Here is a 144,179-nt window from a genome sequence, read left to right as displayed (position 1 = left end):
GAAAGGAATTTACTACTGCTAACCCAACAACATGGATGCATCTCAAATAATTATGCTTAGTGAAAGAAGGCACGCAAAAAAAGAGTACATACTTATGATTCCATTTATATAAAGTTCTAGTAAATGCAAATTAATCTGTAATGACAAAAAGCAAATCAGTCATTGCTTGCAGAGGAGGGTGCAGGAAGATGCAAAAGGAGCAGAAGGAAACTTTTGGGAGTTATGGATGATATATGTTCACTATGTCGATTGTGGTGATGATTTCACAGATGTGTGGAGATGTCAGAAGGTATCAAATTGTACACTTTAAATATATGCAGCTTATTGTATGTCAATTATACCTCATTAAAGTTGTTAAAAAAAAAATCCTGCGTCTAACAAACCTCTAAACTCTCATGCATACCCTGTAATAAGTTCTTAGAGGCAGTCTCTTTGGCCTGATCCCATTTCATCTATTAAAACAATACTTAACAGGAGAAGGAAGCACGTGGATTGTGCCTAGTGGAGACCACTGTGGCGGGATACAGCAGAAGAGGCCAGGTGTCCCATTGACAAGGAAGAAAAAAAGGCAATTAACTGGACAAATTGAGTCCCTGGGATGTAGGACTAAATGGTGGAGAAAGCACCAGATTTTGTCTTGTGAATATGATCAGGTCTTTGTTTCTCATTATAGTAAAAAAACATTTCAGAAAATCCCTTGTATTTCTTAATGTCGGATTCCAAATGTGGTTATCTAGGCATTAATCAACTCAGCATTTGATTCAGGTCAATTTGATTTTTTTTTTTCATTGAAGAAATTTTCATATGCTTGTTGCTTAAACTATTGCTACACAGTAAAAAAAAAAAGAAAAACAAATTGTTCAGCATCTTCTCTTCCACTTCCAACAGACCTGATAACTAACTCCAGTATGAGGACAGACTGGTTTTTTTTCCCCAAGCAGTTAGCAACTGCAGGTGCCATTGTGGCACACAGATGCAGACACACTGCTGCCCCCAAGCTCTCACACCTTGATGTTTTCTAAGCACCAATTCCAATTCAAGCAAGGCTAGTGCCAGCAGCCTTGGAGAAGTGTCTAGCCTTTCTAACGTAATTGTGGAGTGCAGGGTTTGTGGTGAGGCCAGTCACTCAGTACAGTGGGCTATGAAAGCATTTTTCCACTTGTAGAGGAGTTTTGCTTCCAGTCCTAGCATCTGATCTCCCTGAAATGCCTGTAAGTTCAACTTAAGGTCATATTCATTATCATTTCCATTCTACTTTACCTCAGAAGTGGGTCATTAAAATTATATTCCTAAGCATATTAAATATCAGAATAATCAAGGAAAGATACAGTTATGTGTGAGGCAAGTGATTTTTATGGAGAACAGTCATTGAGAGAAATGTTTTGTTATTCTGGAGCTTTGTTTAATAAGTTTTTAAAAGAGTTTTTAGAACTGTCATGGACTGGGTCAGTGGAAATAGCCCTGAACTCTTCTTCCCCTGGACACAGTGAGCCAAGGGTCTGGCCTGTGATTACTGAGGTTTATTCCAAGGGCTGTGGGGGCAGAGTTGTTCTTGGAGCTCACCCTGCCCAAGCACATTGCAGATTCTCCTCCCTGGATTCTCAGATTGGTAGAGAACCAAGTTCTATCCTCTTGGACCTGTCTCCTTCTTCTGTCCCACCACCCACAATCCAGGTCACCCCCCTCCATCATGTGCGCACCAGCCCCTTGAGGTGGTGCTACTGATTCTGAACCAGGAACCCAGGCTAAAGAGTTTAAGTTCTAAAACCTGGAATATGGCGCACAACCTCGCTATTCAGAGCCACGTCCCAGTTGTCTCATGGAGAGCGTTCCTGTCCTGGGGAGACCAGAACCAGCTGGAAGGGCAGTGGCTCAGGTCAAGAAAGCAGGTCCACAGTATACACGCCCATTGCTTAAGAGTCAAACTCTGTTTTTTGTTTTTGTTTTTAATTTTTATTTATTTACTTATGGCTGTGTTGGGTCTTCCTTTCTGTGTGAGGGCTTTCTCTAGTTGCGGCAAGGGGGGGCCACTCTTCATCGCGGTGCGCGGGCCTCTCACTATCGCGGCCTCTCTTGTTGCGGAGCACAGGCTCCAGACGCGCAGGCTCAGTAATTGTGGCTCACGGGCCCAGCCGCTCCGCGGCATGTGGGATCTTCCCACCCCAGGGCTTGAACCCGTGTCCCCTGCATTGGCAGGCGGATTCTCAACCACTGCGCCACCAGGAGAGCCCCCAAACTCTGTTTTAATACATCTTCTTAACATCCATTTTATGTTGTATTACTTATGATCTAAAATTTTAGTTCAATGTAAAAGCCAGAAAAAATGTTATAAGAAAAAAAACCTTTAATCATCACAGAAAACTAGGTTTCTAATCAGATGATAAACATTGATAAAATCACTGATATCCAGATCATGACTTTAAATTCCCACTGATCTGTTGGGTAATCAACATACTGCACACATGTCTGCTCTGTTTGGCTGACCAAGTGTTGGTCTACATTGCCAAATTAAAACATGGAGAGGAAAGCTGGCTTTTAGACAGCCTGCCTGCAGTATTCATTTGAAACAGCTTTTAAGTAAATACAATTATGATTGGAACTTATCTCAACCAAGCAAAATTCTCTAATTGGTCATGAGAGAGTGAGCAATCCAAAGGTGAGATTGCTGGGTGGACTGGGGAGCGTCACAAGGTCATCAGCCTATCTTCTGCCAACATGAGATGGCTCCATGGAGTCTGCGTACAGGTTGCCTAAAGCACGCTATAGCTCAGTGACCGTTCCGGACTCTGCCTTGCTCCCACCCTCCCATGTCAGCCCTCATCCTTCTTCCTCTCCCAGTGACCTCACTAAGTTACTGATGGAAAATTAAGGTTAAAAGGCATAAGCTCCTCCCCCTTCCCTTGGCACTTGAACATACCTTTCTTTTTATCTACTCTTCTGTCCCTCCTAATTTTTAAGGCTGTTCCCTGTTTCTGGACCCTTAGCCTCATTCATTCTTGCTTTCCCAGGGTCTTACTCTCTTAGTTATCAGCTCTTTCTCCACAGTTTATTCTCTCTCTATTGGCGCCTTCTACATTGCCCTCAGACAGTCACACATTTCTTTAGTCAGGAAAACGTCTCTTGCTCTCCCCATAAACCACCACCTTCTCTTCTCATTCCTGTCACTGCCAAACTTCTGTAAGTATAATTTTTCTTATTGTATTACACACTATTACACCACAAATGCCTAGAAACAAGAACCACAACTGATGATAATTTGTATATCAAGTATCTAGCACAGTATAAAGTAGTGAATGAGGCACAGACCGAGGAGCCTAACAAGCCAGGGTTCAAATTTGGGCTCACTAGTTGCTGTGAATGACCTTGGGTAAATTATTTCATCTTGCTCATCTTCAGCTTCCTCATTTGTAAAGCGGGGGAGGGGAGGGTAATAATTGTCATCTTCAGAGGATCTGAGTAGACATTTTTCCAAAGACATACAAATGGCCAAAGGTACATGAAAAAGTGTTCATCACTCACTAATCATCAGGAAAATACAAATCGAAACCACAATGAGACATCACTTCACACCTGTTAGAATAGCTGTTATCAAAAAGACAAGAGGTAACAAGTGTTGGTGAGGATGTGGAGAAAAGGGAACCCTTGCTGGGAATGTAAATTGGTGTAGCCACTATGGAAAACAATATGGAGGTCCCTCAAAAAGTTAAAAATAGAACTACCGTATGACCCAGCAGTCCCACTTCTGGATATATCAGAGGGAATGAAATCATTATTTCAAAGAGATATCTGTACTTCCACATTCATTGCAGCATTATTCACGATAGCCAAGAAGTGGAAATAATGTAAGTGTCCATCTACAGATGAATGGATAAAGAAAATGTTATATATATATAAACAGGAGAAATTCATTCAGTCATGAGAAAAAAGGAAATCTTGCCATTTGCAACAATGCGGATGGAATCTGAGGGCATTATGCTAAGTGAAATAAGTCAGAGAAAGATAAATACTGTATGATCTCACTTATAGGTAGAATCTAAAAAAGCCTTACTCATAGAAACAGAGTAGAATGGTGGTTACCAGGGGCTGGAGGCAGGGGGATGGAGAGATGTTCGTCTTCCAGGTATAAGAGGAATAAGTTCTGGAGATCCAGTGTACACCATGGCGACTATAGTTAACAATACTGCATTCTATACTTGAAAGTTGCTAAGAGAGTAGATCTTAAATGTTCTCACCACCACCAAAAAAAAAAAAAGTAATTGTATGAGGTTATGGAGGTGTTAACTAACCCTCTTGTGATAATCATTTCACAATAGATATGTGTATTAAATCATCACATTGTACACCTTAAACTTACACAATGTTATATGTCAGTTATATCTCAATAAAGCCGGAAAAAAAATAATGCCTATCTTGCAGTGTTGTTATGGAGATTATATGAGATTATGTTTATAAAAAAACCCCTAGCATGGTGTCTGGCAAAAGGCTGGTTCCTTTCCAGCTTCCACTCATGGTAGGGATTCAGTTGACTGAGTGACCAAATGGTCTCCTGCATATTTCAGGTCAGCACTCAGTGGCATGGCATCCACTTTTTGTTCCATTTGATTCTTATTCTTTTCTTTGCCTTGTGTGTTTCAGGTTCACAACCAGTATCCAACTGAGTTTGAATTCAATCCCTATTACTTAAAGTTCTTGGCTTTCCACTATGTGTCTAATCGCTTTAAAACATTTCTCCTGGATTCAGACTATGAAAGATTAGAGCACGGTACGTGTTTGCATGCCCTTGTTCCATCTTTCTTGTTAGTTTTATGTTTTTAATTAAAGACACTAATAAAATAACCACCCCCAAGTGTGGCAAGGCCACTTTAAGGTTTTACTCTACAAACTACGAAAGTAGAATGGACATGAATGAGTGAGATTATGTGCTGTGTTAGCTCTTAGGGGCTGCAAGTGGTCATCATGTAGCACCTTTGAAAAGTTAAATCTGCTTATTACTATTTTATTATCTCCAAGCAGTATCACTGTTTGTGGAGAAACACTTGACTCATAGTTTTTCCAACCCTGGTACACTCTGGTAGGTAAGCTGCCTGCCCCTGGAAGCAGTTTGTATAGCAGTTACGGCCATGGGCTCTGGAGCAAACAGAATAGTTAAATTTCAACACTGCCAGTTACCAGCCAAGTACTTTGGACAGGTTAGGTACCTCTCTGAGTTTCCTCATCTTTAAAATGAGGATAATAATATCACCTACCCCTTTGGGCCAGGATGATCACATTAGGAAATATTTGTAAATTTCTTAGCACAGTTGCTAGCACAAAGTAAGAACTCAGTAAATTTTAGACATCACCACTGTTATTAACATTTTTAATAGCAGTAATAGTTGTAAAGAGTAGATTCTCAAAAGCCAGTCAGCCCCTGTGAAAACGTTTCCCCAAGGGGACTTTTACATTCTTACTTTTGCTGTTTTTATAGGGCGGGGGAAAGGGGGATACACATGAGTATTTTTGTTAAGAAGACAAGTAAATAAAGAAAATCAGTATATTATATATACTATTTATTTTCAGTATATTATATATACCTGAATATTCATAAAGAAGACTCTCTTAATGGCTGAAAATATTTACTAATGTTCTCAGTTTAAAATATGAAAGCAAAGAAATACTGCTTTTCAGTGCATGCTATTAAAATTATCTAGTATGATATTTCATACTTTTGGTAAAGGAGACAGCACTGGTGAGACCATTTCCTTTCCTGTTTGTACTTCCAGACCTTTGTTGACTCATAAAATTGTCATTCCACACATCATAATCAGAAACCTTAATTTTTTAAGCACCCGTGTGTTGGGAAGACATTAAGTAGAGCTGGTTACAGTGGACATTAGAGTCACTTGGAGAACTTTTTTAAATGACTGATGTCTGGGGCCCATCCTCAGAGATTCTGATTTAATGGGTCTGAGGTGAGACCTAGGCACTGGGATTTTTTTAAGCCCTTTTTTTTTTTTAATGAGTGGCCAGGGTTGAGAGCTACTCTTCTGCACTCTACAGTTGAAAGGTAGAGAAGAAATATTAATTAGTCTTGGGGGCCCCTCATATTATAGGATTTTGTGCAGCCTTGGGCATGAGACCTTCTTTTATGATAAATAAAATGCTTGTTGACTTTTGACTGAATCTTTTCATTCAAAGCAAGACAGCACTACTACGAGAGGCACCCTTCCTGGCCTTTTAAAGAAATACCTCCTGCCTCACCCTAACACATCTTCCTCTCTATTAAAAATAAAGTGGGCTCATGTGAGTAACAGATTGACTGTTGGAAAGGTACAAATATAGTACCTGAAGTGTCCCCCCTAAATTCAGCTTTTGTTTTTAACTCATCCAAGGATACGGACCACATCCTTCTGACATCCAAAGTCTCCATGACCATGATTTGTGGTATATATAAACTACCAAAGAAAACACTTTAGATAGCTTCATAATAAACAGCCAACAACTTAAAAAAGAAACATAAAATTATGTTTTTAACTGAGTTTCATCAAATCATTTTCCTTCCATTTTCTCTTGAAAAATGTGTAGAATGTCTCCTGGCATGGACCTCTGTGAATCTAGATATAGATGTGCGATGTCGATTGGAAGGGAGTCATGCTGTCCTGCTAAATGCTTGGGAAAACTTTATCCCAGGTTTTCCTTCCATTTGGATTTGTTTCCATATAGCTATGAAGTCCATTCCTATCTTTAGCTTTGCAGTCATTTTCTAAGGCTTCTGCACGTGTGCTGCTGTTTCTAGAGCCGTGTAAAATATTCCATTTTTCATCTGCTACATGCATCATATTTTTAGGCAAACTGTTGATTTATTTGACTTTTGTTTTGCTGATTTTTCTTTTTTGGGGGGGGATTTACAGGAACTTTATTTGATGATAAAGGAGACAAGCATGCCAAAAGAGGAATTTGTATTTGGGAGTGTATCGATAGAATGCACAAGAGGAGTCCCATTTTCTTTAATTATTTATATTCACCAGTGGAAATAGAGGTACAGAAAGAAAGCATTTATGTTTCATTTTTGGAATATTTTGTGTTAAAGTTTTCCTTACTTTTTGAGCATATATAAGCTGTTTAAGCGTTTTATAAACATTTGACTAGGTTTCATACCAGAAGCTATTTAAAAGTTGATACACTATGGGTTTAGGTTATGATGGAATGGAGACTGATACCAAATTCTTGACCACAAAAATTAGGAGCTGGCCCCCCAAGCATAGAAAGGATAACGTCAAGAAAGTCAGAGCAAGTCAACTTTCCCTGGGAAGAAAGAACAAACAAAACTTGAAACCTTAGCAGGTCATGTAAGCAGAAAAGATTTCCCTAGCAGATAAGATTTCCCTAAGTCCATTTGTACCAAAGCCATGGAAGAACCCCTATGAGAAGCAGGGATGTTTGGAGCCCAGCCCAAGAAGGATGACCTCTCAGGGACAGCCGTCCTCTGCCATGCATGTCTGCATGAAATAGGCTCTGCGGTGGAGTAGACCACCTTACTCAGGGGCAAGAAGGCCTGGCCCTGGGCCCCATGTAATAGGACCTCGCCCTGGCCTTTCTCCAGATGCACCCTTCTCATGAAGTGAGGTGTATGAGAAACCAAGGGTACACGCTTGGACGCCTCTCCTTCATCTAGACCGTGCTCTGGCCCTTCAAGATTCCTTGCCCAAATTCAAGTTACTCACCAGACCACTTACCCAAGCCTGTTCCCCAAGCCAGTGAATGTATCCCTAAGCCAAAAGGGCAGCTAAGGAGTAGCTCTTTGGACAGGGAGCAGACAAGAGTTTAGCTGCATGGGCTGAGGTATATACACATGTTCATAAGAGACCCTCAGAATATAGGACAGAGCTGGGTCAAGAGAAGCAGGGCTTTAGGCCAAGAACTGGGAGCTGGGACCAGCTTCCCCAGTGCCACGACTTCCTGGTGTAGAATTCCCAGAAGTCCAAGAATTCTCAATTGGAGCCTGGCCTTCTAGGTCATTAGGAAGTTATATTTGACAAGGTAGGAGCATAGAACATATTTTATCTAATAGTTATATTGATGTATAATGTTTAAATATATAGATATATGGTATTTGAACCTCTATTCATACTTTTTCCCTGGACCCTGCAATGTTAGGGGCTGGCCTGCCAGTAAGCTTGGGGCACTTTGGGGTCAAGATGAAACTATATTTCAGAATTTTCTTTATACAGGCCCTGAAGCCCAGTGTAAACGTTTCCAGCCTCAAGAAGTGGGATTACTATGTAGAGGAGACCCTTTCCACAGGGCCTTCATATGACTGGACAATGCTGACCCCTAAGCAGTTCCCCTCCGAAGACTCTGAACTGGCCAGAGGAGCTGGGCCCCAGAGCCAGAGGAGAGCAGTGTGGCCGTGCTATGATGATGTCAGCTGTGCTCAGCCCGACGCTCTCACCAGCCTTGTCAGTGTAAGTCAGCCGCGTGTAGACACACTCCTAGGGCACCAGGGGACCTGGAGGCACATGAGGCCTCAGGAACTGAGCTTAGTTAAGACTGGTTCACCAGCTCCTGGACATAGCTCTCCTTACTTTGGGTTAGCCTTATAGCCTGCACTGCAGGAGTATGAGGACACCAGATTTGCTCCCATGGATCAGTGCGGAACCAGGCTCAGGTACTGGCAAAGAGTCTCAGTAAAAGTGAGCTTTTCGGCGTTAGAAGGAAGCATTCGAGCAAATGGAGCAATTTGCAGCTTCGCAGCTGTTTTAGCTGGCCAAGCAGCCTGAGTCAGGCCTGGGTTATGGCTTTTGTGGGTGCCTTACTTCCTCTGGTCAGAAGTGTGGGTAGCTGATGGCCTGATGGGAGCACTGCCAACCATCTTCTACAAGGAATATTCTGGAGTGAAGCCATCCTGGCAGTAGCTACCCTGATGAGAACAGCAGCCCTGAGGAAAGGGTTTGAGCCCAGATGTGGGCCAAGCAGTTCCTGAAGAGCCTTCTCCGTCCAGTTTCCTGACCAGGAGGGAGCATGCTTCAGCGAAAGCACTGTCACAGAGGCTGCCGCTCTGCTCTCCAGCTTCCCTGTCTGAAGGAAGCTCCAGTCCTTGGGCATTTCTTGGTTCGTTCTTTCTACATCTGGTTTGAATCATCAGAGTTGAGGGGTTCCTCTGTCAAGGACAGACTTCTCATATACCTCAGCTATGACAGTTTGGACACCGGCCCAGTGCTTGACCTTTTGCTGTGGCCATCAGATGTCCTATGGGCTGGCCAAGGGTGAAGGTGTTCGGGATATTTATTTCATCTCTCTATTTAAGCCATCTGTACAAAAAGGCCCAGTTACAGATCCTAATAAATCATCTTTGCCACAATGCATCACACCAGCTAGAGCTCCCACCTCTATTCCTGGCTTGGGAGACTTCTGAGGCCCCATGCTTACCATGGTTTTTCACTGCCCTCTGGCCATGCTGTTCATCTAGTACAGAGGGGGTGTGGCTCTGGGGAACATCCTGATTTCTATGAAATACTTATCTGTCAGAAAACTTTTAATTACTTTGCAGGAAATTGAAAGACTGGAGCATAAATTGAACCAAACACCTGAGAAGTGGCAGCAGCTATGGGAACGGGTAACTGTGGACCTTAAAGAAGAGCCCAGAGCAGACCGTGTGAGTTGGCAAAGCCCTTTGAAGAGCTACTTCTGAGCTTCTAGAGGGCGCTAGGTCAGGTGGGGCCTCTGCCACAGGTAATTCAGGAGGTTTATGGCCAAAGGGAGGGTCATGCCCTGAGGGTCCAGGGCAGAAAGCTCCAGATGACTGGGTACTTCCTGAGTGTCTCGCTTTACCACAGTGACATAATACTTATGTTCCAGGGCCCCGTATCCAGGGGAAATCACTGGGTTCTTTTCTATCTCAGCGCCTCTGTGGTTTCAGCTGATCTACCACATGAGGGAGGAGGGGAATGCCAAGACCTTGTTTGTGCCAGAGAAATAATCAGAGAAAATGAAATGTTTTAAATGAGCAAACTATACTGCTTTCTGTTGTTCACACCCCCTTTTTGTTTCTGAATTAAGAAACATTTATCGTAAAGATATTTTAAAACCAAACACTGTTTTCTGCTCCTCACAGCCCCTTCACCTGTGGTATGTGGAAGGGCTGTGCTGAGCGCCATCTACACCTTGCACCTGTTATAACCCACAGTGAGGGGGCGGCGTCTCAGCTCAGGCACGCTGGGACAGGCTCAGGGCACACAGCCGATACGTGGGGCGGCCACCAGTCAAAGCCACACCAGACTGACTCCAAGTGCAACAGAAGGGAAGTTAGGACAGATGAGTGTTCTGAAGAGCACTTCAGGAAAGGAGAGGTTGGCAGGGTCAGATGTCACAGAGGAGTCAAGGAGAAGGGAGTGTAGAAGAAAGCCTCCAATGTGGTAAGAAGGGGTCCTTGGGGTGCCTTCTCTTGCCTTCAGATGGCAACTCAGGAGTTGTTATCAGACAGGCCACAGGTAGGTGATGTCTTACTGCTTTTTTTCTCAGAAGAATAAAATAGTTTCTTAATTTTTTTTCTGATTATGAAAGTGAGATATGTGTATTCCTTTAAATGAGACAATACACAGAAAGTTATGAAATAGACAGAAATCACCCAAAATTTATAACCTAGAAATAAACCACTATGCCATCAAACTTGTTTTATAATTCTAAACACACATATAAAAGGGATTTACGGGCTTCCCTGGTGGCGCAGTGGTTGAGAATCTGCCTGCCAATGCAGGGGACGCGGGTTCGAGCCCTGGTCTGGGAAGATCCCACATGCCGCGGAGCAACTCGGCCCGTGAGCCACAATTACTGAGCCTGCGCGTCTGGAGCCTGTGCTCGGCAACGAGAGGCCGCGATAGTGAGAGGCCCGCGCACCGCGATGAAGAGTGGCCCCCGCACCGCGATGAAGAGTGGCCCCCGCTTGCCACAACTAGAGAAAGCCCTCGCACAGAAACGAAGACCCAACACAGCCATACATACATACATACATACATACATAAAAAGAATGTAAGCAGACAAGAATAGCATTAAAAAAAAAAAAGAGAATCCATTGAGTTATTTAAAAAAAAAAAAGGGATTTACTATACATGCAGTTTTAAAAACCTGCATTTTTTTTTTTACTTAATATGTGGCATACATGGCCTTCAGTTTGTCACTGTATGTAAATCGGCATCATTTTTAATGGCTGTCTAGAAGTCCATTGTATGGAAATACCTTTTTTTTTTTAAGCAGTCGCATAATGATAGACATTTAAGTGGTTTCTAGTTTTCTGCTAGTTTCCTAAAAAACTCCAGGATAAACATCTTTTTATATATATTTTACACATACATATATATGGTCCAGTTTTTTCCTTGAGGTAAATTTTTGGAAGTGAAATTATCGGATCAGTTGCTTAAAGTCTTTGGAAAGCTTTCCTAGCTCCTGTTCTGTCTTTTTCAGCCCCAGAGACACCCTTTGGGCTCCCCAGGAATTGTGTCTACCAACCTCCCTTCCTATCAGAAGAGGTCTCTGCTGCATCTCCCGGACAGCAGCATGGGGGAGGAACAGAGCGCCAGCATCTCCCCATCCAACGGAGTGGATCGGAGAGCAGCCACGCTGTACAGCCAGTACACGTCCAAGAATGACGAAAACAGGTTGACGTTGCTGAGCCCTGCCGGGTGTACTGAAAAGGCTCTCCCCACCCTGCCCTCGGCCACACCGCGGGCCCTTTAATAAGCTAGGCCTGTGCCGTGCCGCCTTCTGTAAACTCAAAATGGATCCGCTTTAATCCTTTGTTTCTGTTTTAAATGCATTAGATGGTTCTTGGAAGAGGAAAAGTCAAAATTACAACTAAAATAATGCCAAGAGGTTGTAGTTATTTGTGGCGGGTCCTGATTGCTGTTGTCTCATGTCTGCCAGATCTCTTGAGGGAATATATGTGTCAGTGAGCACTTTCTCAGGGGCAAACTTCAGAAATCCAGCGCACGCTAGCTCAAGCAGAAAGGAATTTACTCACATAAATTGGGAAGGCCAAGGATGTGCCAGTTTCTCACACAGCATCTTCAGGCTTCTGTTGTTTGCCAGCTCTGCTTTCTCCTGTGGGCTGCATCTACCCCAACATGGTATAAAAAATGGCTACTGAGAGCTCCAAACCTCACAAGTTTGGTAATTCCAGCAGAAAGAGGCAGCCTTTCCCCAAAGGTCTAATAGAAAAATTCTAGGGGGAGCTCTGATTGATCTTTTTTGGATCATCTGGGGGAAATAGGGGCTTGACCAACAAAAACAACAGATATCCCCTTTACAGCACTTTTTAAATGAAAAATCAAATTAACTGCTATGTCATCATTACTTCTAGGTCCTTTGAGGGAACGCTCTACAAAAGAGGGGCTTTGCTGAAAGGTTGGAAGCCCCGCTGGTTCGTTTTGGATGTAACGAAACATCAGGTAATAAATACCATCACAGCCTATAGGAATCACTTCTCCCTAGGCTAGGCTCAGTCCCCGGCTGTTGTGTGACTCTCAGCAGAAAGGCACAGCCTTCATGTACTGAATGCTTTCCTAAGGCCTCTCATATGCTGCCTGAGGCTCCTCCATGGACCCAGTGAGGAGCAGTAGCCCTGAGACTGAGCGCAGCAGCCTGCTGAGAGAGTGCAGGTGTGTGCAGGCAGAGGCAGTGACTGCTGAGCCCAGAGCATTAGGAGCAATAGAACTCTGCCTTTTAATGCTCATGTTCTCTCCTGCTGCCTGCTCTCAAAGCCCAGGCCAAGAGAGGACCTGAGGTTTTCAGCTTGTTGCATACCACATGCACATACAGAACCCATGCCTGTGAACACTCCCCAGAATACAGATTACCTTCATCTTTGCAGCATAACGCATCCATTCAAAATCGAGGGTGTTCATTTATTCAACAAACATTTACTGAACACTTTCTCTGTGCCCATCACTGTACTTGGTCCTAAAGGAGGCATCATTATCCCTCAAAGGTGACAGCAACAGAGGATGGAGGGAGCCCTGAAACAGGCAGAAGGGGATGTGCCCACCCAAGCCTGAAATCCACAGTGGGCAAGTACTAGACTGGACCTCCCAGACCACGCTGGAAAGCCTTTTCCCCACTGCTAGGTTCTTTGCTGTGGCTGTAGCATCCAGCACAATCCTGAGTGTCAGAATCTTTGCTCCAGTGACCTTGGTTGCGGTGGAACCCAGCCCTTCTGTACCCTTCACTAGTGAGAGTCGCATGGCCTCCCACGTTCTGACCACAGACCTCACTCTACCTTGGACCTGACCAGTCAGCCTTGAGCAGCTTCTCAATGCATTCATGTCCAACATGGAGTCTGTTCAGAAAGACACGGACTGTTAGGCCAGTACAGTGCTCTCGCTGGACCTGCATCTAGATGGCTCCTGACAGATGGACACTTTGCACGGGGACCCCCTTTCCCTCTGCTCAAGGAGTTCCATAAAGGTTACACAGACTCTTTGTGGAAGAATATAGAGAAGTTTTTACAGATATGCAATGGAAGCCCTTTTTAGGGGGCTGGACTTTAAACAACATCGTCTCTGAAACCATAGAGCCTACACTGTGTAGAAAAGTTCCATTAAATCACTAAATATAACAGGAGAATGTCATAATTTTTCTATAATTTACCATTACATCAAATTATATCTGCATTCTTGCCAGTCTTTTAGATTTCTTTAACACGAAAGGTATATGGTTTTTCTGTTTAGTCCTACTCATACTATGCCTGAAGGGAGAGGCAGAGAAAAGTCTGAGGACAGAACCACAGAGACGGAGGCGCCAAACACATTGCTGCCATGTAGATTATAGAGTGAAGTCCAGACTAATTTAGTTAGAGCGATGTCCAGTCCTTACACACAGTAACCACTCAATCAAATGTTGAGGTATTTATTGTTTTTCAAAAGTCATTTTATATCTACATGCTATTTGGAAACTTGCTTTTTAAATAAAAGATAGCTTGAACATATTTTCCTACCAGTTCATAATAGATCTTATCGTTTTTGAAATGTTGTATAGAATTCCATATTATTGATGTACCATCATTTAATTAACCAATACCCTATTGACAGATATCTTTTCAATTGTTAGCTAATAAAGGCAGTGCTGAAGGAAACCTCTTTATAGGTGTGTCTTTGCATGCTTGTGGGAGTGTTTCTGTAGGATAAATTTCTAGAGGTGGGAAAGGTGTATCAATAGGTATAAACATTTTAAATTTTAGTTCATATTGCCAAATTGTCCTCTAAAAGGCTTCTGACTAATTATATCCCCACTAACAGTGTTTGAGAATACCTAGTGCCTTCCCTTCAACCTGAATATTGTCAGCCATTTTAATATTTCTTAATCTAAGTGAAAAGTGAAATCGCATTGATTTCATTTACTTTTCTTTGATCAGTTAGGTTGTTCATCTTCTCAGATGTTTATAGGTCACTCACATTTCTTCTGCGACTTGCCTGTTGAAATCCTTTGACCATTTTTCTATTAGGTTGTTTATCTTTTTCTTCTCAATTCTAGGAATTCGGTATATATTCTAAACAGTAACCCTTTTTTATATGTTACTTTTTTTTTTTTTACAGTTGTTAGTTGACTTTTTCTATGTGTAATACATTTATTTGTTCAAATTTCAAAAAATATGTCTTTTTCCGCCTTTCTCCCAGCTGTCTAATTCCTCTCCCTAGAAGCAACCAGCGTTTTTAATTTCTTGTCTATTCTTCCAGGCATAGTTTAGCAAGATGTGGGAAAGTATTCAAATACGTTTTGAAAAGCCATGCTGTTTTCCCTTTCTGTGTCTCTTATACCCCATGTATCTTTTTGGTTCCAGCTGCGATACTATGACTCGGGTGAGGACACGAGCTGTAAAGGCCACATTGATCTGGCTGAGGTAGAAATGGTCATCCCCGCTGGCCCCAGCATGGGAGCCCCAAAGCACACGAGTGACAAGGCTTTCTTTGATGTAAGTCGATCTTGTCTTTTCCTGGCTCTGTTTGCACATGATCCCTTACAATCCATCCACCTCCAAGAATCATGGGGCCTCAGAGCAATTGGTGCTCACTGCACGTGGGTCACAGACCCACCCCGGCTGTGGGAATGGCTACGGAACTTGAACCCAGCACTCTTCATCCCCAAACCTGACCTCTCCCTGCTGTCCACATGTCTCAGAAAGGCTGCACAGCGCTTTGCACAAAAGACTCCTTTAAAAGGTATCCAACTACACGTGGAAGCAGATGAACTCCTTGTTAAATACTGTTAGTTATTCACTCACCACCTACTGTCGAGAACAGATATTACTTCCCTTTGTATCCATTGATCTTCATGCTTGATCATCCACAAAAAAACATCCTTAGTCACACATGATGTCTGTCTGCCCTAACATCTTCAGCAGTCCTTAGGTGGGCCTTGGGGCATTTTATGGGCCACATGATAGGGGACTTATCTAATCCCCAGAGCCAAGCAGGACTTCATATGGAACACAGGTCATACTCTAGGGCCCTGCTCAGTCTATGAAGCCATTTCCCTGACTCTGGGCTGCCAGTGTGGCCCCAACTGAAGACTTAGAGAAGGGGATGGAAAGGGGACATGAAAGCCAACCCCATCATGGTGTGGATGAAGCTCAGCCTTCCTGGCGCCTGTGCTGCACTGGTGCAGTGCGTGGGTGGGGCCAGAGACTCCAGCCATTCCTGACCCTCTTCCTCAGTCAAGGAAGGCCCCGGAAAGATGCAAAGTCAGGCTTTCCTAGTGTGTCTCTCTTCTCTGCCAGGCCCTTCTGTTGACATCCCCCTTGACTTTGGGGGCCAGGAAAGTATAATGAGTCTAAAGGCAATGACAGTATGATAGTGGGGGGCAGAGAAAATAACAGAGGTTCTGGGGCAGAACGGAAAGGGAAGGTCACAGGGATTTATTTGCACACTTGCCCAAAGCCATAGACTAGCCCTGCCCTTCATCTCTGGTTCTCTTCATTTGATTTTATAGCTCAAGACCAGCAAACGTGTATATAACTTCTGTGCCCAGGATGGACAGAGTGCCCAGCAGTGGATGGACAGGATCCAGAGCTGTATCTCTGACGCCTGATGCCCATGGTCAACCCAAACAGAAGAGGGAGGAGGGGCTTGTGCTGCCAGATAGGAAAAAAGTGTGTGAGTCCTTGAGGAGCTGACAGCTTCCTGCTGGTTCTGATGAGTCATCCTAGGGCCTAAGGTTCTCCTACCCAGACTTACCCATTCCCCTCTTTTAGCAGTTTCTAAGTCTGCTTAGCCTGAATGGATGTGTTACACAGGTCTGGTCAAGAGCCCTAGGCCCTCCCTGTATCTTGCACTAGGTTGTTCTAACAGGGTCTTCATGGTTAGGGATCAGAAGAATGCTTCCTGAGCCGACTGTCACCCATCCCCTAGGCAAAGTGGCTACCACCTACCTGGGTCCTTCTTCATGAAAGATAGATCCTTTTTGTTCTGCAAGGTCCTAATATCCTTGGAGAGCTTTCTGACAAGCAAAAATCAAAATCCTATCTTAATCCTAAAAGACTATCTTCCATTCTGCATAGAACAGGTTTTCCATCAAAGGCTCCTATTCTTACTGCCTGACCTTAGAGAGGCTCAGTTCTCTGGTGCTGTCAAAGGTGCTTCCGTGATACCTGCTCGACCATTGGGGTTCACAGCAAGACCATCAGTGCTCAGTGGCAGGCAAAGGGGGGCACACAAGATTATCCTGATGGAAAAAGATTGTCCAGAGAATGATGCAGTAATCACCAGGCCAATGCAGGAAAATACTGTTTCCAAAACACTGAATTTTCTAGGCCAGAGGTGCCCTGAGGACGCAGGACTTAGTGTTCCCACGTATTCTTCTGCTCCCCAACAGCTTCTTACACAGAATAACATGCAGAACGCTGAATGCACTAACTCACAAAACAGACACTTGCACTGAACTAATAAAGTGAAGATGTTTGAGAGACAGAAGCCAGCTGTTTATGACCACACGACCCCTATGACAATGGCTGTGTAAACCGAGGTCGCACTGTGGCGTGACTGGATACCCAAACGGCACCTCTGCACATGAACAGTAGGGACTTGTTTGGTCTTTAGGTTTTCTTTACTTTTGATAGCCTGTGTTTGTTCAGCTTAAGACACCAGGATTGCTGTTTCTCACGGCGCACAGAAACAGCTTTTCTGCAACGGCCGCTGCGGTTGGCTGGAGTCATAGGTAGCTAGATCATTACATTTGTTTTGAAATGTTAATATGTTAAATACCAAACTAATATTTCAAAAATATGTATATATGAGTTCTTATATCCTTGTTTTTCAGATAGTCTGCTTATAATTTAATAAAAAATTAACTGATTCATTCATAAAATTTCAGTAGTGAAATGGTTCCCTTTTTAAAAAGCCGCTTTGTAGATTAAAAATAAATCAGATTTTCAAATTTAAAATTATCTACACACTAGAAAATAGAATTGTGTTAATATATAAGAAATTGGGGGATGATAAGAATGAAGGGTTTTTCTATCATTTTCATTTTATAAATTGCCACCTGTGAAAATGGTTTTTGCACATTATTTGTATTTTTCTTTGTACATGAAATAATTTTTTGTACTCTGTAAAGTATGGAGCCCATTGTACCCTCAGCTATTTGAGACTTTACACAGTGCTTCTTTTGTAACTGGATTCTTGTAACTTTCATGAAGGCGCTACATGCCTTGCATTCACTAACCACCTTGAATTAAATTTATTTCTTAAGGAAAAGCATCCCTCATTTACTGAAATAAAGTTCACTGTGCATTGCTTAGTACTCAGAAGGCAACATTTATGAGTCATACGTGGGACTAAAAGTTCAAGGGTAAAATGCAGCGTAACCCATTTCTTGCCTTGGTTCTCTTAATGTCATCACTGCCCTTTGCTCAGGAAGTAACCAGAGACACTGGACATGCTGGCCTGAGCTCCTGGGTTCTGGACGCACTGCTGCAGAGTTTAGGTAAGAGACCTGAGGCTGCCACTCCCACCCTGAGCCTCCAGTCAGCTGTGTGAAATTGGTTAAGTCCTTTACCTCTTCCCGGTCGCAGTTTCACCACCCGTGGCATATGGCAATTTGTGAGAACTTTAGGCAGGAGAAATTTAACTCTAGTTTGGAAGGAGGTTTTTCTGCTTCAGGAAGTAGTTAAACAGCACAGATGAAGGATCAGTGCTGTCAGTTCTGGACAACACTTGCTCTAGATAAGCCCTTGGAGTTTCCCTTGGGGACTCTGACTACTTCTCGAATGGAGCCAGCAGAATGCAGGTTCTCCTCGGGGATGAACCTCTAAGTCTTGACATCCAGGAGCCCTCCGTGAGGGGGACCCCCAGGGTGAGGCAGTGGCATCCCCCTCTTGAGCCTTCAGATTTCCTCAGTCTAGAGGGCTCGTGTGACCCAGGCCAGGGCCCTCAGGCCTCCATTAGCCCCAGGCCTCTCTTCTTAATGGCTGGCCCTGGGACCTGCCATTCTGTCCTGCTGTGTCCCCGACATTCAGTAAGGGGGGAAACAGCTGGGACTGGGAGTTGAGCACAAGTGTCAGGACGCCCTTCATTCCTCCCGTCTTAGCTGTGACGGGGAGAAGGGCACTAGGTTCCAAGGAAGAAAGACTGGGGCCTGGTGCCCCTGCCCCCGCGGCTCCTGCGACAGAGCCTTTCTACTCCGGGCTCTGGAAAGATGCAGACCCGAGGCAGCACGGGAGCGCAAGTCCCACTCCCGAAAACCTTCAGCCCAGCTTCTTTATTCTTACCTCCCAAACCCTCCGCCCGGTGGCCTCACTCCAGAGCCAGAGCGTTAACTGTTAATGGTATGGCTGGTTTGCTTCTCAGTGAAAATTGACATTTATAGATATTTCACTAGGAGTTCTTTTAAGAGTTGTTAAGTAACCCCATTATCTCATAAAGAATTTCTGAATAATCTCAAGATTTTAGGCTGATTACCAGGAAATGCCCTCAGCTACGGCAACCAGCAACCAGAGCTATGAAATAAGCCAAAAATAAAGCAGTGCTGATGAAGAGATAGGGCTTGGAGCAGGACTGCCAAATAGATACATAATGCAAGCCACTTGTGTATCTTTTTTAAAAAGTAAAAAGAAACAGAGAGACTTCCCTGGTGGCGCAGTGAATAAGACTCCGTGCTCGCAGTGAAGGGGGCCCAGGTTCCATCCCTGGTCAGGGAACTAGATCCCACACGCCACGACTAAGAGTTCCCATGCCGCAACTAAGAGTTCCCATGCCACAACTAAGGAGCCCACGTGCCGCAACTAAGGAGCCTGCCTGCCACAACTAAGACCCGGTGCAACCAAATAAACAAATAAATAAGTAAAACTGTTTAAAAAAAAAAAGAAATAGATGAAGTTAATTTTATAACATTTTATCTTATTTTCAATATTTACCATAATCTATCAAAAACACTGTTTCAACATGTAATCGATACAAAAAATCATTAATGAAATATTTTATAGTCTTCATTCATATCGAGTCCTCAAAATCCAGTGTGTATTTTGCACTTACAGCACATCTCAGTTTGGACCACTGTGTTACCTTTTTTCCGACACCACTTCTCTTACGAAATGCGTGTCATTTTCCCACTCCGTTCTCCAGTTCTCCCACACCAGCTGCGTGTCCAGCAGCGCATCCAGTTCTGACACATCCTCCCCAGACTCAGCACAGACCCCACAGTTAAGGGCTCGGTCCCATAAGACTGCCTCCCTTCAGAGGCCAGTTGCAAGTCCCAGGGACCATGAAGAACACACAGAACTCAGGAAAATACTTTGCTTATGTTACTGGTTTGGCATAAAGGAAACAACAACAGCCGCGTGGAAGAGATGTGTGGGGCAAGGCTTGGGAGCAGTGATGGCGTGGTGCCTCCGTGCCCTCTCTGGGTGTGGGCGTGCCGCCCTCCCAGCACTTCCGTGTGGTCGCCAACTGGGAAGCTCTCTGGATCTTGTTCAGGATGTTTTCATAACCCACTCTCCAGCCCCCCTAGAGGCTGTAGCTTCCCACACTATTCACACGTTGTTCCTTCTGGTAACCAGTCCTCATCCTGAAGCTATCTAGGGGCCCCAGCCTGAGTCACTGCATTCACATAAACACAGGTGTGGTCAAAGGGACTCATTATGAATAACAAAGGCACTCCTTTCACTCAGGAAATTCTAAATGTTTTAGCAACTCTGTACCGCAAACCCAGGACAAAGACCCCCCCCAAAAAAAATTTGTTTTTTTATTATACCACAACTAGCCACATTCAAGTGCTACCGTGCTAGGCAATGCAGATTTAGAGCAAGTGGCCTGCTCACAGCAGAGCCGAAGTGGGAAGAGCTGGGAGGTGAGAGACCCGGGTGCTGGCTCTGTTCTAATTCACGATATGACATTGAACCTTCGCCTTAGCTCTGCAGGCTTTGACCTATAAAATGAGGGACCCAGATCTGTGATTTTGTGATTCCAACGGTTCACCTTTGCAATGACTGAGATTCCAAACTGAGATTTAAAGGATTTGCTGAACAAGACCAAATCATCTATAAATCAACGCTTCTTAAATTATAGTGCGTGTATGAATCACCTTGTTAAAATAAAGATTCTGATTCAGTAGGTTTGAGAGGGGGCTTGACATTCCGTATGTCTAATAAGCTCCCAGGCTACGCTGAGGCTGCTGGTCCAGAACCCCGCTTGGGGTGACAGGTGTGTTAGCCCCAGTCCTCTGAGAAGCAGGCCCGGAACGGGAAGGAAACCGGGGGAGGCTGTGAGGCCCAGGAGACCTGGGTGCAGGTGTGACCTTGTGAAAGACAAAGGGAAGGGAGGGAGGAGGAAAAGTTGGGTGGGAGACAGACTGTGGAGCAGTTCTAAGGAAGCCTGGCGAGACAGGTGAGAAGTCCTCAGGAGTCGTCAGAGGAACCCCACACCTCCCAAGGGCGGGCCTGCCTGGGAACCCTGCCCCGCTTAGTCACCAGCAGGCAGCAGTCAGGGAAGCAAACACAGTAGTAGATTCCAGAAAGCACAGCTGGGGCAGACAGTCAGGCACAGTCCCTGCAGTCAGAGACCCGGGGGACGTCCTCTCACGGTGGTTGCAGTCCTCCCCTTGTGGCCAGGCTCAGAGAGCAGCTCCTCCCTGTTTCCCTTGGGCCTCTCTTCCTAAGGGAGACTCAGAGGAGAGAAAGAGGGGAGTCGGAAGGCTAACTACCCTGTCATGGAGTTAATCTCACGCTCTCCCTCCCCCACTCTCCATTTTGAATTCCCCTCATTCTCAACAGCCTCAGTTTGCCTGTTGATGTGACCAAAACCTTTGATGGGGGAGGAGGGACCTGAATACTTGGTAATTAGACCTGTCTCAGGTCAGGGCTGCTGCACGGGTCCTTTCTCAGTTACAGTGGGGATTACTTGGAGGCAGCTAGAGGACCACCCAGCACACACCATCCTTCCTGCCCCCATCGTGTAGAAGCAGCCCTGCCTTCTGCTGATCAGGGTCAAGGATCCCTGCTGGTTCCTGGACATAGGAGTTCTAAGCGCCCTGGTGGCAGCCATGAACTAGAGTGCAAGAGGACCTTTGCTGTGTCCCTGGCCAAATGCTAAGCTGAGTGGAATTCCACACCTTTGGATCCAGCCTTCTGTAAGTCCCTGGGCAGTGGTGCTAACTGAGGTTCTGTGGTCAGGAAAGGGAAACCCAGAAGAGTTCTCTATCCCTGTGAAGATGAATCACTGGCCCTTCCAGGATGGAAAGGGCCTGATGTAGCTGACTTGCCCCAGGTGGGAACAGTGCCACATGAGGGCTCAGCATAGGTCTCTGTTGCTGGTGAGCTGGACATTGAGGGGCGGCAGGACCTAGAGCGGCCTTGGTATGTGGGAGTCTGTGCTTTGGGGCCCATGTTAGCTTTTGCCTCTGCCATTGTGGCCACTCCACTCATGCTCATTGTGCTGGTTCTATGTAGCCAATGATAAGGACCAGCTAGCATCAACCGTCCAGGTCATTTTGTTTACTTGCTTAAACTCACTGCCTTAATGTGTTGGGTGCTTTCTAATGGGCATTAGCACGTGGCACTAAAATCTTCATGTTTTCTGCCATATGTCCATCCACTTGTCTCTACCTCACATCTCCTTGTCCCCAGTTTTCCCATCCTTTTCCTTCCAGGCCCCTGACCAAACAGGCCATTTGGCCATTGCTCAAGAGTGTGTGTGTCTTCTCACTGCCTTGGGCCACTTATTGTACACGAAGTACATGACCAAGTCCTCTGCTCACAGCTCTTCCCAGTGGGAATATTTTCCATTTCCCTTTACACCTCTGTCATGCAGCCGCTGTCCATCTTCAGCTTGTACCCATGTACCACATCAACCCATCCATAAACCAAGCTCAGGCGTTTTCCTCCTCTTTCAGTGGGTTGTACAGGACCCTCCATGTGGCCATAGGTACCAGCCAGGGGACAGGCATTGGCTATGTCCTCATGCGGTTTACTGGTGCTCTCCGGCCCCGCTCAGGCTCAACCCCAGAGGGAGCATTTCCATCTTATGAATAGTCTACTGCCAGGCCCATGTGACTCTGAATTGATGCATCCAACAGACCCCAACTCAGAATGGGCAGTTTCAGACACCCCATATGGTATGCCCCGGTCAAATGTTCCAGAGCTTAGGAACCAGAGCCTAGTAACGTGCCAGAAACTGTTTCTCAAAAGGTGTGTGATCCTCTGTTGCCGATCGCATAGCCTTGCTGTAGAATCCCAGGGGCCTGCCCTGTGATTCTCCCACTGGGACTTCCCACAAGCTTCATACTACATCTTTTCCCTTTCCCACCGCTGACACTTCCAACACCAGAGAGTCTGCCAAATTATATGACCCAAATGGCAGGACCGCTTGCACTGCAACCTGGACCTTCTGCCGTGCCTGTTCCTTTTATGGGATCCACCTACAGCCAGCAGCCTTCCATGTCACCAAGAGTAATATGCTGTCTCAAACCCCAAACAGGGGTACCAGGCACCGTGCTGTCTTCACCATTGTGAAAGAGACAAGATGTAGCAATTTCTTTTACTTGGGAGGGGATATCCTGGCATACCCCTGGCCACTGAACCCCTTACAAACTTCACTGAAGTGGCAGGTCCTTGAGTCTTCGTAGGTTTATATGCCACACTCTGAACTGCATGTGGTCTCGCCATGGCCTCCAGCACAGAGGCACCTCTTGCTCATCCTGTCTCATCACCACGGTGTCACTGATGTAATGGATCACTGCGGTACTCACGTGGCCCTGATCTCTGGGGATTATATTATGACAAAGGGCATATTATCACAAGGGGATTATATTATGACAAGCGTAGCCCTGAGGCAAAACTGTAAATGAATATTGTTGTTCATCCCATGTGAATGTGAGCTGTTTCTGATCCTCTTTTCAAACTGGAGTGGAAAAGAACACATTTGCCAAATGACCGCAAACCACATACCTAAGGCCTTATTAATCTGCTCTAGCAATGATTCCACATCTGACACAGCAGCTGCAAACAGGGCTATCACTTGGTTAAGCCTGAGACAGTCTGCAGTCTTCCTCCTGGATCTGTAGATTTCTGCAGAGGTCGGACTGGTGAATTAAATGAGAAATGGTAGGACCACCACCCATTCGTCCTTTAAGTGGTTAATGGGGGCATTCGTTTCTGCCATAACCCCTGGGATGAGATGTTATTTTTTATTTACTACCTTGAGCAGGGTGAGGGAGTGAGAAGGCAGTTTCAGAAGTTTCCACTTGGCCTTCTCTACTATGAGAGCTCCTACCCACTGGGTCAGGCACCCAAGGCGGGGTTACCCCTACTATCAGAGCACCTGAATTCTAGTTAAATGCTGGAGTACAAGGGACTGCCGGGTGGGTTGTGGACCCAGTGAGCCCACTGCAAGCCAAACCGTAACCGGGATTCCACTTGCTACCTGACCTCCATAGGCCCCGCTCTGAAAAAGGGTCTGTGATGATGCTTCGAGTCTCCAGGTGTTAATGTCAACTCAAACTCTGTCTACTGCTCCCCTTTCTCTAGTGAACAGTCACCCAAACAAATGGCCATAGACCTTTGGGGAAAAACTGAAGGACTCCTCACGATACATACTGGTTGCAGTTTTGCAACCTCCTAGAGAGGTGGCCACCTCTTCAGTCGATGGGCTCCATATCTGAAAACTGGCTCAGGTCTGGGAACTCAGCAAGGGACCACGACTTGCTATTGCCCCTGCCTCCTGCTCCTCCATTCCTGTCTGCTTTCCTGGCTGTTGATATTAAGCAGAGCCTACTGGCTGCCCGTCCGTCTTGCCCCTAGGGACACCATGCTCTGTTCACCATCTCTACAGCTTTCTGTAGGGCAAGCCCCCTTGTCTGCCCTCTGTCTTGCCCGTCACTACTGGCCTTACATAATACATCATTCCAGGTGCCCATTTCCCTCAGCTGTCGTAAATTTCTTCTCTACCATCTGCCAGGGGAACTTGGGTATTTTCATTTCGTTGAGTGCCGGCCTCTGCTTTTTCCAGACCTCTAAGAGAGTCTGCTCCATCCCCTGGCATCCTAGCTAGGGTATTAAATCTTGTGTCTCAACAAAGTGTCCTCACGTCAATGGAATCTTGCTTATCCGGTCTTATGCTCCAGCTGCCTTAATCAAGCACTCTCAAAATCCAATCCCAGGAGCATCCCCTCCTCCTGCCAGTATCCACGATAGTTCCTATTCTTTCACGAGATAGTCTCTTTCCCCCTTATCAGGTCCAGCACGTCCCCAGCCAGATCATTCTGGAATTCAACCCTAATCATTGTCCTTGGCAGACAGGAGAGGAAGCAGGGGCAACTCCTGGGAGGGTACTCGCGGGGGCGAGGCCTCTGTGGCATCTTTCAGTGCAGCAGAGATGGCAGCTCTCATGAGGAAGGGTGGGTCACCCCTGCCAGCCCAGAGGGTCAGGGAAGATGTAGCACCAGTGACCTCAGGGGTGCCATGCAGATGCCTTCAGCTCAGGTCTCAGGGCTCCAGATTTCCCCAGCTGGGCCCGGTCCTCACACAACTACCTTGGCTGAGGGCTCAGACTCATCTGGAGCTCTGCAACTCTATTTGTCTTCACCTGCCACTCAGCTGTACCTGTCCCCCACTCCAGGGGTAAGGGCCCCTTTTCAGGCACACCCCCCGCCCCCGGGCTCCCTGCTGTCACACTCACCCGGCGGCTGCTTGTTAGCGGCCCACTGTCCTTCTTCCTCCCTCTGTGGGGCATCAGGACGAGCGAGCAGTAACCAGCCGATCTTTAGAAGGCACTCTTCCCCCCTTATTTTTCAAATGCCTGAATTATCACCCCTGCCACAGAACTCTTCTCCTCTAGGAAATTTTCCCAAGTCCTCACCAGTGAAATATTTAGCATTTGAGCTACTACCTGCTCTAGGGACCATCTGGGGCGCCCACCAACCGGGACGGCATCCTCCTCCCCTGCCCTCAGAGTGAGACAGTCTCAGGTCCTCTTCTTACACTGCTTCCTCAGACCATTTATGTCAGTTCTGGTCCTTAAAGGAGTAGACAGGAAGACGGGATTCTATGTGCAAGAGATTTCCAGGGCTAACACCTGTGAGGGAAGGTGGGCAGGGAGCAGGGAGTGGGGGGCAGCTAAGAGGGACATCAGACTCATGTAGGTTTGACCCCTACAGAGGAGAGACGGGAGGACAGAAGGTGAGCAGAAGAGTTTTAGGCTGCGGTTCAGATCTAAGAAAGCAACAAGGCCAGTGGGGGAGACCTCGTGCCAAGACTGCCTGTCAGGGCAGCCCGGGAACCTGAGAGCAAATGGTGACGGGGGTCAGAACACTGCAGCGGGGGCCAGTCTGAAACCTGAGAGGTGCCTTTTCATGGCCACCACCGAAGGTCTAGGGGCTTGTCTCTCTTGGAGCTCCAGACTCAAAGGAACAAAGGTGTCAGCCTTGTCTACCTGAGGTCAACGTCCACTGAGCTTCTGCTCTGTCACTTATTCTTTGGCCTTGGGTGGTTCCTAACTTCTCTGAGCCTCAATTTCCTCACCTATAAAGTGGGAACAAAAACTGTGATGATATATGTAAACTTACCCAACACAAAATGGATTCTCCACAAATTGTTGGCTGAATCAGATTTATCCAACAAATATATAATAAACACCTAGTGCGGGCTGGGCACTGTTCTGCTCTTGAGGCATCTGCAGATGTGTAAGACACAGCACAGGCCCAAAGAGCTCACAAGTGAAAGAAGGGACAGACCATCTCTGATGTGCAGAATAATGTCGTCCCTGCACCGCCCCCAAAGATGTCTGCGTCCGCATCCCCAGAGCTTGTGAGGATGCTACCTGATGTTGCAAAGAATTAAGGTTGCAGATGGAATTAAGACTCTTAATCAGCTGACCTCGAGAGACTACCCCGGATGGGCCCAATGTCATCACAAGGGTCCTTATAAGCAGAAGAGGGAGGCAGACGCGACCGTCAGAGTGATGTGATAAGAGAGAGACTCAGTCAGCCATTGCTGACTTTGAAGACGGAAAGGGCCATGAGCAAAGGAACGTGGGCAGCCTCTGGAAGCTGGGAAAGCCTCCACGAAGGAACACAGCCCTGCTGACACCTTCATTTTAGCCCAGTGAGACCCATTTTGGACTTCTGACCTCCAGAACTGTAAGATAATAAATCTGCTGTTTTAAGCCACTAAGTCTGTAGTAATTTGTTATAGCAGCAACAGAAAACTAATACAGCATCATACAGATGAACTGCCGTGATACACGAAATTACAGATGTGTGTGTAGGGCACCGGAGCCCTGGGCAGGGATGCTGCATGGGGGATGGCCCAGGGAGAGGCAGGAGGGAGGCAGAGGGCGGAGGTGTTATGGAGCGTATGGCCTCGGGGGGCTGGGCTGAGTTGGGAAGGAGTTGCTGCAAGGCCCTGAGGGGGGCACTCACACACACGCAAACACAGTCCTGACACACAGGCAACACACAAGGGCTGCGTGTTCACACACGTACACTTGCACGTGTACACACCCCAGTGACATAGGCACTTATACATGCAGACGCTTTCCGACACGGGCCCACCCATTGCCTCTGTCAACATCCAAATTTCCTGGGGACAGCTGAGTTTAGCAGGTGGGGCTGGGGGTCCCTGCCATGACCCCATCACTTGAGCCTCACCAAAGGGAGGTGACCAGAAGTTATGTCTCTGCCCAGGGCCTTGGTATGTGAGGTGCCATGGTCAGCCCTAATAAGGGGCACGTTCCCCCAAACCTCCGACTGTAGGACGGAACCTACTATGAATGGGCCCATCACCCCAAACTATGGTGTGTCCATCTTTTCAGGCATTTGTCCATCATTCTTGCTTGCTGTGTGCTGATGCCTGTTCTGGCTACGCTGGACCCCAAGTAAAATAAGCCTTTATCCAGACATGCAAGGTTTGATATCTAGTGTAATCAAAGCTGTGACAGGGTTGGGACAGCGAGGGGCCTGTGGAAAGATGGGAGGAGATCCTAGTCCAGTCCTGAGGACCAGAGAAGACTTCCCTGAGTGACTGACATTTAGGCTGAGTTCACGGATGCAAAGGTGCACGGAGGAGGGCAGGGAAGGCAGTTAAGCCAGGTTGTGATGCGGTTTAAAAAGATCTCCCGAGTGAAGAACACACGGGGGAGAGTGAGAAGGGAGGGCAGCTCGCGGCCACTGTGGTTGTTCAAATTTGAGAAGGCAGTGCGGCTGGCTAGATGTGGAAGCCTTGGAGACAGGCCTGAGGTGGCATCTGTAGGACCTGGGGCCCGACTGGTGGGCGGAGGGGAGGGAGGGGGAGGGGCGCTCAGGACAGGCAGGTGGATGCCTGGGACACCTGAAAACGTCCCCAGCCTCAGAGGCAACTGCCGGGAGACAGGGAAGGATGGCCAGGTGGAGCGCGGGTGCCCTGGCCCCACCTCCCCAGGAGGCCACTTGCTGCTTGGGAGGAGCAGGGGGCACCCGCAGAGCGAGGGCATGGGCAGCCCTTCCGGGCTCTGGGAGGGGTTCTGTCCCACGGTGTCAGGCAGGAGACCTTCTGCCCAAGTCACAGAGCCACCGTACCACTAGATGGAAAGAGAGAAATGGAGTAGCCCCTCCCTGCTTTGCAGCTGAGGGGCCAATAGTTTAGAAAGGTTAACTGACTGGCCCAAGGCCCCACGGCAGCATCTGACGGAGCCAGGTCTGCACCCAGGCCTGTGTGACTGCATCCCCGACTCGTCCTCCCCGGCATCGTACTTCAACCGGGCCAGGGACCCATGACCTCTGCCTCCCCCTGGGCCTGGCCAGGCCACTTAGAGGCCACTCAAGGCCAGGACTCCATGGCCTCACCCTCCTAGGGCTGGACCAGGACGTAGAGTTCCATCTGTGCGTGGAATGAGCTGGGGTCCTCCAGCGGGAGGACACGTGGGCCCTCAGCTGACTCACAGCTCGCACGCACGCCCTCCCCACGCGGACTGCCCACCCCACAGCTAGACCACCTGGGAAGCACGCATCCCGGGCTGGAAGTGAGGGTTCCTGCCTCCCTCCAAGAGTGGCACAGACCTAGCCCGCTTGTCCCCCACTGTCACACAGCTCAGCAAAGCTGGGCCTTCCAGGAAAAGCAGCCCTGGCCAGAAGAAACAGAGTTCAGGGCTTAGAACCAGGATGCTTGTGTGATCCTGTGAGACCTGGTCCTGTCTGAGCCTCTGTTTCCTCATCTGAAATGTGAGGTTGGGCTCCTTTATCCTAAAGCTCCAGCAGCTGTGATGGATTTTTGCTCTGCTCTACAGCCCCTGGCCCCCCTCCAGCCAAAGGGTTGGATGGAGAGGCCTGGTCCCTGCAGAGGGCCCCCGACTCTGGCCTCAGCACATCCACCTCCTCACTCCCCACAAGTCCCCTGAGGTCCGGCGTGGCCCCAGCCAGAGGAATGTGAGCCATTCCCGGCATCTCCTCCCCTGTGGCCAGCCCGGAGAGGGGCTGGGGCCTCTGGGCCACTCTGACAGGAAATTAGCTGGGCCTGGCCTTCCCCACTACCAGCTGCTCCGCTGACCCTGACCCTGTGTTTTCCGAAACCTGATACTGCAAATTTCACAGCCTCTTCTAGGTTCCTGAGGAGGCCTGGCAGAGCTCCGTGTCTAACGGGCCTCCAGCCTACACGCGGTCTGCCTTCCTGCCCTGGAGACTCCAGCCCCTGCTGTGACCCTAAGCCGGCCCTGCCCTCTCCAGGCGAGTCGTCTCCCATCTACGTGTGTGAGAGCCTCTCTGACTGTCCTCCTGAGTAGCAGGCCCTCTGCCCCCGTGAACCACAACGGTGACACAGGGGGGGAACGTGGGGAGGGGGAGGGCTCTGTGGAAAGAGGAATGGTCCTCACCCTCTTGCCAGGGACTTGCTTTTTAACTTTGCTCTTTTGTAGAAGGATTCTGAAAGAAAACCAATAAAATGCACCTAAGCCATCAAAAAAAAAAAAAAAAAAGCAGAATCCGTGCGCGAAGCAGCTGCAACATGGAAAATGGGCCAGAGGCACGTAAGAGAGGATGTGGGGAGACCACTTAGGAGGCCGTTGTGGTCCAGGGAAGAAGGACGGTGGTTTGGATTCGGATGGGGCAGTGACGATGCAAAGCGCTGCACACAGTCCAAAGCGACTGAGGCAATAAGATGGGGCGAGATGTGGTCATCTGGCCACGGAGGCCCGGGGGAGAGGTGTCAAAGGCCTCCAAGTTTCCGAGGGGCGCAGCTGGCTGGTGCCTCTCAGCGGGCGCTGGCCAGGGCTGCCGCCGGACGGGACAGGACGGTAAGTTTGGCCCCGGGCCCGTGGAGGCTGCCGTGCCTTTGGGATGGCCTCGCAGCAAGGAAGGGGCTGGAGGCGCACATCTGGGGGACAGAAAAGTAGGGACGGCCATCCAAGCCGAGGGCGAGAGCTCAGAGGAAGAGGGAAGAGAGGCAGCCTGTGGCTGCAGGGCACTGGGTGGAGGGCGGACCTGGCAGGAGGGGCGCCAGGGGTGCGGAGAGAAGCAGGGGAAGGCGGTGCCACGCACGGAACGGAGAAGAGCGGTGGGAGAAGCCAGGAGTGCTCGGAGGGCTGGGGCGCTGCGTGGCCGGGGAGGGGCTGAGAAGTGGGCTCAGCGCTTGGCGTCCTGGAAGAAGCCAGCGACTTGACGGGCGCGTCTGAGTGGAGGGCGGAGGGCAGAAGCCAGACTCTGGTGGGCATGCAGGTACATGAGAGGGGAGGAAACTGAGACAGGCGAGCAAGCAGCTCTCTGGAGGACGTTTACTGGGAATGGGAGGCAGCAGCTGGAGGGGATATGGGGTCAAAGGGGCTGTCTGTTCGCTTTTTAAGGCAAGGGAGACTTGAGCATGTTTCCATGTTGCTCAGGAGGATCCTGTTGAGACGCGAGGTTGGCAAACCTGAGAAAGCAGGGGTGACAAACAGAAGGATGGTTTGGGCCAGCAGGGGGCCTGCCTGGGCCGCTCTGCTTGTCTGCAGCTGGGCTAGAGGGGGCGCGACCCACAGCCTCCAGCCCGGGGCGTCCTCACTGCCCGCCCAGCCACACTGCGCCCCAGAGCCGCCGGGAGCAGCCCCAAGAGCCATCCTGGCCCGTTCTGGCCTGACAAGAACACCTTCTCTGGGATGCTGAGGTTAAGGAACACTGGAGTGGCTTCCAGCACTTCCGAGGGCAGTTCCTGAGGTACAGGGGGCACGCAGGGGTTCAGGGAAGGGACGTCTCTGCCCCGCGCACTGGGCTGGCCAGGGCACTGCCCCTGATTGCTCCATGTGTCCGCCCCCCCAGCCTTCGCTGGCCAAATGCACGCACCTTATGGACCCCATTTAACCCTAGCTGTGGAGGGCAGGGATTGGAGGCAGACAGACAGACAGTGCTGGGCGGTGGCAAGGGTGCTACATCTCCAGGGGAAGAGCCATGGGCCCCTAGGCGTACCGGGGACAAAGGCCTGTTGCCAGTGACAGGACGCCTGGACACCTGCTGGATGCCATCCCCATCCCTCCACCTGGCCTGGCAATGCCACCTTGGCTGTTGTTTTGTAGGACAATCCCAGGCACCCCAGAGGGCAGTGGTTCTCAGAGCACGGTCCCTGGATCAGGAGCACCAGCACCCCCCGGAAACTAGTTAGAAATGCAAACTCTCAGGCCCTACCACGGATCTACTGAATCAAAACCTCTGGGGGCTGGATCCAGCAGCCTGTGTTTCACAAGCCTGCCAGATGATTCTGAAGCGCCACTGCCACAAGGGATCGAGCCATCCCTCCCTCCATTCACTGTCCATCCATTAACCTAAAACTCACACACCCATCAATCTAGAGTCATCATCTACCTGTCATTTCTCTATCCAATTTAATCATCCGACCAGCTACCAATCATCCCTTTTAACATTCTGTCCAGCCGCCTCTGCCCATCTGTCTGGTCCAGTCTGACCTGATGGCTCATTGGCCTAAATAAAGATTCCTTTATTCATATGACATACACACCTAGTTATCAAGTCACTATTCTCACAGCCCATTCATACTAGAAAAGAGTATTTACAGCTCTAGTACTTCCCCTTGCTGAGGAAAATGGACACAAACATTTCTTTCTGCATAAATCTTGAGGGTTATATCATATGTATTAAGTGAAATCAGTTCTACTTCCTTAACCCTGATTAGACCACAGCCTGGTCCTTGGGATTCCTCAACTAAGGCAACGGTGTTTCTGTGTGCACAAATACACAACGTGAGTAGCCTGGCAAAAAAACTCTGCCCAAAGAGGTTGTCTGTGTTCGAGGTGACAGACTTAGCCAATCACATGGTGCCTTCCCTGGAGAGGACGAATGTTAGGTATTACTGAGAAGTCAGGTCCCTTCACGCTCCAGACTCCATCCTGAGCGACAATAAGCTTTCGTTCTATTAAGTTTCCCATTAACTGAAGTTTTCCATCAAGCCTGCTGCTCGCCTCTGCTTTGGAAGAGTGGGACCCAGAGCGACAGTACAGCTCAGGAGCTGCGGGGACCCCAGGCACCCGCCACGTCCCCGTGTCATTACCCGAGACAAGGGCGGCGGGGGCCACAGTGCAGTTCCTCCTCATCCAGGCTGATCTGCACCACCACCTCCCAGGAAGCAGAGCCTGCAAACACCGGGCGGGACTGAGAACCAGGAACTGCTGTGTCCACCAAACCTTCACTCCAGCCTCGTCCTTCCTGAGCCGTCAGCAGCTCTAGGTGACGTTCACTCCCTCCAGCTTCAAACATTTTCTTTGCCCCCTCATCTCCTGCTCTCCCTCCAGCCCCACTGGCCGCTCCATCCAGGTCTCTGTGGAGGTTGGTCCTCCCCTAAACCTCAAACACTGGCATGGCCCAGAGGTCATGCCTCGAACCCTTTGCCTGTCTGCACTCTCCTTAGATGAGCTCATCGTCCCCTGGCTTTAAATGCCATCTACATGGCACAAGCCCCCCATCGGGACCCCAATTTAGAGCTCCTTCCTAAACCCCAGACTCTTACATCCAACTGCATCTTAATATCCCCCCTTGAGCATCAGTCTACAACGCAATCTGAACTGTGATATAACACCTTTCCCTGCACCGCCTCCTGCCAAAAAAGACAACTTACTTCTTCAGAAACAGGAGCTCCATCTTCATAGTCGCCCTGGCCAAAAATTTTAGGGTCACCCTTGACAGAATTTTCCTCTGTCTCACAGCCACAGCCCATCCATCAGCAAATCCTGGTAACTGTGCCTTCAAAACACATCCTGAACTGGACCACCTGTCACCACCTTTGCCACTGCCGCCCTGGTCCACCTCCTGGATTTCTGCAGGAGCCTCCTAACTGCCTCCGTGCCTCCACCTCTAGCACCTTCAGTCTGTTCTCAACACAGCAGCCAGGCGGCCCTTTGAAAATATAAGAGCCTGTCGCTTCTGCGTTGAACATCCTCCAACGCCTTCCCCTCTTTCTTAGGGTAAAAGTTCAAGCCCTAACGATGGCTTGTAAAACCCTTGGTGATCAGTCCCTCTGCTAATCTGACCTCACCTCCTACCTCTGTTCCCCTTGTTCACTCTGCGTCAGCGACACGGGCCTCACTGATGCTCCTCAAACATGCAGAGAGGTCCCACCTCCGGGCCACCGCACTTGCCATTCCTCCTTCCTAGAACACTCTTCCCCCAGATATCGTCAGGGCTCACCCCTCACTTTGTTCAGATCTCCGCTCAAACACTCCCTGATCGGAGACATTTCCTGATCATCCTCTGCCCCTCTCCACTCGCCTCCCACCTCCTCGCCCTGCGCTGCTGGCTCCACAGCATGTAACCACCTCGCATGTAACTGCTTAGCGTCTGTCTCTCCCTTTAGAAAGCACACTCAGCAAGGGCAGTAACTTATTGTTCACAGTCTATTTTTCGGCACACAGAAGCAATGCTGAGGTGCAAACAGGCACATAACCAGTCACTTGATAAAAACTTGAGGAAGGAAGGAGCAAGAGTAGCTGAGAGGGCGACTGCTGGGCCACGAGGAGGAAAACCAAGCCAGGCGGGAGAGGAGTGAGTGAAGGCACCAAAGAGCAGAAGCGACCAGACCAACCGCTGCTCAAGACACGGGGAGAAGCCGCAGTCCCAACCTTCGTGAGGCCCGGACGTCAGTGAGGTCTGCAAGGCACCCAGGTCACAATCATCCCCTGCCCCTTTCCTGATGACATGCGGCAGGGGGGCGGGTTGTTCCTTGGAACCAAAATAGCCTTGACTTCCAACCACCCACCCATCCACCCCCTACTCCTAGCCTCCCAATCATCCAGACATCTCATAATTTGTCTACAAATCAAACAGTCCATGGGCCCCTCCATCCCTATAAGCATCCATCAGCCTAACGTCCACGAATCCACCCGTCAGCACATAACCAACGATCTCTTCATACATCAGCCTTTCAAAACACACATGGTAGAGCAGGGCCAGGTTATGAAAGGGTCTTGGGCGCGAGGCTAAGGCAATCCAACTTTACTGCTAAATAGGGGGGAGCTATGGAAGCGGAAAGCTATGGAGCTTTTGAGCGGAAAAGTTATATAATCAGGTCTGTATTTTAGAAAAATAATGCTGCCAGCAGTGAACAAGATGGACGAGAGGGGGTAGTCTTAAGGCAGGAAGATCAGTTGGGGTAATACTAATATTCTGGATGATGAAATAGGGCAGAGGCATAGCCGCTAGAGAAAGGAAGAGTCAAGCTGCAGACGGGGAACGGCCCTGCAAGCAGGCCTGCCCAGATGGGGGACCATCTAAGAGGCCTTGGTTGGGCACCCACCAGAGGGACCCAGGCACCGTGCTTGCCCCGCCCTCAAGAGGGGCTGTGCCTCCTGCACATTTGGCCCAAGACATCCAGGAGAGGTAGTTCCCAGGGGCCCAACCCAGAAGTGGTCCTTTCTGGGCCCATCTGCAGAACCATGTGCCCTACAGCTCAAGCCGCTGACATTTGAGTACACAGTCACCCACCAGCTCTAGTCTCACACTTCAGCCCTGGCTGTGGAAAGCTGGGGCCTCTTCTCTGTTAATTTTCTCCAACTCCTCAGAGGCTGGGCCTCAGGCCCAGTGAAGTCACGGTCTGGGAGGCAGCCCTGGCTCCCTGCCCGCCCACGGAGGCTATATTTGGAGCAAGACAACTCCCTGCAGACACAGACTCGGGACCCACCCTGCAGCACTGCCCCAACCGATTTTACCGAGTTTACAGGAGTTTCCAAGCAGTGTGGGTGTCACTCACATCTTCACGTGTTTGTTCATTTACTCATTTGTTCACTCATTTATCCATTCCACAAATATTTATTGATCCCCTGGCACGATGTAGCAGGATGCATGGCGGCACGTACGCGTACATGCATACATATGGGTACCTGCGTCTAAACAGGGAAGGCAGAACATACTCTCGGTGCCCTCCCTCAGGGTTCAACTGCTCTGGTGACTCAGAATCAGGTGCATGCGGCGTCTGCGGGCACCTGTGTGCATGTGCGTGCAGGCACGTGCTATCGGAGGAGGAGCTACGACTCAGCCACACGGCGTCTGCGCATACCTGTGTGGATGTGTCTGTGTGTGCGGGCGGAGCGGAGCGGAGGCTCCGGCCCCCAGGGGGTGAGGGAAGTGGTGGGGACTGACTCAGCTGCATACGGTGACTGAGCGCCCGCAGGCCAGCTATGACTTTATGGCCTTGTTCACTTGCCAAGCCAAACAGCCAGTGCTGGGTGCAAATATCCTATACAGAGGAAGAGAAGGTCCTGAGCAGGAGAGACTGAGCAGCCTGGATGCAACCCCATTTGCCCCGGGGCGCCCCACCTGCCCCTCCGCCGCAGGTACAGGGCCCCCCATCTGGAGGCTCGGCGGTCATGCCCCCCACTGACTCTCCAGCACCCTCACCCACCAGTCCCAGGTTGGCGCACGTCGCGTACCAGTGGCCCAGAGGGGCGGGGCTGCCAGCCCAATCCATTTTCCCACCGCACAAAAACCCTTCTGTTTCCACCATGATTGCATCTTTCTCCAACACCCGAGCCCAGTCGTGGCTTAGCAAGCGCAATCGGGAAGCTCTTCTGACCGCTGGGGCTCCAGACCCACTGCCTGGGCTGCTGCCCTGCCCCTGCCTGCACCCCCATCTCCTCATCTGTGTCCCTCGCCCTATCTGTGCCCGCTGTCTCTCCTTATCTGTCCCAGGGTCTATCTTTGTCTCTTCTCCAGGCAGGCTGTCTGCAGCGGAGGCTTCACAAAAGCAGAGGTGCTGACAGGGAGGGGGTGTGGGGAGGACACTCCGTGTCCTTTCTTGAGCCTTATTGGGAAAAGCGAAGTTGCTGCTCAGGGCGCAGGCTGGAATTTCGCCCTGGATGACCTTGCTCAGTTTGCTGGGGCCTCCCCGGGGACAGCCGGGGTCAGGCCAGGCAGGAAACAGGCCCCTGCTTGTTGGCTGCTCCGCCTCCCTCCTCACCCACTCTCACCCCTGCCGGCAGCCTCCAGCCAAGCGCGTCCACACAGGGCAGAGGGCTGCCCCCTTTCCGAGGCGCCTACAGAAACGGGGCCCCGGGCTGTGTGCCCCGGGGGGCGGGGGAGGGGCGAGGCGTGATCCACATGCCTCCGGGCGCCAGCAGGGCCCTCCTTAGGCCCCCAAGAGGAAATCCCCAGGGGCTGAGCAGGAACGGGGGCTCCCACCCTTGCCCCACGTGGCCCCCAGGCCGGCCTGAACCTGCCCGCACACGCACGTGCTGGGAATGGCTGGGAGCGGCCCTGGAGTCGGGACACCTGGGTTTTGCCCCAGATCCCTCGTGACCTGTGTCCCCTTGGGCAACTGCCTAACTCTCTGAGTCTCACCTTCCTCATCGGTAAAATAGGAAAGCAGCGCCAAGCTTCCGGGTTGTTGAGGATAAAATGAGCTGAAGGCAGGGCTCGCTCCCGGTGGGCCTGCGCCTGGGGGCTTCCTCCACCCTGGGCCCCCGCCCCGCCCCCGCCGGACGCCTGGCCCGAGCCCCCGGGAGCCTCCGCGGAGCGGAGCGCCTGGTCCAGGCGGGACCCGGTCCGCGGCACACGCCTGCCCCCTGGCGGCCCCGCGTGTCCCCGCGCCCCGCACGTGGGCTTTTCCCTCACAAAGTGGGGACCTTTCCCTGCCTCCGGGCCGGGGCCGCTCGAGGACCTGGGCCGCTCGAGGACCTGGTCCGGTGGCTCTGGGTGTGGGATTGTCTTTGCGGGCCGGGTTAGAGCGCAGGATTTCGTTCTCTGCATCCCTGTCCATTTTCCACATTGTGTGGGTATTACCTTGTGATAAGAAAAAATCTTACAAACATTACTGCTTTTTTTAAATCACATGGAGCCTGTCCAGCCAAGGGAATTCTGGAAGTTCTGGGTTTTCTAGCGTCTCCATTGGCATGAAGTCTCCCAGGGTTGGCTGGAAGAAAGGAAACTAGGACTTGCATCATTGGAGTTGATGGTCCACTCTCCATGTATGCTGGGATTAACTTTCTTTAAGAAGAAAGGGAAACTGTCCCCAACCTCAGGATAGGGTGGGGTAAAAGCCACCAATGAGAGGAGAGTTGTAGGGCGGGTCAATCAAGCTCTGATGGTGCCCAGGGGGACTGTATTGGGAACATATTTGAGACCAAGGATTTATTTCAGAAAGGGGCTATTAACAAGCCAACATTTACGAGGAGGCTGCCTGCCCTTCCCAAGCACTGGGCTTGCCTTTGGGAGAGTTCATCAGAGCTGAAGCGCTGATGGGAGCCGTACCCCACTGGTGTTGAGGGGGAATCAGCAAGAACGCTGGGTGAGGCCCCAGAAGGTACGGTGGAGAACAGCTCTGGCCACCACAGAGAAAAGCTGAAGTGGCCACAAGGAAGACACAAGATCTCTGAGGGGAAAGCAGAGCCTGGGGTCCTTGGGGGTCTCCGGGGAGGCGGCCATCCCAGGCCCTTGAGATCCACTTTGCAGCCTGCTGGGGCCCTCCAAGCGGCTGGTGTGAATGGGCAAGTGGGAGCCTGGCTGGGAGGAGCCTCCACTCTAGGCCCTCGCTTATTCACTCAGAAGTGACACTTGCCCATGGAAGTGTAGCCCCCATGACTGACCTACCTCAGTCACCTGTGGGATTTCCTCAGAGCTTGCCAGTCTGCCGACAAAATCCCCATTAGGGGACCTGCCCTGGCCAAGATGGAAACCCCTCACCACAAGACTCTAACAAAATGCACTGAGACAACACATCAGCAGGGAGTGTGTCTCTGCGAAGTGGAGAAACCTGAGTCGGTTATGCACTCCCTCACCGATGAGGGACAGATGTGCCTCCATGTGTGACACCCTTAGAAGGACACATTCCCTCTGAGAATGCAGACTCTGAACCCAGCTCACCCAAGGTGACATCGCAAGGTAGAACCATGAGTAGGACCCAGGTCTGCGTCACTCTGAAATCCAGGTTCTTTCCAACTCAGTACTTTTGAAAGCCAAGCATTGACCAGTTAGAATCTCAGGTTGTGAGGGCAGCCACTGTAGAAAGAAGCCATTCACGCTGTCCCTTTATCTTACAGCTAATTGTGCTGTGAGGAGAACAGGGCCTTGGGACTTGGGGATGAAATCTTCTACCTTTTTTGGATTCCCTGCATGTCCCTTGTGAACAAATATTTCAGGCACAAATGCCCTCCACATGGGAACAGAGCCCAGTTCAGCAGCATTGGGCAGTGCGTGGGGGGGTAGGGCCTGGGCTCCGGAGGCGGCTGCGGGACAGGTGAGCATGGAGGTGACCGCAGTCTTGGCACCCCTGAAACCAGCCTGTGGGCTTACAGTGCATCTTCCCAGGGGAACCAGCCCAGGATGGTCCTGGCTGACCCATAGGAGGGGTAGAGACTTTGAGAGCAGAGGAGAGAAGACATGGAAAATAGGACCCCAAGCGAGGCTGCTCTCAGAGACCCATCATGTGAGAGAGTGGCCAAGACGTTGCAGGAGAAAAACCCAGAGCTCGCCTCCTCTCACGAGCACACCAAAATTACAACTATCTGCAGGACAACCATCGGTGAAAAAGACCGGAACCTACCATAAAAGATCTTCTACAACTAAAGACATAAAGAAGTGTTGCCAGGGGCTTCCCTGGTGGTGCAGTGGTTAAGAATCCGCCTGCCGATGCAGGGGACACAGGTTCGAGCCCTGGTCCAGGAAAATCCCACATGCTGCGGAGCAACTAAGCCCGTGAGCCACAACTACTGAGCCTGCACTCTAGAGCCCATGCGCCACAGCTACTGAGCCCACGCGCCACAACTATTGAAGCCCGCACGCCTAGAGCCCGTGCTCCGCAACGAGGGGCCACCGCAACGAGAGGCCACCGCAATGAGAAGCCCGCGCACCACAACGAAGAGCAGCCCCCACTCGCTGCAACTAGAGAAAGCCCGCGGTCAGCAACGAAGACCCAACGCTGCCAAAAATAGATAAATAAATAAATCTATTTTAAATAAATAAATAAATAAAAAGAAATGTTGCCAGAGCTGCTCCAAGTCTTTGCTCAAAACCCATCAACACCCACCTTTAGCAGGGGTGTCTCTGCTCACAGCCTACCAACGCCCCCCCATACCCTTTAGCAGGAGTGAACATAAATCTTTAAGTTAAAGGGTCCAGAGATGAGAAATGAAATTACTCACACACAAAAAAGAAAAACCAGCAAAAGTGGATATTTAAGTCTATAATCTAAAAGCTCTCCTCATTTAATCCTACTCTTCCAGAATCTGGTAAAAAAAAAAAAAAAAAACACGGTGTTAACTTATACCATCCGTTCAATTTGCTCTATCTTCTGGGCTTCAGCAAAGAAACACTGATGGCAAATTTAAAACGTGACTAGCTCCTAATTTACCGCCTCTGTAGAGCGTCTATGTTTTCAACCAATGTTCTGATTCTAGGCTTTTATTCTGTTAAGAATATATTTTAATGATATACCTAGTTGTGTTGTATCTGTCAAGGATTTTATTTTGGTGACATTTCAAAAGATTAGTTTTTAATCAGCCTCTGGTAAAACTCTACATTACTGAATAAGAAAAGCAGATTTTTAATGGTTTAAAAAGAAAAAAGAAAAACCCAGATAGAACCGGCTGGGGCCAAGATGGCGATGAATCTGACCCCCAACAGACCCCAAGTCTCATTATACATTGATTTTACTACATTAGCATATTAAATAACACACCTACCAGCAGCCAAGACCAGATATTAAGGACCAAAAAAGGATAAAAAGGGGATGGGACCCCACTCCCTCAGAAAAAGCCCTCCCCTTCCCCCGCAGACTAATGCATATGCTTCCACATAGTAAGCCTCGCTCCTCCTCCCTTTGTCTTTACTCTTTAAAATTAAGTCCCTCCCGCCAGGTGGGAGAAGTTGATCTTAGTTCCTGCTTCTCCATTCTCTGGCCACTGGGTAAGCTTATGCTATATGTCAATTTCAGCTTTGGTTTCATTATCGGCCGCTTGAACCCGAAATGAAAAAGAACTCTACCCCACCAAGGCAGAGAGCCTCAGCTGGGCTAAAGGGCCCAAGTAGGGTCCATACGACTTAATTCGGTAACAGAAGGAACCAAAACAAGACAGGTAGGAGGGACAGACTCGCAATATAATCAAACCCTATTATCCCGGGGTGACCGACCCTCAGACTGGAGAATAATTATACTGCAGAGGTCCTCCCACAGGAGTGAGTTCTGAGCCCCACGTCAGGCCCCCAGCCCAGGCGGGGGTCCAGTACCAGGAAGACGACCTCCGGAGCATTTGGCTTTGAAGGCCAGTGGGGCTTAACTGCAGGAGCCCCTCAAGACGGGGGTAAATAGAGACTCCACTCTTAGAGGGCGCACACAAAATCCCACGCACACCTGGGCAAAAGCAGGAATTTGATAGAAGTCTGGGCCAGACCTACCTGCTGGTCTTGGAGAGTCTCCCGGAGAGGCAGGGGGCATGGCTGTGTCTCACTCTGGGGACAAAGTCACTGGCAGCAGCTTTTCTTAGGAGCTGCTTCTGCTGCGTGGACGCCGGAGCTGACGGGCGCCATTTTTAAAATCTTCCTCCAGCTCATTAGCCCAACAGCCTGCAGGTGCCGGCGCTGGGACGCCTCAGGCCAAGCAACTAACTGGGCGAGGACACAGCCCCAGCCTTCTGCAGACAGGCTGCCTAAAGACTAAAGGGCCCACAGCTGCCTTTAGACGCAGCCCTAGACAAGGCCCTGCCCACCAGAGGGCCAAAGCCCAGCTATACCCACCAGGGGGCAGAAAACTACAATTCCCCAACTGGGGCCTGGCTGGCCCTGTCCACTTGTCCACTCGTCTGTTCGTCCTGTTGCAGATGAACGCAACCTTCGGGACACCCTGAACCTCATACCCAGGTGTGTCAGGAACCACCCCCTGCCCAGCAAATGATCTAAAGCAAGCTCCAGGATCCCTGGGCCCTGCAGCCAGACTCCAGGAAACAGCTCTGCCTGCCCATAGTCCGGCACTAACCCCAGGCCCTGGCTTCACCTGCCAGTGGGTGGGCAACAGACCCAGAGTCTTCAGGACCCTGACTCTGCCCACCAGTGAGCCAGCACTAGCCCTGGGGCCTCCCAGGGATGAAGGAACAAGACAAAACCCCAGAAGAACTAAGTGGAGGTACGCAATTTACCTGAAAAAAAGAGTTCAGAGTAATGATCGTAAAGATGATCAAAGAACTCGGGAGGAGAATGGATGCACAGAGCGAGAAATAGAAGGTTTTAATAAAGAGTTAGAAAATATAAAGAACAACCAGAGATGAAGAATACAATAACTGAAATGAAAAATACACTAGAAGGAATCAATAGTAGACTCAATGATACAGAGGAACAGATCAGTGAGCTGGAAGACAAGAGTAGTGGAAATCACTGCTACAGAACAAAAAAAGAATGAAATGAGGACAGTCTAGGAGATCTCTGGGACAACATCAAATGCACTAATATTCACATTATAGAGGTCGCAGAAGGAGAAGAGGAAAGGGCCTGAGAAAATATTTGAAGAGATAATAGCTGAAAACTTCCCTAACCTGGGAAAGGAAACATTCACCCAAGTCCAGGAGGCGCAGAGAGTCCCATACAGGATGAACCCAAAGAGGAACACACCAAGACACATTGTAATTAAGAGACCCGTTGTGGGCTGCTGGTCAAAGCAGAGAGTGTTGGTTAAGGGGAAGAGGCTGGGTGATACGGGACAGGAAATGAGAGATTCAGATGGGGAAGAAGGGCAGGCTGCGGGGCTCAGGGCTGAACAGAATGGGGGTTGCTAGACAAAGCTTCCCTCTCCCACTCATCACGTCCCGCTGGCCCTCAGCCGGGCCCTGAGGACTGCTGTTGAGGAGGTGGGCATAAACAGTGAGGAAGGCCTTCATTCCTGTGGGTGCACAGCCCTGAGAGGCAGTGTGCTGCATCTACGTGGTAGAGGTGGAAAAGGAATCTGAGGGTAGCCCTGGATGGAATTTAGTGTCCACCACAGATTCACCCACTACCCAAGGCCAAAGACTCAGCAACCTCAGAAAGGTCAATGGAAGCTGAGCACAGGACTAGGAGGGGTCAGGGCCACTCCTCCACAGAGGGGTGAAGCAGGGACACGCAACCAGCTGCGTGATGGGAGATAGAAAAAACTGAGATTAAAAACGTGTGACATCAACTGTATGTAAAGGACCCAGCAGGGGGCAGGTGCTGTCATGAACCACATCCTGGAAGAGGGGCAGCTGTTCCTGGGTAGCTTTGGCCCATCCCCTTCCAGGTCCTTCTCTGCAAAGTTGAGGGCTTTGGACCAGCTGACCCCTAGGGACTAGCCAGTCCAGCATTCTAGAGGCACTAGTTACAAAGAGCAAACTACAAATCTTGAGTGTAAAGTTGATATAGTTTACTTATGTAACCGCTACCCATTTCCAGCATCCCAGAAGGTTCACTTGTTTCCAGTCAATAACCACCCTTCCCACCCCCAGCTAACCACAATTCTGACTTCAAAATCCACAGATTAGCTCTGCCGGTTCTGGAAATTAATATAAATGGAATCAAACGGTATTTTCTCTGTTTGGCTTCTTTGCTCAACATAACGTCTGTGAGATTCATCCATGTTGCTGCATCTCTCAGCGACACTATTTTTAAATAAAGCATCGTATCCTTGGTCTGAATATACCACGTTCATTGCTCTGTTCTCTGCTGATGAGCACTGTGGTTGTTGCTGGTTTGGGTCATCCTGAATGAAGCTGCTGTGAACCTCCTTGCAGGGTCTTCTTGTGGAAACGTGCCTCATTTCCCTTGGGGGAACCGCTGGCCCATAGCGTAGGTGTTGTCTTTAGCTTGAGTAGATATCACCATATGGCTTCCTAAAGTTGAGGGGTGACTTTTACAGGTCTCAAAATGAATATAAAAATAAGGAAGGAAGTAGAGGGAGAGCAAGAGGAAAGAAACAGATAGACCTTAAAGTATTCCCAAGACTGATTCTTTCAGTAAATGTTGAGCCCCTACCATGAACTGGTAACAGCTGGGCCGCGCCTCTTCCCCACTTCCCGTGGCCTGGCGTCACCTGATCCCTGCTCCACTAGGGCAGCTATGCCTTGCTGGCACAACCCTGAAGGCACGACAGAGGCTTTGCCAAGTGGAACAGGCACCAGTGCTCTGTGAGGTACATCACCAGCCAGGCCATAAATCTGAACACTCATCCCTCACCAGCTGCTGAATGGTTCCGACAGCCCCTCCCCGTGCTTAGCCACTCACATGAAGAAATCAAGGTCATGGCAGCTTTACATTTCACGCCTCAGCAACCTGCATCCCAGGGAGACTTTAAAGCATATCCAAAGCATTCCCTTTGCACCTATGCTGAAAAGGCATTTACAGAGTTCCTGAAGCACAACGCCCCGCACGGGGTGAGCCAAGGCTCCCGCCCTCTGCTCTCTGCCTGCTCACAGAGCACACGGCCACTCTCCTCCCACATGTGCCCCATTTATACCAAAGAGGTCAACTCCTGGTGCTCCTCCTGGGGAAACCCTGACTCCAGGAGACTGTTGTGCTCCGAACCTAGATCTTGCCTTTCTGCAGAGAAGGTTTTCTCAACCTCAGCATGAGTCACATCTTAGGCCAGGTACGTCTTTGTTACAGGGACCGTCCCGTGAATTGTAGGGTGTTTAGCAGCATCTCTGGCCTCTACCCTGTAGATGCCAGTAACAAACCCAGTAGTGACAACTAAAATGTCTCCAGACACTGTTCCTCCAGACTTCTGCTTGGGGGGTTGGGGGGGTATCATCTCTGGTTGAGAACCACTGCAGTAGAGAAAGAAGTTAGGGACTTCCCCGGTGGTCCAGTGGTAAAGAATCTGCCTTCCAATGCAGGGGACGTGGGTTCGACCCCTGGTCAGGGAACTATGATCCCACATACCGCGGGGCAACTAAGCCCGCGCGCCACAACTACTGAGCTCGTGCGCCTCAACTAGAGAGCCTGTGTGCCACAAACTACAGGGCCCACGCGCTCTGGAGCCCGCATGCCACAACTACAGAGCTCACGCACCCTGGAGCCTGTGCACCACAACTAGAGAAGAGAAAAAACCCGCACGCTACAACTAGACAGAAGCCCGCGAGCCGCATCTAGCAAGGAGCCGGAGCACAGCGAAGATCCCGCGTGCTGCAACTAAGACCTGACGCAGCCAAAAAAAAAAAAAAGTTACAAAAACACCAACCCGTGTGTTCTCTCCTCTAGAAGGAAACGATCAGTTTTCCAAGACACAATCAAGCTGGACTGAGTGGGCCTGCTTAATCCACAAGAGGCGTTTTAATCTTGGCAACTGTGTAAAACCAAAATAAAAAAAACCACACTGTTTACTCTGGTAAAACTGAAAGAAAAACTGAGAGGCATAAAAAGAAAATTCGGGAAAGCAGAGGTAAGAGGATTTGGAGGGCACAGCAACAATGAGGGAGAAATCATCTTTGTAAGTTCCCGTTTGTGAGCTGACACATCCACCACGGTTTCCCACATCAGTGACTCAAATGCCAAACTTGAGGCCATAGCTAACTTCGTGATAGCACTGGTTTGGGGGCTCCAAACTGCAAACCCAGTGTTTTCAGGAAGTGTCCCTAAATCCAAGTTCATCTCATTATGTGAAAACATGCACACATATACACAACCTTACCCTCCTGTCCTATCAAATCAGACAGCTGAAAATGTATGCTCTTCTGGTAGTTTTTATTTTCTTACTGATTCCATTTTACTAAAACAAACAAAAACCATACAAAACACTTTTAATATATCTTAGAAAATTAGCAAAAAAAATTAAGAAAGTTCAGCATATTACATTGTACAATATTTAGGTAAGAATGTTTGAAAATTATAAATATTTTGTTCCCTCTCAACATAGCACATCACAAAAATACATTTTAAAACTTTTTTCATGAATGATTCCTAGAAATGATCATATCCCTATTTATCAAGGAAAAGGTCTGATTAGGACAAGCATTCACGGACACCTGAAATGTTCTGTACAGTAACTACAAAAGTAAAACCAAGGGGTCTGCCGGCACTTGGACAGTTGAAACCATTTTAAATATTAGGAGGAATTCAGTTAGTATCAAAACATCATTCCAAATGGGATTTACTTAGTTCATCTCTGTGCTGCCCTTGACTCGTAAGTATCTATCTCAGCCAAAGCATTGTTTGAAAGACTTCTGCCTCCTTGAGATAGCGCCACTGGGGCCAGGATGCCAACCGGTCACACTGCATGAACCTGCACAACCAGAGACATGGACGGCAACCGCTTGGTCAGAGCGAAGACCACATGCGGGAGAAACGCCTTCTCCAGTAGAGCAGCCGTGGTCACAGGCAGTCCACAACAACCGCGGGCCACGGCGAGCAGACTGGCACATCTAGTTTAGGAACAAGCACTCGGAGGAGGAAGAACAACGGCCCGGCCCGCAGAGGTTCTGAGAGCCGGTGAGCTGAGCGCCACCCGCCGCCAGCCACACGCCGCGGGTCGACGAGGGCGCCACTGCGCGGTCCGTGCGCGGGCTCCGCCGACAACCTGAGGGAGCTAACGGGGACTTTCAGAAGCTGCAGTTTTCAGAGAAAGAGTAAATAAAGAGCTTGACGATGCTTTTTTTTTTCTTTTCAGGTAAGCCCTTCTTTACAGGCAGATAGGTAAGAAGGCTTCCTTAGTATACTGACCCCACAGGAGGCGTTGAAAGAAGAGGAGTTAGAAGCAGCAAAGCCAGGTCCTTTTGTCTTTAGCGTAAAGCTTTCCAGTTATACTCAGAACCTACATAACTGACATGACTTCTGCTCACTCCGTGGCCTTCTTTCCTTTCCAGCTCTTCTCTCTCTCTTCAAGTTCTGCCTGGGTGAAAGCTGCAGGGCCCCAGTTAGTGATCAGGTGAGGGTTTTTTGAACCTAAGAGACAAACATGCATTAAACACAAGAAGTCTTATATTCTTCAATTAACATTATCATTTTTCCACAGACAAAAGAGTAACTTTTCTACTTTATTTCTTCTCTGAGGAACATCCATAAAGGTTATACCAGCCAAAACAACTAGAAGATGTATACAAAGGGGATTAACCAGGCCTTCTTATCTATCAGAGGGCAAGTGATTATTCAAGAGAAATTTACTGTAAACAGCTGGATTTCTGTATATTTGGGCTGAGGAAGTTTGTTTTTTGTTTGTGGGGGTATTTTTTTTTTAGCACAATTCAAGTACACAAATAAAACAGAAAAATAAATTGACTAAATATCTGATTACTTCAAAGAGTGTGTTACCTGGCTCTATCAATCGAATTAATCCTTCATGCTGGGCCACTTTGTCCTTCCAGCTCTTGGTCTTGTTAGTTGCCATCTCCAGCTTCTTTTTAACTCCCTGGAACAGAAGCAGATTTTAGACTAGGCAAACACACAGGTAGTTTAAGAGTCAAATAACGATGATTAGGCACTTACTATACACTAGTGGATTATCTCATTAAATCGTCACAGCCATAAGAAGCACGAAATATTATTATCCCATTTTACAGATGTGGAAATTAGGATTCAGAGCAGTTAAGTAACCTGCCCGAGGTCACACAGCGGACCTAATTCGCACTAATTATAGATGAATATATAAGATCCTTGTGTGCCAGTTACGGCTTACTGCCTCTGGGCTCCAAATGCACCCTTCGCTGTCTTGCCTGTGCTGTTAGGCTAACGCTCCCTCGCCAGCTGGCACCACTTCAGCTTCGTTAGTGGAGGGGCTGGCGGGACACTGGAGGAGGCTCCACTGTGCTCTGCTCAGCAGCTCCTGCGGCAAGTGGGACGCCCATGGTGCTCACGCCAGTGGGTTTTAGCGGCACCTCCGCTGTGGGCAGCTTCCACCAGCGCCCCAGAGGGTGGCTTCCCAGTCTCAGCGCCTCGCTGAGCTTTTCTGCCACCCAGTGGGCGAAGGCCATGCCCTCTCCAAGAAGGACTGGATCACAGCACTGGGCTGACGGGGCAAAGAGGATGTGTTCCTCCCCTGGGTGCCCTGCCTCAGCCCTAGAGGCAGGGGCTGCTTCCTGTGTCTGCCCTTCCTGCAGCTCAGAGTTTTCTTTGCTGCTCAGGAGGTACTCCCCTGTTAGAGTTAATAGTTGTTTATCTTAAACCTTCCCTGTTCATAATTGCCGTGTAGTTTCAGTCTCTTGATGGGACTCCAACTGTTATGCCCCATCGGCTGTAAAAAAATTCCTACCTACAGCTAAACACAACTCTTACACCGCTTCTTACAGTAAAGCAAATATCCTGTTGTTTTAAATGTTTAAGAATATTTAAATGCACGTATTTGCAGGGCTGGGTTTAATGACCTCGTACTGCTCAAGTGCTTGTTTCCGCTCAAGCTCGAGCTGCCGCAGCTGCTCCACAGCTTCCTGGAGTGCCTGCTCCTTGACGGCGCGCTGGTTCTCCAGCTCCTGCTTCTCCGCCTCCGTGGTCCGAATGGCCTGCTGCTGCTCCGAGTGCCACTTCTCCAGCTCGGCCCTCTTGGACGACTCTTCCTCCAGCAACCTGCGATGCGAGCTCGGCGTCAGACCCGCCCGGTCACCGCCCCTGACCCAGCAGATGATGGAGCACGCCAGAGCCGCAGAGAAGCCTGGGGGTCATCTAACCCACCCCTCATTTCACAAGAAGGAAACTAGATTCACAAAGTGGCTAAGGTGACTCATGAGTCCTGCTCCAAGCTCTGTTTCACCCTTTTATGAAAAAAAAATGACAATAAAAATAACATGAGTTGAAGGCTTAATGGGCCAAGAAGGAAGTGTGTTTTCTCAATTAATCCTCACAATAAACTTAAGTACTATTATTATTCAGTTCAGAGATGAAAAAAGTGAGGCCCAAAGGTTAAGTGACCTGCACTAGGTCATTCACCTGGCAGGCAGGTGGCAGGGCCATGTTTTGAAATTTGCCGGGTTGCTATAACATTAAAACATTTTTTATCTAGCGAAAACCTATCACCAAGGAAAAAGCTGACTAATAAAAGCAAGACAAGAAGGAGCTGACAAAAGGTAGAGTAAGCAGACACCATTCACTACCAAAGCACTGCCTGTCAGGCTCTTCACCTTCATTGCTGCTAAACCTACACAATTCTGCAAGGTGTTATTATCCCTGCAGATGAAGTCAAAGGGTTTAAAAGTATGACGCACAGGTAAGTAATGGATTTCAACCCAGGCCTGTGTGACTTCAAAATGTTATCTTTTAATAACAGGCTACCTATCTGAGAATATCCAGCTATGCCGGTATTTAATAAATAAATTAACATGCAGCCCTACCTGTACCCAAAGTGTAGACAATGTGGTTAGATGCCAGCCCAAGACAGGACACATCTCTACCAGCTTGACCATCAGAATTATGGTAACAAGCCACACGGCAGGCCAGTAACTACTACCTAAGAGCGTTTGCGCTTCTAAAACCAACAACAGCAGAAGTAACGTAACAGACTCTACAGCCCCTATCTGACTACCCCAGTCCCCATCCCCAGTCCCACACCATTGTAAGGATTCCCTCTACAACATCCTACAGGGTGGTTCTCCAGTTCTGTGTGATGGGCCATGCTTCACAAACCGGGTCAGTTTATTTCTGGCAGCCTTGATTCTTAGAAAGTTCTTCCTCAGGTAAGATGAGCTCTCCCATCCCCTAACCCAGGTTCCACAAGGGCCAATCTGCACCCGCTGAGACGTCCCTCAGAGTGTGACATCTGCAGTGAACACAACACTGCCAATGTGGGCTGACCAGTGCAGAGTGGACTCACTCAGTGTGTATATATTCCATACCGTCCATGTGCTTTTCTAGGCACAGGGGATACAACAGTGAATGAGACCAGAAGGATTCTTCATCCTAGTGGTGAAAGTCTGGAGGAGAAGGGACATTTGCAGGAGGTTAGGCTGCCCAGCCTGAATCCCCTTCAGGTGTCTAGGGATGTCTTGATGGAAGCCACTGACACAAAGGAGCAGAGGCAGTGAAGAATTTATCTTTTGGTGGCAGCAACATCTAGTGTCAAGTGATGGCAGGAGCAATGGGGACAACTGACTGACCGGCCCACGGTGCCAGTGTCGACATCAGTGGCACTCTCGCTGGACTCTTGCCGTGGCCTGGTCGGGGCTGCTCAGCCTCCCTTGGTTCCTGCCTGTGTTCAAGGCCTGGCCACCTGCCTTTCTGTGGAATTGGTGAGTTTCTCAAGTACCTTCCAACAAATGCTTTTATTGCTTTAGCTAACCCAAGTTGGTTTCTGTGGTTTACAAACAAGACTCCTGACTAAAGACTTGAACCTTTCTGTGCCTCAGTTTCTTCATTTATAAAAAAGGAATAGGAACTATACCTACCATCAAAGGTTTGCTGATCCATTAAATGTGATAATGCAGGTAAGGTACTTAGAACAGTGCCTACCATGTCATAAGTGCTGAATAAATATCAGCTCCTATTTTTATGGTGGGACTATTACCTCATTTGCTCCGAATACTTCATGAAGGCTGCCTGAGAGTATATGAGGTTTTCGGCAATCAATCATATCAGGGAAGTAAAACCCTGAATCTTTTCAAATGAGCTGCTATTAAGCCAAGTATCCTGGATCCTATACTTGTTCTGTTGATATTTTAAATTATCTTCTTGCTCTAAAACCATCATTCCAGCCTGTCAGCACCTTTTTTGAATGCTTATTTGACATTCTATACATTGCATATCTTCCCCATCTGCAGATGAGCCGAAGGAACAGAAACCAACATACTCCGAGTGACTACCAAATCCAGACGTTACACGAAACTCTTTGCAAGCATCCCCTCCTTTACCCTTCACAACAACCCTACGAGCTTATTGTATAGATAAGGAACTGAAGGCTGCAAGAAATGAACTAACTTTTCTAAAATTACACAGCTAGAAAGTACCAGGGCTGGGAATCAAACCCAGACCTCACTCCAGGGCTCAGCGCCAACCTGCCTTCAAATACATGAAGAGTATTATCGCATGGAAGAGACTGTTGTTCCACATGGCCCCATGAGTAGAACCTGGCTCCATTCGTTCAAAAAAGACTCCCTGGTCCCTTACTGTGTGCCATACACTGTACTAGTTGCTGGGAATACAGACCTAAGGTACGCTCCTCGGCCTCACAGACACAAAAATTTAGTGGGCAGAAGTTATAATCGGACAGACTATGGCTCCGTCTCACGAACTTTCCAATAATTGAGTTGTCCAAATGTTAAATGAACAGTTTCCTTCCAAGTTCCCATTCAGGAGAGGATAGATAACCTTCAGGATTACACATTAAAAAAAAAAAAACCGTCAATTTTAGTGGGGGAAAAAAAAAAAAAACAAGATCCAGATGGCTCAAGTCAAAGTTCTTGTATTTAAACAATTCACTATAAAAAACATCTCTGGGAAAATTTAAGACACTGACAGAGAAGGCACCATCCATTGGAAGAACAATGAGATGCCGAACGTTCCAAGAATGACTTGCTATTGCTTAAAGAAAGGACAGAGGCTAACTAAAAAGCCCTCTAGGGCTTCCCTGGTGGCACAGTGGTTAAGAATCCACCTGCCAATGCAGGGACACAGGTTCGAGCCCCAGTCCAGGAAGATCCCACATGCCGCAGAGCAACTAAGTCCATGTGCCACAACTACTGAGACTGCGCTCTAGAGACCACAAGCCACAACTACTGAGCCCGCGTGCCACAACTACTGAAGCCCACGCGCCTAGAACCCGTGCTCCGCAACAAGAGAAGCCATTGCAAGGAGAAGCCCACGTACCGCAACGAAGAGTAGCCCCCACTCACCACAACTAGAGAAAGCCCACACGCAGCCAAAAATAAAAATAAATTATTTTAAAAAAGGCCCTGTATATACACCCTCAGCCTAAGATCATGTTACAGTTCATTAGTACCAGACTTAAATGTTTCTATCTCAACTCCACGATGACTTCCCTTGATTTCCTACCCAGAAAGGCCTACTCTGAGGAGTGGGAGCAAGGAGAAAGCCCCCTTTGCCAATCTGACAAAATGTCCCTCTGAATCAGGCCCAGCCTCCTGTGACTTTGGGAAAGAGATGGACTCGCCTCACTTAAAAATGACCACTAGAGGGCGTGAATCTGTCCACTTCAAGTTCCAAAAACTAAGGTAAAAGAAAAACAATTTAGAGTAGTAAAATTCATAAAATGGCCTTACATACCCCAAGAAAAAGTAGTTAGTTTTTGTGCAGTAATTTCAGCTTATTGGAGCAGAGCTGTATGTAGTAGTTATGTTTGCATTTAAAAGGTTGAAACCATTTTGCCATTTACTTAAATCAGAGTGTACAAAATAATTAGCCAGAGCTTTTTTTTTTTTTGGCCGCATTGCACAGCATGCGGGGATCTTAGTTCACCGACCAGGGATAGAACCCGTGCCCCCTGCAGTGGAAGCACGGAGTTCTAACCACTAGATCGCCAGGGAATTCCCTAGCCAGAGCTTTTTAAATAACAATACTCATGCCTGGGCTCCTATCCACAGATATTTTGATTTAGTAAATTTGTGACAGGCCCTACATGAGTATTTTTTAAAAGCTTTATAGGCGATGATGATATTTACCACTGGTTTAAAACTACTGGCATCCATTATCCAAAATTGTCTTATTCAAAACATCACTCATTCTATAAACATGAAATAACTAATACTTTAATAAATTTCTAGAGTTATCTGGTTCCCTTTATGATCTAATCTCTGCCGTGTCATAATTAACCTCCCTCAAATCTTCAGAGAAGTAAATATATATAACGTATCCCACCTGTGAATTCTCTGCACGAGGCGATCTATAAACTCCTGACACATCACAAATGATGAGGAGGTTCAGAAACATCTAATGTCCCTTAGAATATCTCTCTTTGCAAGTCACATGGGCCCAAACCTTCCCATGCAGTGGATGGTGTGCTAACATCAATGCCCAATGACAACTGGGTGGTGGTTCCCATCCCCTGGTTAACACCATGGTGAACACACACTTGTGGGACCCATAAATGCCGGGCAATGTGCTAGGCATTTAATTTTCTATTTAGAAGATAATTTTTTCCTTAATAGAATCAAACTTTTCAAAACCTAATTCATTTATTTTTGAAGTCATTTTTGGCAACATACATAACAAAGAAACCTCCTTCTTTCTTTCCTCCTGAAGATTAAAAGAACACCTGTTGCTGCTCCATGTGTGGCATGGCAGCCATGGAAAATGTACCCCAGCTCATCCCACAAGTGCTCCTAAAACAGGGGGCATAGCTTAAAGCACAAGATATGCCTGCACTGACCAGCTGAAGTTTTTAGCGCTGCATCCCCTGACATGGCATCTTAAAGAAAGCAAATGGGGAAGCAAGTTAGAAACTGGGAGAGGGTAGCTGAGGTCTGTCTTTAGCCCTAGAAGCAAGGGTCTCCCAGAGGCCCAGACTGGGAATAAATAGCCCAGCCAGCCAAGCCTCCAGGGTCTCTCCAATCTGTCAGAGACCCCTCCCTCTCCAGCAGAGTTAGTCATTCCTAGAAAGTGTATGAGGAGTCCAGGCAAAGCACATAAAGCACAGAGGATGAGGCGATCGGCACCTGGCCTGAAGCTTCCGCACAGTCTCTTCATCTTGCCGGGCCTGCCTCTCATCCTCGAGAGCCTCCTGCAGCTTTAGGTACATGTCTTCCAGCTCCCGGACCCGCTGCAAATACTGTTCCAGTTCAGAGGACTTCTGGGCAACCTGTTCTTCCATCTGCTGCCTGATCTGACGGTATAAAAGAGTCAAGAGTCGTGTTTAAACTCAGGTTGACTTCGCCCTCAGGGAAAGCCTCCCGCTCCACCACCACCCTGAGTGAAGCCTCAGCACAGCCCGAAGCCGCAGCACAGCCCACAGCCGCAGCCCATCAGGGTGGGCAGGGCCCCGTCCTTCACCCCGAAGACCGAGGAAGCAAGAGCACCACACCCAACGCCAAGACCCAAGAACACAACCAAAGAGTCTGGGTACACAAACTACACCCTAAACGCTGTTCTCCTGCCCTGGTATGTTTCTCATCCCTTTCACTCCACATTTCAGACTCAAGAAAAAAATATTTCCCTGTATAATTTCTCCTTAAACTCCTTTCTGTCTTAAAATCACCACCTTTCTACCAAGAGTCTCCTCTAAAGGGAATAAACCTTTCCCCAGTCAGAACAGCCAAAGGGTTAAAATAAGGCAGAAAGGAAAGACTGGCCTGCAGTGAGCCCTTCTGCACTTACCTGGCTGCCCAGCACCCCGTCCTTTCTCCCTCCCTAGGGCACCTCCTGCCCCGGGGGACCTCAAGCACTTAATTAGTGTTCTAACACTTTTATGGTTTCTCCATTCTAGCTTAAAGAGCTTTGAATCTCTGCCTTATAAGTTAAAAGACAAGGACATCCTAAATGCAATAACATACACATTAGCATACGTCTCTGCAGTTTATAAGATAACTTTTACTTGCATTAGCTTAGTTCACCCTCATAAGGGTCATGAAGGATCATATGACTATCCCCCTAATTTGAAAAAGAGAAACGAGTTATTCATCAGCAGGAGCAGAGGGCACGAACCCAGATCTTCTGGCCGCGAGGGCAGCACCCCCCATGTCACACATGCCTTCTTCTCGCGACACAAACTCGTCCACTTCAAGTCTGAGCAACAAAAAGGTGCTAAAGGAAATGTCACAGCGCCTATTTAATAGGCCCTGGGCCCAGCCCTCTCCCACACACTGCAACTCATGTGAGGAGACCTGTGTTCCAATTAACCAGCTCGCTGCCTGAAGCGACCTGGTCCTTGGGTCTCTTGGGGATGAGAACCTCTCATCAGATGATGAGTCAGAGCTGCCAAGAGCGGCAGACCAGCATTCATGTGTTCTCCTGACTTCAGAACCCTCACTTTGCTCATGACAGAGGTGCAACGTCATGGAACTTATGCTTACTTTTTCCGTAGCTATTTATTTTCCAAGCCAAGACTCTGAAGGATGAAGGGGATGCTATTAATAACTGTACCAGGATGGCAGGGACTGTCACAGGCAAACCAGGAACTTTAGTCCTCCTACCCACAGTACATATCATCCCATTCCATAAATTTCTACCAGGGGGTCTTGAGTGCAAGGTTTACCTTTATATCCTTGGCATGGTGCCTGGCATATAGAAGGTGCTCAATAAACCGATAATGAATGAATAACAAACATGTAGCTTCCCCAGGAGCCCACTGCAAGTCAGCAGCAGAGCCAAGCTGGCAAGATGATCTCACTCTAGCCTCCCAGCCCTTCACCCTCCACCAACCCAGGCTGGCCTTTGCCCCTCTGCCGACCGGGGCTGGCTCTGTGAGTTAAGGCCGCGGCACCTCTGGGCATGTGGTACTCACAAGCTTCTCCCGCTCCAGCTCCGTGCTGAACCTGGCCTGTAGTTCCACTTGAGTCTGAAGGCGCTTCTTTTCTTCTTCTGCTGCCCGAGATGCTGCTTCTTCCAGTTTCTACCCAAAAACCCATCCACAGAAAAGCAGGGAATATTACAATGGAAGTACATTTGGAGAGAAATGGTCACACTTAAACATTATGGAGGAAGTCAAACATTCTCAGTGTTCAATAAAGACAGACTAAAACTTGTAGATCCACTGGAATTCCATTCCAACAATTTTCCCAGTCAACATACAAAACAAATTAGGTAAATGAATGATTCCTAATAACTCTGAACAACATTCTGCCAAGAAAATTTTAGTACAGTCATTAAGTTAAATTCACTTGCAAATGCATTCATGAGGTTCGAATCTATTTCTTGAGCTTGTCCTATACAGTTTTGTCATCTTAACATTTTTCCTTAAAACTTTACCAGAGCTCAACTTCCCAAAGGGTGCATGAGGAACTCCACAGACCCTTTCCCTGGCAAAACAACATTTAGAAGAAAAGCAAAAACAACCATTTAAAGTCTCTGGGAATTATCCTAAAGGCATACAGCAAACGGAGAACACTTATCCAAGAAAATCAACTAAATCTCAGCAAGAATAGTGAAAGTCTACGGCATGTGAGCCACGGTGCGGCCCCCTCTCTGCCTACTGCTCCCCCGGCCATGGCAGCGGAAGGAGGCTCTACCCCATGGCCATGGAACCAAGAACACAAGGCTCCCTCTCTCCTCAGTTTCCAATCTAGGGCTAAGGTATCTCACAGGAGGGTGCAGACAAAACAATGTTGCTTGCCATTCCAATAAACAAAGAATATTGCCCACCATCAAGCCATCAGCCACTGCAGCTGTCCCAGCAGTGCACCGTGAGAGGAATTCAGGATGGAGGAAAACAGGATACTGGCCCTAGATAGTCAAGATGCATATCTAAGGAATAATTTTAATGAGCTCAGATTTGCATCTTCCCATATATTGAAAAGCACTAAAATCATTAACTTGAAATATCTGTTTTTTGTGATTAGCAGTAACTACATGTTTTGTTTTGTTTTTTTCAACAAAAACTCCTATGTATCCTGGCTCCCCGCTTACCTCTTTGGAACAGTTCCTCAGAGCTGAGAAGCTTTCTCCCGGGCTGGCTAGAGTCCTCAGCAAAGTTCCCGAATAAAACATAACTCTCAGATTTTAGGCTGTGTGTTTTTTTTCAGTCGACGAGACCAACAAACTAAACCACAGGCCAGCTAGAAGTCTGACAGGGGAAGCCAGGGGAAGACAGCAAAGAGCCCCCGTGTAGTAGGAACAAGTCTCAAAGACAGGCTTCAAAAACTACATGTGGGCCAGAATTTAAATATCAGACTGTGGGGCAAGGTAGGTCCCAGGGCATTGTTGAAAACAACAGAGCAATCACTGTGAGATGAACAACTGGAGGTGATACCAACAGAGGCAGCCGGCTTAACAGAGAGCTGAGAGACTAACAGAGATCAGAAATGGAGACAAAGAGCTCTGCTGCCACATACAAAAATAAGCTCAAAATAGATTAAAGACCTAAATGTAAGACCAGTTACTATAAAACTCCTAGAGGAAAACACAGGCAGAATACTCTTTGACATAAATCACAGCAATTTTTTTTTAATCTATCTCCTAAAGTAAAAGAAATAAAAGCAAAAAGAAACAAATGGGACCTAATTAAACTTTAAAGCTTTTGCACAACAAAGGAAGCCACTGACAAAGCGAAAAGACAACTTACCAAATGGGAGAAAATATTTGCAAATGATATGACCAATAAGGGATTAATATCTAACATATATAAACAGCTCATACAACTCAACATCAAAAAAACAAACAACCCAGGGCTTCCCTGGTGGCGCAGTGGTTAAGAATCTGCCTGCCAATGCAGGGGACACAGGTTCGAGCCCCGTCTGGGAAGATCCCACATGCTGCAGAGCAGCTGGGTCCGTGAGCCGCAATTACTGAGCCTGCGCGTCTGGAGCCTGTGCTCCGCAACAGGAGAGGCCGCGACAGTGAGAGGCCCGCGCACCGCGATGAAGAGTGGCCCCCGCTCGCCGCAACTAGAGAAAGCCCTCGCACAGAAACGAAGACCCAACACAGCCAAAAATAAATATAAATAAATAAATAATTTTTTAAAAAAAACAAAAAAAACAACCCAAAACCTTGTACACTGTTGGTGGGAATGTAAACTGGTACAGCCACTGTGGAAAACTGTATGGAGGTTCCTCAAAAAACTAAAAAGCAGAACTACCATATGACCCAGCAATTCTACTCCTAGGTTTTTTGGGTTTTAATATTTATTTATTTATTTGGCTGTGTCAGGTCTCAGTTGCGGCACACAGGATCCTTGTTGCAGCATGCAGGGTCTTTTCGTTGCGGCACGCGGGCTTCTCTCTAGTTGTGGCATGCGGGCTGTGGAGCGCGCAGCCTCAGTAGCTGCAGTGCATGGGCTCTCTAGTTGCGGCGCATGGGCTTAGTTGCCCTGCAGCATGTGGGAGCTTAGTTCCCTGACCAAGGATCAAACCCGTGTCCCCCTCATTGGAAGGTGGATTCTTAACCACTGGACCACCAGGGAAGTCCCCACTCCTGGGTTTATATCCGAGAAAAACAAAAGTACTGATCTGAAAAGATACATGCATCCCAATGTTCACAGCAGCATTATTTACAATTGTCAAGATATGTAAGCAATCTAAGTGTCTATCAACAGATGAATGAATAAAAAATAGATGTGGTGAACACATATCTACAATGGAATACTACTTAGCCATAAAAAATAATTAAATTCTGCCATTTGCAGCAACATGGATGGACTTGGAAGGCATTATGCTAAGTGAAATAAGTCAGACAGAGAAAGACAAATACGGTATGATATCACTTATATGTGGAATCTAAAACATACAACAAACTAGTGAATATAACAAGAAAGAAGCAGGCTCACAGATATAAAGAATAAACTAGTGGTTACAGGGGGAGGGCAAGATAGGGGTAGGGAAAGTGGGAGGTACAAACTGTTGAGTGTAAGATAGGCTTAAGGATGTATTCTACAACATGGGGAATATAGCCAGTATTTTGTAATAACTGTAAATGGAGTGTAACCTTTAAAAATTGTATAAAACAAAAGAATGCCAAAAAAAGCCCTGCTGACACCTCGGTCACCCCAGGGCACTGTGTACACGCCCAAGGTTGTGCTTTGGAGGAGGACAGTCAGAGGCTGCACACCATGAGGCAAACAGACGTCACTGAAATAATCCAGCCAAATCATGAAACAAATAAATGAGCAAACAACAATAACAAGCCTTTGGGGGAGGGGCGAAAGCCATATCTAGAGTTGCTGTAATGTATTATCTAAAACATCCAGTTTTCAACAAAAAATTATGAGATGTGCAAAGAAAGAGAAAAGTGTGACTCATACGCAGGGGAAAAAAGCAGGCAACAGAAACTGACCTTGAAGGGGCCCAGATACTGGATTTAGCAAAGACTTCAAAGAAGTTATTGTATGTTCAAAGAACTAAGGAAACCATGCTTAAGGAAGTCATAGATGATATGATATCCCATCAAACAGACAACATCAATAAAGAGACAGAAATTATAAAAAAGGACCAAATGGAAATTCTGGAGTTGAAAAGTACAATAACTGAAATGAAAAATTCACTAGAGGTTCTCACACATACATTTGGGCTGTAGGAAGAATCTATCAAAGATAGATTGATAGAAATTATGCAATTTGAAGAACAGAGAAGAAAACAGCATCAGAGAAATGTGAGACACCCATTAAGTACACCAACATTCACATAACAGGAGTATCTGAAGGATAGGAAAGAGAGAAAGGAGAAGGAAAAATATTGGAAGAAATAGTGACTGAAAACTTCCCCAATTTGATGGAAAATATTAACCTACATATCCAATAAGTTCAACGAACTCTAAGATAAATACGAAGAGTTTAACACATACCTCATATCATACAGACATACACATCATAGTAAAACGGTGGAAAACCAAAGACAAAAAGAAAATCTTGAAAGCAACAAGAGAAAAACGATTCATCACACACCAGAAAACACCAGTAAGATAGACAACCAACTTCAGAAACAGAGGAAGTCAGCACAGAGTGTGGCATTTCTAGGGGTTGCAAAGGGAGAACCCCGCCAGGAATTTGGGGCCTTAAACTATGCCACATCCCAGGGCATAGGTGCTGCAAAGGAGGACACAAAAGGATGCTTGAGCTTGTGGTTAGCAGGTGCTCAGTGATTCAAGGCAGACAGGATCAACCCAAAGATGCCCCAAATAAAGACCATGACCACACACTGGGGACTCAGCACCATACCCAAAATTGTGATATACACAACCGAGGAAGAAAGTTTCCCAATGAATATCAACTATCTCATACAGCCTGTGGTACTTGATCTCCTAGCCCTGAGATGGAAAGAGAAGCTGACCCAGACTGTATCTTTGACTCCAAACAATAAGTAAAACCGCACAATTCTAACACTAAGGGTCTTCCAAGATCCTCATGAGTGAAGACGGGAGCTAAGGGGGAAAACCTAAAAAAGCAACAGATCCTGTCCAGTTCACCAAAAGTGACCTTGACATCCTTAGGGGAATACAATTTCTCATCTTTCTCTGACAAAATTCAGCTGTGCTCATTGTTCTTATAAATGTTCTTTTCTGGTCAATGAAATGTCCCTGCTACCCTGAGACCCTCATACTTTCAAGGGCTGGGTAAACCAGGGCGTCTCACTCAGTGGTCTAGATATACTTCCTGCAAGCACAGTTCACAAAAAAAATCTCTCTACGGTTGCATTAACCTAGTCTTGGTAGAACCAAAGCTCTACCAAGTAAGTAAGGTCACTATGGCTTCTGCAGTGAAATGAGAGCCCGCCCCCAGCCCAGCGTCCACTCCCACCTTCCTCACGGTCTCCAGCTCCTGCTGCTTGTTTTCATTTGCCACCTGGAGCTCCTTCATCTGTCGCTCCAGCTCCTCCTGCTCAGCCAGCAGCTTCTTCCGGAGTCCTTTCCGACGCTGGCGGGCTTCTTTGTGTGGTGGGGGGCTGCCCAGCTTCAGCAGATGGATGGTAGAATGGATGGCTGTGAAAGGCATGGGAGAAAAAACAGGGAATACCCTTTATTCTTTGTAAGCCTAACATGTAAATGGCATAGTGGGAATAAAACCAGAGACCCAGGATAATTCTGATCCTGCCACTGAGCAGTGGTGTGACTGTGAGCAAGTCACAGAACCTCTTATAGCATGTGTTTCTCATCTCTAACATGAGAGAGATGATCTCTGAAGTCCCTTCCAGCTCCAAAGTTCCGTAACTGCCTATCTGTGCTTAAACAGATCTTGATTTGGGAATATCACACACATTTGAGGAAATCCCAACACTTCCAACTCCCTTTCCTATACTTCCCAAAAGGCCAAGTAAGAACAAGACATAGCAAGGGCTGAGGTATAAAGTTCCTGGTATCTGATTTGCTACCTGCTGTATTTAGTCTGCCCCTCATCTACACCTTATGAAACCATCTCCCTATATACTCCCTTCCCGAGGTGATAATAGCAGCTACCATTTATTGAATATTTGCTATATATACACCCTTTACATGCATTATATAATTTTTACGTGAAATCTGATTTCTTTCCTGATTGTTTCAATTATTTAAAGAGCTAATACTTTCATATTGGTCAAACCCAAAAGCATGAAAGGACATAGATGAAGTCTCCCTCCTACTCTTATCCCCCAGTACTGAGTTCTCCACTCCACTAGCAACTAATGCTAACGGTTTCTGTGCATCTTTCCTGAGATACTTTAAGCATATACAAATAAACATGTATATACGTTCTCCATCTTCTGTTGACACAAATGTTGGCATAACACACTCTTCAGAGCCTTGGAGAGCTTTCCATATCAGTACATACTGCACAGTACTGCACAATTCTCCACTGTGTAGCTGTACCATAATCTGTTCAACCACTCCCCAATTAATGGACATTTAAGTTGTTTGCAATCTGTCACAAACATTTCTGCAATGATGTCTCATTTTTTAAATGTGCAACTATATCTTCATTACCTAATTATGAACCCTCACAACAACCTGAGAGGTCGATACTATTATTTGCCCCATTCCACAGAAGAAGAAAGCTGCTACAGAATTCCTAACTCAACCCCAGAAGCCCAGGAGAGAGGATTCAGACCCAGATACACTTGCCTCAAACTCTTAAACTACATCAAAATGACCATAACTTTCAATAAAACAATTTTACCTATGTTCAAGAATATAACATTCAGAATCCTCTTTCATGATTAAAAATAAAATCTCATAAATAGTGTTTCATTCTTTACTAATTTTGGAGTAATACTTTAGTTTGAAAGTTATTAAATCAGAAGTTTGCGTTCTTGAGATAATTATTTGAAACTAGTGATTTCTTGTGAAAGTAACAGATCTTGAAAATTACCTGAAGTATTCAAAAGCTATTGCACAATTCCTTTTTTGTTTTACACATTACTAAATACTCAAAATGGCTACTTTAAAATTCTTTACGGTCCTTAAAAGGGGAAATTCCATGTTCTTTAAATAGTAAGAGTAAAAAAACCTAAAATGTCCAGTTTATAATTTTCCCACAAATTCATCAGGCAAATGAAATTGATGAAAATTTTGGGAACTCCTCTCAATTTGTTTTTCTTCTAGCTACTGCTTCACATAGAAATAACTATAGACAATGAGGAAACAATGCCAAGTATCTTTAATGAGATCCAAAGCTGAAAGAGCTCTCAAGTTATGACAAGTAATAAAAATTACTTTACCCTGAATCCACTCTTGTTTCTTCTTCTTATCTGAAGCACTGATTTCAAAGGTCTTATCAAAACATTTTATGAGAAAAAGGCATTTCTTTCCATCTTTGTCAGGCAAGGACTAAGACAGAAAGCAAAATTAGTCTTTAAAATCTCATTTTCAAGTATTTAGATTAAATTCAATCTTAATTATTTATATAAGAAGTACCTATAAATGAATATTACTGATTTACTAATGCTGCCCCCTAGGCAACAGTACTTATGGTAAAAATGACCCTGGATTAGTGTACTACACCTAGACTGGGAGAACCAACACCACCTGATGGGCCATGCTTTGGGCTTTCCTGAGCACAGCAACCCTTGTACCTTAGCACATCTCTTACGGGAACCCTGGAAGATATACCCATGGACTGTTCCAATAGGTCTTGACCCCTATGGGATATGAGGCTTCTAACCCAGGGTGATTCCCACACCCTCCAGATGCGTCTCTCCCTTCCTTGCACCAGGGGTATTGTTGCTGGCAGGCTGTGGTTCTTGTCCTATATCCTTATAAGTAGACTGGTATGGCCTGTGGTAATCTTGTGAGTCTCCATGTTTACTTGAATCTAAGAATACCCCTTACTGGGCACTGCATACCCTAAGACATTAATACATACCATTTCATCCATCAAAACACATTATTGTTTATGAATGAGATCTTAGGTATTTTAAATGTTCTTCAACAAATACAGATGTGGCAATAGTTCAGCTATAAATTAAAAACTCAAAACTTTATGTTCTTGAGGACTTCACTTCTTTACCGAATTAGCAGCTGCGACTAAAATATTCTGAAAGTCACCCTAAGTATTCCAAGGCAATGCTCACATCTTCTTTTGGTTTATTTATTACACACAAAATGGCCCAGGTTTTCTGATATATTCATGATTTCGAACACTTTCTTACTGAATTTTTTTTTGCTTTCTTATTTATGACTCCATTTTATTCAAGAAATGATCCCTTAAATGTACAAACGAGATTTAATCCCTATATTTTATTCTCGAGTATAAGAAAATGAATTCACATTAGAAAAAAATGTTGTCAGGTATCTAATTTTTTGGTTCAGAAACTATGGCTACTGTATGCCTATATTATTTTAGAAATGTAAATTTTAAGATTATTTTTAAGGCTCTGGAGTCTAGAAGAAGGAAGATAAACTACTTGAACAGCAGGGGGCAGCACTGGAAAGAGGTAAGCGTTGACTCTTACCTCCACACAGCAGTTCTCATCCAAGAGAATGTCTCCTTTCTTATCTTTCAGATCCTCACTCACATAGTAAGAAATTATGTTGGGTTTTAGTACAAACCAGCGTTCAGTCCAGTTTTTCCGTCTATGGCCTTTTTTCATCATGTAACCCTATGAAAGATTAAATCTGATATAAACTCCTGTCCTTTTATTTATAAGAGCTGATACCTCTTCCTTGATATTCTTGCCTACTCCATTATCTGATGTGTGGCCTTGAATACATGAATATCGAAGGTTCTTGCCCTTTGTGGATCATGAACCCTTTGAAGAGCTACAAAGGCAGGGCACTATAGCCAGTCAAATTCATGCAAGCATGTGCAGATAAAAGTTTACGTAGAATTTTAGACACTCAGAGATACCTCCTCCCCCCACCCAAACCCCCCAACCTCGCCAAAAGCTATATGCAGATAAGAGACTGAAGGACCCCTGATGTTAACAGCATTGTGGGGTTTCTTTTTTTAATACCTTATCTTTTAGGGATGCCTACTGAAATATTTATAGATAAAACGAAATGTCTGGATTTATGTCAAGATAAGACAGGAGAGGTCAAAGTAGGCGGGGAGGATTAACCAGGTATCAGTGATTCCTGGGGCTGGGTGATGGGTATACGAGAGAGTTCATTATACTATTCTATCTGTTCCCTTTAAAACAGAAAACACAAACACATGCACGCACGCACACACACAGCGATTCTGAGATTCTCAGTAAATCTAGACCTAGACCTCACAGTGATTCTCAGTAAATCTAGACCTCCATCAATGAAAATGCTAAAAAAGCTATCAGTCAACTTGGCCAAGCATATCTTCTCAGCCAGTCACCCTCTGGCACCAAAGTACCTCTCTACCTGACCTCTCACGATTCTGGAGAATGAACTCTGCTCCAAAGGAGCAGCAAAAGAACTGGACCAGTAGTTAGGCTACTGGCTTCTAAGTGTAGCTTCTATGCTCACACTTACTAGCCCTGTGCTTCCTTCCCATATATCAGCATCAAAGATGTGTGATTAAAAATTTTACTTCAGCAAAACTGTACACTTATTATAGGCCAAAATGCTTCAGGACTATTCAAGAATAACTCACATTTTAAATAGTAAATCTATAGGTGCTGATAGCTTGTAGTAGACTATACACATTGTTAAATATATGATAATATCTTGGCTGTATCATTTGATTATTACACTAAGTTCTAATCATATTACTTGTTCAGTTTGCTAATCCTTGAACATTTAAGCCAAAGCTATCTCATACTGCAATTCATCTGTAGTTCTATATTCTGCCATCCTAATCTGTCTGGAAATTCTCTTCAGACAGAGACCACGTCTCATAATTCTTTGCAGCACCAAAAACTTACACAAATTAAGCCTCAATTAATTGTTTTGATGGGCTCCATTTGAAGAAAAGAGCAAAAACAATATCACCTAACAGAGCAAAGAAAGGACCAACGTAAGGAAATCCCAAATCAGAGCTATTATTCAATGTAATAATGTAAGAAATCTAATCTAATCCACTAAAAATATATAAATTCTACTTAATAAGCATTAAGCCTCCCATATGTATATCAGATGCTATGCAGGTGCTGAGAAAACAAACCTTATAATCTAATATGGTAAACAAAACTTTACTATATAAAGGTATTTTTTCCCAAAAGTGAGAATATTTTTATGATTTTACAAAAATAATACATATCATATATATAAAGAGAGATCAACATGTATAAACATATATAATAGTAAGTCCAATAATAAGAAAAGAACAAAGAATAAAATAAAATTCACAGACATCCCACAATCCAGCAGCTATCACTTTTAACATTTTGGCACTCATCCTTCCAGACAGCTCTACAAACACAAGTCACACTGCATGAAAGGGATGACAAGACACCTACTGTTCAACAACCTGATTTTTTCACTGAACAATATGCCATGGGATCTTTCAGATGAATAAGTATGGATGTACACGTGACATAAAAGTACTTTAAAAATGTTTAGAAATGTGATCGTTTGAACAGTTCTTCCAAAATAGTAACTTCCCAATGCTTAACTGTAATTCTTTACAATGAAAGCCTAACACAAGACTGGGAAAATAAGAAACTTTATTCCTGTTCAGTGTAAAAGTATAAGTGACTTAGACTCATCTTTGTGATGCAAATTTGTTTTATTTCAAACATGTCAAATTCTAAAGGTGAGGAGAAATAGTGTTATAGGACTCTTACCTGTTTCAGCACATCTAATATAAGCTCATTAAAGACCTCGTTAATTGCCATGGACACTGTCTGCCGATCCATGCCTTTGCTAAACTGTCCATTTCCAATAAGCTCTATCAGTTCCCACACGGAAAGGCCATCTTTACTGTCATCAAAGTTGATTTTATAATTTTCAAATTCTTCTTGTTGCCAACCTCCTCCCATAGCTTCTGTAAGTTTCTTAAGCAGGTATTCAATCTATATAAAGAATTTTTAAAACATTATTTCATAGCAAAAAAATAACTTTTAAACTTAGGTATGTACCTGTGTTACTTACACTGAAAGGTCAATTTAGGAAATATTCTTTTATAGTTCCAAAAGTGTATCATTCAAGAATCATGATACTACCAGGGAGAAGGGTATGGATAAAATGCCATTGATTCTATATTAAACTAGAATAAGTAATCAAAAACTGGAACCTTTAAGAGTATAGTATATTTGCATACAGAACTAAAGCAAACTGCACACATACTATCATACACAAACTAATTGATGTGATCTGATTACTTTGTTGGATTTCAATATATCAGAATATTAATTTTACTGAACAATAAGCATCTCAAAGTATGTAAAAGTTAGTCACCAATTTATTAATTTTCCACATAAGCCAATTATTTGAAATTAATGCTGCTGCTTCTCATTAGAATGCTGACAATGTTGTAAACAATGGTGAATTCCTAGCCTGGGCCAGAAAAGTCTATTGAATGCCAAAACACATAGCTTTGTATAGAAAAACAGTAGAAAATACTGCACGCGTCCTTCCAGACAGCTCTACACACACACACACATCACATTGCATGAAAGGGATTACAAGACACCTGCTGTCCAACAGCCTGTTTTTTTCAGGTGAATGAGTATGGATGTACACGTGACATGAAAGTACTTTAATAGTGTAAATGAAATAGTAACAGTTAAACAAAACAGTGACGCAATAATACTGAATGAGAATTGATCTCTCTTATCTTCTGGAAAGCCTGGGTATCCTACAGTGCTCTCTCAAACTCAACATGTCCAAAAATGAATGAATCATCTCTACCTTTCAAATGGCTTCTCCTCCAATTATGGATTTCAGTTGGGAACAACACCATTCACCCATGCCAGGACCCTTTTCCCCACTCCCTTACATCAAATCAGTGACAAAATCCTACTGTTTTCACCTCCCTTCTTTAAACCCTGCCTAGCTCCCTATCACCTCAAAGATAAAGGCCAAGCTCCTCTGTGTCCCCTGTGATCACCCCTGCCCACTGTCTCTAACATATTTCCTGCCATGCCCTACTGCAGATTTTACACTCCACCAATAACCACCGTCAACACAGATCCCAAGCATGTTCTGTAAAGGGCTAGCTTGTAAACATTTAAGACTTTCTACATCTCTGGTATATGTTCTTCTTTGTTCGGGTTGTTTTTTTTTTTTTAACAACCTTTAAAAACGTAAAAACTATCTTAGCACATGGGCTATACAAAAACAGGCTATGTGGGCTGAATTCACCCAGCAAGCTGTAGTTTGCCAACACCTGCTATAGATTATAAGTAGTCTACCCATTTAACACATTTTTTTATGCTTCTATGCCTTGCCCCATGCTGGCCTATCTAGATTACCTTTCCCCATTTCTCTACCCAGCTAACTGGTATCTGTTCAAATCCTACATTGTCTATAATATTCCCAACTCAAAATAGTCCAAAATGTGGACCAGCAGCATCAGCATCACCTGGAAGCCTGTTGGAAATGAAGAATCTCATACCGCACCGAAGACCCCAAAATCAGAACCTGCATTTTAACAAGAACCCCCAGTACTTCCATATGCACATTAAAGTTTCAGAAGCACTGCTCTGGTAAAACTGCTCTGACCCAGGTCAGCTGTTCCTCTTCTGTGCCACTGCACTCAGCATACTGTATTGAAATTATCTCTATACTCATAAGCTGCCCCCTGTAGATTTTCTGAAATCCTTGTAGGAGGGACAATGTCCCACTCATCTTTGGATCTCTAGAACTCAGAATCATACATAGAATGTAGTAGAGGTCAATTAATGAAATGGAAATAAACTAAGCTAGGTCTCAATTTTCTCATCTATGAAATGGGTATAATAACACCTATCATACAGAACTACTATGGGGATAAAATGGGACAAAAATAGAACACTGTGCACAATGTCTGGCACAGTATGTACTCCATCAATGTTACTTCCTTCTGCACTGAGTAGAATATTATTCAACCATTTGACATTACATTTAAGGCAGACTGGTTCAAGATGGAGGAGTAAAAGGACGTGCACTCACTCCTTCTTGTGAGCGCACTGGAATCACAACTAACTGCTGAACAACCATCGACAGGAAGACACTGGAACTCACCAAAAAAGATACCCCACATCCAAAGACAAAGGAGAAGCTGCAATGAGACAGTAGGAGGGACACAATCACAATAAAATCAAACCCCATAACCGCTGGGTGGGTGACTCACAAACTGGAAAACAATTATACCAGAGAAGTCCACACACTGGAGTGAAGGTTCTGAGCCCCATGTCAGGCTTCCCAACCTGGGGGTTCGGCAACAGGAGGAGGAATTCGCAGAGAATCAGACTTTGAAGGCTAGCGGGATTTGACTGCAGGGCTTTGACAGGACTGGGGAAAAAAGAGACTCCACTCTTGGAGGGCACACACAAAGTACTGTGCACATCAGGACCCAGGGGAAGGAGCAGTGACCCCACAGGAGACTGAGCCAGACCTACCTGTTAGTGTTGGAGGGTCTCCTGCAAAGGCAGGAGGTGGCTGTGTCTCACTATGAGGACAAGGACACTGGCAGCAGAAATTCTGGGAAGAACTCCTTGGCATGAGCCCTCCCAGAGTCCGCCATTAGCCCCACCAAAGAGCCTGTAGCCTCCAGTGCTGAGTCGCCTCAGGCCAAACAACCAACAGGGAGGGAACCCAGCCCTACCCATCAGCAGACAAGCAGATTAAAGTTTTACAGAGCTCTGCCCACCAGAGCAACACCCAGCTCTACCCACCACCAGTCCCTCCCATCAGGAAGCTTGCACAAGCCTCTTAGATAGCCTCATCCACCAGAGGGCAGACAGCAGAAGCAAGAAGAACTACAATCCTGCAGCCTGTGCAGCAAAAACCACATTCACAGAAAGACAAAATGAAAAGGCAGAGGACTATGCACCAGATGAAGGAACAAGATAAAATCCCAGAAAAACAACTAAACGAAGTGGAGATAGGCAACCTTCCAGAAAAAGAATTCAGAATAATGATAGTGAAGATGATCCAGGACATCGGAAAAAGAATGGAGGCAGAGATCACGAAGTTGCAAGAAATGTTTAACGAAGACCTAGAAGAATTAAAGAACAAACAAACAGAGATGAACAATACAATAACTGAAAAGAAAAATACACTAGAAGGAATCAATAGCAGAATAACTGAGGCAGAAGAACGGAAAAGTGACTTGGAAGACAGAATGCTGGAATTCACTGCCGTGGAACAGAAAAAAGAAAAAGAAGAAAAGAAATTAAGACAATCTAAGAGACCTCTGGGACAACATTAAATGCACCAACATTTGCATTATAGGGGCCCCAGAAGGAGAAGAGAGAGAGAAAGGACCCAAGAAAATATTTGAAGAGATTATAGTCAAAAACTTCCCTACCATGGGAAAGGAAATAGCCACCCAAGTCCAGGAAGCACAGAGAGTCCCAGGCAGGATAAACCCAAGGAGAAACACGCCAAGACACATAGTAGTCAAACTGAGAAAAATTAAAAGACAAAGAAAAATTATTAAAAGCAACAAGGGAAAAACAACAAATAAAATACAAGAGAACTCCCATAAGGGTAACAGCTGATTTCTCAGCAGAAACTCTACAAGTCAGAAGGGGGTGGCATGATATATTTAAAGTGATGAAAGGGAAGACGCTACAACCAAGATTACTCTACCTGGCAAGGATCTCATTCAGATTTGATGGAGAAATCAAAAGCTTTACAGACAAGCAAAAGCTAAGAGAATTCAGCACCACCAAACCAGCTCTACAGCAAATGCTAAAGGAACTTCTCTAAGTGGGAAACAAAAGACAAGAAAAGGACCTACAAAAAAAACCTCCAAAACAATTAAGAAAATGGTAACAGGAACATACATATCGATAATTACCTTAAATGTGAATGGATTAAATGCTCCAACCAAAAGACACAGGCTCGCTGAATGGATACAGAAACAAGACCCATATATATGCTGTCTGCAAAGGACCCACTTCAGACCTAGGGACACATACAGACTGAAACTGAGGGGATGGAAAAAGATATTCCATGCAAATGGAAATCAAGAGAAAGCTGGAGTAGCAATACTCATATCAGATAAAATAGACTTTAAAAAAGAATGTTACAAGAGACAAGGAAGGACACCACATAATGATCAAGGGATCAATCCAAGAAGAAAATATAACAATTATAAATATAAATGCACCCAACATAGGAGGACCTCAATACATAAGGCAAATGCTAACAGCTATAAAAGAGGAAATTGACAGTAACACAATAATAGTAGGGGACTTTAACACCACACTTACACTAATGGGCAGATCATCCAGACAGAAAATTAATAAGGAAACACAAGCTTTAAATGACACAACAGACCAGATAGATTTAATTGACATTTATAGGACATTCCATCCAAAAACAGCAGATTACACTTGCTTCTCAAGTGCACATGGAACATTCTCCAGGATAGATCACATCTTGGGTCACAAATCAAGCCTCGGTAAATTTAAGAAAATTGAAATCATATCAAGCATCTTTTCTGACGACAATGCTATGAGATGAGAAATCAATTACAGGGGAAAAAAAGGTAAAAAACACAAACACATGGAGGCTAAAAATAAGTTACTAAATAGCCAAGAGATCACTGAAGAAATCAAAGAGGAAATCAAAAAATACCTAGAGACAAATGACAAGAAAAACATGACGATCCAAAACCTATGGGATGCAGCAAAAGCAGTTCTAAGAGGGAAGTTTACAGCAATACAATTCTACCTCAAGAAACAAGAAAAATCTCAAATAAACAACCTAACCTTACACCTAAAGGAACTAGAGAAAGAAGAACAAACAAAACCCGAAGTTAGTAGAAGGAAACAAATCATAAAGATCAGAGCAGAAATAAATGAAATAGAAACAAAGAAACAATAGCAAAGATCAATAAAACTAAAAGGTGGTTCTTTGAGAAGATAAACAAATTTGATAGACCATTAGTCAGACTCATCAAGAAAAAGAGGGGGAGGACTCAAATCAATAAAATTAGAACTGAAAAAGGAGAAGTTACAACGGACACCGCAGAAATACAAAGCATCCTAAGAGACTACTACAAGCAACTCTATATGCCAATAAAACGGACAACGTGGAAGAAATGGACAAATTCTTAGAAAGGTATAACCTTCCAAGACTGAACTAGGAAGAAACAGAAAATATGAACAGACCAATCACAAGTAATGAAATCAAAACTGTGATTAAAAATCTTCCAACAAACAGAAGTCCAGGACCAGATAGCTTCACAGGTGAATTCTATCAAACATTTAGAGAAGAGATAACACCCATCCTTCTCAAAGTCTTCCAAAAAATTGCAGAGGAAGGAACACTCCCAAACTCATTCTATGAGGCCACCATCACCCTGATACCAAAACCAGACAGAGATACTACAAAAAAAGAAAATTACAGACCAATATCACTGATGAATATCGATGCAAAAATCCTCAACAAAATACTAGCAAACAGAATCCAACGTTAAAAGGATCATACATCATGATCAAGTGGGCTTTATCCCAGGGATGCAAGGATTCTTCAATATACGCAAATCAATCAATGTGATACACCATATTAACAAATTGCAGAATAAAAACCATATGATCATCTCAATAGATGCAGAAAAAGTTTTTGACAAAACTCAACATCCATTTATGATAAAAACTCTGCAGAAAGTGGGCACAGAGGGAAACTACCTCAACATAATAAAGGCCATATACGACAAACCCACAGCAAACATCATTCTCAATGGTGAAAAACTGGAAGCATTTCCTCTAAGATCAGGAACAAGACAAGGATGTCCACTCTCACCACTATTATTCAACATAGTTTTGGAAGTCCTAGCTACAGCAATCAGATAAGAAAAAGAAATAAAAGGAATACAAATTGGAAAAGAAGAAGTAAAACTGTCACTGTTTTGCAGATGACATGATACTATACATAGAGCATCCTAAAAATGCCACCAGAAAACTACTAGAGCTAATCAATGAATTTGGTAAAGTTGCAGGATACAAAATTAATGCACAGAAATCTCTTGCATTCCTACACACTAATGATGAAAAATCTGAAAGAGAAACTATGGAAACACTCCCATTTACCATTGTAACAAAAAGAATAAAATACCTAGGAATAAACCTACCTAGGGAGACAAAAGACCTGTATGCAGAAAACTATAAGACACTGATGAAAGAGATTAAAGATGATACAAACAGATGGAGAGATATACCATGTTCTTGGATAGGAAGAATCAATATTGTGAAAATGACTATACTACCCAAAGCAATCTACAGATTCAATGCAATCCCTATCAAATTACCAATGGCATTTTTCTAGAACAATCCATTTTAAAATGTGTATGGAGACACAAAAGACCCCGAATAGCCAAAGCAGTCTTGAGGGAAAAAAATGGAGCTGGAGGAATCAGACTCCCTGACTTCAAACTATACTACAAACCTACAGTAATCAAAACAATATGGTACTGGCACAAAAACAGAAACATAGATCAATGGAACAAGATGGAAAGCCCAGAGATAAACCCACGCACCTATGGTCAACTAATCTATGACAAAGGAGGCAAGGATATACAATGGAGAAAAGACAGTCTCTTCAATAAGTGGTGCTGGGAAAACTGGACAGCTACATGTAAAAGAATGAAATTAGAATACTCCCTAACACCATACACAAAAATAAACTCAAAATGGATTAGAGACCTAAATGTAAGACCGGATACTATAAAACTCTTAGAGGAAAACATAGGAAGAACACTCTTTGACATAAATCACAGCAAGATCTTTTTTGATCCATTCCTAGAGTAATGGAAATAAAAACAAAAATAAACAAATGGGACCTAATGAAACTTAAAAGCTTTTGCACAGCAAAGGAAACCATAAACAAGATGAAAAGAAAACCCTCAGAATGGGAGAAAATATTTGCAAATGAATCAACAAAGGATTAATCTCCAAAATATATAAACAGCTCATGCAGCTCAATATTAAAGAAACAAACAACCCAATCCAAAAATGGGCAGAAAAGCTGCTCAACATCACTAATTATTAGAGAAATGCAAATCAAAACTACAATGAGGTATCACCTCACACCAGTTAGAATGGGCATCATCAGAAAATCTACAAACAACAAATGCTGGAGAGGGTGCGGAGAAAAGGGAACCCTCTTGCACTGTTGGTGGGAATGTAAATTGATACAGCCACTAAGGAGAACAGTATGGAGGTCCCTTAAAAAACTAAAAATAGAATTACCATATGATCCAGCAATCCCACTACTGGGTATATACCCAGAGAAAACTATAATTCAAAAAGACACATGCACCCCAATGTTCACTGAAGCACTATTTACAATAGGCAGGTTATGGAAGCAACCTAAATGCCCATCAACAGACGAATGGATAAAGAAGATGTGGTACATATATACAATGGAATATTACTCAGCCATAAAAAGGAACGAAATTGAGTCATTTGTTGAGACGTGGACAGATCTAGAGACTGTCATACAAAGTGAAGTAAGTCAGAAAGAGAAAAGCAAATATCGTATATTAACGCATGTATGTGGAACCTAGAAAAATGGTACAGATGAGCCAGTTTGTAGGGCAGAAGTTGAGACAGAGATGTAGAGAACGGACATATGGACACCAAGAGGAGAAAACCGTGGTGGAGTAGGGATGGTGGTGTGCTGAATGGGGCGATTGGGATTGACATGTATACACTGATGTGTATAAAATTGATGACTAATAAGAACCTGCAGTATAAACAAACAAACAAAACAACTAATACTAAACTTTCTTTGGGTTATTTGTATGGAAATATGTTAATATAAATGTTTCAGACATGAAATTTCTAAAAATTTCATTACATGAAATTTCTAAAAATCTTATATGTTCTGGTATAATGTTATAAGTCATAATTCTAGTTATTACTTTAAAATGTATATCTCAGAAATAACTAAATTTCCTAGTCAATTGCATTATTATGAACTTTCATCAAATCTTTAACCATGGTCATTTTTAAGTCTTTTGTCATTTACAGACAGTTCTGGGTGTACTCTGATGCTTTTGCAAATATGTTCCTATAAAAGGGTTTCATCTTCAAGGAATTCATGGAAAAGACTCTGACAAGTACAGGTTTCTGGTAACTGACTATGCTGCTGAACTGAATGAATAAGCATTTTCAGAACTCTAATGGAAAACTGATGAATTCATAAAAGCGCTAACAAAAGATCAAGATGAAAAAAAAATTAATTACATGGGACTGAGTGAACTGATGAGGATGATTATAATTTTTGTGACTTTCTGTTTCAATAAACAAACAAAAAAAAGACACATGCATCCCAATGTTCATTGCAGCACTATTTACAATAGCCAGGTCATGGAAGCATCCTAAATGCCCACTGACAGACAAATGGGTAAAGAAGATATGGTACATATATACAATGGAATATTACTCAGCCATAAAAAAGGAACGAAACTGGGTCATTTGTAGAGACGTGGATGGACCTAGAGACTGTCCTACAGAGAGAAGTAAGTCAGAAAGAGAAAAACAAATATCGTATATTAATGCATATATGTGGAATCTAGAAAAATGGTACAGATGAACCAATTTGCAAGGCAGAAACAGAGACACAGATGTAGAGAACAAATGTATGGACACCAAGGGGGGAAAGTGGGGGGGATGGGGGGGATCAACTGGGAGATTGGGATTGACATGTATACACTAATATGTATAAAACAGATAACTAATAAGAACCTGTTGTATAAAAAATAAATAAAATTAAATTTTTAAAAAACAGAAAAAATAAAATTACATTTAAGAAAGCATTTATGAAATAACATTAAGTGAGGAAGAATGCAAAATTAAATTTACCCATGATTTCCACTGCACAAAGGTTATATAAATATTTTGAAAAATACTAGAGCAAAATATTAGAGCCTAATTTGTTACAGATAGGATTATGAATTAATTTTTTCTTTCTCTTCTTTGCACTTCGAATAATAATGATTATAATGTCGTTTGTGAAATAACATACTTTAACAGAAAAAGAATGCCAACAGTAGGAAAAACATGTTTGCAAAGAAATATACATTCGCAAAATATCACAAGGTCAAAAAATATCAAGAGTTCTACTGTAATTTGATGAGATATTATAAGCTCCTCTTGTATGCAGATTATCTAATACCCTAAATCTAGCATACAGTAGGTATTCAACAAATGTTTACTTGCTGGAGAAAAACACACTTAGGTCTTTCCTTTCTCTTGCTGAAGATGTATCATCTGCTCTTTAGCTTATCAGATATTATTTTCTTGGCTTTTAAACAGAAGTAATAGGGATAGGCAGTGGAAAGGAGAAAAAGAAAATTATTAAGAAGAAAAGAAAGGGAAAAGGGAAGGAGAGAACAGGACAGAAAAGAGAAGAAGGAAAAAAGCTTAAAGGCAATAAGACACAAGAGAGAAAAAGTCAATTATATAAATAATTGACCAAAGTAAAATAACTTAGAGGTGTTACCATGCACAGAAATTCAATCTCCCTAAGGCAGCAAAAAGAGGGCCCATGCTGCCTGATCACAACTTGGGATAAAGGTTGTACAGGCACTACTGGAAGTTGTTGGTAGTGAGGCCATGGGTGTGGCCACATGCATGGACAGGATAACAAAAAGTGGGCATGACAAGTCAAGAAACAGGCTTAGCTTTTCCTCACCTACCACTGTGAATGAACCCGTGCCCCTCACACTCTGAGCTTCAATTCCTCATGTATATTGGAATGTCTTTAACATTGTTTCCTGTTAGCAGCAAACTCAGCTCTAGAGGCAGCTTCCCAGGTTCATCCTGAACCTTTCTGAAGGTGCCCTCCCCCAACCCTCCAGAGTTTGTCATCAGCACCCAGCATCTGCTCTGCATTCCCAGTGACTGTTCCAGGCAACTAATCTAGATTCATTTCCTGTTGGCTTTCAACACAGTCATATACTTAACATAACCAAATAACTTAAGGACCTCTTAGTTCATTATATTGGGCCAAGGAGAGACAAACATTCCCATTCTCAGTAACTATTCTACGATACTAAATAATAAATCACGTACTGCTGTGTTAGTCTGAATGGACTGCATCAATTCTAAGAGCTCATTCAGTTTCAGGAAGCAGCTTACTTCCTCCTCCCAAGGCAAGTTGCACCAAAAATAACAAAGAATAAACTTTCAAGCTGCATGTGATTTCTGAGGCCTCTGGCTCCAAAGTTTATTTGTTAGAAGTTGTTTCCCTGTAATCATTGAAGAGGGCCTTTATTAACTTAATAACAATTCAGATTTTATTTCTTAATAAAGGATCTCTTAAAACTGTTTCAGGTTTAATATTTAATTGCAAGAAGGCAATTCTTCCAAATAAGCAACAAACATCCTGTTTTGTTCTTGGCTCTGTGGGAAATGAATACTAATGTAAAAACTATACTTTACAGACACACATTTCCATGAACATAATTTGACAAAAATTACAGAACCATCTCAAATGGAGACATGCAATTTCTTGACTTTTGGTACTAAGTCACTTTCACTTAATTTATTCAATATTCTTGATATTGATTGATATTCTGGGTGATGGGAAACTGAGTCAAAAGCAAACTAACCCCACTTAGGTTATTCATGTAACTACCACTGTTACTTATATCTCATATAGTATTAATCGAAGCTGGAGAATTAAATCTTAAGACTTAAAAATATTTTGGACTTAAAATGCAAACCATCATTATGGTAAATGACTTACTGGAAACATAAAAATTACTTTAAATTTATAAAGCCTAAAAACTGTTTGTAATAATACAAATCAAACTCATTCATGACAAATTAAGACATTATACTTCAAAATTTATTCTTAAATGTACATTTTCATACCTAATTTTATTAAAATCTGTAAGTCTAAAACTCATTCAAAATATAGGTTTTTTTAACGCTATTAAAGTACTTAGGAAGGAAACAAAATCTAACAGAGAATGGGCACCTTAAGAAATGACTCTACTGTTTTTCATAAACTGTGCAACTTTGAATTTGCAGTGCTTGGCAAAGACCAGGAGATGTGCTAGGAGCTCAATAAATACAAGGCCATATTTTAAACCTTAGGAGGCCGGTTCAGCAGCCAGACAAAGCAGTTCTACATAAATCTGTTTTAATGATCCCTTCTTTCCCCCCACAAGTACTCCTGGCCACAGAGGAATAATCTGTAAAACTAACTCTATTTCTACTTCTAATCAGAAGAATGCTGAGGGAGCTAAGGACATCAAAACAACAGAGTTAAGTCCAAACAATGACATGACAAGGTATGCTACTTGACTATCCTGACAAGTCAAAAAGAGGCCATTCCCGTCTCAAATAAGATTAACTTGTTTAGGAGAGGAGGAAGACATTCCTGTCAGCCTGCAAAGAGGAAGGCAAGCAAGCAGTGAAGTCTTGGCTGGGCTCTGGGTGCATAAAAATAAAGTCATGGCCCACATCAAGTCTTATGTAGGTCCCAGTTTTTTGGCCACCTAGAGCAGAAATCTTTTTTTTTTAAGCTTCTTTTTTTTTAAATTATTTATTTATTTAGTTGTGGCTGTGTTGGGTCTTCGTTTCTGTGCGAGGGCTTTCTCCAGTTGCGGCAAGTGGGGCCACTCTTCATCACAGTGCCCGGGCCTCTCACTATCGTGGCCTCTCTTGCCGCGGAGCACAGGCTCCAGACGCGCAGGCTCAGCAATTGTGGCTCACGGGCCTAGTCGCTCCGCAGCATGTGGGATCCTCCCAGACCAGGGCTCGAACCCGTGTTCCCTGCATTGGCAGGCAGATTCTCAACCACTGCGCCACCAGGGAAGGCCTTTTTTTTTTTTTTAATAAAATTATTTATTTATTTATTTTTGGCTGCGTTGGGTTTTCGTTGCTGCGTGCGGGCTTTCTTTAGTTGTGGCGAGCGGGGGCTACTCTTCGTTGTGGTGCGTGGACTTCTCGTTGCGGTGGCTTCTCTTGTTGTGGCGCACGGGCTCTAGGTGTGCGGGCTTCAGTAGTTGTGGCATGTGGGCTCTAGAGCACAGGCTCAGTAGTCGTGGCGCACGGGCTTAGTTGCTCTGCGGCATGTGGGATCTTCCCGCACCAGGGCTCGAACCCGTGCCCCCGCCTTGGTCGGCGGATTCTTAACCACTGCGCCACCAGGGAAGTCCCGAGCATAAATCTTTTGAGTGTCATAGGCAGAGCAGTCAGGAAGCTGATACTGACTGGCTCCCTCCGTAGCCTGTGACTCAGTGATAATCTAAAGCTAATGACAAGTCCTCCACATCAAGTAAGAGCTGCTTTGAGGAATATGGTAAGTCTCCTTACAAACTAATTTCTAATTCTGAAATCAGGACAAAGCCAGTTTCAAGTCCACCGTGAATATTTTAGGGATGGAAAGAACCGAAAGATCACAGGTAAGAGACCCACCCCATCTCCAGTTCTAAAGAAAACGCAAATAAATTTAGAACACTAAGTGTAACTACAAAATGTCTTAAAAGACAATACTGGGGATTTATTAGCACAATTCTTCCAAGCAGCAGCTAGGTTTTTCTTTTTTCTTTTTTTGAAAGATTTCCTTATAGTCACTGTTGTAATATAGTTGTTTTTTTTAACATCTTTATTGGAGTATAATTGCTTTACAATGTTGTGTCAGTTTCTGCTATATAACAAAGGAAATCAGCTATATGTATACATATAATCCCAAATTCCCTCCCTCTTGCGTCTCCCTCCCACTCTCCCTAAGCAGCAGCTAGGTTTTAAAAATACCATTAGCATATCTTTTTCTACATCTATCAACATTCTATTCCCTTCTATATGTTTCTGTATTAAGAAAATTTTTGTGGACAAAAATTCCATAGCATGTTTTATTTTTTATTTCCCCTTTCACATATGTGCACAATTACATTATTATTATTATTATTAAGCACTAAGAAACTGTCCCCACCGCTACAGTGAAACTGCCTTTTCCTTGCTTACCAATGACCACCTAATTGTTAAATCCAAGGGCAACTTCTCACTCATTACCCTCTAATTTTTCTATAGAATCTAATGCTAGGAACTACTTTTCTGCTTCTTAGAACTTTTTCTTTCTTTGGCACCCATGACTCAACACTCTCCCAGTTCTCCACCAACCTCACAGACTATCCAATTCTGCTTCCTTTACCAAATCTACTTCCTCCCCCTGCTACAGAAATGGGCCCAAGGTTCTGTCTTCAGCCCTCGCTTCTCCCACTACTGTCTCTTCCTCCCTGATCTAACCTACTCCCATGGCTTCCCTGTCTCTGTCTCCAGCCCTGGCCTCTCACAGCTCTAAACGTACTCTTTCAGTTCAAACAGGACAGCTCCACAAGGATGATCCACTCAAAATGCCAAATGTACCAAACCCATCATCATACATCGTATCCCCAATTTGTTCATCACCCTGTCATTCATTCATACACACACACACACACACACACACACACACACACACAATTTAGTGAGTATTTATCATGGAGCCAGACATTAAGTTAAATGCTTCACATACATCAACTATCAGTCCTCACAAGAGTCCAGTGAAGGAAGTAGTGATCCCCATTTTCCAGATGGGGAAACCCAAACAGGGAGATTAAGTAATCTGTTCACAGTCACAGAACTAAAAAGTGGTCAAGTAGGGATTTAAACCAGGCAGTCTGATTTGAAAGACCATGCTTTAAACAACTGTACTATATTACCTCCCAGTCGCCCAGACCTGAAACTTGTCTCTATCTCTGTACAGCCATCATGTTCTAGTTAGAAAGGGCATGTCATTCTTTTTGACTGCCCAGCACCTAACCCCCTTCTTATGTCTGGGGAATTCCCAATATGGAAGCTAAAAACACAATTGGACACTTTCCAGGCCTCCTTTGCAGCTAGCTCATGGCATGTGACCTAGGTCATAACAGTTAGATGCATCATGCCCTGACTGTGATTGAGAAATAGGCACAGAAAACTCTCAATGGTAGCAAGAACAGTTACTTGCAGGAAGATTTGAGTTCCTGGACAGCACCCAGTGTGCAGGGCCAGAGGTGTTCCGTGGTGCAACACGCATTTTCCCTGTGGTTCCTCACTGCATAGCCTCCACACCTGGTTTTTCAGCCATCATAGCCATTCTGTAAGCTACCCAACATCCTTTTTAAAATTCCCTTTTTGGCGTAAATCAGTCAATCCAGCTGTTTCAAAGACTGGCAATTCAGTCAAGCTGGATACCTCACTCATCTCCGACATGCCCTTCCTTTCCTTTCCTGTCTCGTATAACCTTGCCCACTGTTCCCTCCAACCGGAAGTCTTCTCCTCTCCCTTCTCCATTAGTCAAAATTCTTCCGTCTTTTAAGGCTCAGCATAAATGCTACTTTCCCACTAAATATAATAAGTAACATTTAATGAGTACTTTCTAAGGGCCAGGCAGTCTTCTCATTTGATATTCACAAGAGCAGTTAGGAGGCAGATACTAGCATTAGCCTTATTTTACAGTTGAGGAAACTGCAGCAAAAACTAATGAAGTAAATTGCCCAAGGCCACACAGCTAGTGAGCAGTGATGAAGCCAGAATTCAAATCCAAGAAATCTGACTCCAGACTCCTGCTCTTAACCAAGGAACACCAAATTACAGCCCATGAGTCAAATCTACCCCAGCTGCCAAATCTGGCTCTCAGCCTGTTTTTATACACCCTTGCTCCAAGAACCGTTTTTACATTTTTCAGCAGTTGGAGGGGGTAAAATCAAAAGAATAATAATACTTCATGGTCCATTAAAATTATATGAAACTCAAATTTCAACATCCATAAGTAAAAGTTTTATTAAAGCACAGGAACATATTGTCTTGTGGCTGCTTTCACGCTATTAACAGCAGAGTTGAGTAGCTACAACAGAGACAATATGGCCCAGGAAGCCCACAAAACCTCAAATATTTTCTGTCTGGCCCTTTACTGAAAAAGTTTAAGACCCTGCTTTTAACCACTACATTTATACTGCCTCTCTTAAAAAGCCTTCCCTGATCCCTGACCTCCCTCAAGCTGGAATAAATCGTTCCCTTCTCTGTATTTGCATGGCATTTGCATCTCTCTTATAACAGGTAGTTTATTTTGCTTTGAATTACTCTTGATTTTTTTCTTTTCCTTGAGCAGACTGCATATTCCTTGAAGGCAGGAAGTCTTCTTTTTCACTTTGTATTCCTCTTATTGCCTCATTTACTGTTGTTGCCTGTCGATAAATCCTTGCTGACTTGAAATAAAATATTGCAGTGTGAACTTTTAAACAGATTTTCCTAATATGAACATGAATCATACAAATAAATCACAGACTAGACTCATGCTGGCAGGATGGATAATAATGGGCACCCTCAATCACTACTGTAGGTATATAAATGGTACAGCCTTTCTGAAGGGCAATTCTGCTTCGTTCATCTCATACCCTGAAGGTGGGCATTTTTTAGGACTTAGAATTCCACTGCTGGAAATTTATCCTAGTGTGCAAAAATGTATGCAATAATATTAGTCATAGGAGCTAACATTTACTGAGTACATATCACGTGCCAGGCACTGAGCTAAGTCATTTATTTTTTCCCCCTAGTCGCAGTTTAATTGTTTTTTTTTAATTTTAGATTTTTTATTGAGGTAACCTTGGTTCACAACATTATATAAGTTTCACGTATACAACACTGCATGTCTACTGCTACATGCACTATAGTGTGCTCACCACCAAAAACTTAGTTTCCAAAAAGTTGACCCTCTGTGTCCCTTTCAACCTTCCCAACCCCACTTCCCCTCTGGTAGCCACTACTATTCTGTTCCCTGTATCGACGTGTTTTTGTTTGGTTTGGTTTGTTCGATTATTTTGTTTGTTTATATTCCATATATGCATAAAATCATACAGTATTCCTCATTCTCTGACTTATTTCACTTACTGAACTAAGTCCTTTAAATACAGAGCTTCACAACCCTTAGAATAAACATTTTTATGAGCCCCATTTTATAGATGAGGAAATTAAAACTCAAGAGGTTAAATCATTTGTCCAAGGTTAGGGGATTGCAAATGACTTTTTTTAAGGGGAGGACTATAGTTGATTAATCTGCATATTATTAGTCTTTTCTAAATTTACTACTGTAATAAGCATGTATTACATGGATCATTTTTTAGGGCAGTAAGAGAGCACAGAATCCTTACTCCTGTATTCCCCCTGCCCCCCCCAATCCCCCCACCCCTTGGAAGCTCAGGGAAAATAACCCAGAACAAAACAAGCAAATGTCCTTTTTCATTTACTTTAGAAAGTATGGTTTTACAAAAGTCTCCATCCTTGGGCTTCCCTGGTGGCTCAGTGGTTAAGAATCCGCCTGCCAATGCAGGGGACACGGGTTCAAGCCCTGGTCCAGGAAGATCCCACATGCCACGGAGGAACTAAGCCTGTGCGCCACAACTACTGAAGCCCGCGTGCCTAGAGCCTGTGCTCCGCAACAAAAGAAGCCACCTCAGTGAGAAGCCCGTGCACCGCAACGAAGAACCAACACAGCCAAAAATAAATAAATAAAATAAATTTAAAAATAAAAAAAAAGAATTAAAAAAAAAAAAGTCTCCATCCTTGACTTTGAAACAAGAATAGTTATTTCCTCACATAAATCAGCCTTGGGAACAACATTCTGGATCCTACGTGTTTCCCATATAGCATCACTCAGCCATTTCTTATGGTTTTGCCAGTATGTAAGTAGACAGAAAATTATGTTGTGACTTGTACTGAATAAAGACTCTTTGAACATGAGGATGGATTTGTCTGTAATTATAGCAGTTTAGAGAGGAAGAGTCCCACCCTGTGTGCAAATCTCCATGGTTATTGCATGACCCTAAATCACTAAGTTTTGGACTTTTTTGGATCCAAGCTTTTTTGCCTCTGATCCAAAAACACTAGTACAGGATCTCCTTCCATGTCTACACTGAAATAACACAAATACTTCCAAGTTAGATCTATTAAATGCTAAGATGGCCCTGTAAAACTTCCCAGAGCCACACTTACCTCTTCTGGCACAATAATTAGCGGGTACTTGTCCTCAGATAAAAAGTTGAAAATAACCCATACTTTAAATGCATCGTCGTCTGTAATGAGCAGGAGACTCTTTGCGAGGTTTTTTTTGACACAGAGGGTCCAACACATCCTATTGAATTCAATCTTGTCAAAGTTGTCTTGGACCTAAAAAGGAACGAGGAAAAATTCCAATGAACCAGTCCAAAATAAGCAGCATGTAAACCAAGTAAAACAGAAAGACAAAACCTACTACAGGCTTCTATTTTAATCAATCCAATTAACCAATAACCATTTCCTAAGTAGTTGCTTAGGTACCACACTTTCAAAGGCTCGATTAAGAATGTTATATTGAGGGACTTCCCTGGTGGTCCAGTGGGTAACACTCTGTGCTCCCAATGCAGGGGGCCCGGGTTCGATCCCTGGTCAGGGAAATAGATCCCACACGCAGGCCGCAACTAAACATGCCACAACGAAGATCCCATGAGCCACAACTAAGACCCGGCACAGCCAAAATAAATAAATATTAAGAAAAAAAAAGAATGTTATATTGAGCCTGACACTGAAGCAACATCTGCCCATATCACTCAGTCGGCACATAAAATACTGGCTTGTCAAATAGGGTTTTTTTCATGTATAAACATTATCTTCTAAACAGATTACCAATCCTGATACAGAGAAGTTGAGAATGTCAATTACTCAATATGAGCCACATGCAGATATCTCATCTTTACCTATATGGTCAAAGAAGATACTTTCTCTTGGGAAAAACTGTTGAACTGAAATTCTAAAAAGACAGCCCTGCCACTCAGTCATTCAGTTATGCATTCAACATTCTCTCAGTGTCTACTATGAGCCAAATACTACGCTACAAATTAAGGATATAAAGATGAAGGAGAACTTGGCTGCTGCTCTTACAATAGTCACAGTTTATTAGGAAAAACAGACATGCAAATAGACAAATTTTAACATAACACAGTGCATAATTCAATAGTTTTTCACTCATTCAACAGATAAAATTTAGATAGTAATTATTATCTGCCAGGGACAATGCAAAGATACTGAATATACTACTAGCCCATGTCTCCAAGGGATGTCAAGGCAATTACAATATAGTGTGATAAGTATTATATAGAGGTAAGCAGAGGATTCTGTGGGAACACTGAGAAGCTAACCCAATCTTAAGAATTGGGGGAAGTTTTGCAGAAAAAGTGACATAACAGAGCTGAGTCCTAAAGGACCACCAAGAGTCAAAACAATTTGAGAATGAGGTAAAGAGTGTTTCAGGTAGAACAGAATGTGAGAAAGCCCAGAGGTAGAAACAACCATGGTTAGTTTGGAAGAACTGCAGAAAGGTTAATGTGAATGGGGCACTTGGTACTAGAGGGCGGTATGAGTCAAGGCTCTTTATAAGTGCAAATAAGAGAAATGATCTTGAGTTCCTTTAAACAGATAAGGAATTTATTGGAAAAGCAATGGGTAACCTCAAAGATCCAACACAAGGGCTGAAAAATCTAGACTATGAAACTAAGCTGTTACCAATCTAGGCTAGGCAGTCAGAACTGCAATTGAAACTACTCATGGTACCAGCGGGTGGAGACACAACTGCCAATATAACATGAGGCCATCACTGTTGCCACTGACCCAGTCCTTGATCCTCCGTGTCCCTCAATGCAGATTCAAAGTCCCACCAGGTCACATTCCTATGCCCTAGCTGCCAGGGAGCAGGGAAAATGAGGATCTAAACTTTTCAATATCTGAGATGTGAGATAGGTCCTGTCCTCCACCAAGACACTGTGGAATTTCCCAGACATAAGAAAAGAGTTGATACTGGTCAGATGAAAAAATGACAAATGTCCACTGCATGGGGCACAGTGAAAGACTAGGCTAGAGAGGTAGGTCAAGACCAGATCACGAAGAGCCTTATAATTCACAGTAAGGAGTCAGGATTTATCTGTACTGAAAGAGAGGGAGGGGACAACATATACAACCTGCATTTTAAAAGCCATATTGGACAATATGGAAAATGTATGGGAGGAGGCAGAGCGGGTGACAGGACAACATGAGCAAAGCATTTCTTTTTAGAGAAAGATGAATGAAGTGTTGTGTGTAATGTAAGGAAGAAGTCACTAGTTGGCTGCAGGAAGAAGTTTCTCTCATTCTCTAGCTAGAATTTGTCATTAGTAAACCAGTTCCCCACAAGTAAGAAGATATATCCTTTGTGCTCTGCCTTGAACACCCTGTCTCAGTCTGACACCATTTCCCACGCCCCCATCGTACACAAATGACCCCATGAAGGGAAAGTAATAGCTGCTGCTTCTCTTTTTTCTTCTCTTCTCTTTTCATTTTTTTTTTTAACACCATTTACTGAGGACTTAGCATATGCTTGGCATTTTTTATTTATTTATTTATTTATTTATTTATTTATTTATTTATTTATTTTTGGCTGTGTTGGGTCTTTGTTTCTGTGCGAGGGCTTTCTCTAGTTGTGGCAAGCGGGGGCCACTCTTCATCATGGTGCACGGGCCTCTCACTATCGTGGCCTCTCTTGTTGCGGAGCACAGGCTCCAGACGCGCAGGCTCAGTAGTTGTGGCTCACGGGCCTAGTTGCTCCGCGGCATGTGGGATCTTCCCAGACCAGGGCTCGAACCCGTGTCCACTGCATTGGCAGGCAGATTCTCAACCACTGCGCCACCAGGGAAGCCCTTTTTTTTTTTTTTTTTTATTGTGGGCCGCCTTGGTGGCCAGCTGCTTGCGCGGCGCCTTACCGCCGGTGGACTTACGCGCAGTTTGTTTAGTTCGAGCCATCGTAAGAAAACAGAAGAAAAAAAACCAAGTTGCTTGGCATTTTATATGCAGTATCTTATTTAAACTTTGTATTGGCCCCATAAGGTTAAATACTCTCCCAATTTTACAGATCAGGAAATAGAGGTTCAGAAAAGTTGAGTACCAAGTTTACATGGCTAGTAAATATCAAAACCAGGGTTTAAAATCAAAGCTCAAATTCTGTCTCTTTTCTCTATGCCAAACTGCTTGTAGAATTCAGTAGATGGAGGATGTCTATCTGTGTGATAGAAGACATCTCTACAGGACTAGTTTGAAAGGCCACTACTATCAACTCTATCCACCCACACCCCTAAAAAGCACTAAGTGGAAGATATGCCACCAGGGGAAATGACATGTGCATGAAAGCATACAGTCTTGCCCCGAGGAACAAGAAGTGATTCTCTGTGGATCATGAGGTGAATTACTGAGTTCCTGAGGGGGAGTGGCTAGATTTATGGCTAGAAAAGCAAACACAGACAAAAATCACAAAGAGCTTTATAGTTTTAAGAAATAGCCTGTAGGAAACTCCCAAGTTTAGAGCAAAGAACGAGCAGGTCATCTGCAGCCTACATTAGTACTTTGCAGAAAAGATGGTATTTGAGGCAGACCTTGAAGTATATTGAAGAGTACAAGGAAAAGTACTCCAAAGGATAGGAAAGGAAATGCCATGAGCAAAGGCATGGCAGGAGCAGCACACCAACCATGTCTGGGGATGGCCACAGCACGAAGAGGACAAAAACAAGGGAGAAAGAAAGACAGGTGTTCAATTATGCAAATCTTCAACCTGCAGTTCTGGGAAGACATTTAGATGGAGGTGTCCAAAGACACTCAAGGAAGGAACTGTAACCTAACAGAAGAGGCAGATTTGTGAATCAACTGCATGTAGACAATGACTGAAGCCACAATGGTCAGTGAGATCACTGAGAGAAAATGTAAAGTGAGAAAATAGATGGAATCAAAAACAGAACCTCAAGGGACTCGCGCACATTTACAAAGCAAGAGGAGGAAGAGGAATTATGACTGGAAGAACAGTCAAAGTGGTAGGAGAACCACAGAGACATGAAAACTGAGTGAGGAAACAGTAAGAGGAAGGTTTGATCAACCCAGGAGTCTCCCCTTATCCACAAGGGGATAAATTCCAAGACCCCAGTAGATGCCTGAAACCACAGGTAGTACTGAACCCTATATACACGTGTTTTTTCCTATACATATAAATCTATGATAAAGTTTAATTTATAAATTAGGTACAATAAGAGATTGACAACAATAATTAAAAATAAAATAGAACAATTACAAACAATATATTGTAATAAAAGTTATGTGAATGTGGTCTCTCTCCCTCTCAAAATACCTTACTGTACAAAATTTTTTTTTAATAAATTTATTTATTTATTTTTGGCTGTGTTGGTTCTTCATTGCTGCGCGCAGGCTTTCTCTAGTTGCAGCAAGCGGGGGCTCCTCTTCATTGCGGTGCTCGGGCTTCTCATTATGGTGGCTTCTCTTGTTGTGGAGCATGGACTCTAGGTGCGTGGGCTTCAGTAGTTGTGGCACTAGGGCTTAGTTGCTCCGCGGCATGTGGGATCTTCCCGGACCAGGGATCAAACCCGTGTCCCCTGCACTGGCAGGTGGATTCTTAACCACTGTACTAACAGGGAAGTCTCTTACTGTACAAATTTAATGCCTTTTCCATCTTTAAGCACTTATCATGTACTTGGCCATAACTTTTGCAGTTTGAGGTGCAACAAGAAAACCAGCAGAATTTCTTTTTCCTTCTTCACAATTTCACGGATAGAAGATTCGTTCTTACCATAGATATTAGCAAACTCGGCATACAGGTTTTTTTTTTTTCCTTATTAAGTACAGAAGTTTCACCTTTTCACTTAAAGGAAGCACTTTAAAGCTTCTCTTTGGCTATCTGAATTGCCAGCATCACCACTCCTGTGCTTTGGGGCCATTTTTAAGTAAAATAAGAGTTACTTGGGAATTCCCTGGCAGTCCAGTGGTTAGGACTTGGTGCTTTCACTGCTGTGGCCCTGATTCAACCCCTGGTTGGAGAACTAAAATCCTGCAAGGCTCGCGGCACAACCAAAAAAAAAAAAAAGAGTTACTTGAACACAAGGACTGCAATACCCCAACAGTTGATCTTTAACTCAGATAGCTATTAAGTGACTAATGGGTGGGATACACTGGACAAAGGGACAATTCATGTCCTGGTGTCCTAGGCAGGACAGGGCAGAAAGGCACAAAGTTTCATCATGCTACTCAGGACAGTGCACAATTTAAAATTTATGAATTCTTTATTTCTGGAATTTTCTATTTAATATTTTCAGACCACGGTTGACCACAGGTAACTGAAACCATGGAAAGAGGAACTATGGATAAGAAGGGGCTACTGCAGTGCCAAATGCTACAGAGAAATTAAGGAGGAGTCGTTTAAGAAAAGACTACTGGTTTTGCAATTCAGTGGTCACTAGTTAGTTACCTTCAAGACAGCTGAGAAGTCTGGATATAAGTCAGACTGCAATGGGATCAGAAACCAAGCAAATTCTCCATCAGTTAGTTCTCCCAGGAAATAAATAGTGGCTTTTTGGTGCAAGTTCTCTGTGTCTTATTTAATTTTAATAAATTGTCTGTTTGGCTCATTACTTCTCTATATTCTAATCTACTATTCTTTAGTTTAATCATGATCAAAGGTAGAAGTATATCAAATGATGGCATTTACACCTTTAAAAAAAGAAAATATCAGATCATATATGAAAAGTCCACAACTAACATCATACTCAATGATGAGAAACTGAAAGCTTTTCTCTTCTCTTAGAGAAGAGATGAGGAACAAGACAAGGATGCCCACTCTGACCACTTCTATTCAACACAGTTCAGAAAGACTCAGCCAGACAGATTAGGCAAGAAAAAGAAATAAAAGGCATCCAAATTGGAAAGAAAGAAGCAAAATTATCTCTGTTGCAGATAAAATGCTTTTTCTTATGTAGAAAACTCTCGAGATTCCACCCAATAATTGGTTTATTAAAACTAATAAACCAATTCAGCAAACTTCCAGGATACAAAATCAACCCTCAAAAATCAGTTGTGTTTCTATACACTAACAATGACAATCAGAAAAGAAAATTAAGAACACAATTCCATTTGCAATAGCATCAAAATGAATAAAATACTCAGGAATAAACTTAACCAAGGAGGCAAAAGACTTGTACATTGAAAACTACAAAACATTACTCAAAGAAATTAAAGATGACACAAATAAATAGAAAAACACTCTATGCTCATGGACTAGAAGACTTAATATTATTAAAACGTCTATACTATCCAAGGCAATTTACAGATTCAACACAATCCCTGTCAAAATCTCAAAGGCATTTTTTTTTTTTTTGCAGAAACAAAAAACATCATCCTAAAATTCATATGGAATCTCAAAGGTCCATGATAGTCAAAACAATCTTGAGATGGGACTTCCCTTAACTGCAGTCCAGCAGTTAAGACTCCGCGCTTCCAATGCAGGGGGTGTGGGTTCGATCCCTGGTTGGGGAACTATGATTCCATATGCCCTGCGGCACAGCCAAAAAATTAAAAAAACAAAAAACAATCTTGAGAAGAACAAAGTTGGAGGCCTGATACTTCTTGATTTCAAAACCTATTACAAAGCTAATAGGTAATCAAAACAGTATGGTACTGGGGAATTCCCTGGCAGTCCAGTGGTTAGGACTCCACGCTTCCACTGCAGGAGGCATGGGTTTGATCCCTGGTCGGGGAACTAAGATCCCACAAGCCATGTGGCACAGCCAAAAAAGCCCAAAACAAAACAAAACAAAAAACAGTATGGTACTGGCATAAAAACAGACATACAGACCAATAGAACAGAATAGAGAGCCCAGAAATAAACCCTAATGTATACTGTCAAGTGAGCTTTAAGAAGGGTGCCAAGACCACACAATGAGGAAAGGACCATCTCTTCAACAAGTGGTATTGGTAAAACTGAATATCCACATGCAATAGAATGAAGATGGACCCTTATCTTACACCATGTTCAGAAATTAAGTCCAAATCGGAGTAAAGATCTAAATGTAAGACCTGAAAGTATAAAACTCCAAGAAGAAAATATAGGGGAAAAGCTTCATGACATTGGAATGGGCAATGATTTCTTGGGTATGATTCTAAAAGCACAGGCAACAAAAGCAAAAACAGACAAAACTACATCAAACTTAAAAACTCCTGCACACAAAGGAAACAATCAACAGTGTGGGACATGGGTGAAACAGTCCTTGCCATCCCAGAACTTACACTCCAGGCGGGTAATAAGATATCAAACTATACCGCAGTAACACAACCACCTATGTGGTGAAAACTGTGGCAAAAAGGAAAAGCACAAAACGTTGCAAGCATACATTACAGGAAAGCTGGTTAGGTCTAGAATGGGTGGGGTGCTACCTGGAGAAACCTCGCTGAGGAAGTGACAATCAAGCCAAGACCTCCACATTACGGGTGGAGGAAACTTTACAGCAGAGGAAGCAGCATGTCTGAAGACTCTGTGGCAGGAAGGGTCTTAGTAATCTGAGGAAGGTCAAGGTGGCTGGACTGAAGTGAACAAGAAGGGAGGAGAGAGGAAGAAGAGGAGGCTAGAGAGGTTGCAGAGGCCACACTGAACATGGCCCTGTGTGCCATGATAAAGATGTTGGACTTACCTTAAAACAACAGCAAGGCATTGAAGGGTATGGATTCAATATTCAACATTACCTCAATGAAAATAAATCCATAAATTGAAATGGTCTCTAGGTCTGTTCTAACTACAAAAGGTCTAGAAATCTATGATTCCATACTCCATCTCATCTACAATTACAAACTGTGCTCCAAAATTCCAGTTTGTATGACACATATTAAATCAATAGTCTCACATTTAATAATAATGGCTGCTAGTGGTTTCAAGGTGCCCAAATGGAGGATAATTTCCCAGAAAGAAAGTGTAGAGTCGTTCTTATTTTTAACATATAATTACTTTACACCAAAATTCATACATATGAAGAATAAGGTATCACCTCAATTCTGACTCAAAGCACTAAAAGTATTTATAAAACTAAACTCACATGTTCTCTAAACTAGAAATTTCATACAAACCAGCTCAAGACTAAAGTGGCTGTGGAACAGAGACAGTTCTCAGAAGACAGGGAAACTGGCCAATTTGACGCTTTAGCAATTGATTGCAGAAATTTTTTTTCTCAGAAAGCATTCAAACTCTTTGATTAGTGATTCTACTTCAAATAATCTATCCTAACAAGTGAATCCGAGTCAGATAAAGATTTATCTAGGATAGTCACTATTATTTATAAGAGTGGGAAAAAAAATTAAAAGTCCACCAAAAAGGGAACGGTTATAAAGTCACAGTACAAAACTATTATACAGTCACTGAATACCACTTAGTACTTGGGTGACCTTGGGCAAGCAATTTAACCCAAGGTCCGTCTCATCTTTAAAATGGTGGTAATGATGGTACTTAACCTACAGAGTTGACATAAAGACTTAATTAGAAACCTGTTTAAAACATTTAGTACCTGATACACAATAGACTCTAAATAAATGTTAGCATCTGTATACTCAACGTCTTTTTTTAAAAATTTAATGATATGGAACAGACAATATTAATGTTAAGTGTTCAATATGATCCCAACTTGAAAAATAATACATAAAAACATATTTTAAAAAATAAAAACTTGGGAATTCCCTGGCAGTCCAGTGGTTAGGACTCTGTGCTCTCATTGCCAAGGGCCTGGGTTCGATCCCTGGTTGGGGAACCAAGATCCCGCAAGCCGTGCAGCGCAGCCAAAAAAATAAATAAAATAAAAAATAAAAACTCAAAGCAAACATATCAAAATCACCTCTATATGTTAAAGTTATGGGTGATACATATTTTCTTAATAAGTTCCTTTTTTTTCTTAATTTCAACAATATCCTGTTATTGCCTTCACAATAAAAAAAAACTTTAAAAACAGTATTTTACATTAATTATCATGGAGATGCAAATCAAAACACAGTAAGATTCATACCCACTGGAATGCCTATAATAAAAAAAAATGTTGGTGAGGATATGAAGAAATTGGACCACACAGCCATTGCTGGTAGAAAAGTAAAATGCCCAGCTGCTTTGGAAAACAGCTTGGCAGTTTCTCAAAAGGTTAAACACAGAGTTGCCACATGACCCAGCAATTCCATTCCTAGGTATATACCAGAGAACTGAAAATATACATCCACACAAAAACTTGAACATGCATGCTCACAGCAGTAAATTCATAATAACCAAAAAGTGGGAAAAACTCAAATGTCTATCACCCAATGTGCAAACAAAATATGGTATATCCATAATGAAATATTATTCAGCCATAAAAAGAAATGAAGTACTGTTATGTACTACAACATGGATGAATTTTGAAAACATGATGCTAAGTGAAAGAAGACATACACAAAAGGCCACATATTATGATTCCAGTCATATTGTATGAGTTCAGAATAGGTAAATCCATAGAGGCAGAAAGTAGATTAGTGGTTGCCTAGGGCTGTGGGAGACGAGAGTAAGGGCTAATGGGTACAGTTTTTTTGAGGGAGGGTAATGAAATCTTCTAAAACTGATTTTAGTGATGGTTGCACAAAAATGTGACTACACTAAAAACCACCAAATTGTACACTTTAAGTAGTTAAACTGTATGGTATATGAATTACATCTCAGTAAAGCTGCTATTTTTGAAAACAATATTTCTTTAAACTACATCACCCTTACATTTATATTGCTGGCCAAAGTATCCAATGACATAAAGTCATCCATATTCTCAGCATGGAACCTCTTTAATCACTCCGAAGTTTTTAGTCCTGTATAACTTTACAAATCTGATCAAAATGTAGAGTCCACCTTGACCACTGTACCAAATTAATACTATATAACTTTCAGGCAACAATGAAAGAAAAAAGTAACATAGGCTATAGGACAATAAGAAAGAACTGTACAAAAGCATGGTTTGGGGAACTTAATTAAGAGCAGTACCCCTTCCTATTAAATGACACTTGTTAGGCGTACATTTGACAACATTTTGAGTGCGAAGGCATATTCATTCCACTAAAAGGAATTTGAAAACTCATTTTATGGGAGAACTATAACTAACACAGGAAGAGCAAGCATCCGGTAAGAAAGTAAAAATGTCCAGCCTAGGAAAACAGAAAGCAGAGACTGCTAGACTCTAGAAAAGGGACATTATATTAAACAAAAATTTTTCTCTTTGTGTGTTTTTCTTTTGTGTGTGTGTGTGTATGTTTCCCAAAAAAACAAACAAACAAAAAGGATTATGTTAGAAAGCAGCAAATTCCCCAATTAGGACTTGGCTTATTGCCAATGGATTACTGGTTTTTAATCATCAAATAGCCCAGACCAACCTTTAATGTGTAGAATCAGGGAAAATAACTGACCATGATTTGGACCAAAAAGCCTATTAGGCTATTAAATCTCATGAAAGGCTTAGTTTGCCTCATAAACATGCTGAGGCAGAACTAGTTTTTTATGTAGTCTACTAGGGCTCAATAGTAAAAAGTTAACAATATAACACTTTCTTCAATTACTATCAGATAAGTCAGGCGCAGTGGTTTTTTTACCCAAAAAAAAAGGGGGGTGGGGGGAAGCTCACAAAAAATTCTTCCTAGATGTTCACAGAATCCTATTCTTTTATTTATTTATGTATGTATGTATGGCTGCGTCAGGTCTTCGTTGCTGCGCGCAAGCTTTCTCTAGTTGTGGCGAGCGGGGGCTACTGTTTGTTGTGGTGTGCAGGTTTCTCATTGCGGTGGCTTCTCCTGCTGCAGAGCATGGGCTCTAAGCGCGCGGGCTCAGTAGTTGTGGCACACGGACTTAGCTGCTCCGCGGCATGTGGGATCTTCCCGGACCAGGGCTCAAACCCGTGTCCCCTGCATTGGCAGGTGGATTCTTAACCACTGTGCCACCTGGGAAGTCCCCAGAATCCTATTCTTTACTAAAGAAGAAATTTAACAAATAAAAAAAAAAGCTAACAATCAGCGGAGGCAAAATATTTGCTACAAGAACACACATGTTAATCATCTGAAGCCTCAGGAAAGCTGAAAATAAATTCTATCAATGTAAAGAAAAACAGGAATTATTCTCTCTGAAGAAGCAAATATAGAAACCAAATAGAAAAATTACTTTTTGCAAAGCAAGTTTCATTATAATTTATCTCTTGGTCTCAACCCCTTCTGAGTAATTCTCTTAGGCAAAGGCAGAAAATCTCTCAAATAACCTGGGGGAAAAATGAGCAAAATGAACACTGAGGGACACCAGATACTAATTAAGAAGAAAAAAATCACCTTAAAACACTTGAGAAAGAACCTAAGAGAACTAGAAGGAGGCTGAGATAGTTTGAGATGATCAGAATGGCTTTTAAACCATTCTACCCCTGCCCCTACATATCCAGTAACTGGAACACATTAATTCTGGAAGGGAGTAATTAATCCCTCAATAGTACATATAGTTAAAAGAACACTGGTCTAGAAGTGAAATGGCTTAGGATCAAAATCTATCTACCCCTTTTTAGCTAGGCAACCTTATGCATTCTATTTCCTCCCGAGTTAAATGGGGATAAGAATTCCAGTTATGCATCATCACAGGATTACCATGAGGATCAAATGAGACTTTATACACACACACACATATATATAGCAAAGCACATCTTGCAAATGTTTAATCATTTCATATTTTCATTGCATAACTGATGCCAATCTCTAAGTTTTTATGTTACCATTCTTCAGTCACTATTGGCATTTTTTTCAACCAAGTTTCAAAACAAGGCACAAATCTTTGCTCAATTTAAACCCACACCACGAAAACCTTGCCTGCTTTATTTGGATTGAAGGCCAGGCAAAATGCCACTCCAGGTGGCTAAGCAATAATAAACAAGGGCTCACTGTTTCATCACATCCTCACTTGCTCTGTGAATAAAGTTTTTCTCCAAATTTTGTGGCTAATTTTGGACTTTTTAAATACTGCTGTATTTTCTCCCCCAGTTACAAAACTTTTAAATACCTAAATACTAAAACAAAGAACATTTTAAAACTTTAAAATTCAAGATGTTTAAAGAGAGTTACATCAAGGAGAAAAAATGTGGTATCAGGGTACAGCATTTCAAGATATTCAACCATGTTTCTCTATCTACTAGTCCAGCCCACACAAATTCTAGCACTGAAAAACAAAGCAATTTCCAGACTTCTGAGAATCCCCCGGTATGTTTTATTTATATATATATGTATATATATATATTTTAATATATATAAATTTATTTATTTTATTTTATTTAGTTTTGGCTGCGTTGGGTCTTTGTTGCTGTGTGCGGGCTTTCTCTAGTTGTGGTGAGCGGGGGCCACTCTTCATTGCGGTGCGCAGGTTTCTCATTGTGGTGGCTTCTCTTGCTGCGGAGCACAGGATCTAGGTGCGCGGGCTTCAGTAGTCATGGCTCCTGGGCTCTAGAGCGCAGGCTCAGTAGTTGTGGCGCACAGGCTTAGTTGCTCCGCAGCATGTGGGATCTTCCCGGACCAGGGCTCGAACCCATGTCGCCTGCATTGGCAGGCAGATTCTTAACCACTGTGCCAGCAGGGAAGTCCCTGTTCTATATATTTTAATAACAGACATAATTCTGCTTATTGTCTTTAGTTTTTAAGATTAAACACATGCACACAGTAGGTCATCAAACATTTGCTGAATATAAGACATATTTACTATGTGAACTGTCTTTGGTTTTGATTTTAGTTTAAATAAATGGAAATTTTTTAAAAAGTAAAAATATGATGAGGTTATAGTATCTGTTCCAAATACATTTTTGTATTTTAAAAGTAGGGAAGACAATAAGTTTTTATTTTTATTTATTTAAAGTCCATGATGCCAGAGTGCTAACACATACTTTAGGGGAAAAAATTAGGGAACTAGCCGTTGTTTGTCCTAGACGCACAGAGAAAAGGGAGTCCTTTGGGTTTGATGGTCCATTGCAGACTGACTGTCTTGTTTCTAGTTCATAGGGCCTAAACTTGATTAAAATAGCTACTGGGAGAAAAAAAGAGGGATATACCTAATTTTAACCCCTTCTGTGGGATCTGGGCATGCACCATATCCTAACCACTTGTCTTAGGGGTTGTTCATGGAGTGTAAATGTTCTCACCACTATGGTTGTATTCAAAACCTCTTGTCTTTTATTTAAATTAGTGCAGAAATATCAAACGGTAAACTCAAGGATTCTGAAGCTGTTGTAACTAATCATGGTTAAGAGAATTTCTTTAAGATACAGAAAAACAAATACTATATGTTCTCAGTTATATGTAGAATATTTAAAACAATGAACTCAAAGAAATAAGAGAGTAGAATGGTGGTTGTCAGGAGCTGGGGGGTAGGGGAAATGGCGAGATGTTGGTCAAAGGGTACAAACTTCCAGCTTTAAGATGAATGAGATCTGGGATCTAGTGCACAGCATTGTGACAATAATTAACAATACAGGACTATATACTTGAATGTTGTTAAGAGAGTAGATCTTAAAAGCTATAACCACAGGGGGAAAAAAAAGGTAACTATGGGAGGTAATAATAACACAACTAACTTTACCGTGGTAATCATTTCGCAATATATACATATATCAAATCATCACGTTGGGGGACTTCCCTAGTGGTGCAGTCGTTAAGACTCCGCCTGCCAATGCAGGGGACACGGGTTCGAGCCCTGGTCCAGGAAGATCCCACATGCCACGGAGCAACTAAGCCCATGCACCAAAACTACCGAGCCTGCGCTCTAGAGCCCGAGAGCCACAACTACTGAAGCCCACACACTTAGAACCCGTGCTCCACAACAAGAGAAACCACCGCCAAGAGAAGCCCATGCACCACAACGAAGACCCAACGCAGACAAAAATAAATAAAATTTTAAAAAAATTTATATTAAAAAAAGTCACGTTGTACACCTTCAATTTACATACATTAGGCGTCAACAATATCTCAATAAAGCTGGGGGAATTTTTTATAAATAAAAAGAATTTCTTCACAAAAAAAGACATATTTACTTATAATACAACTACAAACACAAATGAGCTACCTGATTAGTAAACAGAAAGGCAGCCCAAAAAAGCTTTAGAAAATAGTACAGCATCATACTGTGAAGTTTTGAAACCTCACACATCAGTTTCTGTATAATTTGTTTGAATCTTTTTTATCGTGATATAATTCACATTCCATAAAATTCACCCTTAAAGTGTACATTTTAGTAGTTTTTAATATATTCACAAGGTTTTGCAACCATCATCACTATGTAACTCTAGAACATTCTCATCACCCCAAAAAGAAATCCCAAACCCATCAGTAGTCACTCACCATTCCCACTTCCCCTCAGCCTCTGGCAACCACTAATCTATTCTATATCTCTATGTGTTTGCCTATTTTGGACATTTCACATAAATTGGATCACACAATATGTGGCTTTTGTGAGTTTGATCAAGTCTTTCATTTCATTATGGTGTGGTTTCTCCCTCTGCAGTTGTTTCTAATTAAAGCATGACCAAGTATATGTATAAAACATACACACACAAATAAAGAGCAAAAAATTGTATTGTGAGGCTGATATGGAATAATAGATATAGGTACAAAGAATACTGCTTAGATGAATACACTGTAATTTTGACAATCTTTGCTGCAAAATTTCTGAAAGATATAATGTGATTTTTAAAAAGAATGCTGACCAACATTTTGGTATTTTCCATACCAGTAACTAAAATTATTATTATAAATTTTAATTACTGTACTTTGCTATTATAAAAAAGACACTTAACTATAAAAAGAATTTATACATATAAATAGCTATTAAAAATCTGAAAAAAGTCAACAGAAAAAAAATGTCAATAGTTATGGCATTTAGGTGATTGGAAAACAGGCTTTTTAATGTGTTTTATTTTTAATTTAAAAGTATTATCACTGTCACTTTTTGAAAGACATTTTTGACATATATCCAAAAATTTCAAGCTTGGTGTTATAAATAAGCAAAAGCAGTAATTCCCAACCCTTCATGTGCATATATGATTACTTTCATACCTAAACTAAATGTACATGATATGGAAAGATGACACTAATATATTGTTCAGTTAAAAAAGTAAGTTGAACTATATGTAGCATGACCCTATTGGTACAGAAACAAAACACTATGTATTGTATAGGTGTGTATTTGCATGTCTATAAAAAGGTCAGCAAAGATATTCATCAAACAGTTAAAAAGTGGTTACTCCTGTAGAGTCAGACTAAAAAGGGTAAAGAGATTTTACTTTTTATTTCATATATTTGTATTAATTGCCTATTTAATAACAAAGCTACCTTTTGTAATTTTTTAATCACCAATGTTTTAAATTAAATGTGCCATCAATTTAGATTTTCTTTAAAAAAATAAAAGAACATTAAAGTCAAAACTTTAATGTGTCAATTTTTAATTATCCAAACCAAGGGAGAAACCAAACCCAGCAGAAAATACCAATATGGTTTCCAAACACATAATCATTTTTTACAGCATCTTTACTCATAACATATCCCAGAGGAAACATCCAAGTGGCACCCGAAAAAGTCTAGGATGAAAGCTTTGCTGTATGATATCTATAAAGATAATTAACATCACATTTTACCCCATCACATCCATGCTTTAACAATCATTGCCAGTACATGTGGAACCAGAATTTAAAAAGAAAAAACAGCTCCCTAAGAGAAGACAGGTACAGATTAATACAAAATACTTAATTTCCAAAAAAGAGCGAAGTCGTAAAAATACCGAACGAAGTTTTAGAAGACACTGGAGAAGAGAGAGAAATAGGAAGTACTGTCAGTCTCATTCTTTCTTTCCTTTCTGATTTATCTCGTGATGCTTCACACCTAAACTCCTTAGTGAACTCACCAACAAGGGGCTATGGGGCCCACTTGAAATGTGCAATCTGAACAATGCTGTAAGCAAGAAAAGATTAGAGTCATACCTTTTCCAAAATGAACTTGTTTAAATACGGCATGTAGCCCTGATTGGAGACAGGCCCCTCATCATCATCCCGGAAGTGCTCTTCAAGGGCAACAGGGTCATGTGGAACCTTCAGCACTGTGCACAGGTTATGGGAAAGAACCTAAGGGAGAAAGAGGGTAGTTTAGAGGCATCCACTAACCAGCACGTGGCACCTTCACTGTCCGAACACAACTGGCTGCTCCCTGTCCTGGGGAGAGAAAGATGAAGAATAAATTGCCAGCTGCCAGCTCCCCACCTGTTACCCATAGTGTCTCATTCCCTCCCCAGTTTTGGTCCACTTCAAACAAGTCTCTCTTACATGCCTTACAATGAGCCAGGCTCCAGGCAAGATCTGTGACTACCAGACTGCTTGTAGTTTTTTATTAATTGGCCCACATTAGAAAGAAAAAGGGGGGAAAGAGCAAGAGAATGTGTTTAAAATTAAACTTCTCCCCAAGTAAAGCAGTCCGTCAAGTAGAGCTGTAAGAGGAAGAACCTGGTTCTGAACAGCTGCAGCTGGGGGTTCTGGACAAGGTGGCTGACCTGGGCCCAGCCACAACCTCTCTGGGGTTCAATTCTCTCCTTTGTTCAATATAAAGGGCCAAGTTAATATACAAATATACCAGATATTAATTAGTAATCTCTAAGCATCCAAACATCTCTAAAATTCTATGATGCTAGGCTAAGTTTTCAGGATGAGTATAAAAGAGTATAAATATAAAAAGAGAAAGAAATCAAGGGCCCAATTTAGAAATACATGAAAAATCAATAGCAAAAAAATCTCAGCAGTCACCAAAATGGTTGAAAACATTCTGTCGAAAATCTGCATCCTGGTCTTGCAATAATCGAAGTGCACACTTTAACATTCAGATAGTTGAGTGAGCAGTCTGGGCTCTTTCAGTACTCATCTTGTTTCTTATTAAATGAAAATCTAGGGCTTCCCTGGTGGCGCAGTGGTTGAGAATCTGCCTGCCGATGCAGGGGACGCGGGTTCGAGCCCTGGTCTGGGAAGATCCCACATGCCACGGAGCAACTGGGCCCGTGAGCCACAATTACTGAGCCTGCGCGTCTGGAGCCTGTGCTCCGCAACAAGAGAGTCCGCGATAGTGAGAGGCACGCGCACCGCGATGAAGAGTGGCCCCCGCGCACCGCGATGAAGAGTGGCCCCCGCTCGCCGCAACTAGAGAAAGCCCTCGCACAGAAACGAAGACCCAACACAGCTAAAATAAATAAATAAATTTATAAATGAACATCTAAATATAAAACTTAAATCCCTTCCATCCCATTTGTGCATTCTAAACAGGTCAAATTACATAGCTAAGGCCATGCTGTCTCTAACACTGAATCTTATTAGATGTTAAATCCCAGGTTGAAATCTTCCCTGTTTGTCTCAGGCCTACCCATTTAATCGCTTAAGGAGCCAAATTCATCTCAAGGAATACTTTCAATTCCATAAAGCAAGTTACTTTTTTCTGCATACACATATTTCGTTAGAATTTTTTAAGATTAAAAAAATTAACCTATAAAAAAACATTTGCATATCTTCTTTCTACATTTGTTTTGTTTCTCAAAGCTTCATTTATGTGGAGATCCTTTTCTACATGCTCTACTGGTTTTAAGGAAGTAAGTAAAGTAAAGGAAGTAAACTCACAAATGGTTATAAATGAAGTAATGAAGACTTCTATCAGCCCCTACAAAGCAGGCTGTTTTCTCAAGTAAAACTTCTATTTGCCAGTAGTAGAGCACATGAAAAGGGCACGGTGGAGCTTTTACTGAATCTTGCACCACAGTCAGCAAAATCCTAGACATTTCCTTTCTCTATTTACCTAGTAAAACCTACAGAGTAATTATCTACCTTCAAAAAGGTTTTGTGAGAATCAACTTCAGGAATGTAAGGAGCTTAAAAACTGCAACATACCATGGAAATATAGAGCATACTCCTCACATAAGGCTCAACAGTCATTCACATTTTAAAATTACTTGGGACTTTATTCAAGTAAAAATTCCCAACCACAGGTTAACCTATGGTACGTCCATAAAACGTTAAGAACAGTGAGGAACTCACTGGGTAGTGATACGTAAAGATCTACAAGATAACTTAAGTGAAAAAAGCAATATACCTAAGACTACATATAGTGTGTTATCTTTTGTGTAAAAGAAAAAGGAAGAAGAAATAAGATACTCTAGAAGGATATATAAGAAACGAGTAACCATGGGGAGAAAACTAGTATGACTGCAGACCAGGAGCAAAAGATTTCTTACTGTATCTCCCTTTTCATTAAGTTTAGGAAAAAATTTTACGTATTCAAAAACATAATAACTATTTTAAAAAGTAAACACACACACACACATACACACACGTATATATACACACATACACACACACATATATACACAGACATTTACACACACATACACACACAGACATATATACACACACGTATACATACACACACACATACACACACACACATACACACACACACACACACACACACACACTTTTCCTAATGGCCAGCTTAAGCCCATACAGCTAAATCTACTTATATTTGAACTCTACACTTTTTCTTCTACATTAACTTACTCCCTAGAGTTTAGGTATAAAAGGAAGACATATTCCACAGCAATGTACCATGACTAATGGATGAATAAGATGTAAGGGCAATAAATGAGCTCAGAGAGAATAGTGTGTGCTACAATGACTTCACAGATTAAGTGAAATGTAACCTAGGCCTTAAAATAAAAAGAGCTTTTGGACAGGAAAAGGGCAATTGGAAAGCTTTCCAATAGAGAAATAACATGAGAAAAGTAACTGATTAATGCAAAATCCTCAGGGTACAAAAAGCAGACACCAATCTCTCTCACACCCATCCCTTTCTTTGCCTTTGGGTTTCACAGATCCTCCAACTAAAGCCCTGGCAGGGGCATTAGATGCCATATTGTCATCCTTCTCATCTTATAGATGGTGAGTACTGGCTCAAAGAGATTAAATTTGCTTTTCTTGACTAAGGTTACTTAGGAGAACTGAGACTAGAAGTCAGGTTTTGTAATTGCTGGTCCAACACTCTCTAGTAACAAGGAACATTATGTTTCCAGTTTTCTAAAGTCAACAACATCTTTGCATAGCTGCTTTAGTTCAACCAGTGATCCCACTGAAGATTTAGATTTAAACTCTAGACTTCAGCCTTGGACAATTAAATACAGGGATAACTGAATTCAGTGATAACTTTCTCAACCACATTCATTTAGTTAAGCAAACTGTGAGGGAGGCAGCAGATTATATTAAAGGACTCTGGAGGAGGAGACCTGAGTACCAGCCCTATTCGTGTGGTCTGTTCCTGTACAGTGGTTTGCCATTTACCCTTTTTAAATATTAGAATATTTTGCTACTTACTCGCTTAGTCTCAGTATCCTCACTGCAAAAGGAAGAGTTGGTGACTTGTCTCTAAAAATAATGTTTTTAAAAGCTCAATCCTTAACTATCAACCCAAACTCATTTCATGAACTCAACAGAAAGAACTATAATTTAGATCAGAAATTCGGCTTTTTTCATTGTTAGTAAGGCCTAGAACTGGGAAGTCTTCTTCAAACAAAATAACAAACTGAATAATAGATAACTGGAAAAGTTTTGTAACTAAAAGAAAAAAAAATGTGCCATCTTTTAAACTTTAAAAAAAATTTATCAGTAATTTTTTTAAAGCCTAGACAGTATCTCAAGTTTTTTTTTTAAAGTAAAATGTATTTAAAAAAACAAATTCTTGAAGGCCAGAATATAAACTAATAACAAGAAGTAAAATCTCCATAAGCTTAAACAGCAGTTTATGCTTTTTTAGAGTAGACTCACATCATCCATTAGTTGGTTTTAGTCTCACCCCTGGAAAGTATATGGTATTGCTACTTTACAGATGAAGAGGCTGAGTGAGAGATAAGGAGATGTCCCCCAGATGACAGAGTTTTATGTGCCGCGAAACTAGGTCTAGAACCCAAACCTTATACTTTGGTGCCCTTTCCCTGCCCTGCCACATTCCCTCTCCTCCTGGAAAAACAGAGAGCCCTGCCTACACAAAAGTGACATGCATGCTGTGGCCATGCATGTATGTTATTGCTAAGGTACAGTGATGGACTGGTGCCCACCCGGTCAGTTCTCCAGCACCCAGCAACACGGCTGGAGCTATTCAGCGGAGCCAACTTAAATCCAGTGGTGAAGAACACATCCGTCTAGAAATCTGGGACCACTCCCTCTCTGGAAGCCCTCATCTCTCAGCACCCGCCTTTGGGGGAAACTGTTCCAAGAGATACTAGCATCCTCTCCAGATGAGGAAGCTGGAAAACAGATGAGGACAAAAGCAATCAGGAGGAAATAGGACTACAAGTTCTTGATTTGTAAAAGGACTGCCCCTGAATCACTCTAATCAGTGTTTGCAAGTTTCTTGAGAAAGTTGAATTTACCCTACTTCAAATGCCTGCTCCTCCAAAGGCCATTCTTTCAACGCCCACATAATTGCTAAGCAACTTTGCTCTCAGGCCCCAATTTGAAGAATAAACTATTGTTACTACAATAAAAGATCCATATCCATGCCAGACCCTCATCTCTCCAGTTCCTTCATAGCTGTCTGCTAGTGCCTCTGCAGGGCCTCCGCTGACAAGAGATGACTAATTAACTGCTCGTGTGGTCTGTTCCTTTTCAGCGGTTTGCCATTTACCCTTTTTAAGCATTTTGCTCCAACTATCCTGAAACGATATCAAGGATGATGAATGACTAAACAGTATTTTAACACACATGAGTGCCTAATGCTTACCCTCCTCCCTCCCAAAGATGTAGAGATTACAAAGGTTCTCTGAAATGAGCCCCCCAGTCACAGACTGTTTCCCTTTACAGGATGTGCGCAATGGGCAAAATTCAACACTGAAAAAAAGGGGGGTAGGGATCGCTATTCCGACAAGCTTATCTGAACCGACACAATTACAGAACTATAATTCATAATGGGCAACCTTTTTTTTAAAATGTGAAAATTCCTGTCTGATTTATAAAATTTCAAGCTCATGGCGAATTACCAGAAAACTCTTCCTAACAGAATGACCAACTTCCTACCAGTGCTATGCCCTGCCTTAAGAGCATTGTCTTAATAGAAGTCCCGCCCCTTACCACAAGGACTCATTTTCCCTTTCCCGACAATATCTTTTCATCCTGCTTGTCACTGCTTAAGGCCTGCTTGCTTTCTGTTAAATTATCTTTATCATACTCAGCCTCAGAAATCTCAGTCATCTTCTGACTCAGTCCCTGAATGCAATCAATCACCATCCTAGACACTTTTACCAAATTAATCTTCAAAGGCTGCTGACCTCACATTATCACCTTGTCTGAAAGTCATCAAAAGCCTACGGAAGTAAAAACCAAAGAGGTATCTGAGCTCTGCATTTAAGTCACTTGGCAAGCCAGCCCCACTTTACATTTCTAGCCTTATTTTTTCCCACCCCTCTGCACCAACTGTACAAATCTAGTCAAACAAGCTTACTCACAGCACCCCAAACAAACCGTGTATCACTCCCCTGCCCCCTCCAGGCCTCTGCTCTAATCACCCCTACACCTCCATTTCTACCTAACTGCCATCCCTTTCTGAAGCCTCCACCACCCAAAATCAAGATGGTCTTCCCCACTCTGCATTTCCCAAGCACTATGTATTTCTTATCTTACACTACCACACATGATTTTCTCTCTCCCATAAGACTGTAAATTTCTGAAAGGCCCATGTCTCACCTATGCTTGCATCCCCACAGCACTTAACGTGCTACTCAGAATCTTGCAGACAGCTTTCAATAAATGCTGAACAAATTCTTTCTAAAAATCCTCTTTTCACAGTAAAACCATAATACTTTAACAATGACAATGCTCTTAGGAAATATCCTACCGCTATCTCCTTATTTCACTGATAAAAAGACTGAGGCCTGAGACTTGCCTAAGTCACAAACCGATTAGTAACAAATCAACAACAAGAACCCAGGTCTCCTAACTGCCTGTCCCACAATCGTGCCCTGTCCTGGAAACATTCTCTTTTGCCTAGTCACATCCTTCAAGACTGGGTTATTCTTCATAAGCTCTAGGAAACCTTCACCGCCCCCTCTGTCCACTGAACTCCTATTCAGCACTTACGTGAATTCTGTTTCACATACCAGTAATATCTCAAATACCTAACTGCAGCTCAGTAAGGGAGGAAACCCTGCCTAATGTTGTTCTTCCATATCCTTTATGGTGACCAGCAGAGGGTTAAGGGAGGACTCAGTGGGAGCATAACACTTATGGACACATTAAGGAAGGATATCTAACTCAAAACCGTCTGTTGTGATGTGTCCACAGAACGTATACCATTGAACTACAGTATATGCCACTGGATTACATTCTAAATAGACTACCTTTAATAAGTTATTTTGGATAATTCACTAAGTTAGCCCTCTTCAGAAAACAGAAAGAAAATACTGGTAAATTTGATCACATAAAAATTCTTAAATTTCCCTTTAAAAAGAGACACTATAAACAAACAAACAAAAAAGGCTAATAGCTCCAATATTCAAATTACTCCTAGAAATTATTAAATAAAAGGTGAACACCTAATTTTAAAAATGGACCACGGGGGCTTCCCTGGTGGCGCAGTGGTTGAGAATCTGCCTGCCAATGCAGGGGATACAGGTTCGAGCCCTGGTCTGGGAAGATCCCACATGCCGCGGAGCAACTAGTCCCGTGAGCCACAATTGCTGAGCCTGCGCGTCTGGTGCCTGTGCTCCGCAACAAGAGAGGCCGCAATAGTGAGAGGCCCGCGCACCGCGATGAAGAGTGGCCCCCACTTGCCGCAACTAGAGAAAGCCCTCGCACAGAAACGAAGACCCAACACAGCCATAAATAAATAAATAAATAAATAAAATTTAAAAAAAAAAAAAAATGGACCATGGACACGAATAGAAAAATTCACAAAAGAAGCTAATGACTAATAAGTATAGGAAATGATGCTTAACTTCTCTAGTGATCAACATAATGCAAACTAAAAGAGCTACTACTTTTTGCCTGAAAAACAACACCTGGTGTTTAAGCAGACACAGGGGAGTAAAAATTGCCAACACCCAACACTGGAGAAGGTATAGAGCAGGTTTTCTCTGTCGCTGCTGACATTTTAGGCCAGATAATTCTTTGCTGGGGAGCAGGGGGAGGTGTCCTATGCATTGTAGGAAGTTTAGCAGCATCCCTGGCTGAAAACATCAAAACATCTCGAATATCTGTGAATAGTAAAGTAGTTAAACAAAGCATAACTCATCAACACAGTGAAATAGCTCATAGCCATAAAGGATGATGGTGTTTGTATCTATGTGCACTGACATGGAAACATGACCCTAACACACTGTTTAAGAAAATAGGCTACAAAAGCATATGAAATAGGATCCTATTTATATAAAAGGATATATATGTATGAGTATATGCACATATGTGCATGCATGTGTATACATGTAGGAAGTAAGGGAGACAGAGAGAGAAAGAGGGAGGAAGGATGGTGAGCGAAAGATGTTAGAAAATCATTGCAAAGTTAACTGCATCTGCCTTTGGTGGTAGAATTTCAGGTGCTTTTACCTTTGTCTCTATACTTTATTTTTTTTTTAAAGATTTGTTTAATATTTATTTATTTTATTTATTTTTGGCTGCATCGGGTCTTAGCTGCGGCACGTGGGATCTTCATTGAGGCATGCAGGATCTTTTGTTGTGGTGCCCAGGCTTCTCTCTCGTTGTGGTGGTGGGTTTTCTCTTCTCTAGTTGTGGCACACAGGCTCCAGGGCACCTGGGCTCTGTAGTTTGCGGCACGTAGGTTCTCTAGTTGAGGCACACGAGCTCAGCAGTTGTAGCACACAGGCTTAGTTGCCCGCGGCATGTGGGATCATAGTTCCCTGACCAGGGATCAAACCCACGTCCCCTGCATTGTAAGGCGGATTCTTTACCACTGGACCACCAGGGAAGTCCCTGTCTCTATACCTTAAAACAGGGGTCCCCAACCCCCAGGCCATGGACCAGTACCAGTCCGCGGCCTGTTAGAAACCAGGCTGCACAGCAGGAGGTAAGCAGCAGGGGAGCAAGCAAAGCTTCATCTGTTGCTCCCCGTAGCTCCCTATCGCTCACATTACTGCCTGAACCATACCCTCCCCAACGCCCCCATTCCGTGGAAAAATTGGCTTCCATGAAACCAGTCCCTGGTGCCAAAAAGGTTGGGGACCTCTGCCTTAAAGTGTTGTTTGAATATTCTATGTTCTACCTTTATAATCAGAAAAAGTGAAGCTTTTATATTTATGTAAAATTTTTAAATTAATTTTTTAAATTAATTTTATTAGTGCTCTCTATCTGGGGTTTCAGCTAGAGAGCACCAATAAAATTATAAAATATGAAGAGATCATTGTAGGACTATAAAGTTGATGAAATTAACTCACTTGAGTCATTCACAAAGAACTATGCTTTGCCATGCCTCTTGAAGAAGTCACACTATGGGCAACAAAGTCTCCTGATCTGGGCAGCCTCCTTAGATTCCAGCCTCCCACTGGATCACAGCATAAACAAATGTCTTTAAGAAGATAAATCAGGGACTTCCCTGGTGGTCCAGTGGGTAAGATTCCGCACTCCCAATGCAGGGGACCCGGGTTCGATCCCTGGCCAGGGAACTAGATCCCACATGCATGCCACAACTAAGATGTGCATGCCACAACTAAGGAGCCCAACATGCCGCAACTAAGGAGCCCGCCTGCCACAACTAAGACCCAGAGCAACCAAAGAAATAAATAAATATTAAAAAAAAAAAAAAGGATCCTGCGTGCCACAACAAAGACCTAGAGCAGCCTAAATAAATAAATATTTTATTTAAAAAGGAAGATAAATCATGTATAAGAAGATTTAACTCCAGTAAGTTTCTGTTTCTATTTCTCCCACTACTCTGTAAGCTCCTTAAAGAGAAGATCTTTATTGTATCTATCCTGCAATATCAAAACCTAATAAAGTGCCAAGGGGAGAGTGCCTGATGTCAACAAATGTTTGCTAAATGAGTCCCAGTTAAGAATTTTCTTTCTTTCTTTTTTTGTTTTTTTTTTGTGGCTGTTGTTTAGTTTCATTTAGTTTGCTTCTCTATCACCTTTATTTAGATGTGAGTCTTTCAATGTATTTCACTATACTACCAGTATATTCTTTCCAGGAAGAATTTTTGTTTAATTGGAATCTCTAATTCAGGTCATTTTTGAAGTAAAAAAACAATACCTCCATTAGTTATTAACACTACCAGAACTAGCAGGCAGTACTCATCTGACCTGAGATCTAGTAAAGCAGCCCAGTTTCTAAAAATTCCACTAAAGATTTTTTAGGAAAGGACTCAAGAGGAATTAACAGTGTATGAGAGAGAAGTCTATAGCAGAAGACAGAGAAATTAGGTAGTTCAATTTAGTACACTCTTCTCCAAGAGGAGATCTGAAGCCACAGTGTACACCCAAGGTGATGATAAAGATCACAAATCTGAGGTTTACCTCTGCTGCCCCATCCTCTGACCACTCTGTCCCCTTGTCCCCTTCTAGTCACTATAATATGGCTTCTTTCTATCCCTATCAATGTTATGAAATAGCTTTTTCAAAAAGATTCTGTGGTAGACACAGAGCTGCACCACTCAAGAAAGGAACTGCTGCCCAGCTACAAGGACTGTGGTTAGCTGAGAGCCTCTAGTTATTAGTACTTCCGGGGTCCACCTCAGCCAATGACTAAGCAAGCTGGTGACACCATTTCTGCCCAGGGTGGACGTCCTCTAACAGGCCATCTTTGCTCCAGAGCTCCTGCTTTTGTTAAGTCTGTATCATGACTGGACAGCTCCTTTTCCCAATCCTGTTTCCTCTCTTTTTTCCCATAAGCATTTCTTCCCAATAACCCTTTTGCACTCCCAGCTCTGTCTCAGCATCTGTTTCCTGGAGAACCCAACCTGGGATAGATACCTTCTAAACAATTCACTCTCCCAAGTCTCTGGCACTGGGCAGTCTGGATCATCCTCTCAAGACTTTTTTTGGTCCCATGATATACTATTTTCTAAATTTCTCAAAGAACTTACTCTATCTTGGTCTACCTTTATGGGGTCACCTCCCTTAACCTTCATTCTCCCAATCTGGACATTTCCCAAAGCCCAATTTTGAGCCCCAAGTTCTTAAAAAAGTGCTTCAATTCTGAAAACATTAAGTCACCTTTATGACTCTCAGATCCCTTTCTGGTCTTGACCTATCAACTGAGCTCTGGTTTATATCACTAAGATGAAAGATTTCTATGCTAAATTTGCCTCACATCCAAAAAATCCAAAGGAGAGTTCATTACCTTTCTCCCCAGAACAGGTTTCCCACCCTGATTCTAACTTTGGTACCACCATTCCCTTAACAACAAAACTATGGACTCTGCTATTCTTGTACTTTTTAAATTTATAGTTTGTCCCATTTCTGGATCCAATTCAGCCCCCTCGCCCAATGCCATTCCTCTCTCCACTGAGTGAGCTTCTCTGTTGGCTAACCAGAGAATGTGGGACTGGGGAAACAAGGGCTCCCTGCCCCCAGCAGCAGCTCCCATTCTCCGTTCTGAGGCCCTAACAAAGACCACTCACCAGGATAAGACCGTGGTAAACATATCGAGCTGACAAAGTTCAATTAGAAGGCTAAGCCTTGAAGATCTTGTCTGCTATTCCACATTTCGCAAATGAGGAAAATGAAGCCCAGCAAGGAGAAGAAACCTTCCAGGGTCACACAAATAACAGAGCAGAGACAAGTCTCCTGACTCCCTAACCAGTGTTCTCTCTCCTGACACTTTTTCCTGTGCCTCCGAGGGATTTACTTTCCAAATCTTTCATCACAGTTGTTCTTATAGAGGAGCTTCACACATTTCTTAAGGTCAGTGACAACTGTTCCTCTAGAAGCATTCTCTGACCTAACTCCTCCAATCCTCACCACAGGCTAGGTAGGTTCCCTTCCTCTGTGTTTCCCAGCGCTATGTACTTTATATCATATTTGAATTGTTGGTTTGCTGATCTATATCACTCACAAGACTTCAAGCTCTATGAGGGTAGGAAGCATATCGGTTTTGATTCCCCTGCCACCTTCCCAGTCTAGCATGCATCAACTTTCACAGCAGTCCCCCACTTGGTCTCCCCATCTCCAGCCTCTCCCCTCATGTCAACACACCCACATTGTTAGAATAATCTCAAAACTCTACCTTTGTCATATATCTACCCAAAAAGTATTAATAACTTCCCCTCTTTACAGGATCAGTTCTAAACTACTCATTCTAACATAGTCAACAAATACATATTAATCATCTATTCTGTACAAGAACGAAACCGTCTAAAATGTAACCCCATCTTCCTTTAAATCCTAATTTTCCACCATGCCTCAAATTAAACACTACTCCACCCAGAGTATATCCTTACTGCTCACAAATACTCCAAGTTTTAGCTCCTGCTCTTATCCACAATGCCACCATCATACCTGTCATCTTTCTGTGACTATACTGGACAAGATTTGCCCCATTCCCTCCAGAAGCAGCTGACATTCCATCTCCTCCATGAAACGTTTCTTGTCTACAACTGTCTGCATCTTTTTTTTTTACAGATTTATTTAATTTATTTATTTATTTATTTTTTGGCTGAGTTGGGTCTTCGTTGCTGTGCGTGGGCTTTCTCTAGGTGCACGAGTGGGGGCTACTCTTCATTGCGGTGTGCGGGCTTCTCATTGTGGTGGCTTCTTTTGTGGGAGAGCACGGGCTCCAGGCGCGCGGGCTTCAGTAGTTGCAGCACGCAGGCTCAGTAGTTGTGGCACACGGGCTTAGTTGCTCTACGGCATGTGGGATCTTCCCGGACCAGGGCTCGAACCCATGTCCCTTGCGTTGGCAGGCAGATTCTTAACCACTGTGCCACCAGGGAAGCCCCTAAAACTGTCTGCATCTTTTTCTCTATTTCCTTTAAACTTCTACAGCAGCTCCATCTGACGGAAATATCATGCAAACTACATATGGAATTAAAAATGTTTAATAGCCACATTTTTAAAACACAAAAAGAAACAGGTAAAATTAATTTTACTAATGTATCCAAAATATTATAACTACAACATGTAATCAATATTTTTAAAAGAGATATCTTACGTTATTTTCTTGTACTAAGTCTCTGAAATCCTGTGTATATTTTATATTTACAGCACATCTCAATTCAGACTAGCTACTTTTTCTTTTTTTCTTTTTTTTTAAAAAATATTTATTTATTTATTTATTTATTTGGTAGCTCCAGGTCTTAGTTGAAGCAGGTGGGCGTTGCGGCATGCGAACTCTTAGTTGCAGCATGCATGTGGGATCTAGTTTCCTGACCAGGGATGGAACCCAAGCCCCCTGCATTGGGAGCACAAAGTCTTATCCACTGTGCCACCAGGGAAGTCCCATGGACTAGCTACTTTTCAGTGCTCAATAGCCAGATGTGGTTAATGGCTAATGTACTGGACAGCATGGCCTACAGACCTCATTTTCCACACTTTCTAGAACTTGCTTATACGTTATCTTGTTGTAGTCATTTCATGTATTATCTTCTTTACTAAACTGCACACTCCTCAAGGTAAGGGACAATGCTGTATATTTTTCACTTCCCCAGAGTCCCTAGCAAAAGGTATAGATTAAAACCTTCAAATTTATATACTGTTTTGTAATCAATTTTCTTCAACATCAGTGTTTGGTAAGAAACAGTTGGCTAGTAAATCTTCTGTTGTAACACATGGAGGTTGTGAGCTCCATCTATACAAGCAAGTATACTGTTAAAATGTCTTATTATTCCCATTTAACAGCGAGTCCTAAATACAACAAGCAAAGCAAATTCCCCAAAATCACCCCAGTGAAGAACTTCAGAATTCCAACCTAGTTCGATCTAACAGCCTGGTGTCCCATTATCTAACAGCTTTTTCTCAAATCATCACTGAAGGAAGTCACTGAGAGTTAAGTCAGCTGCCTACCAGCTCCTGCTCTCAACTCCAATGTAACAGCATCTGCCTGAGACACACAACACCCTATGAACGAAAAGCACTGATGAGGAATGGACTGGGAGTTTGGGGTTGGTAGATGCAAACTATTACATTTAGAATAAATAAACAAGGTCCTAATGTATACCACATGTATAGCAATATCCTGTGATAAACCATAATGGAAAAGAATATAAAAAAAGAATATATATATGTGTATAACTGAGTCACTCTGCTGTAGAGCAGAGATTGGCAAAACACTGTAAATCAACTATACTTCAATTAAAAAAAAAAAAAAGAACGATGGAGATGTGCTGCCTGGTAATGCAGGTAGCGCTCCATCCTCCCAGAGGTGCCTACCCAGTGAAATATAATACCTTCGACATTGTCTATCTGACAGAACAACTTTTATCCTAACTGCTGTCACTTCTGGCTGGTAAGCCATTGTGGCTGTAAAGCTAAATATTCCTAAGGAAGCAAAGGGTAAAGAAGGCATAGAACCTTGAGACGAAAAAACTAGTTTTTCTGATATTGTAGAAATCTCTTCCTAACTGTAAGATCTCCTTATATGAAATTTGACTATATGCAGATTTACTCCCAAATACCTTTCCACAATTAAAAATTAATTTCTGAATACTGCAGTTTCAAGTTGACACAGATTTTGGGTTAAAAAAAAAAAAGGAATCTGAAGGTAGAATGAGAAGAAGGAAATAAAGCAGAAAGCAGAGCAGAAAAATAGATTTATGAAATGAAGCCTTGGGAAACATAAAGGAAGCTGAGGCAAAGACTAACTTAGACTTACGTTGCAGGATTTGGATTCCAATGTGTTAATAATCACTGAGGGGATTACAATAACCCTCCTGGGGGGCGGGGTGGGACGGGGAATGAGAGGGCAAACTGAATAAGTGAGAAAAGGTCATTCAAAGCCTCTTCCGTCTCTAGCTTCCAGTTACTATGCACCTCTGGGACTGCAGTAAGACCCCAAAGGAAATACAAAATGGGGACCAGGAAGGTTAAGAGCCTCTGAGTCATAAGATTAGAAATGCACTGGCTGTTAAGATGGAAGGCCACACACACAAAAGTGCCTCGTGGATTGAATATAATCCTCAATAAAGCAAAAGTTTACATATATTTCTAAAAAACAAAAACTTCCAGTCTATCTTACTGAAAAGTTTCTAGCAAGTAAGAAACGGAAAAAGGAAATAATCCAGAATCCATTATTACCATTTTAAGATTTTTAAATGTCTCTTACATGCTCTTTATTTGGAGAGCTGTCTTTACTGTTTCATTTTGGTGAGATACAAAAAATATTTACAAAGACTTTCACAGGCTCGCTCGTGAGTCATGCTCTGGTTCTCTAAATGGGTTTTTTTTTAAATTAGATTTTTAGAACAGAAACAACTTTAACCACAGGGGTTAACAGAAACATAACACTAAAGATTAGGGAGGGAATACTATACATGCCAAGTTCACAAGAATTAACCAAATCTTTTACATTGTGTTTCACACAATAAAAGCCCTTTACTGCAACTTGCTTCCTTTATATTTTCAACAGACCACTGGCCTGGCTCAATTACTTTTTTTTTTTTTTTAAAGCTCAAATTTTTTTTTTTTTTTAAACTTTGGGTTTATTTTTATTTATTTATTTATGGCTGTGTTGGGTCTTCGTTTCTGTGCGAGGGCTTTCTCTAGTTGCGGCAAGTGGGGGCCACTCTTCATCGTGGTGCGCGGGCCTCTCATCATCGCGGCCTCTCTTGTTGCGGAGCACAGGCTCCAGACGCACAGGCTCAGTAGTTGTGGCTCACGGGCCCAGTTGCTCCGCGGCATGTGGGATCCTCCCAGACCAGGGCTCGAACCCGTGTCCCCTGCATTGGCAGGCAGATTCTCAACCACTGCGCCACCAGGGAAGCCTCAATTACTTTTGTAACTAGCCAGATTAAAAATTTTTGAAGCTAAATGCCTACATGGGAACAGAGCACATGACATTATTCACAAGATATGCAAATCAACTGCAGGGCAAAAATTAAAGAATATTTAGTTGAAAATCTATCATTGAGAAATGAATAAAGATTCAAACTACCCATGTTGTTCCTCAATTTTTTTTCATTTACATCCTCACTAGTTGTGAGCTCTTTTACTTCAAAAGGGCACAATTTAAAACAAAACAAAACCCTCATTTCTAAAAACAACAGGATAAGAGTGCAGAGCCAATAAGCTTACTCAAGACATTTCCAGCACTGACATGTAATTCACACTGCAACCATAACTGTAAAGTAAAATTATAACAGATGTTTGAAAACTATCACTAGATTTTGCTATATTTAAGAAAACAACACTAACTATAACAATAAGAGTACTAATTTTAAGATACTTTTTTATTGAAGTATAGTTGATTTACAATGTTCTGTTAGTTTCAGGTGTACAACAAAGTAATTCAGTTATATATATACAGATATATATTCTTTTTCAGGTTCTTTTCCCTTATAAGTTATTACAAAATGTTGAATATACTATATATATTATGTATAGTAGTGTGCATATGTTAATCCCAACCTCCTAATTTATCCTTCCCTCCTCCTTTCCCTTTTGGTAACCACAAGTTTGTTTTCTATGTCTGTGGGTCTGTTTCTGTTTTGTAAATAAGTTCATTTTTTTTTTTTTAAGATTCCACATATAAGTGATATCATACGATATTTGTCTTTCTCTGTCTGGCTTACTTCATTTAGTATGATAATCTCTAGGTCCATCCATGTTGCTGCAAATGGCACTATTTCATTCTTTTTTATGGCTGAGTAATATTCCATTGTGTGTGTGTGTTTGTGTGTGTGTTATATATATATATATATACACACTACATCTTCTTTATTCATTCATCAGTCAATGGGCATTGTAAACAGTGCTGCAACAAACACTGGGATGCATGTACCTCTTTGAATTATAGTTTTCTCCAAATATATGCCCAGGAGTGAGATTGCTGGATCATATGGCAATTTTACTTTTAGTTTTTTAAGGAACCTCCATACTGTTCTCCAAGTGGCTGCACCAATTTACATTCTCATCAACAGTGTAGGAGAGTTCAATTTTAAGGTACATTTTGATTTCTGGAAGGAGTACAAAAAAAACTAGTAACAATGGTTACCTCAGGGGCAGGTAACTAGTGTGGGCCAGGGGTTGGAGGAAACTTACTTTTCACTTTTGTAAATGCCCTTTAGTACATTATGCATTTTATACCATATGTATATATGAACTATTCAAAAAGTTTCTTTTTGATGTACATTTGTTTAAATGATAGGCTTCATCTTTTCAACTTCTTGGAATTGCATGTATTTCTAAGTAACACTGGAGATTTAGTATCTTTCTGCAAGACCATCAAAATTCTAAATAATTTGAAGATAATTTTTAAACACCAATGGAGAAAAATGCTTCTCCTTCAAATAATATGTCCAATACCTATTTCCCTTATGACTTTTGCAAATTTACGTAACCTAAAAGTAACAATGTCTGTTTCAGATGGCATATTAATAAAGTTTACTAAAATATGGAATCCACACACAAATGTCCCTCATTAAAAAAAAAAAAAAAAAAAGACAAAAGAAGGTCACAAACATCAAAACCAAGGGAAATATTGGTGAAAAAAAAGTTCAATAATGTTTACTCAGCCACCTACATGTATGGAGCACCTTCCTATAGATATAAAGAAAAGTTTCCATCAAAATCTCTCCCAGTAGTTTTTAACTGCATTCAAGATGAACATAGCTTTAAACTACACAGTTTTTTCTAAGGAAGGGCTATTAATGAATACAAGTATAAAAGCAAGTAAAGAATGTGTTTCTGAAGATTTCTCTTCCACCATAAGCCTATTGCTATCTACTTCAGCAGCTGAAAACTAGATCTCTACACAATTAGAACAACTTTAACTTAAAACAATAACTTAGTTTAGTATCCCTCTGTATTCCAGCCTGAAAAATAGTGACAGCAAATCAATGACAATTACAAAAATGAGTTGCGGGCTTCCCTGGTGGCACAGTGGTTAAGAATCCGCCTGCCAATGCAGGGGACACAGGTTCGAGCCCTGGCCCGGGAAGATTCCACATGCCACGGAGCAACTAAGCCCGTGCGCCACAACTGCTGAACCTGCGCTCTAGAACCCACATGCCACAACTACTGAGCCCGCGTGCCACAACTACTGAAGCCCGTGCGCCTAGAGCCCGTGCTCCACCATAAGAGAGGCCACCGCAATGAGAAGCCCGTGCACCTCAACAAAGAGTAGCCCCCGCTCGCTGCAACCAGAGAAAGCCCGCGCACAGCAATGAAGACCCAACACAGCCAAAAATAAAAATAAATAAAATAAATAAATTCATTAAAAAAAAAAAATGAGTTGCCTTCTAAAAATCCAATTACAGATTAAGCTAATACAGCTGATGACTGTTATGGGGGTGCACGGGCTGACTGTGCCGGTGGAGACCTATACAGCTACAACTCAGGTAGGGAGCCAGAAATGCCACAACTGGAGCCAAAGAGACAGAGGTACCCTGGAGAGGGTGCACAAATTGCCAGGAGGAAGTTCAAGGAAATCACAGGGAATGTGGGAGGAAGAGGGAGAAAGAATCAAGGTAAGGAAAGTGAGGCAGAGTTGGTTCCCTATTTGTTGGAGGGCATGGAGGTGATAAGGGGTGTTCTTTAATGAAGATCAAGATATTGACCTGCAATGACCTCATGCCCAGCTGTTTTAACAAGAAACGTCACTGTGGCTAGAGGAGGGGTCCCCAACCCCCAGGCTGCAGACCAGTACCGGTCCGTGGCCTGTTAGGAACTGGCCGCACAGCAGGAAGTGAGCGGCAGGCGAGAGAAGCTTCATCTGCCATTCCCATCGCTCCCCACTGTTCGCATTACCACCTGAACCATCGCTCGCATTACCGCCTGAACCATCCTCCCCCCACCGCCGCCCTGTGGAAATACTGTCTTCCACAAAACCAGTCCCCACTGCCAAAAAGGTTGGGGACTGCTGGACTAGAGGACAACCCAACATCTGCTTCTATAGTAGCTTATGTAAGTCACAAGTAGTTTTTAAATTCTGTATTCTGTATTTTTATCTTAATCATAAGTTTAATGAAAATCTATGTTTGCCTCAACAAATATCTTTTATTTTTAATAAATTTTTTTCTTTTTGGCTGCGTTGGGCCTTCGTTGCTGCGCACGGGCTTTCTCTAGTTGTGGCGAGCGGGGGTTACTCTTTGTTGCAGTGTGCAGTCTTCTCATTGCAGTGGCTTCTCTTGTTGCGGAGCATGGGCTCTAGGCGCATGGGCTTCAGTATTTGTGGCACGCGGGCTCAGTACTTGTGGCTCACAGGCTCTAGAGCACAAGCTCAGAAGTTGCGGCGCTCGGGCTTAGTTGCTCCGTGGCATGCGGGATCTTCTCAGGGATTGAACCCGTGTCCCCTGCATTGGCAGGTGGATTATTAACTACTGCACCACCAGGGAAGTCCCAACAAATATCTTTCTTATGTTAATTTTTTCTTTGTATTTTAAGTTTCAAAATTTATACAGATGGTAATTTTTGTTTTACTCAAAAATATGTTATTACTCTTCAATAAGTGGTGCTGGGAAAACTGGACAGCTACATGTAAAAGAATGAAATTAGAACACTCCCTAACACCATACACAAAAATAAACTCAAAATGGATCAAAGACCTAAATGTAAGGCCAGATACTATAAAACTCTTAGAGGAAAACAGGCAGAACACTCTATGACATAAATTACAGCAAGGTCCTTTTTGACCCACCTCCTAGAGAAATGGAAATAAAAACAAAAATAAACAAATGGGACCTAATGAAACTTAAAAGCTTTTGCAAAGCAAAGGAAACCATAAACAAGACGAAAAGACAACCCTCAGAATGGGAGAAAATATTTGCAAATGAAGCAACTGATGAAGGCTTAATCTCCTTTAATATGAGCTGCTCAATATCGAAACAAAAAAACAACCCAATCCAAAAATGGGTGGAAGACCTAAACAGACATTTCTCCAAAGAAGATATACAGATTGCCAACAAACGCATGAAAGGATGCTCAACATCTCTAATCATTAGAGAAATGCAAATCAAAACTACAATGAGGTATCACCTCATACCAGTCAGAATGGCCATCATCAAAAAACCTACAAACAATAAATGCTGGAGAAGGTGTGGAGAAAAGGAAACCCTCTTGCACTGTTGGTGGGAATGTAAATTGATACAGCCACTATGGAGAACAGTATGGAGGTTCCTTAAAAAACTAAAAATAGAACTACCATTCAACCCAGCAATCCCACTACTGGGGATATACCCTGAGAAAACCATAATTCAAAAAGAGTCATGTACCACAATGTTCATTGCAGCTCTATTTACAATAGCCAGGACATGGAAGCAACCTAAGTGTCCATCGACAGATGAATGGATAAAGAAGATGTGGCACATATATACAATGGAATATTACTCAGCCATAAAAAGGAACAAAATTGAGTTATTTGTAGTGAGGTGGATGGACCTAGAGACTGTCATACAGAATAATACAGAAGTCATACAGAAGTAAGTCAGAAAGAGAAAAACAAATACCGTAGGCTAACACATATATATGGAATCTAAAAAAAAGAAATGGTTCTGAAGAACCTAGGGGCAGGACAGGAATAAAGACGCAGACGTAGAGAATGGACTTGAGGACACGGGGAGGGGGAAGGGTAAGCTGGGACGAAGTGAGAGAGTGGCATGGACATATATACACTACCAAATGTAAAAGAGATAGCTAGAGGAAGCAGCCACATAGCACAGGGGTATCAGCTCGGTGCTTTGTGACCACCTAGAGGGGTGGGATAGGGATGGTGGGAGGGAGATGCAAGAGGGAGGGGATATGGGGATATATGTATACGTATAGCTGATTCACTTTGTTATACAACAGAAACTAACATACCATTGTAAAGCAATTATACTCCAATAAAGGTGTTTTTTAAAATGCTATTAGTTAATAATAAAGTTTAGGTATAAAAAATAAGCTTTTTGGCTTGTGGTTGCCAAGTGGAAGGGGAGGTGAGAGAGGGATGGATTGGGAGTTTGGGATTAGCAGATGCAAACTATTATATATAGAATGGATAAACAACGAGGTCCTACTGTACAGCACGGGGAACTATATTCAATATCTGGTGATAAACCGTAATAGAAAAGAATATGAAAAAGAATGAATATATGTATAACTGAATCACTTTGCTATACAGCAGAAATTAACACAACACTCTAAATCAACTATACTTCAATATAGTAAATTTTTAAAATTAAAAAAAAATTATTTTAAATAAGCTTTTTGGGGACTTCCCTGGCGGCACAATGGTTAAGAATCCGCCTGCCAATGCAGGGGACACGGGTTCGAGCCCTGGTCCGGGAAGATCCCACATGCCCTGGAACAACTAAGCCCGTGCGCCAAAACTACTGAGCCTGCGCTCTAGAGCCCGCGAGCCACAACTGCTGAAGCCCGTGCGCCTAGAGCCCGTGCTCCGCAACGAGAGAAGCCACCGCAATGAGACGCCCACGCACTGCAAGGAAAACCCAACGCAGCCAAAAGAAAAATAGTAAGATTTTTGTACTAAACTGGGGGCCCTCAAGGAAAATATTTACTAATTATAGCAGTGACCCAAACACATTTATCTAAATGAGTACTGTACTGCAAAGAAATCTCCTTAAAAGTCAAAAATAAATTTATTCCCAAGATGATGCCAATACTCCAAACTTTTCACAACTTCTCTTCACAAAAGAAGAAATAATGTAGTTTATGAGCTACGGCAGGGAAGAATCAATATCATAACTTTACAATCTCCAAAATATATGTACATAATAATAATAAATTAACTCTCAAAGATAACAGACGATGTTTTCCTTGAAAATCTCTTCTTCCTCAGCGCCAGTGTTTCCCCAAAGTGGTTCTTATATCCCATTTCTGGTCCCCTGGCTTCCATTCTTCCTCTCACCACCTACTCTAGCCATTCCCCAAGGCCACTGTTGAACCTCTTCTCTCCTTTTTCCAAGCTTCAACTACCAAGATCCTGTACCAACAGCCCCACACTTACCCAGGGACATCATCTCCAGCTAAACGTCCATCCATCAAAAACTCTTTCTTATACATACACACAAACACACTCATATCCTACACTCCAATCAAAATAAGTTACACATTAGTCCCTATAAATGCCTGATTAATTCCTGTGGCCTGCAGTAGTTCACAAGGATCCCTTAGAGCTAAAAGCAGTCAATAGATACCCATTGAAAGAATGAATGAATGAATGAATAGGATGGGCTTAATCCTCCCCCCATTTCCACATAATCACATTCTAGCTTTCTTCAGAGGCAATTTCAAAGCTTTTTCATGAAGTAATTCCACCAGTAAAAAGTACTGGTCTCTTCCTCTAAAATCTCATGGGCTCTTATCTTCTATCACATTCAACATCTTCCTCTCCATAGCATTCCTGTACTTCTTATCTCTACCACCAGATCTTACATTTTTTTAAGGATAGGGTAATTGTCTAAGTAATATACTCTATATATATACACAGAAAGACAGAGAGACTTCTCTAACGGTTGCCTATTCTTTTAGTTTGCCTACCAACATTTAAACTCTTTGAAGGCAAAAATTCGTATGTTTCTTTTTCCGCCACCTTCACTATCACATCACCCTTAGAATTAGGCACAGTATCTAACACATGAAGTGTCACCACTCACGTCAAAAACTGTGAAGGTAATTCAAAAAGACAAGTGTCAAAGCTATTTTAGAATGCCCATACAGTTTTCCAAAGCGATAAATTTTAACCTCAATTTGGGTATGTAATTTTTAGTCTGCTATTTAATAAATCAATTGTATGATATTTCCTCCAAGGAGATATTAACTCTTAAGAGCCTAAAAATACTGATCTTTTTATGAAATTAGCATGGTACCTTACACAAAGTATACGCAAAAGGTTATTTATGAACAAATGAATGAATGAGCAAATTAAGGCAAAATCTCTATTCCTAGCCAATGGATCAATGAACCTCGAACTTTAGAGTCAAAACTCCAAAAAGGAGAGAACTAAATAGAAACTTTTTAATATTTCCAATTCCAGAAACACTGGCAAGATGAACAGAACTGAATCAATCCCAAAATCTCTCAGTTAAGCAGACAAAGAGACAAAATACAACTGCACATTTGCATTATCAACATCCTGTGGGTAAAAGCTATGAACTAGGATTTAATACTTCCTGCCAAGCCTGCAGTCAAGAATCCTCTGGACACTTTTTCCATAAGCAGCCACAAAGACAATTTTGAATGGTGTACAACAAAAGTAATAGAAAATATTTCGTTAATGCCATCAATTGGAAGAGAAAAAATAGTGAAAACAAACAGAAACCAAATAGTAAAATGGTAACCCTAAATCGAACATCAATAATTAAATGTAATTGGTCTAAACACACCAATTAAAAGATTGTCAGAATGGATTAAAAAAAAACAAGACCCAACTACATGCCATCTACAAGAAACTCACTTTAAACATAGTGGTATAGGTAAATTAAAAGTAAAAACAGTGAAGAGTAAAATGCAACTCTATTCATAATCACCAAAAATGGAAATAACACAAATGTTCTTCAAGGGTGAATGGATTAACTACGGTACATCCATACAATGGAATATTGCTTAGCAATAAAAAGAATTATTGATACATAACAACATAGGTGAATCTCTCAGGCATTATGCTGAGCAAAAGAAGTCACTGTCAAAAGGTTACATACTGTATGACTCCATTTTTATGACACTGTAGAAGAGACAAAACTATAGCAATTAAGAACAGATCATTGATTGCCAGCAGTTGAGGAACAGGGGGGCAGCATGAGGGAACTTTTGGGGATGACGGAACTGATGGAACCCTGATTTTGGTAGTACTTATACAAATCTATATATGTTAAAACTCAGAACCATCCACCAAAATAGTCAATTTTACTCTATGTTAATTTTAAAAATAAAGTCAAATAAAGATTAAATGGATGATCTCTATGAATCCTTCCACGCTATGATTTTATGAATGAGAAAAAAAGAGGAGGGTAAAAGGAAAACAGGCAGAATGCTAAGTCCTACTGGCATAAAAGCCACTAGTCATAAGAACCTCCTGATTACTGAACAAAATATACAAAGCAAACTCAATCTTCAGAAATTCACTCCCAGAAGAGGCTAAGAAAACCAGACATTCAGATCCAAAATGTGTATATTTTTAAATGCCTATGAATGGCTCTTCTTGTCTGTTTCCATATTTTACACTTTCAAGAAGCTGCCAATTTCTCCTGGCTAAATGCCACTTACCCTGCTTGGGGTTACTCAATTTACAAGCATTCCTTTATTTATACCTTATACGCTCATTTAATGATGGGGTCTTTGGCAGTCACAATAAAGACTCTGCAAAAGCACTTGCTTTTGCAAAGTGCCAGATCAGAGCTCCTCACCCGGAAACTAAGGTCCCTCCGGGACACGGCACACCCTCGATTCGTTCCAGACCTGAGGACGCTAGGTCTTCCTCCCTAGTCGGAAAAGGTACCCCACCGCCAAAGCGCCCCAAAATTGGAGGCCGCTGCGGGCCGGGCTCTGGGGCACTTCTCCCTTCTCGGAACTGCCTGGTTGCCTGGAGGGCAGCTGGCCGTTTTGAGAACTGCCCCGGTGCGGAGCGTGCCCCTTAGAGGGCTCTGACCAGTCACCTTGGGCAAGTCCCTTCCTCTCCCAGAGCGGGAAGGAAACTTTGGATAGGTTTCCTGAGGGAGCTTCCCACCGCCCTCTCCGAGTCAAACTTTCTGGGCCTCCCGCGCCAACAGGGAGACCGGCTCGCCCTTCAGAGCCCTCACCCGCGCCGTCCCTTGCTCACCAGGAGCCCTGAGGGATCTAACGCACCGGTCCGAGCGCGAGGCCCGAAAGCAAGAGGGAGGCGAAAAATGCCAAATCCCGGTCTCGGCTCCCTCCACCCCGAGCAGGCCGCTCGGCCGCATTCCGGTCCGCCATTCCCTATGGTCACCGCCCGCCTGCCCGCTTCCACCCGGTGGTAGTAGAGCACGCGCCGGGGAGGGGCGAGTGCGGGCCCGGGAGAGGCGGGTGAGCCCACCTTGAGCTGGGACTTGGAGACCTTGCCGCTGTGGTCCAGGTCGAGCGCGGTGAAAGCATGCCAGATGGCCTTGAGCAGCTCGTCCTTCAAGCCCCCCATGGTCGCGGCCCTGATACCCCGGCTGCCGCGACTGTCCTGCCAGCCACTCGGCGCGTCTGACACCCCTGGGCCTCTGCCGCCACCGCCCGCCGCGCTGTCACCTGACAGCGGCAGGCCCCGCCCCCGACAGGCCCCGCCCACTCGGCGCCCGCGGCGGACCGCGCTGTGCAGCGGGAGCGCTGGGTCTGGTGGTCCGCCTCTCCCTGCCTGTGGGGACGCCCGGCCGTCTTTCCCGGCTAGAACGGCAAGCGCCACCACGCATCCGCCTAGTGCTCCCAAGACCAGCTTGGGCCATTTTCGGTGCTCGCATGCCCCCCAAACAAGAGCCCCTATCCCGAGAAAAAATATGAGAGGCCGGCGTCCCACAGTGAGAAATGGAGCCCTCCTCCTGACCCGGGGACGGGGTTACTGTCTGAGGAGGCCAGACAAGATCCCCAAAAGTCCCCGGTCAGGGGCTCAAATGCTGGCACAGTACCTAGTGGGAGAGGAGGGGGAGGGGAAGCAGGGAAGGGCCTCGAGGGAAGTTGGTTCATGCATTTCCCAAACATCTCTTGATGCCTACTGTGTAGTGGTCTCCGGGGGCAAAGAGTTGAGGTTTAAGGTGGGTTTAGAAATCAGAGGGTCAGGCAACCTTTTCTAACTCTCAGCTGTTGAGGGACAGTTCACAATTTAGGAAGGGTTTGATGTGGGTAATGCTGCTGTTTCCTGATGTTTCTGTGCTTGCATAATAGGAGATCTGGAAAGACCCCAGCAAATCACTCCACCCATCTTACTAATCAGACTGGGTGGACCATTTAAAAGAACCTATCTATGCCTGGAAGAGCGTCCTCCGCATTGTAGATGTTCATTTGATATCTGTTAACAATGATCACTTGACCTCTTTGGGCTTCAAATGTTCCACGTATGAAATGAGCATGGTTGCTCCAGATGTTCTGGAAGGGTTCTCCTAGTGCTCACATCCTAAGATAATAAATATTGCTGGCTGACTCCAGTCTGATTAAGTCACCAGGCACAGTGCCTTGCATCTCCAATCCAAGACCAAATCTGGATAAAATGGAGAGAAAAACAAATACCAAGAGTTTTCAAAGGGAAACGGTTCTCAGATGAAGTTTGGTTTTGTTTTCCTCTTTTATGTTCCTAAATGCACATATATGAACTTTATTAAAAGGAAAAGGGCATCATAAGGAAGGGGGATTTGGAAAGAGCAGAAAAGGAAGGAGCAGCTTCAGTGAGCTTCAGGCCACAGGGAACTTGGTGGGGCAGAGGAAAGGATGGCCCAGTTGAAGGGAAGGGGCAAAAGCAGAGGGACTATCAGTCTCTCAGTGTGAGGGCCCTAGAGGCCCCACTTCTCCATTTGTCAGGACTTTTCTTGCTCTGCCAGAATCCAGTCTCTATCAATGATCTTCCCCAACTCCAGCTCAAGTCTGCCAGTCAACAAAAACACATGATTTAACCTCTAATTTCTTCATACCAACTCAGCTTTCCCTAGGTAGTGACAAAAAAGAAACCCTCCTAATTCTCAAGGTTCAGATTAACCACTAGATGACACTCCTTCTCTCTCTGTATCTGGAAGCACCAAAAAGATATTTCAAAGCTTTTGTTGAGGGGGGGGAATCACATGACCAGTACATTCTGAACTTTCAAATTCCTACTTCTTGGACTTCCCTGGTGGGTGCAGTGGTTAAGAATCTGCCTGCCAATGCAGGGGACACGGGTTCGAGCCCTGGTCCGGGAAGATTCCACATGCCGCAGAGCAACTAAGCCCGTGTGCCACAACTACTGAGCCTGCACTCTAAAGCCCGCAAGCCACAGCTACTGAGCCCACGTGCCACAACTACTGAAGCCCGCATGCCTAGAGCCTGTGCTCTGCAACAAGAGAAGCCACCGCAATAAGAAACCCACGCACCGCATTGAAGAGTAGCCCTTGCTTGCCACAACTAGAGAAACGCCCGTGCACAGCAACAAAGACCCAACGCAGCCAAAAATAAATAAATAAATAAATGTATATTAAAAAAAAAAAATTCCTACTTCTTCCACAATCCCCACTCTCATAATCTGAACAAATTTTAAAGCAAAATGATGTCATGGAAGGAGCTGTGCTTTGGAACCTAACAGATTATATTAATTATCTACTGCTGTGTAATCAACTAACCCAAAATTTAGCAGCTTAAAACAATAATAAACATTATCTCATATTTTCTATGGGTCCAGAATTTAAAGGCCATTTAGCCATATAGTTCTGGCTTGAGGTCTCCTGAGAGGTTTCAGTCAGGATATGGGACTGTAGTCATCTGAAGGGGAGGCTGGTGCTGTAGAAATTACTTGTACCATGGCTCACCCACATGGACTTGTTCACAAAAGGCCTCAGTTCCTCCCTGTATGGGTCCACCTACAGGCTACTTGAGTGTCCTTACAACATGTCAGCTGGCTTTTCCCACAGCAGGTGGTCCAAGAAAGAGAAAGGTGGAAGCTGCAATGTCTTTTATGATCCTGCCTCAAAAGTCACTTATCATCATTTCTGCAATACTCTACTGATTACTCAGGTCAGACCTATTTAAGGTGGGAGGGGAAATACAAAAGAGCATGAGTATCAGAAGGCAAGAACCACTGGGACCCATCTTGGAAGCTGGCTACCACACAGATGTAGGGCGGAATCCAGACTCCACCATTTGCTTACCTATGAGCAAATATGAGTCTTCATTTCTTCATATGTAAAGTGGGAAGGCTAATATTTATCTTGCAAAACTGTGATGATGAGGCTTAAATGAGATACTAGTACATATGAGACACAGCATCCTGGTACCACGCAACTGTTGATATTTGGCTCATGTGGTGGTTTTGTGCTGTGTCAATTTAACTAAACTGAAATTTAGTCCCCCAGATTTCCCTTCCCAGTCTGGTTCCAAGATAGGATTGGTCACAAGAGAAATTTGTGTAAGATTTGAAAGGAGCAAGTGAAGCAGCAGCCCTTGTGCTCTTAAGATGCCAGGTACCAGCTGCAGATTGTAAACTTGTTACTGACCTGCTGGCACATTGTTGGTGCAGAGCAGCAACTGGTCCCCAGCTCCTCCAGCTCCCACCATATCTCCTATTTCAGCTTCTCCAAGCCTCTGGGGCAAGGCACACATGTAGTTCTGTGGTAAATGCATCAACTTCTCCTGCAGACCACCTGCATCAGCAGCATGAGAGATAGCTATGGGTTCCGTTTTGTCCTCATAGGTTCCAGTTTGTCCTTGTGGATTCTAGTTTGCCCTCACTCTCCCCCAGTTCAATCCAAGCTGTCTTCCTGACTGCTAGCCCTGATGACCTATCAGTTTCAGGCCATTTCCGGATGCAGAGGCTACAACCTTCCATAGAATTCTTCACCAGCTTTCCTTTGTGATCCCTGGTTAGTTTCCTTTGATCCTCCAGCCATCTCCTTCCAGACTTTTTCTCCTCCAGCTTTTCCTACAATTGTGCTGTATTTAATCCCTGTGATAAATCCTGTATTCCTTAGTGGTGCTGCTTCCCTGACCAGCCCCTAACTGATATTGAAATTTGTGAAGTTAGATACTGTTAACAAAAAGCATGTGTTACTGGCTTTGGGCAGGGGGGTGACAGAAGCTAAAAGGATCTCAAGTGAAGGTTTGAAAGACAGTGAGGGAATTGTTGTTGAAAGTTGCTGCTTTGAGTTGAATTGTCTCTCCCCAAAATTCATATGTTTAAGTCTTAATCTCCAGTGTCTCAGATGAAGTTTTACAGAGGTAATCCAGTTAAAATGAGGTCATTAGGGTGGGCCCTAATCCAATATGACTGGTATCCTTATAAAAAGAGGAAATTTGGACACACACGGGAAGAATGACATGTGAACATGAAGACAGAAATCAGGGTGATGGGTCTACAAGCCAAGGAACACCAGAGATAGCCAGCAAATCACCAGAAGCTAGGAGACAAGCATGGAAAAGATTCCTCCTCATAGCTTTTTGAAGTGACAAACCCTGCTGGTAGCTTGATCTTCTATTTCTAGCTTCCAGAACTGTGAGACAATAAATTTCTGTTGTTCAAGCCACCAGTTTGTGGCATGTTATCATGGCACCCCTAGCAAACTAATAGAGTTGGACAAAATGTTATAGCTGGTGAAAAGTTTGGCAACACTGTTGCCTGAGATAATGTAAAAACTAGGAAGAGTATCTAATGAAAACTAGTAAAGATACTTAATGATCTTGTGGATCTGGCTAAGGAGATTTCCAATCATAACATTGAAATTGCCAACTGGCTTCTACTATTTCTCTAAGACAAAATACAAAAAGGGAGTTGAACTAAGTTTGAATTGTTCAATTTTCAAGTAGAATCTAGAGGGACTGTAAAGGAGCCAAGATACGCTGGTTTCAAAAATAAAATTCTTCCTAATCCCCAGTCTCTCCTGGTAACCGACAAGGAGCACTAGGCCTGCCAGTGAGCTCTATCGAGCTCTCATCTTATCTTGGCCAAAGGCCTGTGTCGAAGAAAAAAATCAACTCATAGTCAATCTAAGAAAGAAATGGAAGATTTTATTCAAGCCAACCTGAGGATTATAATGCAGGAAGCAGTCTCTCAGAAAGCTCTGAGGACTGTTCTGCCTGTTAGAGGTCAAAGCACAGGTATATAAGTTTTTGAGACAAAGGGTTCTACATCAAAAGACATACTGACAGCAGACACAATCAGATCTGCACATACGAAGTGGGTCATCATGACCCCTTATAAGATTAAGAAGGAAAACATTCTCCTAGGGCTTCCCTGGTGGTGCAGTGGTTAAGAATCCACCTGCCAATTCAGAGGACATGGGTTCCAGCTCTGGTCCGAGAAGATCTCACATGCCGCGGAGCAACTAAGCCCGTGCACCACAACTACTGAGCCTGCGCTCTAGAGCCCGCGAACCACAACTGCTGAGCCCACGTGCCACAACTACTGAAGCCCGCGCACCTAGAGCCCGTACTCCACAATGAGAAGCCACCGCAATGAGAAGCCCGCACACCGCAACGAAGAGTAGCCCCCGCTCACCACAACTAGAGAAAGCCTGCGCACAGCAACGAAGACCCAATGCAGCCAAAAATAAATAAAATAAATTAAAAAAAAATTCTCCTAAGGAGGTCTGGGTAATGCAGATGCACAACACACACTAAAGGGGAAGGAAGAGGCCCAAACAGGCGGAGAAAATTTTTAAATAAAATATGAATTTTATCCCATCACTGAAATGCCCTGTAATCAGTGGGCACAATCTGGCAACAAGAAGCAGAAATGCTGAGCAACTGTGCCTGAAGCCGGCAGATGTGGGAGTGGTGTCCGGCCCCTGGCCACTCAGTAGCTGATAGCATCTTTGTGACTGCCATTACCCCAAAGCTTTCCTGAGAGGAAGCTTCTGGTTCCATGGGAAGTTTCATAAACCAATGCCAGGATTTAAGTTCTCAGAACCAGGACAAATTGCAGTCTCCTCAACTGGTGAAAACAGCTCTCTCCGCCTCATGGGGTTATTGTGAGGATCAAATAAAATAACAGCTGTGAAAGCATGGCATAGTCACTAAAGCCCATCCAAATGGGAGGGGCAATCATGAAAAACAGGAAGGAGGACAATAATGGAACTCTGATGCCAACAAGGACAAAACCCTCTGAGGCCTTAGGGTTGGGTGGTTTGCTCAAGGTGCAAAAGCAGCAAAATCTGATCTTGTAACTGTAAGAATTGTGTGACAGGGTTAACTCTGAAAGCCTCCTCCAACATCACTAGCTGGAGTTTAGGCTGAACCCCATGTTCCAATGAAAATCCTGATTTAATCATCTGTCACTGAGACCAAGGCCATATCTATTGCCCCATGGAATGCATGAAAACTCCATGTCAGCCTGACCCATTAAGAATAGGGATGAGGGTAGAGTTAGGAGAAGCTTCTCAGATGTGGAGATTGAGTCTTTTTTTTTTCAATTTATTGAAGTATAGTTGATTTACAATGCTGTGCCAATCTCTGCTGTACAGCAAAGTGACTCAGTTATACACATATATACATTCTTTTTTTATATTGTTTCCCATTATGGTCTATTACAGGATATTGAATATAGTTCCCTGTGCTATGCGATAGGACCTTGTTTATCCATTCTAAATGTAACAGTTTGCATCTACCAGCCCCAAACTACCAGTCCATCCCTCTCCCTCCCCCCTACCTCCTCCCCCTTGGCAACCACAAGTTTTGTTCTCCATGTCTGTGAGTCTGTTTCTGTTTTGTAGATAGGTTCATTTGTGCCATATTTTAGATTCCACATGTAAGTGATATCATATGGTATTTGTCTTTCTCTTTCTGACTTACTTCACTTAGTATGATAATCTCTAGTTGCATCCATGTTGCTGAAAATGGCATTATTTCATTCTTTTTTATGGCTGAGTATTCCATTGTATATATGTACCACATCTTCTTTACCCATTCATCTGTTGATGGACATTTAGCTTGTTTCCTTGTTTTGGCTATTGTGAATAGTGCTGCTGTGAACATAGTGGTGTATGTATCTTTTGAATTACAGTTTTGTCTGGGTATATTCCCAGGAGTGGGATTGCTGGATCATATGGTAATTTTATTTTTAGTTTTCTGAGGAACCTCCATACTGTTTTCCATAGTGGCTGTACTAACTTACATTCCCACCAACAGTGTAGGAGGGTTCCCTTTTCTCCACACCCTCTCCAGCATTTGTTATTTGTAGACTTTTTAATGATGGCCATTCTGACCGGTGTGAGGTGATACCTCATGGTAGTTTTGATTTGCATTTCTCTAATAATTAATGATGTTGAGCATCTTTTCATGTGCCTACTGGCCATCTGTATGTCTCCTTTGGAGAAATGTCTATTAAGGTCTTCTGCCCATTTTTCCATTGGGTTGTTTGTTTTTTTGTTGTTGAGTTGTATGAGCTGTTTGTATATTTCAGAGATTAAGCCCTTGTTAGACATGGAGATTGAGTCTTGAGAATTAGTGAAAGTTCACAGATAGCTGTACAAGAGAAGGAAGGACATTCCAGAAAGAAAGAGGTAGCTAGCTGCATGCACAGAAGTACGAAAGCAAAAAAAAAAAAAAGAACGGTGCTTTGGCTATGTGATATCGTGATTTATAATAAATACATTTGCTCTTTGTCCCATTTCTGGCACAGAGCTCCTAAAACCCTTAGAATTTCCTAAGTGTTGAGAGCCATAATAGTGTCGTTTGTTATGTTAATGAGGTGAATTTTGGAAAGAACCTAAGGATAAGGGCTGACTGCCAGAGGAACCAACCATTTGATTAGAGGGTTGGAACCTTCACTCCCACCCCTTTTGACCTCTGGGGACAGGAGAGGGGTTAGAGATTGAGTTCAATCACCAGTGGCCAATGACTTAATCAATTGTTCCTATGTAATGGAGCTTCCATAAAAACCCAAAAGGAGGGACTTCCCTGGTGGTCCAGTGGTTAAGAATCCTCCTTCCAATGCAGGGGACGTGGGTTGGATCCCTGGTCGGGGAACTAAGATCCCACATGCCGCAGGGCAACTAAGCCCACGCACTCTAGAGCCCGCGTGCCACAACTACTGAGCCCGTGTGCTCTGGAGCCTATGCGCCACAACTAGAGAGCCCATGTGCTGCAACTACTGAGCCCGCGTGCTCTGGAGCCCACGCGCTGCAACTACTGAGCCCACTTACCACAACTAGAGAGAAGCCCACGCACCACAACGAAGAGCCTGCGCGGTGCAACAAAAGATCCCACATGCCGCAACTAAGATCCCACATGCCACAACTAAGACCTGATGCAGCCAAATAAATAAAAACACAAAAACCAACAGACACAGGATTTGGAGAGCTTCCTGGTTGGTGAACCAGAACACATCCACATGCAGGCCCCAAACTCCACAGAAACAGAAGTTCCTGTTTTCGGAAACTCACCCTGTGTATCTCTTCATCTGTTCATTCGTATCCTTTAATAACTTCTGTGATAAACCAGTAATCTAATAAGTAAACTGGTTTCCTGACTTCTGTGAGCCATTCTAGCAAATCAATCAAATCCCCAAGGAGGGGGTCGTGGGAACCTCTGATATAGAGCCAGTGGGTCAGAAGCACAGGTAACAACTTGGACTTGGAATTGGCATCTGAAGTCATGTGAGTCTTGTGGGTCTGAGCCTTTAACCTATGAGATGTGATGCTATCTCCAGGTAGATAGTGTTGGAATTGACACCAGCTGGTGTTGGAGGATTGCTTGGCGTAGGGAAAACACTCACACATCAGAATTGAAATCAGCATCTTGAAGAGATAGCTACACTCTCATGTTCAATGCAGAATTATTCACAGCAGCCAAGATACGAAAACAACCTAAATGTCCATTGATGGGGAGTGGATAAAGAACGTGGCATATACCTATATATACATATACAATGGAATATTATTCAGCCATTACAAAGAAGGAAATCTTGACATTTGCAATAACATGGGTGAACCTGGAGGACATTATGATAAGTGAAATAAGCCAGACACAGAAAGCCAAATACTGCATGATCTCACTTGTATGTGACTCTAACATACTCAAACTCATAGACTGTAAGAGGCGAATGATAGTTGCCAGGGGCTGGGGGGAGGGAAAAGTAGGGAAATGTTGATCAAGGGCACAAAGTTTCAGTTTTACAAGATGAATAAGTTCTGGAGATCTGATGTACAGAAATGTGAATATAGTTAACAATACTGTAGTGTATACTTGAAATTTGCTAAGAGGGTAGATCTTAAGAGTTCTTACCACCAAAAAAAAAAAAAAAAAAAAAACGGTAACTGGTTAACTATGTGAGGTGATGGATATGTTAATTAGCTTGACTGGAGGAATTATTTCACAATGTATACATATATCAAAACATCAAGTCAGGGCTTCCCTGGTGGTGCAGTGGTTAAGAATCCGCCTGCCAATGCAGGAGACACGGGTTTGAGCCCTGGTCTGGGAAGATCCCACATGCCGTGAACCAACTAAGCCCGTGCGCCACAACTACTGAGCCTGCTCTCTAGAACCCGTGAGCCACAACTACTGAAGCCTCTGCTCCTACAGCCTGTGCTCCGCAACAAGAGAAGCCACCACAATGAGAAACCCGTGCACCGCAACGAAGAGTAGCCCCCGCTCACCGCAACTAGAGAAAGCCCACGCGCAGCAACAAAGACCCAACACAGCCAAAAATAAAATAAAATAAATAAATTTATTTAAAAAAATTCAAGTCATATACCTTAAACATATACTATTTTTATTTGTCAATTGTACCTCAATAAAAATGGAGGGAAAATAAGCAATGTCATAAAGAAAAAAAAACTTCCATTCTTCACTCTCTTCCTTTCTTCCTCAGTGCCTTCCTTCCTTTCCTTCTTTCTTTTTTCCTTCCACAAATAAGTGTTGAGCATCTCCTCTGTATCAGGTATTGTGCCAGGCACTGGGAGTCCAAAAATGAACATGCAGGTTGGCCCTTCCCCTCACGGACTTAGAGTTGGGTGGAGGTCCTGTCCTTTCTGCTGATGACTTGAGGAGGCCATGCCATGTGGGTGCTGCTGAGTTTACCACTCCTGGACTGTTCAGGGTCCTCAGAATAGCTTCCTGCTCCTTCTCATATTTCCAATCTTTCCCCATCTCTCCCATCATCTAACCTTTGATACATTAGTAGAATCATCGGAAGATTTTACTTCCCAGGAAACAAAGGATGGAAACTTTAGAGTCAGCTTTCTTTCTTTATAATATTTGATTGATGCACCATCTTGTAACACATTATCAGATCCCCTGTTTACCTGGTTATTATGTGACCATCGGGTTAATCCTATTTTCCTGTTCTTAGTTCAATTTCTGCTTTTTACATAATTCTTTGGCTTACTTTTGTTCCCTGTATACATTCGTCCCTCATTACACTGAGAGAAATATATACCTATACTTTATACTGTTGGAGAAGTGGAAATTTCCCCTTTACCCCTCTTGAGTTCCTGTGGGACTAATAATAAAACTGACACAAAATAAATTAACAGGAGAAAAAGAAACAAATTTTAATTCATGCACTGGAGGTGCCATAGAAATGAGACTTAAGAAGTGGCCAAAGCAGGCAACTTTTATACTTTTTAGACAAAAAAACAAAACAAAACAAAACAATAAATTTGTGAAGAGGTGACAGAACAAAGAAACTTATGTGTTGGCTGCTCAATTAGTGAAGAATCTAAACAGAGTTGGGCTTGGGGGAGTACATTAAAGAAGTAACAAGGTTTGTCTATACAGGCTTCCTGGCCTGACTTCCTTACCGCTAGTAATAAGGGTCCCTTCTACCTCCAGATGCAGAGAGGGCACCTTTCATGTGAGAGACTGATTTCCTGCTTTCAGGGAGACCGAGGGGAGAGTCAGAGTGTCCCTCTTATGTTGGCCGTTTCTTAAGTAACTTTAATTCAAAATAATCTATATGCCATTGAGGCACATTTTGGGGTGGCCTGCCCTGAGCCCCAGAAATACACAAAATGTATTTACCAGAAGAAACAAAGTGGCCAAAAATAGTAACACCTACTTTGAAAATTAATAAGAATTTAAATATATTTTATTATATTTAGCCTCATTTTGTGTTTTTTGTTTGTTTTTGTTTTTGTTTTTTGGCTGTGTTGGGTTTTTGTTGCTGAGCACGGGCTTTCTCTAGTTGCAGCGAGCGGGGACTACTTGTCATTGAGGTGCACAGGCTTCTCATTGTGGTGGCTTCTCTTGTTGTGGAGCACGGGTTCTAGGTGCAAAGGCTTCAGTAGTTGTGGCGTGCAGGTTCAGTAGTTGCAGCACGCAGGCTCTAGGTCGCGCAGCCTTCAGTAGTTGTGGCGTGCAGTCTCAGTAGTTGTGGCTCGCAGGCTCTAGGGTGTGGCTCGTGGTGCACGGGCTTAGTTGCTCCGCGGTATGTGGGATCTTCCCAGACCAGGGATTGAACCTGGGTCCCCTGCATTGGCAGGCGGATTCTTAACCACTACGCCACCAGGGAAGTCCCGTTTGGTGTTATAATTACCTTTTTATATGCCTCTTTAAAACTTTTCACTTTGAATCATAGACTTTAGAAATATTATAATTAACTGTAATTATTATTCTTTTTTGATGCTCAAAAGAATCACAACACGACCGCTGAGAACCCTGTTATATTGGCTTCAATGTCCAATCAGCACTATTTCAAATATTTTTGGAAGCATCCTTTTCTCAGATGTTACAGGCTCCTCCTTGTCTTTTCCTGTTCCAAGACATGGAATTGGCTATGCTTTTAAAAGTCTTGGCTTTTTTTAAGGAGCATAGTAGAATCCAAAATCTGGATGTTGGGTGTGCAAATCAATTTGGTAGTGAGTAAAGTTGTTTCCAGGTGACAAACCTGACAAATATCTTTCTTTCTAAGTCCACATCAGTTTGCATTAAATCTTTCCACTTTTATCCAACTCTTAATTATTCTAATGTAAAAATATAGTTATTTAATATACCTTCTGCTTCCTTAATTTTTAACCCCACACCAAATCTATGATTATAATCTCTTCTCTTTTATAATCTTTATTTGAATCATCTATCACCATTCAGAAGTCTCTTCATTGATGCAAATTTGTTTGCATTCTTTTTTTGGTCCAAAATAAATTTAGTGCTCAGCTGTAAGAAAGATTTTCTTAGCTGTTAACATCTATACCTTGGCTATTTATAAATGACCTGTGTTCTGTTTCAATTTTCTGTTTCTTCCCTTTTTTGGGAAGAATCTAGATATAAATATGAAACAAATGAACAGCTTAGTGTTGTAATCAAATAAAACTTGGTAACAAAGCAAATCTGATACATATTTCATGAGTTGTTATTGTGATAATAAGATAATTAAGCATGTATGGAAAAGTTTGCATAAATGGTGGTAAGTATACACCTGAAGATAGTATGTCAAAGGTTAGATGGTAGGAGAGGTAGGGGAAGATTGGAAATATGAGAAGGAGCAGGAAGCTATTCTGAGGACCCAGAACAGTCCTGGAATGGCGCTCAGCAGCACCCACATGTCATGGCCTCCTTGTCATCAGCAGAAAGGACAGGACTTCCACCCAATTCTAAGTCATGAAGGGACGGGCCTACCCACATGTTCATTGTTGGACTCTCAGTGCCTGGCACAATACCTGATACAGAGGAGATGCTCAACACTTATTTGTGGAAGGAAGAAAGAAAGGAAGGAAGGCATGGAGGAAGAAAAGAAGGGAGTGAATGCTTAATATATAAGGCACGTTTATATTTCCAATCATTCCAAACAACTGTGTAAATACATAACAAAGGCAGTACAACCAATTATATAATACAAGCATACTTCAGAGATACTGTGGGTTCAGTTCCAGCCACCACAATAAAGCATATATTGCAATAAAGCGAGTCACATGAATTTTTTGGTTTCCCAGTGCATAGAAAAGTTATGTTCACACTATATTTAGTCTATTAAGTGTGCAATAAGAGCATTGTCTAAAAAACCAATGTACCTACCTTCATTACAAAATATTTTATTGCTAAAAAATGCTAACCATCACATGAACCTTCAGTGAGTCATAATTTTTATGCAATAGTAATATCAAAGATCACTGTCCACAGCTTACCATAAAAAATATAATAAGAATGAAAAAGTTTGAAATATTGGGAGAATTATTGACATGTGACACAGAGATGTGAAGTGAGCAAATGCTGTGGGGAAAATGGTGCTGATAGACTTGTTCAACATAAGGTTGCCACAAACCTTCAATTTATAAAAAGCACAGTATCTGTGAAGTGCAATAAGCAAAGCACAATAAAATGAGGTATGCCTGTACTAACTAAGCAAAACTATAAAATACATAGTTTCAGGAAATCCCCCATGAAAGGTATAGGCATGACAAATGCCACTGATGGAGCAAGTTAAGTGTAATGATTAAAAGGGACCCAGCCTCCACAGGGTGTATGATTCCATTTGTATGAAACGTCCAGAATAGGCAAATCCATAGAGACAGAAATTAGATTGATGGTTGCCTGGGGCTTAGAGGAGGGGGGAAATGGGGAGTCACTCCTAATGGGTTTCCCATTGGAATGATGAAAATGCTCTAAAATTGATTGGGTGATGGTGGCATAACTCTATGAGTATACTAAAAGCTATTGAATTGTATACTTTAAATGGTGAATGGTATGGTATGTAAATTTTATCACAATAAAGCTGTTATAAAAGGGGGGAGGGCAGCCTGATGCATGCCAGCTCAAGTTTAGAAGGTGCCACCAAATCCCCTGCTCCAGCCAAGAATCAATTATAAATAACCCCAACCTACATAAATAACCTACAACCGTGGCCAGTATGAAATGGTATTATTTTAATTTGGGGTCTAGTAAAATCACTGTAACATAGAAAAGTATCAAAATAAATATTACTTCTACAAATAAGTATAGAAGTAATGAAAAAGAAATTAAATCCATGGTTTTAATATTTTGAAGTGAGACTTAAATGTGGTTATAGCCTTTGTGATTATTTTATTTTCGTGATTCTGTCTGCTATTTGGTGTGTTGGGATGTTCAGTGTTTGAGAAATCAGTCTTATTGGATTTGTGATTATAACTTGGATTGTTTAAGGGAATTTAAGTGATGAGGTTATCATTATCATGGACTTCTCAGCACTCATTTCACTCTGAGATAATTAGTAAAAGCCAACGGGTGGTCCCATTTTCCTTGCCAGTGATTGGTTTAGGAACAGGCATGTGACACAACTCTGGCCAATGAGATGGGAGTTAAAGTCCATGTGGGGCTTCTGAGAGAGGTTTCCACAGTCCCAAAAAAGGGAAATAAAAGTCCCACTTTCTCTGAATTGTTGTGTCTGGATATGATAATGTCATTGCTGCAGCCACACTGCTACAAGCCTGAGGCTTCTACCAGGACACAGAGAAGGGCAGAACCAAGAGAATCATAATAAAGTGGAGCTGCAGCCTGGGCCCACCATGCCCACAGCCCATCCCACCTCAGAGCTTCATGTCATGTGAGATAATACATTTCCTTATTGTTTAAGCCATTTTGAGTCAGGGCTTTCTTTTATTTTCACCCAAAAGAAACATTTTATAACGGGATTTAAATGTAAAACTGTAGTTTAAGAAACTTTTAAAAATGTATTAGTTTTAAAAATAAACAAATGGGACCTAATGAAACTTAAAAGCTTTTGCACAGCAAACGAAACCATAAACAAGACGAAAAGACAACCCTCAGAATGGGAGAAAATATTTGCAAATGAAGCAACTGACAAAGGATTAATCTCCAAAAGTTACAAGCAGCTCATGCAGCTCAATATCAAAAAAACAAACAACCCAATCCAAAAATGGGCAGAAGACCTAAATAGACACTTCTCCAAAGAAGATACACAGATTGCCAACAAATACATGAAAGGATGCTCAACATCACTAATCATTAGAGAAATGCAAATCAAAACTACCATGAGGTATCACCTCACACCAGTCAGAATGGCCATCATCAAAAAAATCTACAAACAATAAATGCTGGAGAGGGTATGGAGAAAAAGGAACCCTCTTGCACTGTTGGTGGGAATGTAAATTGATACGGCCACTATGGAGAACAGTATGGAAGTTCCTTAAAATAGAACTACCATACGACCCAGCAATCCCAGTACTGAGTATATGCCCTGGGAAAACCATAATTCAAAAAGAGTCATGTACCACAGTGTTCACTGCAGCTCTATTTACAATAGCCAGGACATGGAAGCAACCTAAGTGTCCATCGACAGATGAATGGATAATGAAGATGTGGCACATATATACAATGGAATATTACTCAGCCATAAAAAGAAACAAAATTGAGTTATTTGTAGTGAGGTGGATGGACCTAGAGTCTGTCATACAGAGTGAAGCAAGTCAGAAAGAGAAAAACAAATATCTTAGGCTAACACATATATATGGAATCTAAAAAAAAAAAAGTTCTTAAGAACCTAGGGGCAGGACAGGAATAAAGATGCAGACGTAGAGAATGGACTTGAGGGCACGGGGAGGAGGAAGGGTAAGCTGGGACGAAGTGAGAGCATGGCATGGACATATATGCACTACCAAATGTAAAATAGATAGCTAATGGGAAGCAGCCGCATAGCACAGGGAGATCAGCTCGATGCTTTTTGACCACCTAGAGGGGTGGGATAGGGAGGGTGGGAGGGAGACGCAAGAGGGAGGAGATATGGGGATATATGTATATGTATAGCTGATTCACTTTGTTATACAGCAGAAACTAACACACCATTGTAAAGCAATTATACTCCAACAAAGATGTTAAAGAAAAAATAAAGTAAAATGAAACCCCCCCAAAAAAATTTATTAGTTTTGTTTATTAGGCATATAAATTGGATAAATTGAGCATCAGTTATACTGGAAGTTGTAGAGAATATTCCTCTGCACAGACAGAAGCCCCCTGGACTTTGAACAACCTAGAAACAGTGTGGTGAGGCAAATTTCAAACAGGGGTTCATGCCGTTGATCCTCATATGAGAACCTACTGGTAACATGACACGTGTCTTCAACTGTGGCATTTATTATAAACTCAGGGAAGACATAGCTGCAAGAATCACAAACACTGACTTATGCTGGGATCACAACTGATTTCTGCTGGTATCTGTAGAAATTACAAACACTGGTTTCTGGTGTAGGAAGAGGTTAGAGTGTCCAAAGGAACAGATCACTAGCAGCTGTGCTATCAGTGACCAAAGGGGATTTCACAGGCCAGGGGCCCCCTGTTTAAATGCCTTCAAGGCCCAGGCAGGATCCGTGCATGAAGGAAAATGAGTGGGAATGAAGCAGTGGGAAACGGTGCTGCCGTCTACAGGGAGCACCTCCGCTCAGGCCCAGGTGATGCTGCTGTGAGGAAATGCAGCTTCAGTGTTGCCAGATCTTCCCTTTTTCAAGAGAAGCCAAAAAACTGGATCACGTGAGTCTTGTGGAGTTTTAGATTAGGGCAACCAGTTCAACTAAAAGAACAAAACCGAAACAGTACACATCTATGGGCTGTCTGTGGTCCACAGGCGGCCAGTTTGCAGCTCAGCCCATAACTTTAGAGTACATCCAGAGGGTAGACATATGTGGAAGTCTGCAAACATTTTCTTCCCACAGGAGCTTCTCAGACACTGAGATCTGGGGCTACATAGCTGAAAAGACGTGATTCATAGTAATAGCCCAGTAAGAAGGATTAGCTGCAAAATGCACACGCATAGTTAAACAAAATAATCTGTTCCATGGGGTTGGTTGGTGTCTTCTGCTTAAATCTCAAAGACAGAGACAATTTTTATTTCAATCCTTGTCAGAGCCAAGTTGCATATTTGTGATTAGCTACCAGCATGATCAGTCCTACTAAATTGCTTTGCTGTCTTCCCAGGCTTTATAAATTAGGATTAGTCATTCATCTGTAACCAAAAAATTAAAAGAGAGGGAGAAAGACTGAGACCACTGGTCCAAATGAGACATGAGTCCCAAGAGAGTCTTGTCACACCTCCCTGGAGCTTCCCAGCAAAGCCCAGCACAAGTTTCTGGTCTGCAGGGGTCACACAACAAATATTCCCTGGTTTCTTGAAGATAAAAGTAAACCCAAGGCCTGTGAATGCCTCTGACTCACAGAAAAATCTGCTCATTTTCATGGGTCTGTTTGTGTGTCATTTTTTAAAAATTGTGATATGACACACGGTAGCAGGAGGAACTTAGGCTAGATAGTAAGAACAATTTCCGGACTAACAGACTGTGAAATATTACAGCACATTACAAATGAGGAAGTGGAGGCTCCATCTCTGCAGGAGTTTTCCGCTAGGGTAAACGCCTGATTCTGTTGGTCAGATGCTATCACTGGCGAGGTGGGAAGGTGGCATTTGAATAATGTGTCCTCGCCAGCCTGCCCTTCACTCTTAACAAGAGCTGCTATTTACAGAGGGTCAACCTGCTCACTGTCCTAGGTCCTTTATCTTATCAAATCCTCATAGAAACCCAGTAAGAAACATTATCCCCATTTTACAGATGAGGACACTGAAACCTCAGGGAAATGAAATAACTTGCTCAAGTTCATCCTGTTAATAAATGGCAGACCTAGGATTAGAACTCACCTCTGTGTAGCTTCCAAGTCCAGGCCCTTTCTCTAAGGCTGTGCTGCTGCAGGTGCCTGGGCAGAACACCTGTGGCTACCTGTGGGGAAGGGAGACCAAACAGCAGGTTCAGGCAAGAAGAGTGTTACGCAAAAGAGTTGTGAGAACACTGCTGAGGCCCGAAGAGGAAGCCAGTGTCAGGAAGAGAGATAAAATGCCAACTGGGGAAGTGACAGAGACACGAAGGGGAGGTAAGGTCAAGGGATATCCTTCCAGAAATGAATCTGCACTGACTTGGACAGTCCAGGAAGTGAAGATAGAGAACAGGGAGTTCCTTTTAAGCAACACCCAGCCTGTGTTCTCAAGCCCACCAAGCAGAGGCTGGGTGCTGCTGACCCGCCCAGATCAGATTTTCCTTTGATGACTCCTCACCTCCTAACAGTACCCTTGGACAATTCTCATTCCCACTCCCCCGCCCATCAGCAATTTTCTTTGATATACAGGAGCTAAAACACTTTCCAACAATGACTGCAATTGAGTCAAGTGCTTATGTCCACGTTCACAATACCTATAATCATGTAACTTTCCTTCTCTAAAAAACTGTCCCTGTTGTTTCTGCCCTGTTAGGGCCCAGGTTTCTGGATTAGGATTATTGCTACCACAAAAGAGAGGGCAGGTTGAAAATTAGTGGGTCCCTACAGCCTCCATATATTTATATGTTAAGCCATATCGTCTTTCCTACTTAACACTTGTGGCTGAAGAGTTAGTGTTTTTATTGCAAAATCAGCCAAAAAAGCAGGTCCAGGCCAACTTTGGAGCAGCAGTCAGCTGTAGACTGTTTCAAGAGGTGATTTGGGTCCTTCATCCTCTCTCTTTAAGAGTTCGTTTCCTAAACTCCAGTATGGCCCCAGTAGCTCCGGTCTCTGTGTTCAGATAGGAAATCTAAGGAAATGAATACAACTGCAGAGACACAGAACAGATTCACTGGGCTGGTCTTCCAGCTGCTCAACTAGATCTGATACCCAGTTCCCTTAATTAAACTCAAAACTTCCTGGACGCTCAGGCCTCAAGAAGCAGGAGGGAACCCCAAACCTGTTCTGCTGGTCAGCGCCTTTGGGAAATTCTTTCATTCAGTCTGTACTTTCCTGAAGCTCACCCTGCTAACAGTGAGGGCAGGAAGAGAAACATAAACCAGAAATGAAATAAGTCAAAATATAAACAAACCAGAAGGACTTTTCTTTTCTCTGAATGGCCTTTGGTTGGCCATGTCAACAAATCAATGCAAGGACACACCTTCCTGAAAGTATTTCTCACGCTAACCCCCACCCACTACAAAAAAAGCTAGAGCTGACTTACCTATGACTGCAATGAAAGTGTAAAGTTCTCCCAGGCCTTCAAGAGTTTGGCCTAGGGATTAGCACAATTCTGGGGAATGCTTTGGAATTTAGGCTCATTCAGTTACTCCGTAATCAATTTTTGAGTACTTCCTATTTTCTGGGTGCTGAGTTAGAAGTGGTGAAATGCCCCAGAGATGACTAGGACACATACCCTGCTCCCTAACTGCTCAGGGTGCAGTAGGGGAGATAAAGCATGAACTTGATGACTGTAATCAAAGGAAGAAAGTGCTTCATGCCACAAGAGAGAGATAACCAAAGAATAATCATCATTTATATTTGAATGGGGCTTTCTGAGGTCAGTTTCCGTATATTATCTCATTTGATCCTCGACATACTTGTGATGGACATCTGCCGTTATTCTCATTCAGCATCCTTTCCCCCTTCTGGTAAGTGTGCCCTAACTTCTCAGTGAAGAATCTCCAGCCACCCACTCTGATCCTGTGTGCTGCTGCCAGGGCTGCACCCAGGGTCTGAGGCAGAACAAGTCTCCTGGGCCGCAGCCAACCCAGGCATCAAGTTCTCCTGGCCATAGTGACGACCTCAGGGATGGAAACATGACCCACTGAGAGCAATGAAAATCCAGTTGGTACTTCTTTCTTTCTTTTTTTTTGGCCACACTGCACAGTTTGCAGGATCTTAATTCCCTCGACCAGGGATCCAACTCGGGTCCTCGGCAGTGAAAGTGAAAGCGCGGAGTCCTAACCACTGGGCCGCCAGGGAATTCCCTAGTTGGGACTTCTGAGAAAGAGATTCTCAAGTTTGTCTGCTGGACTTGAAGCACGAAGACTGTGGGTTCTGGGAATGCTGCCAACCATCTTGCCACTCTTTGAACCTGAGCCTGAAGGTGACAGAGCGAAAAGCAGAACTGAAAGAAGGAAAGATAGAGTCTTGATTATATCATTTGAGCTTTGACTTCACCCATGCCTGAAGCCATCTCTGCCCCTAGACTTTTCACCTATATAAATCAATATATGCTGTTTCGTCAGAAGCCAGTTTGGGTTGGGTTTTGTTGTCACTCAAAATCAAAAGAGCCAAAAGAAATTTTAACTCTATGGGGTAGATATTTCTATCTCTGTTTTATATAAGAAAAATTGAGGCTCAGAGAGGTAAAAGGAGATAGCTAAGGAGTAGCAGAACCAGGTCCTGATATCAATTCACAGATTCAGTCATTTATACTATAGCTGCCTCCCTCAGTGACAGAAATCCAGAGGAAACGCAGATAACTTTAGGCTGGAAAGATTAGCCAGTCTTTGTAGGAGCACCAGTTGAGCTGGACTTTGAAAGACAGGTTGGATTTGTCCTGAAGTGATGGCAAAAATATTCTGGGTAAAGGGTAATATGCAAGGTCGTGGATGTGAGAAATCTCAGGGGCATATGGAGAATAGCAGGTACTTGGGTGTGTCAAAAGCACTGGGTGTGGGCTTTCCTGGTGTCGCAGTGGTTAAGAATCTGCCTGCCAATGCAGGGGACACAGGTTCGAGCCCTGGTCCGGGAAGATCCCACATGCCGCGGAGCAACTAAGCCCGTGTGCCACAACTACAGAGCCTGCGCTCTAGAGCCCGCAAGCCACAACTACTGAAGCCCGCAAGCCACAGCTACTGAGCCCATGCGCCTAGAGCCCATGCTCCGCAACAAGAGAAGCCACTGCAATGAGAAGCCCGTGCACCGCAAGGAAGAGTAGCCCCCGCTCGCCGCAACTAGAGAAAGCCTGCGCACAGCAATGAAGACCCAACGTAGCCAAAAATAATAAATAAATAAAATAAATTTATATTTTAAAAAAAGCATTGAGTGTATAAGAGAGCATAACAGGAAATAGAGTTAGGAACATATATAGGATCAGAATGTTTGGGGAACAATCTATAAAAATATTGAATCACTATGCTGTACACCTGAAACTAATATAATTTTGTAAATGAACTACACTTCAATTTTAAAAAAAAGAACATTTGGGGAACTTGAACTTTATCCTGAAGGTCAGAAATTCCCAAACCCCACTGTATTAAACATTGGCTTCAATTGACCGAAACTCAATTTTCGCCAGCTTAGTTGTACTAGATCTTGTAGATGAGGTTTATTGACACAGGAAAGAAGACTAGAACCCAGTGAGGAGAAAGAGTCAAATTTTTGGCTTTGAGTTCCAAAACAGTGTCTTGAAACCAAGACAAGCTGACACAACTGAAGCAGGACTCACTGCTCACACAAAGAAAATGCTGGATAATTTTTTCTTAAGATGTATCTGAGATTGAAAACCACAAAGGGAAATTCCCAGGTGCCAGAAATCAAAAGGGAACCCAAAGCTAGCATGGTAAGCAGAATGCGAAGCTGAGACAGGATAGGTCTTAGGCATTAGGGATGGGATTTTAATGTTGCTGTGGCAGCAGAAGATGAGGCCTTGAGCCCTGACAAGGCCTGGAATTAGAATAAAAATCCTATCTACTCCCCACAGGAGGATAGAAAAACTCTGCTTACCAGCCTGGGGAAGGAGCAATAAAGTCTGCCATTGGCCTGGGCGACAGGCAGAAAAGGAATCACCAATGATAAATTAGAACCCCAAGCCTGCTCTGCACCAATGTGGGACCTGAATTCACATTATCCATCAGGTGCGGGTCACAAAATGTTGAGCAAAATACAAATAAATGCTTACCTAGACATCATGGTAAAACTGGAGAACATCAAATATAAGAAACGAAAATCTTAAAAGCAACCTATGGAAAAAGACAGACTACCTACAAAAGATGAACAGGCTTTAGCGGGCCATCATGAGCAACAATAAATGGCAGAAGACAAAGGAATATCTTAAAATAGCTGATCTGCTGAGCTGCAAATGACAAAGAGAATGAGAATCATGAGACTGTTGGGTAGCCAAACAGAGAGTGATGTTTTAAGAACGGAGAAGTTATGACAAAAGCTGCCAAATAGTCAAGTACGATTAGGAGAGAGAAACATGCATTGGATTTGGCAACTTGAACAGCATCAGTGGCTTTTTTTTTTTTAATTAATTAATTAATTTTTTTTTTATGGCTGTGTTGGGTCTTCGTTTCTGTGCAAGGGCTTTCTCTAGTTGTAGCAAGCGGGGGCCACTCTTCATCGCAGTGCGCGGGCCTCTCGCTATCGCGGCCTCCCTTGTTGCGGAGCACAGGCTCCAGACGTGCAGGCTCAGTAATCGTGGCTCACGGGCCCAGCTGCTCCGCGGCATGTGGGATCTTCCCAGACCAGGGCTCGAACCCGTGTCCCCTTCATTAGCAGGCAGATTCCCAACCACTGCGCCACCAGGGAAGCCCCGCATCAGTGGCTTTGACTTAGTGGTTTCAGTAGAGGGGTGGGGGGCAGAAAGCAGGTGTGAGGAGATTGAAGTCAACACAAGGAAGTGAGTTTTTATCTCCCAAAACCCCTTTACTTCAAACACATAGCCAGCCATGACATTTAAAATTATAAAAATGAATTTTAAAAAAGATATAGCTGGGACTTCCCTGGTGGCGCAGTGGTTACGAATCCGCCTACCAATGCAGGGGACATGGGTTCGAGCCCTGGTCTGGGAAGATCCCACATGCTGCGGAGCAACTAAGCCTGTACGCCACAACTACTGAGCCTGCGCTCTAGAGCCCGCGAGCCACAGCTACTGAGCCTGTGCACCTAGAGCCCGTGCTCTGCAACGAGAGAAGCCACCGCAATGAGAAGCCTGTGCACCGCAAGGAAGAGTAGCCCCCGCTTGACGTAACTAGAGA

General features: G+C 43.4%; 2 protein-coding genes and 1 long non-coding RNA gene across 4 annotated transcripts in view; 2 read left to right on the top strand and 1 right to left on the bottom strand.

Annotated features, from left to right (window-relative positions):
* The window catches only part of SBF2 (SET binding factor 2), a 456,507-nt gene extending 438,741 nt beyond the window's left edge, over positions 1–17,766 (top strand). The window contains exons 36-43 of the mRNA XM_082476788.1: positions 4,636–4,762; positions 6,891–7,018; positions 8,211–8,444; positions 9,530–9,634; positions 11,440–11,633; positions 12,335–12,422; positions 14,810–14,941; positions 15,958–17,766. Coding sequence (XP_082332914.1) covers positions 4,636–4,762; positions 6,891–7,018; positions 8,211–8,444; positions 9,530–9,634; positions 11,440–11,633; positions 12,335–12,422; positions 14,810–14,941; positions 15,958–16,056 — 1,107 coding nt within the window. The 3' untranslated portion in view covers positions 16,057–17,766. The remainder of the gene's footprint in view (positions 1–4,635; positions 4,763–6,890; positions 7,019–8,210; positions 8,445–9,529; positions 9,635–11,439; positions 11,634–12,334; positions 12,423–14,809; positions 14,942–15,957) is intronic.
* A 26,788-nt stretch (positions 17,767–44,554) lies between these two features.
* Positions 44,555–122,099, bottom strand: SWAP70 (switching B cell complex subunit SWAP70). 2 transcript variants are annotated; one of them, XM_082478138.1, is made up of 12 exons: positions 121,904–122,098; positions 97,721–97,861; positions 81,852–82,025; positions 64,512–64,739; positions 62,268–62,414; positions 61,035–61,143; positions 59,141–59,322; positions 54,200–54,307; positions 52,416–52,582; positions 47,184–47,382; positions 46,135–46,231; positions 44,555–45,768 (listed from the first exon to the last, which is right to left on the bottom strand). In XM_082478138.1, the coding sequence occupies exons 1-12, from the start codon at positions 122,000–122,002 to the stop codon at positions 45,662–45,664; spliced, it is 1,758 nt and encodes a 585-aa protein (XP_082334264.1). In that variant the 5' UTR covers positions 122,003–122,098; the 3' UTR covers positions 44,555–45,661. The 2 variants fall into 2 exon arrangements, with proteins under 2 accessions (XP_082334264.1, XP_082334265.1); XM_082478139.1 differs by lacking the exons at positions 44,555–45,768; positions 46,135–46,231; positions 47,184–47,382 and adding an exon at positions 47,401–47,567 and having other exon boundaries at positions 121,904–122,099.
* Positions 69,941–78,332, top strand: LOC309668406. Its single transcript, XR_014268215.1, has 2 exons — positions 69,941–74,433; positions 74,468–78,332. It is a non-coding gene; the product is annotated as an uncharacterized lncRNA (long non-coding RNA).
* Positions 122,100–144,179: the final 22,080 nt, after the last annotated feature.

The sequence above is a fragment of the Balaenoptera physalus genome, assembly GCF_965194825.1.
Source record: "Balaenoptera physalus genome assembly, chromosome: 10".
Classification (NCBI taxonomy): domain Eukaryota; kingdom Metazoa; phylum Chordata; class Mammalia; order Artiodactyla; family Balaenopteridae; genus Balaenoptera; species Balaenoptera physalus.
Note: the sequence above shows the minus strand (reverse complement) of the source record. Positions and strands in the feature narration are given on the sequence as shown.

What these genes read in the sequence shown, in the direction of transcription:
- SWAP70 (XM_082478138.1), bottom strand. Translation starts at nt 122,002, where the DNA reads ATGGGGGGCTTGAAGGACGAGCTGCTCAAGGCCATCTGGCATGCTTTC. An exon ending in AGCTGGAGACCGTGAGGAAG is followed by an intron (nt 54,308 to 59,140) that starts GTGGGAGTGGAC and finishes GTTTTTGGGTAG; the next exon opens with AAACTGGAAGAAGCAGCATC. An exon ending in AGCTGGAGCGGGAGAAGCTT is followed by an intron (nt 52,583 to 54,199) that starts GTGAGTACCACA and finishes TTATACCGTCAG; the next exon opens with ATCAGGCAGCAGATGGAAGA.